Source organism: Heterodontus francisci, chromosome 26 (assembly GCF_036365525.1).
Source record: "Heterodontus francisci isolate sHetFra1 chromosome 26, sHetFra1.hap1, whole genome shotgun sequence".
NCBI lineage: Eukaryota > Metazoa > Chordata > Chondrichthyes > Heterodontiformes > Heterodontidae > Heterodontus > Heterodontus francisci.
In genome coordinates, this window is record NC_090396.1 from 42580229 (window position 1) to 42724407 (window position 144179).

Consider the following 144179-nt stretch of genomic DNA (forward strand, 5'->3'; position numbering starts at 1 on the left):
GGTGGATAGGCTGGAGAACCCCCACAGAAATTAACCTCCAAAGGAACAAGAGTTTCTTTTGGGCCTCCTTATCTCGAGAGACAATGGATACGCGCCTGGAGGTGGTCAGTGGTTTGTGAAGCAGCGCCTGGAGTGGCTATAAAGGCCAATTCTGGAGTGACAGGCTCTTCCACAGGTGCTGCAGAGAAATTTGTTTGTTGGGGCTGTTGCACAGTTGGCTCTCCCCTTGCGCCTCTGTCTTTTTTCCTGCCAACTACTAAGTCTCTTCGACTCGCCACAATTTAGCCCTGTCTTTATGGCTGCCCGCCAGCTCTGGCGAATGCTGGCAACTGACTCCCACGACTTGTGATCAATGTCACACGATTTCATGTCGCGTTTGCAGACGTCTTTATAACGGAGACATGGACGGCCGGTGGGTCTGATACCAGTGGCGAGCTCGCTGTACAATGTGTCTTTGGGGATCCTGCCATCTTCCATGCGGCTCACATGGCCAAGCCATCTCAAGCGCCGCTGACTCAGTAGTGTGTATAAGCTGGGGATGTTGGCCGCTTCAAGGACTTCTGTGTTGGAGATATAGTCCTGCCACCTGATGCCAAGTATTCTCCGAAGGCAGCGAAGATGGAATGAATTGAGACGTCGCTCTTGGCTGGCATACGTTGTCCAGGCCTCGCTGCCGTAGAGCAAGGTACTGAGGACACAGGCCTGATACACTCGGACTTTTGTGTTCCGTGTCAGTGCGCCATTTTCCCACACTCTCTTGGCCAGTCTGAACATAGCAGTGGAAGCCTTACCCATGCGCTTGTTGATTTCTGCATCTAGAGACAGGTTACTGGTGATAGTTGAGCCTAGGTAGGTGAACTCTTGAACCACTTCCAGAGCGTGGTCGCCAATATTGATGGATGGAGCATTTCTGACATCCTGCCCCATGATGTTCGTTTTCTTGAGGCTGATGGTTAGGCCAAATTCATTGCAGGCAGACGCAAACCTGTCGATGAGACTCTGCAGGCATTCTTCAGTGTGAGATGTTAAAGCAGCATCGTCAGCAAAGAGGAGTTCTCTGATGAGGACTTTCCGTACTTTGGACTTCGCTCTTAGACGGGCAAGGTTGAACAACCTGCCCCCTGATCTTGTGTGGAGGAAAATTCCTTCTTCAGAGGATTTGAACGCATGTGAAAGCAGCAGGGAGAAGAAAATCCCAAAAAGTGTGGGTGCGAGAACACAGCCCTGTTTCACACCACTCAGGATAGGAAAGGGCTCTGATGAGGAGCCACCATGTTGAATTGTGCCTTTCATATTGTCATGGAATGAGGTGATGATACTTAGTAGCTTTGGTGGACATCCGATCTTTTCTAGTAGTCTGAAGAGACCACGTCTGCTGACGAGGTCAAAGGCTTTGGTGAGATCAATGAAAGCAATGTAGAGGGGCATCTGTTGTTCACGGCATTTCTCCTGTATCTGACGAAGGGAGAACAGCATGTCAATAGTCGATCTCTCTGCACGAAAGCCACACTGTGCCTCAGGGTAGACGCGCTCGGCCAGCTTCTGGAGCCTGTTCAGAGCGACTCGAGCAAAGACTTTCCCCACTATGCTGAGCAGGGAGATTCCACGGTAGTTGTTGCAGTCACCGCGGTCACCTTTGTTTTTATAGAGGGTGATGATGTTGGCATCGCGCATGTCCTGGGGTACTGCTCCCTCGTCCCAGCACAGGCATAGCAGTTCATGTAGTGCTGAGAGTATAGCAGGCTTGGCACTCTTGATTATTTCAGGGGTAATGCTGTCCTTCCCAGGGGCTTTTCCGCTGGCTAGGGAATCAATGGCATCACTGAGTTCCGATTTGGTTGGCTGTATGTCCAGCTCATCCATGACTGGTAGAGGCTGGGCTGCATTGAGGGCAGTCTCAGTGACAGCATTCTCCCTGGAGTACAGTTCTAGGTAGTGCTCAACCCAGCGGTCCATCTGTTTGCGTTGGTCAGTGATTATGTCCCCCGATTTAGATTTGAGGGGGGTGATCTTCTTGATGGTTGGCCCAAGAGCTCTCTTCATGCCATCATACATTCCTCTGATGTTTCCGGTGTCTGAGGCCAGCTGAATATGACTGCATAGGTGTTGCCAGTAGTCGTTTGCGCAACGCCTAGCTGTTCTTTGTGCAGTACTTCTGGCTGCTTTAAGTGCTGCGGATGTTAAATCGCTGGGGGCTTTCTTGTAGTTCAAAAGTGCAATGCGCTTAGCGGCTATGACAGGTTCCAGCTCTTCATTATGAGATTGAAACCAGTCTGCATTTCTCTTCGCACTTTTGCCGTAGGTGGTCAAAGCTGACTCATAGATGGCGTCTCTGATGTGGGCCCACTTGGTCTCAGCATCCCCTGTGGGAGTGTTTTGAAGGGCTGTTACAAGTGAATTTAGAAATTTTTGTAACAGCAGTGGGTGAGAAATTCTGCTAGGCCATTCAATATGATCATGTTTCATCATCCACTGCGATGCTTTTTTCCCCCACACTATCCCCATATCCCATTATGTCATTTGCATTTAGAAATTAGTCAATCTCTGCTTTAAACATACTCGATGACTGAGCTGCCACAGTCCTCTGGAGTAGAGAATTCCGAAGATTCACAACTCTCGAAGTAAAAACATTTCTCCTAATCTCGGTCCTAAGTGGCTTCCCCCTTATTTTTAAATTGTCTCTCCTGGTTCTAGACTTCCCAACCAGAGGAAAGATCTTACCTGCATCGACCTAATCTATCTCTTTTAAGTATTTTGTAGGTTTCAATGAGATCACCTCTCATTCTTTCCAACTCTAGAGAATACAGGCCCAGTTTCACCAATCTCTCTTCATAAGACAGTCCCACCATCCCAGGAACAAGTTTGGCGAACCTTTGTTGCACACTCCATAAACTAGGGTGATATCAGTGGCGTACTGGACACATGCTGCATTAGCAGAACTGCCTTTTTTCAGATACGACATTTAACAAATAACCTATCCAAGTGAATGGAAATGGAGTTCTCACTGTCGTGGCCCAAACATCACCAGCAAAAAGAAATTATCTGGTCATTTTATTTAATAGGGTGCGCAAATTGGCTGTTGCATTTGTCTACAAATCAACAGTAAGTACATTCCAAAAAGTAATTCATTGGGTGCGAAATACTGTGGCATAACCAGAAAACCTGAAAGTTGCCATAACAGGCACATTTTCTTTTGTTTATTGAAGGAAAATAGAAAAAAAAAGTACTTCCTGAAACTGGAGAAGAGGAAAGAGAAATAGCAAGTGCAATAATTTCTGAGTTTCAGGCATTCTTCAGGCCTCAAAGACATACCAAGACCCAAGGATACAATCTACTTAGCAGACTTCTATGGCTTGCTGTTATACAAACCCCATGTAATAGTTTCCTGAATGCAATGATGGTATCTAATTGAGACTAAGACCATAGTTCAGCCTCGTTTGACAGATAGAGAAAAGGAGAAAGAGAGATAAGAGGGGGGGGGGGGGGGGGGGGCGAAGAGAGAGGGGGGGGGCGAAGAGAGAGGGGGGGCGAAGAGAGAGGGGGTGCGAAGAGAGGGGGGGGCGGCGAAGAGAGAGAGGGGGGAGACAGAGAGAGGGGGAAACAGATAGAGGGGGGAACAGATAGAGGGGGGAACAGAGAGAGAGCGAGCGACAGAGCGAAATATCGAGATCACCCCTGATGGATGGACATCTATCCAGAATATTCTGCATCATTATGTCAAGTGTGTGGGCACTGTTTGATTACTTATGCAAGCAAAAACAATTCCAGGTATGTCACTAAATCAGTTTTCAATATAGTGAGAAAAGAAGTCAAAGGATTAGCGTTCTCATTTAAAGCTTTTTCACACAAATGCACATTTGATGTTTTTCTTAGTAAGATAAATATTTAATGACTTTATCTTTCGAAATTTGCTCACTGGCCCCCTGTGGCCAAGCAAAAATCGTAATTCGGCCCTCCGCCCGAAAAGGTTGGACAACCCTGTGTTAGGCCATAAGAAATAGGAGCAGGGGTAGGCCATTCAGCCCCTTGAGCCTTCTCTGCCATTCAATAAGATCATGGCTGATCTGATTGTGGCTTTAACTCCATTTTCCCACTTGCCCCTACAACCATCGACTCCCTTGTCAATCAAAAATCTAATGCAGCCTTGAATATATTCAATGACTCAGCCTCCACTGCTCTCTGGAGAGCATTCCAAACACGATCAACCCTCAGAAGAAATTTCTCCTCATCTCTACCTTAAATAGGAGACCCCTTAATTTGAAACTGTGTTCCCTTGTTCCAGTTTCCCTCACAAGGGGGAACATTCTCACAGCATCTCTCCTGTCAAGCCCCTTTAGAATCTGGTATGATCAATAAGATCACCTCTCAATCTTCTAAACTCCAATGAGTATAGGCCCAACACGCTCAACTTTTCCTCATAAGACAAACCCCTCGTCCCAGGAATCAGCCTAGTGAACATTCTCTGAACTGTTTCCAATGCAAGTATGTCCCTCCTTAAATGTGACCAAAACTGTACAGAGTACCCCAAGTGTGGTCTCACCAATGCCCTGTACAGTTGCAGCAAGACTTTCCTAATTTTATACCCCATCCCCCTTGCAATAAAGGCCAACATTCCATTTACCTTCCTATTTACTTGCTATACCTGCATGCTGACTTTTTGAGATTCATGTACAATGACCGCCAGGTCCCTTTGTACCGTAACATTCTGCAGTCTCTAGTCATTAAAATAAATTGCTTTTCTATTCTTCCTGCCAAACAGGACAAACTTACATTTGCCCACATTTTACTCCATCTGTCAAATTTTTGTCCACTTACTTAACCTATCTATAATCCCCTTGCAGACTCTTTATATCCTCCTCACAACTTGCTTTCCTACCTACCTTCATATCGTCAATACATTTGGATATAAAAGTCGGTCCCTTCGTCCAAGTCATTAACATAGTTAATAGTTGAGGCCCCAGCACTGATCCCTGTGGCACTCCACTAGTTACAGTTTGCCATCCTGAAAATGACCCATTTATCCTGACTCTGTTTCCCGTTAGTTAGCCAATCTTCTATCCATGCTAAATATATCACCCCCAACACCATGAGCTCTTATCTTGTGTAGTAACCTTTATGTGGCACCTTATCAAATGCCTTTTGGAAATCCAAATATACTACTTCCACTGGTTCCCCTTTATTCACCCTGCTTGATACATCCTCAAAGAACTCCTAATAAATGTCAAACATTATTTTCCTTTCACAAAACCATGTTGACTGATTGTATTGTGATTTTCTAGATGCCCTGTTACTCTACCTTTAATATCAGATTCTAGCATTTTACACAACAGATGTTCGGCCAACTGACCTATAGTTTCCCGCTTTCTGTCTCCCTCCTTTCTTCAACAAAATTGTTACATTTGTGGTTTTCCAATCTGCTGGGACCTTTCCAGAATCTAGGGAATTTTGGAAGATTGTAACCAATGCATCAACTATCTCTGCAGCCACTTGCTATTAGACCCTTGGATGCAGGCCATCAGGTCCAGGGGACTTGTCAGCCTTTAGTCCCATTGGTATTACCATTACTTTTTCTCTAGTGATAGTAATTGTTTTAAGTTCCTTCTTCCCTTTTGCCTCCTGATTTTCTACTATTTGTGGGATGCATTTTAGGTCTTCTACTGTGAAGACGGATACTTGTTCAAAGCCTCTGCCATTTCTTCGTTTCCCATTATTAATTCCCGTGTCGCCCTTTAAAGAACCAATGCTCACTTTCACCATTCTTTTCGTTTTTATTTATAGAAACTTTTACTGTTTTTATATTTCTCGCTAGTTTTCTCTCATACTCTAATTTTTCCCTCTTTTTTTAAGTCAGCCTATATGCATTGACAAATTTGATAGCTGATGTTTCTTTCCCTGATGTCTGTCTTGGAGAATAGTTTTGCCAGTTCTTAGATCTGAATCAGGACTTGCTAAACAACTTGCAGCTTTCTCAGTTGATAATTGCATTCATTTCTCCTAAAGATACAATATGAAGGCCCCTCCATCATTCAAAGAAATATGGCACCATCTGGTGGTCATTCTTCAACATCTCAAAGCAACATTCATTTACCTTTGTCCATTTCAACTTACAAAGAATATTGATGTTCATGTTAAAGAAGGCAATAATCTTACATTAGGGGGCTTTCAAACAGACTCTCCTCTAGGAGATCATATTGACAGCTGTAACCAAATTGTCCTGCAGCAGGCTGTATACCTACTGTAGCACAAACTTTTTCAATGCAATTTGATTTAAAAGTCTGCCTTGTGAACAGGTTAGTTTTTAATAAAACAATGAAAAAAATTAACTGGCAACATATTGGCTAAGTTACTGCATATCCCGACTTAGAAACATTCTGTTCCTTTGATGAAAATTTGGGTTTGTATGAGAAACTAACTAAAATGACACAAAATGTAATTCAAAATAAGACTAACATTAGCATTTACTTAGAAGTTTATTATTTAAAAAGAGGCTGCTTAAAGGATATTTGAATGATTTATTACCAACCCAGTGGTAACATGTATTGCTCCATAAGATTGATATGAAATGTATAAGTACAGGTAGACACAACAGGAATGTTAACACGATCCCATTTCACATTATTGGCTTCAAGAAATTAAACACAATAACTAAATTGTAGAAAGATTTATACATGTTAAACAGTAACTCTTTAACAAAGATGAAATGTTTAGCTATAACTATGTTCAAGTAGGTTGTAATGATGGTTTCCAAATCTAAACTGTGCGACATCATGCTTCCAAGCAATTATTTATCTGGTTCAAGTGTAAAAGACACTTTCTGTATCTATCATGTGCTTGTAGTAAGTCTTTTTTCCCCCAGTTATACAACTTTCTTTTCCTTTAAGTATCAAATTCAGAATATGATGATATTGGTTTCTTTGACCTTGTGCTTTTTTCAATGTATCTCAAGAATTCATGAGAGATTTGGTGACATTTCCAGAACAGGCAGGATTTAAAGTACAGTACTATCTTTTAAAACATATTACAGTCTGTTGGAAAATGCAGTCCTGTAAATATGTACAACTTCATAACACTTGACTTGAATTAGTACATTATTTTAAAAATCTTGATTGCAAATTATGATGCACTGGGATACATAAGTGAAGGAGAAAACAAAAAAATACAAAGAAGTCGAAATGATTGTACTGGTTGCATTAATAAGGTTAATATGCATTTTTTGTAGCTGCACCATCATTCCAATCAGCTGCCACCAAAAAATTGTCCTGTTTTGCACTTGTTTTTAATCGCAGGCATTTTGAATCACTACCTGGAGATCATAGAACTGGAGTGTGATTGGCTGGATGATGTTGTAGCAGCACTAAGCTGTGAGAAACCACTGTGACTTGATTCGAGACTAGTCATGGACCCCCTGAAATAAAAATAGCACGTGGTTTTTGGGGTTTCAATGTAATACAAATATTCATTTACACAAAATAACTTGTAGATTTGTTTGGAAACAGTTAATGGGCAATTACGTCTAAAATGTTATGGCAGATTATAATCATATTAAAACAAACTTGTTTAAGAAACGTAATACATTTTCATCACTTCTCGCTTTTTATAACAGGCAACACAATAAAACTCAGGATGACCGGAAACTTGCTAAGGCATTGAGTTAACATTAGTACTATGGAAAGTGCAACTCTTGCAAATTGGAACTCAAGCTTTTTCCTTTCCTTTATTGAAATAAACCAAGAACAAACAAGTCAATGTGTGACCATGGAAAATTACAACTTAAGTAGCCATTGTAAATTGAAATTTTTTTTTATTTGTTCATGGGATACGGGCATCGCTGGCAAGGCCAGCATTTATTGCCCATCCCTAATTGCCCTCGAGAAATGATGGTGAGCTGCCTTCTTGTACTGCTGCAGTCCTTGGGGTGTAGGTACACCAACAGTGATATTCAGAAGGGAGTTCCTGGATTTTGACCCAGAGACAGTGAAGAAACGATGATGTAGTTCCAAGTCAGCATGGTGTGTGGCTTGGAGGGGAACTTGCAGGTGGTGATGTTCCCATGCATTTGCTGCCCTTGTCCTTGCAGGTGGTAGAGGGTTTGGTAGGTGCTGTTGAAGGAGCCTTGGTGCATTGCTGCAGTGCATCATATAGGTGGTACACACAGCTGCCACTGTGCGACGGTGGTGGAGGGAGTGAATGTTTGTGGATGGGGTGCCAATCAAGCAGACTGCTTTGTCCTGGATGGTGTCAAGCTTCAAGTGTTGTTGGAGCTGCACCCATCCAGGCAAGTGGAGAATATTGCAACACACTCCTGACTTGTGCCTTGCAGATAGTGGACAGGCTTTGGGGAGTCAAGAGATGAGTTACTCACTGCAGGATTCGTAGCCTCTGACCTGCATTTGTAGCCACAGCATTTATGCAGCTACTTCAGTTCAGTTTCTGGTCAATGGTAACCCTCAAGATATTGACAGTGGGGGGATTCAGCAATCAGAATACCATTGAATGTCAAGGGGAGATGGTTAGATTCTCTCTTGTTGGAGACAGGCATTGCCTGGCACTTGTGTGGCACGAACATTACTTGCCACTTATTAGCCCAAGCCTGGATATTGTCCAGGTCTTGCTGCACTTCTACACAGACTGCTTTAGTATCTAAGGTTTCGCGAATGGTGCTAACATTGTGCAATCAGAGGAACTCTTGCAGTGATGTCCTGGAGCTGAGATGATTGACCTCCAACAACCACAACCATCTTCCTTTGCATTAGGTATGACTCCAACCAGCAGACAATTTCCCCCCGATTCCCATTGAGTCCAGTTTTCCTGGGCTCCCTGACGCCATAATCGGTCAAATGCTGCCTTTATGTCAAGGGCAGTCACTCTCACCTCACCCCTGGAGTTCAGCTCTTTTGTCCATGTTTGAACCCAGGCTGTAATGAGGTCAGGAGCTGAGTGGCCGTAGCAGTATTGGTATGCAAAGGAAACCCAACCGAGCCCAAATGCTGGACCCGGAAGTCAGACATGACCCGGCCTGAACCTGACACGTCGTTGGGACCCGACAGGGTCGGGTCAGGTAGCAGGCCTTTACCCACATACTGATGTAAAGGCCTGCGACCCAACTCGACTCCGACGGGATCCGACGACACGTGTCGGGTTCGGGCCGGGTCATGTTGGGCTTCCAGGTCCGGCATTCGGACTGGGGTTGGGTTTCCTTTGCTCACCTTTACCTGGTGGAACCCAAACTAAGCATCAGTGAGCATATTGCTAAGCAAGTGCCACTTCATAGCACTGTCGACGAAACCTTCCATCACTTTACTGATGGTCGGGAGTAGACGGATAAGGCGGTAATGGGCTGTGTTATAATTGTCCTGCTTTGTGTGTACGGAACATACCTGGGCAATCTTCCACATTGCCGGGTAGATGTCAGTGTTGTAGCTGTACTGGAACAGCTTGGCTTAGGATGCAGCAAGTTCTGGAGCACAGGTCTTCAGTACTACTACCGGAATGTTGTCAGGGTCAATAGCCTATGCAGTATCCAATGTTTTCAGTCATTTCTTGATATCATGTGGAGTGAATCAGATTGGCTGAAGGCTGGCACCTGTGATGCTGGGGACCTCAGGAGGAGACCGAGATGGATCCACTCGGCACCTCTGGCTGAAGATTATTGCAAATGCTTCAGCTTTAGCACTGATGTGCTTGGCTCCCCCATCATTGAGGATGGGGATATTTGTGGATCCACCTCCTCCATTTAGTTGTTTAATTGTCCACCGCCATTGATGACTGGATGCAGAGCTTCAAACTGATCTGTTGGTTGTGGGATCACTTAGCTCTGACTATCGCATACTGCTCATGCTGTCTTGCACGCAAGTAATCCTGGGTTGTAGCTTCACCAGGTTATCACCTCATTTTGAGATATGCCTGGTGCTGCTCCTGGCATGCCTTCCTGCACTCTTCATTGAACCAGGGTTGATCCCCTGGCTTGATGGTAATGGTAGAGTAGGGGATATGCCGGGCCATGAGGTTACAGATTGTGGTTGAGTACAATTCTGCTGCTGCTGATGGCCCACAATGCCTCATGGATGCCCAGTTTTGCATTACTAGATTTGTTTGAAATATATCCCATTTAGCATGGTGGTAGTGCCACACAACACGATGAAGGGTATTTTCAATGTGAAGACAGGACTTCGTCGCCACAAGGACTTTGCGGTGGTCACTCCTACCAATATAGTCATGGACAGATGCATCTGCGACAGGCAGATTGGTGAGGACAAGATCAAGTATGTTTTTCCCTCTTGTTGTTTTCCTCACCACCTGTCGCAGACCCAGTCCAGCAGCTATGTCCTTTAGGACTTGGCCAGCTCGGTCAGTAATGGTGCTACCGAGCCACTCTTGATGATGGACATTGAAGTCCCCTCCCCAGAGTACATTCTGCACCCTTGCCACCCTCAGTGCTTCCTCCAAGTGGTGTTCAACATGGAGGAGTAATGATTCATCAGCTGAGGGGGGGGGGGGGGCAGTAGGTGGTAATCAGCAGGAGATTTCCACTGGTTTTAAACATAATATAGTTCTAGATGTTGAAAGTTAATTACTGAGCATCTCAATGAACTGACTCAATGGAATTATAAAACATGGGGTCCTGTAATTCCTTGTAGTTAAGCTTCCAATCTTATTGAGACAAACATGTGGGAGTTGGGGAAGGGCTAAGAGATACTGAGCAGAAGTAAGGCATTTTGGGAAGGTCACCTACGGTGTATTTGTGCAACTCTTAACAGTTTTATAGTAGTAGAAGCCTGGGAATAAATCACAGCCTGATCTATATCAGGGACTAGTATATAGTATAGAAAACAGAGTGATAGAGTCCCCACAGTGAAATGAAGCGTAAATAGATTCAACCATATTCAGTGAAGATTAATTGCATCTAGTACTCATTCCAGTACTGTTCAGACAAGGTAGTGAATTCTCAATACAGTAGTTTTATATCCTGTACCTGAAATCATCCGATCCTATGACCTCAGTGTAATACATAACTTTACACTTATGGGAAGAGACCTGCAATGTTGCCAGCACATCATCTACACGAGGCAAATTAGTTGTGGCACAGGAAGGCATACTGTGAAATTTCCACTGTAGGATATAAAAACCAGGCCACCTTGTTACATGTGAACCCTGTAAGTAACAGAAGATAAAAACATAATTGATTAAATCTTCATTTATTCTAAAAAAAAAGTACAAACAGAACTAAAACTGAACATTACAGCGACCTTCAGAATGCTTATCTGATTACTTTGACCAGACATCGCAATTAACATAATTAGACCATATAACACTAGCCTTACAATGTTGATTCCTAATCATTACAAAACTGACCTGCACACTTTCTCCTTCTTTGCAGATGAGTGGTGGCTCCACCATACTATAGTCCATTCCTAGTTGCCATGATTTATCTATTAGCTGCACATTATTTCCTCCAGGGCATGTTATCCCATGGGCCCCAAGGGTATCCTTTTTGGGAAGCTGAGGTGCTCGTTTTGAGTGATAGATGTTGAAGGCAATATCTCCTTTCACCACATCAAAATCCCAGGTTATTACAGAAGATGCTTCCACCATTTCAATTGATATCTGGATACACATAAAGCAAAATATAATACAACCTGTGCATAACAAAATTTTCTACCTTTTTGTCTAAACCATCAGGTGATATGGTTTGAAGTTAAAATAGCATCCACCCAAGCATTAAATTAAGGAATTGAATCTTTAAGAACAGCTAAAGGGACAGCACAAATTTTACCTCATGAGGTGACCCTTTGAAAACACTTGCCGACTGATAAATAGTTTCAGTCAATAACCTGATGTCATCATTGTCAAGTTCTTCTGCTGTTCTATACATCGATTTGGGGATTAGACCTCCCTCTGGAACTTCACACTAAAAAGTTAAATAAAACATGAAAAAGATTTTTAAATCATACACGATTCTCAAAGAATAACTGCTCCACTATTGGTGGCCTTCAGTTGAGTAGGCCCCAAGCTCTGGAATACCCTCCCTGCATCTTTCCGCCTCGCTTTTCTCCTTTAAGACACTCTTGAAAATCTACCTCTTTGACCAAGCTTTTGGTCCTTATTTATTTATTTTATTTAGAGATACAGCACTGAAACAGGCCCTTCGGCCCACCGAGTCTGTGCCGACCAACAACCACCCATTTATACTAACCCTGCAGTAATCCCATAATTCCTACCACCTACCTACAGTAGGGGCAATTTACAATGACCAACTTACCTATCAACCTGCAAGTCTTTGGCTGTGGGAGGAAACCAGAGCACCAGGCGAAAACCCACGCGGTCACAGGGAGAACTTGCAAACTCCACACAGGCACTACTCAGAATTGAACCCGGGTCCCTGGAGCTGTGAGGCTGCGGTGCTAACCACTGCGCCACTGTACCGCCCCAATAACTGACCTAATATCTCCTTTTGTGGCTTGGTGTCATACTTTGTTTTATAGTGCTCTTGTAAAGTGCCTTGAGACGTTTCACTATGTTAAATTTGCTATATAAGTTGTTGTTGTTATTTCTATAATCTAAATGTCCAACAAGTAGATAACTGGGTTCTATGGGTCAGTATACTAAGTAGCTGCTTGACAAGTGCTGCCTATTTAAAAATATAAATATCACAGTAACAACGCACTTTGCCAAAATGGTAGATTGTGGGTATATGGCAATAGTTACCCATATGTTAAGTTCTCAACCTTAGCTGAGCTGTTGGGAAAGTATCCAAATAGCCACCTTCCCTCCATGTAGGAGAGTTTTTCTTTAACTGGTAGCACATAACGTGGGAGATTCAAGAGGGAAAAGGGAGGATAAAGTTATATGATGCCTCTTATGCAAATGATACTCAGTATCAAATTATTACTGACATTTGATTGTGATATTATAGAGTGCTAGAGTGTTTCAATAGAATACTGTAAAGCTTGTTGCATATTTGCTCCTAATGATTTATACCAGCTATTTTAAAACAAAAAATTGTACGCAGGTAATAATATATTGAAAACTCACTTTAATTTTGCCATTTATCCTATAATTCTGTTAGTTATAATCAAACATACAAAAATGAAAACCTAATATCATAACCCTTTTGACCTGCCTTGCACACACACCCCTACCACAAAAATATCCCCCTCAATGTTTTGGATCAAGATATCTCAAGAGCAAAAATTAAACTACTTTGTAGAGTAGCCCCTTAAAAAAATAATATGGCATTATCAATAGTAATATTAGTATTTATATAGATAATCACCAGATAGTAATCAGTCCTTTTGGGAATCAAAGCAGTTGATAAGAAAACAGAATCAGCATTTTGGTTGGGTTACTTGATATCACAAGTCTGCCTGTAAGGGCAGTGAGCGGTAAAAACTGCTCAATCCTTTGCAGCCCTTACATTCATAATTTAACTTGCATTCACCCATGTGTAGTTACTATTTAGAAAGAGTGAAACAAAACAAACTTAAAAGAAACAAACTGCATTTTTTGACTAAAACTGAAATATATAAACAGAATATGTGACTGACTATAGAATTTATCCTACAGGATAAATTATACTGTTGTTTACAATTGTATGATACATTTTCTTTGAATATTTTTAAGGCAGAGGTAGATAAGATTCTTGATAAGCGAGGGGGTGGAAGGTCATGGGGGGAGGTGGAAATGTGGAGTAATCAGTTCAGCCATGAACTTATTGAATTGCGGAGCAGGCTCGAAGGGCCGAGTGGCCTACTCCTGCTCCTAATTCGTATGTTCGTACCTATGGTCGTATGTACCTATTCAACTGTTAAGTACTCAAAAACATACCTGTGTAATCAAGCCCTTTGGGTGCCAATGTAAGATGCTAGAATGCTTGAAATACCTATTACATAATTCTGGACCTAATCAGTTTCAAAAGATAACACCCCAGATCAAATTTTCTTCTTCAAAATAGTATATTTAGATTAATTAACAACATTCATTTTTTCCTTTTGGCGAAGCAACAAGGATTGCAGATTTCCTGTCACATTCAATTGTTGGTGTTAGGCAATGGCTCAAAAAAGCAACCGATAAATATATTGAAAAAAATCAACGTGACATCCATCTCTACTAGAAAGGCTTCATTTTAGACCCAGTAGAGCTTCTTTGTTAGTTTTGATAAATTATGGCAAAGCATCCTATGAATCGAAATTTGATTGTGCTGTTGTAAATTCTTACCACACATTCTCCTCCAAGGAAATCAGGGATCACTTCTTTGTCTATGTAATCAACCAGTCCTCCAGGTCCCTGATAGTCATTTCCCGCATAGATGAAGAATTTTTTTCTTGTATTGTCATCAATGAAAGGACTGACCTGGAATCGAAAGAGGGCATTGAATCACAAATTACAATGCAGGGTGATTTAATCAATAAACAATTTATAATTTATTTCTCAGACACTGCAACAACTTACCAAAGTCCAAAGTACTGGAAACACTCTCGGTGCTCTAAGGATCAATAGTCGGCCCAGTGTTTCTGGATAGTTAGCTTCAACAACTTCAATGATTCTTAACAGCGCCTTAACACCGGGTCGCCAAAGATGTCTCATATTCAAGCCTTCTAAATCCACCAAGCATGTCCATGAGCTATGTAATAAAAGTGAACAATAAAAGCAGAGCAATTTGAGACGCTGATGAAGTTTAAAGGGAGCTGTAATATATACATCAAATAGTTTTTGTGTGCAATGCCCTTCTTTATGTCCCAATTGATAATGGCACCAAGATGGAGCTCGTGATTACCTGATTGGTCTTCCAAACACATTGGTGTTTTCTTCACATCGTCTTAATCCTTCTTCATTAATAGACAGAACCTGATTTAGAACAAAAATACCAGAGGGTAAACTTATTTATCCCAATTTTAAAAACTTTTGCATACTTCTTGAATTGATATCTTAATTGTAAATACCCTCACGTGAAGTTCTTACATAAAAAAACCTTTCCTTTTGTCCCCATTCAGCATCTTGAGCCTGTTCCACCATTCAATTAGATCACAGCTGATCTGCATCGTAATGGCAACTACCCGCCTTAATCTTGTAACCCTTAATACCCTTACCTAACAAAAATCTGTATAACTCAGTTTTGAATTTTTCAGTTGACCTAGCTTTACCAGCTTTTTGGGAGAAGAGAGCTCCAGATTTCTACTACTCTTTATATAAGTTTTTCCTGCCATCACTCCAGAACAGCCTCGCTCTAATTTTCAGGTTATGTCCACTTGTTCTAGACTCCCTCACCAGAGGAGATAGCTTCTCGAACTATTTTATTAATTCCTTTGATCATCTTGAACACATTAAATTCGATCATGACTTAACTTGCTATATTCAAGTGAATATAAGCTTAAATTATGAGGACAGGTTGCATAAACTAACACTTTTAGCTCCAATATCTTTCTGGTGAATATGCACTACACCCCTTCCTGGCTGAGGTGCCCGGAACCAAATGCAGTATTCCAGATGGGGTCTAACCAGAGCTCTGTAAAGATGTAACATAACTTCCACTCCTTTGGCAGGAATGGATTCAAACATGGTGACCATACATCAATCTATAGCGGTGCTCCTCAGCTATTATAACACTGAATCCTGGATCGCTTCTGTTTAACTGTGGTTTATTTATAGGAGGACCTGAGATCGCATGTCTCTCAACACTGGGGAGAGGGCTGTCCAGTGGGAATAATTATAATTCAACTTGTTGAACCAGATTAGTTCTTTGAATTTAAACAGCGCTATTTATTAATCATCTCTACCAGTGCAGTAACTGAAATTGACAATTGTGATATTGACAGACATAGATCTACCCTGCAGTTCTCATCAATTGCAAAAAACTGTTTTCATTCTTCTTGTTTAGACTAGGCATTAGGGACTGTCGTTTAAGAAATTCCTCACAGTCTGGCTACTATCTTACAAAACTGAACCTGTGGTTTGAACAGCTTTGATCTACTGTTTCAACAGCTGAACTGTCAGATTTATCTGCATTGACTCCCAACGGTCTCATCCACAGGCACCGGTAGAGTCTTGGCTCCAGCAATAGTTATTTTAATACAGACATTGAAAATATTTACGCTTTTTTGGATATACATGCCTCATTGTTCTGCACATCAAATTGCCTACTTTCACTCACCCTTGAATTCATTGCTGGTTTCACTTCAACTTTAAATACCTTTTACTTTAAATACAGTTTTTCCCCGTGTGTTAGTTGCTCTCTACTACCCATGTATTTCATGTACAGCTATCTTGATCCAATTTGCAACTTAGCCACCATTGTAAGCTTAGTTTTTTCTCAATGGCCATTCGTGCATGGTTTGGCTCCAGCTCCGAACCTGAGCCCATCACTTCTTTTACCCCTCAGCAATAATACTGTGGAGGATGACTTCCTGGAGTGTGTACGTGACGGCTTTTTAGACCAATACGTTGAGGAACCAACTAGAGAACAGGCTATCCTAGACTGGGTATTGTGCAATGAGAAAGGATTAATTAACCATCTTGTTGTGTGGGTTCCCTTGGGGAGGAGCAACCGTAACATGATAGAATTCTTCATTAAGATGGTGAGTGACGTAGTTGAATTTGAAATAGGGTCCTGTATCTAAATAAAGGAAACCTCAAAGGTATGAGGCGCTATGGTAGACTGGGGAACTTTACTAAAAGGGTTGACGATGGATAGGCAATGGATAATATTTAAAGAACGTATGCATGAATTACAATAATTATTCATTCCTGTCTGGCGCAAAAATAAAACCGGAAAGGTGGCTCAACCGTGGCTTACAAAAGAAATTAGGGATAGTATTAGATCCAAAGAGGAGGTATATAAAATTGCCAGAAAAAGCAGCAAGGCTGAGGACTGGGAGCTGTTTAGAATCCAGCAAAGGAGGACAGAGAGGTTGATTAAGCGGGGGAAAATAGAGTATGACAGTAAACTTGTGGGGAACATAAAAACTGACTGTAAAAGCTTCTATAAATAAGAGAAGATTAGTGAAGACAAATGTAGGTCCCTAACAGTCAGAAATGGGGGGGGAAATTATAATGGGGAACAAAGAAATGGCAGAACAATTAAACACATGCTTTGGTTCTGTCTTCACAAAGGAGAACCTCCCAGAAATGTTAGGGAACCAAGGATCTAATGAAAGGGAGGAACTGTAGGAAATCAGTATTAGTAAAAAAAAGTGCTAGGGAAATTAATGGGGTTAAAGGCTGACAAATCCCTAGGGTCTGATAATCTACATCCCAGAATACTAAAGGAAGTGGCCCTAGAAATTGTGGATGCATTGGTGGTCATCTTCCAAAATTCTATAGACTCTGGAGCAGTTTCTACAGATTGGAGGGTGGCAAATGTAACCCCACTATTTAAAAAAGGGAGAGAAAAAACAGGGAATTACAGACCAGTTAGCCTTACATCAGTAGTGGGGAAAATGCTAGAGTCTATTATAAAGGATGTGATAGCAGAACACCTGGAAAGCATAAACAGGACTGGACAAAGTCAACATGGGTTACGAAAGGGAAATCATGCTTAACAAATCTAATGGAGTTTTTTTGAGCATGTAACTAGTAGAATTAGAACATTACAGCGCAGTACAGGCCCTTCGGCCCTCGATGTTGCGCCGACCTGTATAGGTTGTATAGATTGTAAATAGCTGAAACCCCAGCACTGATCCTTGTGGCACTCCACTAGTTACAGCCACAACTCCATGAGCCTTTATCTTGCATATTAACCTTTTGTGTGGCACCTTATCGAATCCCTTTTGGAAATCCAAGTATACTACATCCATTGGCTCCCCTTTATCTACCCTACTAATTACACCCTCAAAAAAACTCCAATGAATTTGTCAAATATGATTTTCCCTTTGCAAAACCATGTTGACTCTGCCTAATAATACTATGATTTTCTAAGTGCATTCAGATTTCCTTAATAATAGATTCCAGCATTTTCCCAACAATTGTTGTAAGCTAACTGGCCTACAGTTCCCCTTTTTTATCTCTCCCTCCTTTTTTGAATAGTAGTGTTACATTACTTGCGTTACACTTGTGGTTTCTGAGATATATAGGTTTAATAGAAATAATGTATTAGCTGGATACAAAGAGTTTCATAATAATCTTTTCTCACAGACAAGAACCAAATAATTATTTTTAAAAGTAATTAGATAAGAATAGATAAGGGAGATCCAGTGAATGTGGTGTATTTGGATTTTCAGAAAACTTTTGATCAGGTCCCACATAAGAGGTTAGTGTGCAAACTTAAAGCACATGGGATTGGGGGTAATATATTGGCACGATTGAGAATTGGTTGATGGACAGGAAACCGAGAGTAGGAATAAACGGGTCTTTTTGCGGGTGGCAGGCAGTGACTAGAGGGGTACCTCAGGGATCAATGCTTGGGCCCCAGCTGTTCACAATATATATTAATGACTTGGGTGAGGGAACTAAATGTAACATTCACAAGTTTGCAGCCGACACAAAGCTGGGGGGGGGGGGGGGAATGTGAGCTGTGAGGAGGATGCAAAGAGGCTCCAATATGGTTTGGACAAGTTGGGTGATTGGGCAAATGCATGGCAGATGCAGTATAACATGGATAAATGTGTTATCAATTTTGGTTGTAAAAACAGAAAGGCAGATTATCTGAATGGTGATAGATTGGGAAAGGGGGAGGTGCAACGAGACCTGGGTGTCCTTGTACACCAGTCGCTGAAAGCAAGCATTCAGGTGCAGCAAGCAGTTAGGAAGGAAAATGGTATGTTGGCCTGCATTGCAAGAGGATGAGTACAGGAGCACGGATGCCTTACTGCAGTTATACAGGGCCTTGGTGAGAACACATCTGGAGTATTGTGTGCAGTTTTGGTATCCTTATCTGAGGAAGGATGTTCTTGCCATGGAGGGAGTGCAAAGAAGATTTACAAGGCTGATAGCAGGATTGAAGTATGAGGAGAGATTGGGTCGACTAGGCCTATATTCACCAGAGTTTAGAAGAATGAGAGGGGATCTCATAGAAACCTATAAAATTCTAACAGGACTAGACAGGCTAGATGTAGGGAGGATGTTCCCGATGGCTGGGGAGTCCAGAACCAGGGGTCAGTCTCAGGATACGGGGAATGCCATTTAGAACAGAGATGAGGAGAAGTTTCTTCACTCAGAGTGTGGTGAACCTGTATAATTCTCTACCGCAGAAGGCAGTGTAGGCCAAGTCATTAAATATATTTAACAAGATAGATATATTTCTTAATGCCAAAGGGATCAAGGGATATGGGGAGAAAGTGGGAACAGGGTACTGAATTAGACCATCAGCCATGATCTTTTTGAATGGCAGAGCAGGCCCGAAGGGCCAAATGGCCTACACCTGTGCCTATTTTCTATGTTTCTATTCCCTTCTCACATTACCCTTCCCCACTGTCATGTCTCCTTTCTCTACTCTTCCCAAGGTAATCCACCCCAACAAACTTCAATTCTTCAGCACTCATCATTCTTCCTGCTCTCATACTGCCATTCCAGGCTTGATTCCCTCTTAAATAATCCTACAGGTTCCCTCTAGGCCTTTTGGTGCCCTCCGAATGGCTTATTGAGGCACTCGTCGCTGCCTCCTAACCAGCAGCAACCACAATTGTCTCATCCTGTTCTCTCCCCACCCTTTCCGACCTGCATGCCTGCCGGCGGCTAGTCTCGCCAACCTCCTTCCCATCCCTCTCATCACTCCCAGCTCTGATCCTGTGGACTGTCTGTGGACCAACTATCACTGCTCCCCTTCACATCTCCCTTCAGTACATTTACTTGCTAATAAAGCCCTTGACATGATGATCACATGGACATTAAGACCTTGACAGAGACATGGCTGAGGAGTGATGATACCTTACCCCTTATTGAAACTTCCTCGCCTGGATTACCTTTCACAGCTTCCCCCACTCAAACCTTCACAGTGGTGTGTAACCCTTATTTCTAGAACACACTTTTCTCTATCCCTTCTTACTTCTCTTTTAAGCATCTCACCTTATTCCACCTTCACAACTCCCATTTAAAATTCTTGTTCTGTACCACCCACCCAAATTTCTCACTGAGATATCCTCTCTGCTTTCTTCCCTCTGCCTCTACACTGAGTGACTTCTCATCCTCAGCGATTTCCACTTCCATCTCAACTCTTCTTGTTCCTGCCACCCTAAGTTGACTGCCTTCTATTCCTCCCTAAATCTCTCCCTCCACATAAACTCTCCAACCCACATACAAGGCCATTCCCTCAATCATTTTATCTCATGTAGCCTTGCTACCCCTGACGTTACTATCACTGATAAGCCAGTCTCTGATCATTTCCTTGTATCGTTCTGTACCCACATTCCCCTTTCTGTTCCCAAGCCCATTTCTTTCTGTGTCCATCTCTGGAAAAAAAAACCCTCCGCAACTCACTTACCACTGCACTCACAAATTCCCAACCATCTAGCCTTTGGCCTTGAATTCATCATGATACCATGGCAGCTATCAATTTGCTAAATCACACGCTCTCCACAACCTTTGATGCCCTTGTCCCCACTAGAACTATTACTCTTTCCCACCCTATCCATTCCCCCATTAGAATCCTCATCTCTGCTCCCTTAACTTCAAGGGACGCAGACTTGAACGTCTTTGGCAAACAACTGGTTTAACCATTAGTCGTCAAACCAGGCCAGACCATTTAAAGCATTATCAGGCAATGCTCTCCATCATTAAAACTGCTCACTTTTCAAAGATCCAAGGAAAGTATAAACAACACCTGGCTTTCTCTTCACCACAACCACCGTCCCCTGCCTCCTCCATCCTCACCTTCAACAATAAATGGAAGGAGCTAACGAACATTTTTTGTTACCAAGATCGAGACTATCCATTCAGCTGCCTTTGCTCCCTTTCCCTAGCCCATTGGGCTAAACTTCATTTATTGCTCCCCCCATGCCCTAACCCTGAATTCACATCTTTCTCTAGTTTCTCTCCCATCTCGCCCCTTCCGAGTTCAGCTCATCAATGAGACCCACCTCTTGCTCTCTAGAACTTATTTCTAATAAATTGTTGCCCTTTCAACTTCCCTTCCTGGCTTCCATGTTAGCTGATATTAACAATTTTTTCTCCTCAGGTACAATGCCCCTCTCCTTCAAAATAGCTGTCATTACACCTCTCCTCAAAAAAAAACAATCCTCGACTCCTCCCATTCTTGCAAACTATCACACCATCTCAAACTTCCCTTTCCTCTCCAAAATCCCTGAACATGTTATTGGCTCCCAAACCTATGCCAGTCTTGGGTTCATACAATTTGTTCCCTTGCTACTGACTCCAACCCTCTCCTTGGCAACCCTCTGAAGTTGAACCGGACTGTTTGCAACTTTGGTGCTATATTTGACCCCAAGATGAGCTTTTGACCACACGTCCACATCATAACGAAGGACACCTACTGCTGAAACCATTATCCATGTCTTTGTTACCTCTAGATTTGATTATTCTAATGCACTCCTGGCTGACCGTCAAGCAATTTACTTATTTGGGGAGTGTCACCTCTACCCTCTGCAAATCTGAGGTCATTCAAAACTCCGCTTCTGGTGTCCTAACTGACACCAAGTCCTGCTCATCCATCTCTCCTGTGCTTGCTGACTTACACTGGTTCCTGGTCAAACAACATCTTGATTAAAAAATGTTCAAATCTCCTTATTTTCAAATCTCTCCCTATCTTTGTAATCTCCTCTAACCCTAAAACCCACCTCGATCTTTGCGTTCCCCTAATTCTGGCCTCTTGAGCTTTCCCAATTTTAACCACTGATGCACTGCCTTCAACTGCTTGGGTCCTAAGCTCTGTAATCACCTCGCTAAATTGTTCCACCTCTCTCTTCTTTCAGACTCTCCTTAAAATCTACGTCTTTGACCAAGCTTTTGATCAAATGGCCTAACATCTCATGTGGCTCAGTGTCAAACTTTGTTCCAGAACACTTGTTGGGAAGTTTTATTACATTAAAAGCACCTTTATAAATGCAAGTTGCTGTTGTAGTATTTTCAGCACTCTAGATAAAAGCCAACATTCCATTTGCCCTTTATTGATTTCTGTATTTGGACTCCAGAATCTCACTGCTCATCCACAGTTCATAGCGTTTTGCCATTTGAAAAATACTTCGATAGATCTTTCATAGGTCCATAGTGGATGACCTCACAATTCCCCCACATTGAACTCCACCTGCCAGTTTTGCCCACTCAATCGATCAAATTCCCTTGGCAACTTTCTGCTCCCATCTACACTATTTATTGTGCCACATAACTTGGTGTCATCAGCAAACAGTTATAGCACTCTCTATTCCTTCATCTAAGTCATGTGTATATATATGACTGTACTCTCCTGGCCCACAGTCAGTCAGATCTGCAACGTATAACAACACATTTTTCCGAGGCGACACAACTCTTCGGACTGAAAATCAGTATAAACAAAACTGAAGTCCTGCAGTCCCCTAAGAAGAATCTAGACCGCCAAGTATTGTAATCGAGGGAACCAAGCTGAATGCAGTCAAGCAATTTACTCATTTGGGGAGCGTCATCTCGTTTGATGCCGCCATAGACAAGGAAGTGGACAATAGGCTCTCAAACGCAAACCAAACATTTGGCAGACAAACGTGTGTGCAGCAACCACAGCCTCAGAGCACAGACCAAATTCAGTGTACAAAGCCATAGTCCGCATCATGCTTCTGCATGGCGCTGAGTCATGGGTCCTATACCGTCGTCATGCGTGCCTTCTAGAGCGCTTCCATCAGCACTGCCTCCACAGCATCCTCAAAATCCGCTGGCAGGGCCACATGTCAAACATTGAAGTCCTGGAAACAGCCAACACAGAGGCCATCCTCCTGCAAAGCCAACTGCGTTGGGCAGGTCACGTTGCCCGGATGGACAAGTCGCCTGCCCAAGACCATCTTGTATGGAGAGCTGACCATGGGTAAAAGGAACGGGGGGGTGGGGCCCATGCAAACATTTCCAGGACTTCCTGAAGAAGTCCCTCTCTGTGTGCCACACTGACCATTGCCAGTGAGAAGCGCAGGCCATAGATCGTGATGCCTGGAGATGCTACATCAGGAGGGCTACAGACACCTTTGAGACTGAGTGAACAACCAGCATGACAGAGTAAAGGAGGAGAAGGATAGATCCAAATGCCCCCAGCAGCGACTACACCTTCACTGGGAGAACCTGCCAGTCACGGATAGGTCTGACTAGCCACCAGTGGGCCTGCAACCGATGACAACCTTCCCAAAATCTTCGTCCGCGAAGTAATGCCAAGATATATATATATATGGCTTGCAAGGGATCAGTATTGCTTTAAGAGCCGGCAAGCCTTAGGAGTTTTAGGAAGATGCATTTTCGTTGCCTTTGAAACAGCCATTTGGAGACTGCGATTCAAAGGGTGCATTCTCGTTACCTTAGTTACAGCCACTGGGAGTGAGCCTGATGCAATACATCTGTTACAATTCAGTTTTGAACTGGCTGTTAGTTGAAGACAGTTTGTCCTAACAGAACACAGACACACAGGACATAGCTGTGATGAGCACACCTGAAAAAGAGCTCTCAACCATTCAAACTGAAGGAAGAGGATTTTAGTTTGTTTACTATCTCACAAAATTCTAAAAAAAAAGTCAAGCCAAAACAGAGATCTCTGGTAATTTAAACTGAAGAAAGGGAAGTTAGACTGTGACTATCTTTTATCCCTCAAAAACTCTAAAGTCAGATTGATTCTGCTGAAAGTGTTTGCAACTCATTAATTGGTGAAATTCGGTGAAGAAAAGCAACATTCTATGAGGACTTCGAGCTAGAGGTCTGCTACCCGGCCTGGACCCGATGACATGCGTTGGGTTGGGCCCATCTTCCAGACTCTGGTCCGGTCAGGCCGAGTCCATGTCGAGTCGGGTTGGGTCGTACACACAAGGTAAGTGGTCTGCTGGTAAGTATAAAAAAAAATTACCAGAGCTGGGAGTCCGGGACAAAACCGAGTCTGCGCAGTGAGCAAGTGACGTCACTATGATGTCATCAGCATGTGCTGCAGCTTCTTGCAGGTTCGGTGTCAAAAAGGTAAGTAAAGGGATGGTCGGGTCAGGTCAAGTAGTGGCGTGTTCGGGTCGGGTTAGGCTCGGGGCAAAATCGGAGGGATTCGGGCTGGGTCGGGCTCGGGTCCGCTGTGGTTCGGGTCGGGTTCTTTTTCCTGACCTAAAGCAGGCCTCTACTTCCAGCAACATCCTGTGAGGACATCAAGCAACACTGGGACTATAAATTTGCAAGGCCTCTAATATTTTCTATTTTAAATGTTGTTTATATCTTCATAGTGTTTAAGAATTTACTTCTTCTAATTAAAGAGTTAGTTTGTTGATTTAAAGACACCTGGTTTGGTTAGCCTCATTCCGGGGTTAATAGATGGCACAATTTGGTTGAATCTTTCTTTAATTTGGAAAGTTTTAAATGATGTTAGCCGATCTGTGGATCGACAGGATTGAATTAATAGTGCGTTGGCCCCACCACAATCAGAATCGTATGCTTTGATAGGAGCGGTCGGTCGTAACATATTTATTGGGGGCTTGTCCTGGGATTTGAACAACATATTAACTGGGAGCTCACTCAAGATTTGAATCACTTGGGTTTCTGGCTTTGAATCATATCTTAATTGGGGGCTCGTTCGCAGTTGAATCATATTTAATTCGGTGTCTCGCATCTGGAATCAGAATCAGACAAATTTGAAGGGCTCACATTTGGAATCATAGTAATTACTCGTCTCTGGGATAACATTCAAATTGGGGTCCTGCGTTTGGCATCAGATTAATTGCGCTCGAGTCTGGGATCATATCAATTGGAAACTAGATTGTTGGGATCTAAATCCGACGCCAATTACAAAATTAAAAGAACCAGGTCTCTTGTATAATAAGGTACAGTCTATACCATTGTTATGGCATTAGTGCTTGTAGCAGAGTTTTTGGGAAAGCAGAATGTTTCCGAGTGACTTGATAACTTTAACTAAGAACAAATTCAAAGAATTAGCAGCGAAATTGGCGTTGGAATTGAAATCAGGTGCCAAAAAAGCAGCGATAATTGAAATAATAGCTGAACATCTAGAATTACTAGAAGATGATGATGATGGTAATACAGTTGAGGGGCAACACGAGGAACAAGACAGCAAATACGAAAGACATGAAGGTAGTAGGTCCGACAGGTCTGCAGTGGAACTGGCTAGGATTCAGTTAGAAATGAAAAAACTGGAGCTTCAGCAGGAAAAAAAAAACAAAAAAATTGAGGCAGAAAAAGAATGAAGAAAATTAAGAATTAACTTCAGAGAGAGAGTGAAAAAGAGAGGGAATTCAAGCTAAAAGAGATGGAACGAAGACAAAGGAAATTTGAGTCAGGAAGAATCTGAATTTAGATCAGGATCCAGCGAGAAGTTGTTTAAATTTATACAGGCTCTTCCTAAGTTCGAGGAAAGGAACGTGGAAGCATTTTTCATATCTTTTGAAAAAATAGCCAAACAGATGAAATAGCCGAAAGAAAGCTGGACATTGCTTATTCAGGACAGGCTGGTAGGCAGAGCTCATGAAGCTTATGCCATGCTTTCTGAAGAGGCTTCTGCAGATTATGAGATGGCAAAAAAGGCTATTCTCTCTGCGTATGAGTTAGTCCCTGAAGCTTACCGTCAGAAGTTTAGGAACTTACGGAGATTGACTGGGCAGACATATTTAGAATTTGAGAGGGTGAAGCAAATGAATTTTGACCGTTGGATACGGGCATTAAAGATAGAAACCACATATGAGAACCTTTGAGAATTGATTCTCTTAGAAGAGTTTAAAAACTCCATTCCTTCAGTAGTGAGAACTCACATAGATAACCTGAAAGTTTTGAAAGCTAGGCAAGTGCCAGAGATTTCTGATGATTTTGAGCTTGTGAATAAGCCAACCTATTTTGTCCGTCACTTCCATAAACCTGAGGAGGATAGAAAGTGGGATGCTGAAAGGAAGGCAAGTAGCTGGGGACAAGAAGGAACAGCTGGGAATGCCCCAGGAACAACACCTCAGGTCAGAAAGGAAGGTGCTGAGCATAGAAGTGAGGTTTGCAAGCCAAAGTGTTATCATTGCAACAAAACAGTCAGAGTGCTGGAAATTGCGAGGTAAACCCTTAGGACATGTTGGGGTACGCAAAGTTAGTGCACAGGAAAAGACTTTGACTGAGAGTATAGCAGACCAGGTAATAGCTTTAACGACAGCTATGAATGTAAACCCAGATACTAAATCTAAGAGGAGTGTACAGGTTAAGAATAAAATACCTGAAAGTTTTCATGATTAGTTTTCAAAAGGGAGAGTAACTCCGTATCCTGTAAGTGAGGCAGGAAAACCTATTATGCGCAGGGATTCAGGAGAGACCCAAACACTCTTGCTGGGGAAAGATATGAGGTTTCCAAAAGAGAGCGCCTTGAACGCTAAAGTTTTAGTTAATGGAACTGGTGGGGTGTGTATACCCGTACCTTTGCATAAAGTATGCCTAAACAGTGACTTAATAACTGGAGTAGTAACTGTAGGTATTGTCCACAGTTTACCAGTAAAGGGAATTGAACTCCTCCTAGGAAATGATTTGGCATGATCAAAAATATCAGTTTATCCTATGGTTACAGAAGAACCATGTGAAATTAAGGTAACGGGGCAATTACAGGAGCAAGTTCCAAGAATATTTCCTGCGTGTGTAGTTACCCGAGCAATGGCTAAACAGGATCCATTGTCGGAGGTAAAAGGGGCACCACAAATAGATAATCAGGCATCTAAAACCTTATTTGGGGATTTAGATAATCCAAATGAGATGTTTAACAGATTGTCTCTCATTGCAGCAGAGCAAGCTGATCCAGAGATCTACCAAAGAGCTCAGATGGCTCTGTCAGAAGCTGAGGTGAAAGGAGTTCTGGAAGGCTATTATATGGCAAATGGGGTTTTGAGGAGGAAATGGAGACCGCCTCATAGACCTGCCGACGAAGACTGGACAGTTGTTGAACAGATAGTGGTACCACCTAAATATCGCCATGAATTAGTAAGTTTAGCACACAACATTCCTTTGTCAGGACAGAGGGGAATTCGGAAGACCAAATCACACATAAGCAAACATGGGTGGCACAGTGGCTAGCACCGCAGCCTCACAGCTCCAACGACCCGGGTTCAATTCTGGGTACTGCCTGTGTGGAGTTTGCAAGTTCTCCCTGTGTATGCGTGGGTTTCCTCCGGGTGCTCCGGTTTCCTCCCACAGCCAAAAGACTTGCAGGTTGATAGGTAAATTGGCCATTATAAATTGCCCCTAGTATAGGTAGGTGGTAGGAGAATTGAGGGAAGGTGGGGATGTGGTAGGAATATAGGATTAGTATAAATGGGTGGTTAATGGTCGGCACAGACTCGGTGGGCCGAAGGGCCTGTTTCAGTGCTGTATCTCTAAATCTATAAAAATCTAAATTACTGGCCAGGTCTTACAAAGGATGTGAGACAATTTTGTAGGGCATGCCACACCTGTCAAATGGTGGGAAAACCACAACCTACCATAAAACCAGGGGATGAGGTATTAGTGTTGTTACTGTCACAGGGAGAACCAGTGAAAGCACAGTTCAGTGGCTTATATAGAGTCATCAAAAGAGTGGGTAAGGTAGATTACTTGATTGATACCCCGATCGCCGGATGAAGAACCAGTTGTGTCACATTAATTTGCTCAAACCATATTACCTCAGGGAGGAGGATAAGCCAGTACAGGTATGTCAGGTAATCGGGACTGTGGAGAAGGAAAAAGATAGGGAGGATGAAGCAAAAGTAGGCCTAGGAAATTCTCAGATTGAACCTCCAACTATCCAATCAGCAAATGCAGAATGGCTAGGAAAATTAAACAATAGGCTTTTATACCTAGAGGCAAAACAGCGTGAGGTCCTAACCATGTTTCAAAAAGTTTGTAGGGATAAGCCAGAATTGTACAACCTTAGCCACACATGATATGGGTATAGGGGGAGCCATTCCTTTAAAACAACATCCTTCTCGCTTAGGTCCAGACAGACAGGCCCAAGTGGAAGCAGAGGTACAATGCATGCTGAAGGGCAGCTTAGATGAATCTAGTCAGGACAGCTGGAATTCACAGATGGTCTTGACAACTCAACCTGGTGGGTCAGCTCAAACTTACATGAACTCTAGAAAAGTCACTGTGGTAAAGAAGGCAGTCTCCTACCCAAAGTCTCATTTAAAGGACTGTATGGACAGAGTGGGCAACACAATGTGTCTTAAAGAGTCAGATGAGTTGGTAGGATACTGTCAAATTCCTTTGACACCCCAGGGTAAGAAAAAAATCAGCTTCTGTTACACCAGACAGGGTTTTCCAGTGCCAAGTGATGCCACATCGGTTAAGGGGTACTCGTGAAACTTCTCACAGAATAGTGAACCCCGTAGTGGTCAGTGCTCCTAGCTGTGCAGCTCACCTGGCTGAGGTAATGGACAATAGGGATACTTGGAAGGAAAACACGAAACAATTGGAAGACTACGCTTGGAAATTTAAAAATGAGTTAACTGGAATAACTTTTTGAAAATTTAAGGCTGAAATATTCTGTTGGAACTTGTTGCTGTGGTCGAAACATTTCTTTTTTAGAAATGTGTATATCTGTAAAAGCGTAGGAAAAAAAAGTTAGCATTTTTTCAATTTGTATATTTTTTACGCATTATAATGAAACGCATTTCAGGAATGGCGTTTCATTCTGCTAGGGCCGAAGGTGTCATGGTCCTGTAGTTTTTTTTTCAGAATATGCTGTTTGCCTTTAAGGCTTGCAAGGGATCTGTATTGCTTTAAGAGCCGGAAAGCCTTAGGAGTTATAGGAAGATGCATTTTCGTTGCCTTCGAAACAGCCATTTGGAGATTGGGATTCAAAGGGTGCATTCTCTTTACCTTAGTTACAGACACTGGGAGTGAGCCTGATGCGATACATTTGTTACAATTCAGTTTTGAACTGGCTGTTAGTTGAAGACAGTTTGTCCTAACAGAACACAGACACAGAATACACAGCTGTGTGAGCACACCTGAAAAAGAGCTCCCAACCATTTAAACTGAAGGAAGAGGATTTTAGTCTGTTTATTATTATCTCAAAATTCTAAAAAGGTCAAGCAAAAATACAGATCTCAGGTAATTTAAATTGAAGAAAGGGAAGTTAGACTGTGACAATCTTTTATCCCTCAAAAACTCTAAAGTCAGAATGATTCTGTTGAAAGTGTTTGCAAGTCGTTAATTGTTGAAATTTGCTGGAGAAGGAAAGCAACATTTTGTGAGGATTCCAAGCAACATCCTGTGAAGACTTTGAGCAACACTGGACTGTAAATTTGCAAGGACTCCTAATTGTTTTCTATTTTAAATGTTATTTATAACTTTACAATGTTTAAGAATTTAGTTCTTCTAATTAAAGAGTTAATTTGTTGATGTAAAGACACCTGGTTTGGTTAGCCTCATTCGGGGGTTAACAGACGGTACAATTTGGTTGGGTCTTTCTTTAATTTGAAAGTTTTAAATGATATGTTAGCCAATCTGTGGAATAACGGGATTGAATTAACAGTGCGTTGGTCCCCACCACAATCAGAATCGTATATTTTGATTGGGGGCTTTGACAGGAACGGTCAGTCGTATATACACACACACACCAACTCTAAGTATCCTAACTCCTAACAAATTCCCTATCTAGGCCAAAAGATTGCTTTAATTCCATATTCTCGCATTTTTAATGCTCTCTGATGTGGAGTCTTGTCAAATGACTCCTTAAAGTCCATAATAATCTTAATTGCTACTCTTTTATCTACCATATTAGCTACCTCCTCAAAAAATACAACTAAGTTCATTCGACATTGACATATCCTTTTACAAATCTATGATGGCTCTCTCTCATCAACTTATATCTGTCCCAACTGCTCAGTCACTCTGTTCCTAATGGCTTCTAGTAACTTCTATTGGACTAACGGGCTTAAGTTTTCTAGTATAACCCTCTAAGCTTTTTAAAAAGTGGATTCACAAACTTTATCGACATAGACAACTTTAGGTGCAAGCTTATTTGTCATCTTAAAAAGAAAATTACTTTAAATACTGAAACAAAAGGTTTTTCTGTGCACAGATAATGCCATCATTGGCACTCTATCGTAACAGCAGTTGTGGCTAGAACAGCTGCAACAAGAGGTTAAAATAAAATAACTGCCCCGATGGAACAGAGCAGGAACATTAATTCGATCCCGGCAGTTACGTAATAAGATCTCAGGGGAAGAACTGAAGCTCTCTGCAAAGTACTGATTGAGCGAGGAGTGATTTTGAAAGATGCATCACTACGCTCTGGCAATCGAACCATAATGATCAGTAGACAATTTCCTGCACAGCTCTTTGGCATCAAAAGTTTCAGAATCAAATCACCAAAACCTGTTAAATGTTTATCCCTAATCGACACAAGGGAAATTCTGGTGGGTCTAGATTTATACACTGACATATTCCAACAATGTGGCCATCTTTTAGGTTGGTTACAATTGTTTCAGATGCTAGTCTGCATTGAAAAAGAATGAACAAAGTTACTTCAAAGGTTTATGCAACATTGTGAATGGCAGTAAATTAGTAGGACTTTAGTCTGATTTCAAGTATGTCTAATCTCAGGAAACAGTAAACTGCATGATGACGCGCCACCATTAGAGCTGAAAAATGAAACACTGGGCCAATAGTTGTTGAGTGTTAATATTTATATATTTTTTCTATTATTTTTAATTTGCTCCCAAGGGAGTGATATTGTCGAGTGGCAACAGTTAATGATCTGGTGGTAACCTGTTCTTGAGAAATTCAGTCAACACAATCGATGTTGTCAGAAACCAAACGAATGGCACAAAGAGAATCAAATCCAGAATACCAGCATAAGGTAATAACACACTATTGTACTGCTTAATGGGAGGGCACTGAAATAACTATGAAAGTTTCCCTTCATTTTAAATTTAAAAGCTACATCTCCTGCTGCACAGAAGTCTGGATTTACTTTTACCTTTAATTTGATTGAATTAAATTTAATATGAAGCCTTGTAGAGTTTGTCATAACATTTGCTTTGCTTGGAATGCTCTGGTTTACTTAATATTTAGCATAATTGGAGAAGAGGAAGAAGCCATACAAACTAGACCTGCAGTGATCATATATGCATAAACCTTTTGCAATGGCTCAATGAAATAGAGTTATTCTAAACCTGTCCATCATAAACTTGTGAGTCAATCAATATTTCATGCATTATTTACTGCTGCTATTAGAATAAGGAAAAATCTTAATAGAATTTGTTAGACTGAATTGAGTTGTGGATTAGCACACAGCTTCCACATCTGGCACCCAATTTTGATTGCATCCAAATTTAATGAATATCATCCCCTCTCTGCTCTTCCATCTGATAGGAGTTTGGTCAGTCTCAAACCTGTTCATAATGGCCACAAACCTCCAATGTGAAAACAGCAACAGAACTCTACATACTGGATAGGCACTGCATAAAGAAACCAATTAAAATATAAATACTATTTTAATTATTAACTGAAAGTACTTCTTATAACATTTTTATTGACTGTGTAGAGTTCCACCAATTTGGCAGAGTTAATACGAGCAATGTGCATTAGGTTAATTTAATTTTTAAAATACAATGATTAAAACACACTTACGTGTCGCAGCAGTGCTTCCTCTCCAAGCGCTCTGACAAGACCTTTGGTATCCATTTGCCCAAGTCTTAAAATATATAGAGGTCTCCCATCTGTAAAAAAAAAAATCGTACTATTAAATTATTTCGCCAAACATGCTAAAAAAGCCCAAGACTATAACATGCAAAACACATAACTAGAAATTAGTCCTCTTGAAGAGGCTTACCCATTCTATTCCTCAGAATATCCAATTGAGATACTCAGCAATCACGTCGTAATTAAGTTTTCAAATCCCTCCATGGCCTCACCCCTCCCCATCTCCTCCAACCCTACAACCTCCAAGATCACTGTGCTCCTCGAATTCTGGCTTCCTGGGCATCCCCAATTTTAATTGCTCCATCATTGTTGACTATTTTCAGCTGCCAAGACGCTGAGTTCAAGAATTCTCTCCCTAAACCTCCCCGCCTCTCTACCTCCCTTTCTTCCTTTAAGACGTTCCTTAAAACCTACCTCTTTGACCAAGCTTTTGGCCATTGGCCTTAATGTCACCTTATGTGGGTCAGTGTCAAATTTTGCTTTAAAATGCTCCTGCGAAATGCTTTGGGACATTTTATGTTAAAGGTACTATATAAATACAAGTTGTTAGTGTTACAGATAAACCTGTCAATCACCAACTGTTGCTTCCATAAAACTAGCTATGGCACAATAGTTTAACCAGTGAGCCATTTCGCATATACACATTAAATATATACAAACTGGAAATGTCTGCTTAGCCACTTCAAATGTACAAGACTGAAGTGTACGGTAACACTCAAAGTTCATCTAATGCATTAAAAACCGTAATTTACTCCTGCCCTTTGCAGTTCAATTGCTACCTTGTCTGACACTCCTGTTTAAAGGCTCTCCAGAAACATTATCAATACTACTCTATGACTGGTCCACAGAAGATACAACTGAAGAAAAGGAAATTCAGATATCTTTTGACAATATGAATGCACACCTCAGTTCATACATCCATTCAACCAAGAACTACTAATTCAGAAATACAGGTAGGCAAATTTGAACTGATAATCCCGCACTTGAGTATGCAATCGTTTGATCAGGAACCTAAGCACTTCTATTGTTGGGACAGCCAACACAAATACTCAAGTTTTATTTGTAACATCTATATAAAAAGTCTATTAAAGGCTGCAATGGACTTAATCATCAATAAGTTTCCTTTTATCTATACTTACTCATTTCCATTACTAGTGCCTAGCTGCAACACATTAAAATTACATTAAAACATTTCGGAGGAATTTTTATTAAATGAGATGGTGGGTAGAACATAAGAAACAGGAGCAGGCGTAGGCCATTTTGGTCCCTTGAGCCTGCTCCACCATTCAATAAGATCATGGCTGATCTGATTGCGGCCTTAACTCCACTTTCCTCCTTGCCCCCCGTAATGCTCGACTCCCTTGAAGATCAAAAATCTGTCTAACTCAGCCTTAAATATATTCCAAGATCCAGCCTCCACTGCTCTCTGGGGAAGAGAATTCCAAAGATTAACCACCCTCCAAGAGAAGAAATTCCTCCTCATCTCAGGCTTAAAAGGGAGACCCCTTATTTGAAACTGTGCCCCTCCCCTCCGCCCCCCCCACCCCAAGTTCTAGATTCCCCCATGGGAGGAAACATCCTCTCAGCATCAACCCTGTCAAGCCCCCTCAGAATCTTATGTCAATATCATCTCTCACTCTTCTAAATTCCAAAAAGTGCAGGCCCAACCTTTTCAATCTTTCCTCATAAGACAACCCCTTCATCCCAGGAGTCAGCCTAGTTTACCTTCTCTGAATTGCTTCCAATGCAAGTATATGCAAAACTGTACGCAGTATTCTAGGTGCGGTCTCACCAATGCCCTATACAATTGTAGCAAGACATCCCTACTTTTATACTCCAGTTCCTTTGCAATTAATGCCAATATTCCATTTTCCTTCCTAATTACTTGCGGCACCTACATGCTAACTTTTGTGATTCATGTACAATAAAACCCAGATCCCTCTGTACCGTAGCATTCTGCAGTCTCTCTCCATGTAAATAATGTTCTGCTTTTGTATTCTTCCTGTCAAAGCGGACAACCTCACATTTTCCTACATTATACTCCAGCTGCCAAATTTTTGTCCACTCACATAACCTATTTCTTTGCAGACATTTTGCGTCTTCCTCACAACTTGTTTTCCTACCTATCTTTGTATCATCTGCAAATTTGGCTACAATACACTTGGTCCCTTCATCCAAGTCATTAATATAGATTGTAAATAGTTCAGGCCCCTGCACTGATCCCTGTGTCACTCCACTAGTTACAGTTTGCCAATCTGACAGTGCCCCATTTATCCTGACTCTGTTTCATGCCAGTTAGCCAATCCTCAATCCATGCCAAAATATTATCCCCAACATCATAAGCTCTTATCTTGTGTAGTTACCTTTTATGTGGCACCTTATCGAATGCCTTTTGGAAATCCAAATACACTACATCTACTGGTTCCCCTTGTACACCATGCTTGTTACATTCTCAAAGAACTCCTAATTAATTTGTCAAACACTATTTCCCTTTCATAAAACTATGTTGGCTCTGCCTGACTGCATTATGATTTTCTAAATGTCCTGCTACTACTTCCTTAATAATGGATTCTAGATTGTTTTGTTGTGAGTTAGAAACGCTCAAGTTCGAACACTTTTCCATTTTCCAGCCAAAGCCAGAACAAAGCATTCCCAAGCTCTGCCCCAATCCAAAATTTTATAAACTCCAATTCTATGAATGGGCATTTTGATGAGTGTCCCCCGCTTACCCACCATAATTTCAGCGCAAAAACCTGAATAACCAGCATAAACAGTTACGCTGTATTCCCACAGTTTCCACGGCTCTTCTGCCAAAGTTATGGTGGACGAGCAGGAAACCCCCATGGAAATTCAATGCCTAAACTCAAACCCAAGAAAATGATGCCTTCTTGTACAAATATATTGCTCCGATTTCCTACATACTTATAACTCAAGTGAAGTGGTCAACTTAGTATCAAATTGTGCAAGTTCTTTTTGACTGGCAACCAATGAACTACCCAAACATACTTCACTTTGGACTCTCATTACAGAGAAAATTTCAACCATGATTCCAGGCTGTAATGCTGATGAGAGATGGAAGGTTGTGTTCCCATCCACAATGGTAACTACCACTTAAAAGTAACACTTCTACAAAACATGCCCTTAAATTCATATCTGATTAAGAAAAATGCACTATTCATGCCATTAAGACTACTGGATGCTTAATAGAGTCTAGTTCTGTTTAAGGAAATAAAAATTTATCCAATAATCTCATTAACAGTTTGATAGTCTAGTTATTGTATACAAGGTCAATTCTGGTGTACCTTTGTCATGGTGATGCCAGCCTCCTGTGTAATAATCATGCAGCACTTGAGGTGGCGTCCAAGTCTCCAGCAGGTAGTCTACTTTGTGCTGTTTACGCCATGTCAATGCCTGGCACAGAAGTTCTCTTGCTTTATCTATATTGAAGTCACGTGCTCTTAAGAACCGCAGGATGTGCTCATCTTTAGGGATCTGTAAAAATGATAATTTACTGAAGTGAAAGAACATGGTAATTTTCCTATTAACTGAAAACTAAAATCCTACTTCTTGCAACTGTTCAAAGAATTGTAGCTGCAGTTCCCCTTCATCCAAATTACACAAATTCACAGCTAAATCCAAATTGCACAACTGCATTCTTGGGTATAGCCTCATGACTACAGTAGAAATATTGAAATTCTTAAAGGCAGCTAAGAAAATTATTTAAAATGGTTTAAAATTGCAACAAAATGAGAAAGGTCATTTTATCAACGCATCTCAATCTGATTATACATATTTAAAAAAAAAGAAATAATGGATCAAATTGCCTTCCTCACAGATCATTTTTAAAAAAAAGTTGTAGGGCATAAATACAGGTGAAGGGAGAGCCACACCATGACAAGAGCAAGAAAAGAGTCAAGCGGAGTCACTGCCACCTCATTCAGCATGGTCAAGGTACTGCTTTTTAAAATTTGCCCAGTTTTTTCCCCACTTAGCTCTCTTTTTTTGGCTTCCCCTCCATACTTCTCTCCTTTAAAGTTTTTGATTTTTTCCTGCAATACATCTAGGCTACTTTTCTCCTCTTTCTCCATTCGCAGCTGAGAAAATTATTTTAAATGGTTTCAACTTCGTGCATGGAAGCTGGGAAACATTGTAATCATATATGATCATGCCAATGAGGATCTAAAAAGCAGCCAAAGGCATTGAGTGCTCAGGCTATGCAGTCCTGATCCACAAAACATTTTGACCCAAAGTCCACTTCCAAAAATGAAGCTCCAGGAACAAGGCAGAAGGTCAGCTAAAGTTCCTCAAGAGGGGAAAGCTTATGTGTGAAAAATGTATTGTAATTTTTGGAAGGTAAAGTTCTTCTATGTTTATATTTTCCCTAAGGATATGATTGTTTGATTAGATCAAATTACACTAAAAAGTCAATCACCAAGCTTTGTGCATCAATATTTGTCAAAAAGCAAAACTTTTAATTACATAAATTTTGTTCAAAGCTTAAATTGTTGAATTAGTGATTAAATAACATTTCCTACAAAGTTTCACAAAACTACTATTTCGAATTTATATTAAACCTGATTTATATTTACAAAATCTCATTTTTGAGCTTTTACCATGATTCAGCTGCACGGTATATTGTAAAGTTATCTTAACACAAAAACAATTTAAGCTAAAACATATGACCTATCGTGCAAACAGATGAAAGCTGTCTGGTTGCAAGTATTGAGCTGAATTTTGCTGCTTACCGGCCACTCCCCCTGCTGGGGCTGAAAGCAAGAGGCAACCCAGTTTCGGTGGGTGGCAAGATCCGGGATGGTATATTGCTGGCGGTGGCCAATTAACAGGCTGCTGCTGCTGCCGAATCAATGGCGGCAACCCACCCCCAAGAGTTGCTGGCCCAATTAGAGGTCACTGCTAGCGGTGGTCATTGCTGAGGCTGCAGCTCCAGGGAGATGGTGCCTCAATGGGGGGGGCGCCCTTGAGGAGAGTTCAAGTAGGTTGGGGGTGGAGTTGGTGAAGCACCAGTGGCACCGTTGCCACAAGGGTAGCATTTGCCGCCAGGGGGCCCCCTCCATGGGCCATGGAGTGCCCCACCTCCACTGCCATTCTGGGTTTCACTGGGCGGTCTCCCCACGCGGCACCAGAAGTGACTCTTAATTGACCACTTAAGTGGCTCCATTGGTCACCTGGAAAGCAGCCAAACCGCCAATTTTCCCTCTGCCATTGCCATTTTGCCAACTCTCCCACCTCCCAGGCCTGGAAATGTGCGGTCACTGCGCATCAGCCACGACTCAGTTTGTAGCACTCTCACCTCTGTCAGAAGATGGGGGTTTAAGTCCCACCCCAGGACTTGAGCACAAAAATCAAGGTTGATACTCCAGTGCAGTACTGAGGGTGTGCTGCAGTGTCAAAGGTGCCATCTTTCAAATTAAAACATTAAACTGAGGCCCCATCTGCCCTCTCAAATGGACATAAAAACCCATGACACTATTTTGAAGAACAGTAGGGGTGTTATCCCTGGTGTCCATGCCAATATTTATCTCGCAAATCAACAGGATGAAGTAATTTGTGTCCTTGCTACTGCAGCAGGTCATTGTGGCTAGAACATCCCTACCTTGCCTTTGTGTGCTTCCTGAAGCCACGTTCGAAGTCGAATGAGGCAGCTCTCCTGCAGTGGTGTCAAATCACCCAAATAACGCTCGATGTAATCAGCATCTAGTTTATCTAAAACACAATAAGAGGTTAACATTATACATAAATTGAGACTCTTCACTCTCCTTAACCGAGAGCTCCAGTACAGTTAACTACATGTAATATGTACTTTGGACAGATGAAAACAATTAATGTTATTTTGCTGAAAAGATGAACATGCTGTCAAAGCTTTTCGTCGTACAGTCATCAACACAGGCACAAGAATTTGTGTGATAAGCAGAATGTCTTTTTGGCTTGATGGCAGCATCTAGTGGAAACTATTACTTTTGTCGCTACTGCATAGTAGCAGTGTGAAACGGCTAGCTTCGCCTGTTGCTCAAATTTTGTGAGATAACTTACTCTTCCAAGGTAATCTGAGGTAGACTGAGGAAGAGCAATGCGGTGTATGAATTCCAGTGCCAGTGCGATGCCAGGTACACAGGCCGTACGTCTCAACGACTGTCGGATTATATCAAACAGCACGTTCCTTCGGCTGTTTCCAATAGGTAGAGTACTGACCGTACTCAATCAGCCCGTACTTACAAAACTCAGAACACAATGGCTAACGATAGATGTGATTCCGCGATTGGACAGCACTCACTGAGTTGGACTCGCAATATGGCTCACTTATGCTTGCTAGAAGCTACATATATTCATCCGCAGGGATCTGTCCTCTGCATACAGTTATATAGCATAGAAACAGGCCCTTCGGCCCATCATGTCTGTGCCAGCCATCAAGCACCCATCTCTTCTAATCCCACCTTCCAGCATTTGGCCTGTAGCCTTGTATGCTATGGCGTTTCAAGTGCTCATCTAAATACTTCTTAAATGTTGTGAGGGTTCCTGCCTCTACCATCCCCTCAGGCAGTGTGTTCCAGATTCCAACCACCCTCTGGTGAAAAATTATTTCCTCAAATTCCCTTTAAATCTCCTGCCCCTCATCTTAAATCTATGCCCTGTTATTGACCCCTCCGTTAGGGGAAAAAGTTTTTTCTTATCTATCCAACAATGCCCCTTATAATTTTGTATACCTCAATCAGGTCCCCCCTCAGCCTTCTCTGCTCCAAAGAAAACAACACTAGCCTATCCAATGTCTCTTCATAGCTGAAATGCTCCAGCTCAGGCAGCATCCTGTTGAATCTCCTCTGCACCCTCGCCAGTGCAATCACATCCTTCATGAGGTGCCCAGAACTGTACACAGTATTCCAGCTGTGGCCTAATTAGCATTTTATACAGCTCCATCATAACCTCCCTGCACTTATATTCTATGTCTTGGCTAATAAAGGCAAGTATCCCATATGCCTTCCTAACCACCTTATCTACCTGTGCTGCCGTCATCAGTGATCTATGGACAATTACACCAAGGTCCCTCTGACCCTCTGTACTCCCTAGGGTCCTACCATCCACTGTATATTCCCTTGTCTTGTTAATCCTCCCAAAACGCATCACCTCACACTTCTCAGGATTAAATTCCATTTGCCACTGCTCCGCCCATCTTACCAGCCCATCTATATCGTCCTGTAATCTCAGGCTTTCCTCCTCACTATTAAAGACACCACCAATTTTCATGTCATGTGCGAACACTACAAACAGCAAGGGTCCCAGCACCAATCCCTGTGGTACACCACTGCTCACAGGTTTCCACTCGCAAAAACAACCCGCAACCACCACCCTCTGTCTCCTGCCACTAAGCCAATTTGCCAAGTTGCCCTGGATCCCATGGGCTCTTACCTTCTTAACTAACCTCCCATGTGGGACCTCATCAAAAGCCTTACTAAAGTCCATGTAGACTACATCAACTGCTTTACCCTCATCTACACATCTAGTCACTTCCTTGAAAAATTCAATCAAATTTGTTAGACACGATCTCCCCCTGATAAAGCCATGCAGACTATCCCTGATTAATCCTGTCGCTCAGAATTTGTTTTCCAATAGTTTCCCTACCACTGATGTTAGACTCACTGGCCTGTAATTACCTGGTATATCCCTGCTACCCTTCTTGAATAATGGTACCACATTCGTTGTCCTCCAGTCCTCTGGTACCTCTCCTGTGGCCAGAGAGGATTTGAAAATTTGTGTCAAAGCCCCTATCTCCTCCCTTGCCTCACATAACAGCCTAGGATACATCTCATCTGGGCTTGGGGATTTATCCACTTTTAAGCCCACTAGAACAGCTAATACTTCCTCCCTTTCAATGCTAATTTGTTCAAGTATATCACAATCCCCTTCCCTGATTTCTACACCTACATTGTCCTTCTCCATAGTGAACACAGATGAAAAGTAATCATTTCAAACCTCACTTCTGTCCTCCGGTTCCACACATAGATTGCCACTTTGGTCCCTAATCTTTCCTTGGCTATCCTCTTGCCCTTAAATATACTTAGAAAATTTATAAAATGCAAGCAAAAGGAACACACACAGGCATTGCACCTTTTCTGACAATAGTTCCCTGGTGCATTTTCCATGGCAACACCTCGACCAGTCAACTTGCTAGCCAATCAGCAGCCTATTCTCATGCAGTATAAATTGTTGCTCCCTTTGAAATTTGACATTCTTGTGTCTGTCCTGATGACTGCAAGGCGAAAAGCTACGACTACATGTCTCTTTTTTCAGCAATACTCAAGTTCTGTACTACCAAACAACTAAATGTTATTTTAATATGTTGCATCAGCATTTTTATATCCAGCAAGCTAACAAGAATATTTACTTCAAAGACACTACAAAGAAATATTATGTACATTTCTCAATCTGGCTTTAAAATATTTATAGAATATATTAGTATTTCTTATTCAAGAGCCTGACTGATAAAATGAATGTGCCCAACATACTTTCAGACTGCATAACGATTCTATACACATGGAGAAAGAAAGATGCAATTCTACAGTTAAGGAAATGACAGTCCTAAGGGATTTACCATCTGGTGTTCCTGAGAGAGAGTCAGGTGAATTATTGGAACCAGCAATCAAGTCCTTGTTTACATGTTCTTCCTTGACCACAGCATCACCTCGGCTAGGTATGGCCACAGCTGGAGAGGAGGTCAGCTTCTGAACAGGAACTGCCTTTTCTATGTTAGTGCTAACCATCGGTGTCCACCGTGGTACATATGTAATTCCTTCTTCCTCTAGCTGTTTTAGGTAATATTCAATTATTTCTTTGCCCTATTAAAAAATAAAAACATAACTCATAGCAAGCTGAAATATGAAAAAGAATGTACAAAATCCGAATGATTAAACACTTTTGCATTGTAGAATTTAAGTCAGTTAGAGGGGAACTTAAGGACAAATTTTATTTGGGAGATGCTGATCCTGCTGTCGGGCCTGGAACCAAGCATAAGGCACGTTGGGGGCAGGAGCGGCCAGCCACACGTGATTCAGTAATGGCAGCCGAATTATGCTTAATGAGCTGTGACACCCCACCAATTGTGTGGTCAGGGTCAGGCCCGGAGGTGGGGAGCACAGCATCAAGTGACGCTTCAGAAGTTTCTTGGGACATTTTTAAAGCGTTGCCAAGCCTGTAGTGAACACTACATTTGGATGGCCTGAAAGAGGTCATACTCAACATTTTGAAATGGCCGAGAGGAGATCACATGCGGCCCCATGCTTTTCTCTGATGCCTACCTCCAGGTGCTCCTGCAGGCTGCGAGAGAGAGAACAGACATCTTGTTCCCAAGCGACAGGAGACAACAACCTGGGAGCCAAACAATGCAGGCATGGCTGCAGATTGCGGATGGAGGTCAGCAGCTGTGGGGTTACGCCGCACACGTGGATTCAACGCCGCAAAGGGCTCAATGACCTCATCCAGGCTGTGAAAGTGAGTATCATTTAGTGCCTGCATCCTCTTGGACCGTGCATCTGGCTAAGTGGCACAGTGCATTGGGAGGAGAGGGATCAACACCACACACCCCCCCAAGACATGGGAAAAGGGTCAAGGGATGCAAGATGACTGACAGGGGCCTGTCGCTGTAGCCCTGAAAGGAGGCCCCTTGTCATAGTGGAATCTCAAGATCCCTGGGAAGGGATCACATGCAGGTGGTGTCTGTGTGCCCCCATCAGTGGCAACTGGACTGCCATTAGCCCAAGTACTGGGATTGATGTCGCTAAGGTACCAACATCTCCCTTCCTTCTGCCTGCAGGAAAAGATAGCAAGTAATCATCGCAAGCGGGCCAAGACCTGAGGTGGAATGCCGATGCTGCATATTCTCACAACAATGTTCTGTCCGTTGGATTGCTAACCTAACAAGTTTTAACTTTTTTTTTTGGTTTTTCAGTAGATTTGTTGGGAATTTAGAATAGAGGGAATGGAAGTTAAGGCAGTTGTATGTTCCTCCTGCAGAATGTGGGAGGTAAGGGTCGCCAAGAGTGTCCCTGCTGACTGCATCTGCGGGAAGTGCACCCAACTCCAGCTCCTCGAGAACCGCGTTAGGGAACTGGAGCTGGATGAACTTCGGATCATTCGGGAGGCGGAGGGGGTTATTGAGAGGAGTTATGGGGAGGTAGTCACACCTCATGTAAAAGAAGTAGGTAGATGGGTTACCGTCAGGGGAAGGAGAGGGAACCAGCAGGCAGTGCAGGGATCCCCTGTGGCCGTTTCCCTCAACAACAGGTATACCGTTTTGGATACTGTTGCGGGGGCGACTTACCAGGGGTAAGCAATGGGGTACGGCTATCTGGCACAGAGTCTGTCCCTGTTGCTCAGAAGGGAAGGGGGAAGAGGAGCAGAGCATTAGTCATTGGGGACTCCATAGTTAGGGGAACAGATAGGAGGTTCTGTGGGAACGAGAGAGACTCACAGTTGGTATGTTGCCTCCCAGGTCCAGGGTTCGTGATGTCTCGGATCGTGTTTTTGGGATCCTTAAGGGGGAGGGGGAGCAGCCCCAAGTCGTGGTCCACATAGGCACCAACGACATAGGTAGGAAGAGAGATGGGGATTTAAGACAGAAATTCAGGGAGCTAGGGTGGAAGCTTAGAGCGAGAGCAAACAGAGTTGTTATCTCTGGGTTGTTGCCCGTGCCACGTGATAGCGAAGCGAGGAATAGGGAGAGAGAGGAGTTGAACACGTGGCTGCAGGGATGGTGCAGGAGGGAGGGTTTTGGTTTCCTGGATAATTGGGGCTCTTTCTGGGGTAGGTGGGACCTCTACAAACAGGATGGTCTTCACCTGAACCAGAGGGGTACCAATATCCTGGGGGGGAGATTTGCTAGTGCTCCTCGGGGGGGGTTTAAACTAATTCAGCAGGGGAATGGGAACCTAAAATGTAGTGCCAGTGTACAGGATGTTGAGAGTAGTGAGGTCAGGGATAAGGTTACAAGGACGCAAGAGGCCACTGGCAAGCAAGAACCTGGTTTAAAGTGTGTCTACTTCAACGCCAGGAGCATCCGGAATAAGGTGGGGGAGCTTGCAGCATGGGTTGGTACCTGGGATCTCGATGTAGTGGCCATTTCGGAGACATGGGTAGAGCAGGGGCAGGAATGGATGTTGCAGGTTCCGGGATTTAGATGTTTCAGTAAGAACAGAGAAGATGGTAAAAGAGGGGGGGGGTGTGGCATTGTTAATCAAGGAGAGTATTACAGCGACAGAAAGGACTTTTGAGGACTCGTCTACTGAGGTAGTATGGGCCGAGGTTAGAAACAGGAGAGGTGAGGTCACCCTGTTGGGAATCTTTAATAGACCTCCAAATAGTTCCAGAGATGTAGAGGAAAGGATAGCGAAGCTGATTCTCGACAGGGGCGAGAGTAACAGGGTAGTTGTTATGGGGACTTCAACTTTCCAAATATCGACTGGAAATACTATAGTTCAAGTACTTTAGATGGGTCAGTTTTTGTCCAGTGTGTGCAGGAGGGTTTTCTGACACAGCATGTAGACAGGCCAACCAGGGGCGATGCCACATTGGATTTGGTACTGGGTAATGAACCCGGCCAGGTGTTAGATTTAGATGTAGGTGAGCACTTTGGTGATAGTGATCACAATTCGGTTAGGTTTACCTTAGCGATGGGCAGGGACAGGTATATACCGCAGGGCAAAAATTATAGCTGGGGGAAAGGAAATTATGATGCGATTAGGCAAGATTTAGGATGCGTAGGATGGGGAAGGAAACTGCAGGGGATGGGAACAATCGAAATGTGGAGCTTATTCAAGGAGCAGCTACTGCGTGTCCTTGATAAGTATGTACCTGTCAGGCAGGGAGGAAGTTGTCGAGCGAGGGAGCCGTGGTTTACTAAAGAAGTTGAAGCGCTTGTCAAGAGGAAGGCGGCGGCTTATGTTAGGATGAGACGTGAAGGCTCAGTTAGGGTGCTTGAGAGTTACAAGCTAGCCAGGAAGGATCTAAAGGGAGAGCTAAGAAGAGCAAGGAGAGGACACGAGAAGTCATTGACGGATAGGATCAGGGAAAACCCTAAGGCTTTCTATAGGTATATCAGGAATAAAAGAATGACTAGAGTTGGATTAGGGCCAATCAAGGATAGTAGTGGGAAGTTGTGTGTGGAATCAGAGGAGGTAGGGGAAGTGTTAAATGAATATTTTGCGTCAGTATTTACAGTAGAGAAAGAAAATGTTGTCGAGGAGAATACTGAGATTCAGGCTACTAGGCTAGATGGGATTGAGGTTCACAAGGAGGAGGTGTTATCAATTTTGGAAAGTGTGAAAATAGATAAGTCCCCTGGGCCAGATGGGATTTATCCTAGGATTCTCTGGGAAGCTAGGGAGGAGATTGCAGAGCCTTTGTCCTTGATCTTTATGTCGTCACTGTCGACAGGAATAGTGCCGGAAGACTGGAGGATAGCAAATGTTGTCCCCTTGTTCAAGAAGGGGAGTAGAGACAGCTCTGGTAATTATAGACCTGCAAGCCTTACTTCGGTTGTGGGTAAAATGTTGGAAAAGGTTATAAGGGACAGGATTTATAATCATCTTGAAAAGAATAAGTTCATTAGCAATAGTCAGCATGGTTTTGTGACGGGTAGGTCGTGCCTCACAAACCTTATTGAGTTTTTCGAGAAGGTGACCAAACAGGTGGATGAGGGTAAAGCAGTGGATGTGGTGTATATGGATTTCAGTAAGGCGTTTGATAAGGTTCCCCATGGCAGGCTATTGCAGAAAATACGGAAGTATGGGGCTGAAGGTGATTTAGAGCTTTGGATCAGAAATTGGCTAGCTGAAAGAAGACAGAGGGTGGTGGTTGATGGCAAATGTTCATCCTGGAGTTTCATTACTAGTGGTGTACCGCAAGGATCTGTTTTGGGGCCACTGCTGTTTGTCATTTTTATAAATGACCTGGAAGAGGGTGTGGAAGGGTGGGTTAGTAAATTTGCGGATGACACTAAGGTCGGTGGAGTTGTGGATAGTGCCGAAGGATGTTGTAGGGTACAGAGGGACATAGATAGGCTGCAGAGCTGGGCTGAGAGATGGCAAATGGAGTTTCATGCGGAAAAGTGTGAGGTGATTCACTTTGGAAGGAGTAACAGGAATGCAGAGTACTGGGCTAATGGGAAGATTCTTGGTAGTGTAGATGAACAGAGAGATCTTGGTGTCCAGGTGCATAAATCCCTGAAGGTTGCTACCCAGGTTAATAGGGTTGTTAAGAAGGCATATGGTGTGTTAGCTTTTATTAGTAGGGGGATCGAGTTTCGGAGCCACGAGGTCATGCTGCAGCTGTACAAAACTCTGGTGAGACCGCACCTGGAGTATTGCGTGCAGTTCTGGTCATCGCATTATAGGAAGGATGTGGAAGCTATGGAAAGGGTGCAGAGGAGATTTACTAGGATGTTGCCTGGTATGGAGGGAAGGTCTTACGAGGAAAGGCTGAGGGACCTGAGGTTGTTTTCGTTGGAGAGAAGGAGGAGAGGTGACTTAATAGAGACATATAAGATAAGAGGGTTAGATAGGGTGGATAGTGAGAGTCTTTTTCCTCGGATGGTGATGGCAAACACGAGGGGACATAGCTTTAAGTTGAGGGGTGATAGATATAGGACAGATGTCAGAGGTAGTTTCGTTACTCAGAGAGTAGTAGGGGCGTGGAACGCCCTGCCTGCAACAGTAGTAGACTCGCCAACTTTAAGGGCATTTAAGTGGTCATTGGATAGACATATGGATGAAAATGGAATAGTATAGGTCAGATGGTTTCACAGGTCGGCGCAACATCGAGGGCCGAAGGGCCTGTACTGCGCTGTAATGTTCTAATTCTAATGGAGGAGGCAGCCATAGAGCTGGCTGGACACAAGACGGCCAAAACCTGGTGGATGGAGAAACAGGGGCACCATCCCAAGTCAATGAGTAAGGTCTTCATGAGGCATAATGCGCATCAGGCAGCCGGTGCCCACCGCGGTGTGCATCGTAGGTGTGTGCGCTATGGAGGGAGGGCAGACCCTTGAACCTTACATTTCTCTGTTCTCTCATGCTGGCCAAGAGGTGCCAAATCAGCCAGCAACCGAATGCTGCCACCTCGGAGGGGGAGGAAGGAGCCTCAAAGAGATGATCAGCAACCTCATACTTCTGCACCTTGCACCAGCACAGATACTTGCACCTTGGTGGGTTTGCATTTGAGTTTAGATCTGGGCACACAAGCTGTTGAGCACAGCACAAGCACCCGAGCAACTAAGAGAGGTTGTGACAGCCCAAGCCTGTCAGTTGGAGGACTATGGGAGGCCAGGCCCATGCTGAGCTCCAGGTTCATGGTGTTCCTCTGGTTTCGGCAGCATCAAGGGAAACGCTGGAGCTGCAGAGAGAGGTGCGGCAACATCTAGCAGAGTTGCCAGAAGCAATGAGCAGATGATGGAGGAGTCACCAAGCCTCAACCTCAACGGTCTCTGACTGGTGCACGAATGGGGTCCTCCATTGAGAGATTGGCATCTCTGACAGAGCCACATCCAGCAAAGCACTCCGTGTTTTCAGGATATTTGTGCAGACCTCCATACCCTCGTCCTGACCATTCGTGCAAGACAGCAGTGGCAAAGCAAGACAGGGACAAGGGACCTCGAGTTACCCCAGGTCCTCTGTCCTCTCAGGTCAGCAGGAAGCCAGAAGTCCACTGTGATATGGAGAAAGGTCTGCCTCCCGAAGCCAAGGGCTCCTCTCAGGGTGCTCCTGGTGTGGACAGCAGCACCTCTGCCCCTCTTCCAATGTCACCCGCTCCTCCAACATCCCTGCCGAAAGAGGCAGTACTGCTTCTGGGCAGGAGGTTGACAGCATGCTGGGGGTTTCCAGGCCCAAGGCATCCAGCGGACACTGCCAAGGTCTCCCGTAACCACAAAACAGCAAGGTCAGTAGCCAGCCTCCATCTCAGCTGACAGCGGAAGGACAGCACCATGTAGGAGTTCACAAAACAGAATTAAGAAATGCACGTAGAATCACGGGGTTATCACGATTGAGTATTTGTTTCTGATGAAAATGGCAGTCTCCATTCTGAATGTCAATAAATCTTTGTTGCTAGGCATGGACTCCCTCCTTTTCTCTTGTCAAGGGCTTGGCGCTTCATTGCATTCCAGCCTCTGTGAAGAGGCTGGAGGCGATCATAGATGCTGTGAAGGGTCCACTCTCGAGTCTCACCACATCCGCTCTTCAAGTATGTTCAATAAGTCAATGCATCCTTAAGGAAAGAAGGAGACACTAGGCAGCAAAAATGGCAAGTCTTTATTGGTGAAGGTACAAGGGGCATACAAGATCAAATGAAGCACGAATTTATAAGGGTATGACAAGCCTCCCTTGCACATCTCTCACGGCCACTCTCCTGTAGCCCCTGGCATCCTTCATCTAGTCTGGCTAGCCCATCTTCCCGCTCACTGTCTGAGGAGACAGTCCACTCCTCACTTTCCTCATTGTTCATCAGCTCCCCCCGCGCAGGGCCAGATTATGCAGCACACAGCAAACCACGACGATATGTGAGATCCTCACTGGGGAATACAGGAAGGCTCCACTGAGCAGATTCAGGAACTTGAATCTCATCTTCAGCAGACAAACAGCCTGCTCAATGGTAGCTCTCGTTGTCCCATGGCAAGCGTTGTCTCTCCTCTTCATTTGCGTGTGGGCTCTTCACAAGCATCAGTAGCCATGTCCTCAGTGGGTAGCCTTTTCCTCCGAAGATCCATCCCTGAAGGCTGGAGGGAGGGCGGAAAAACTCTGGCACATGGGACTGCCCCAGAATCCAAGCATCATGGTACCTTCCTGGAAAGCATGCATAGACCTGCAGGATCCATTTACGATGGTCAGACCTGTTATACATGGAGGGAGTGGAAGCTCTGTTGATGAAAGTCACTAGCTAGTATTCCGGAGCCTTGATGGCCACACGCGTGTAGCCGATGACACCCTGTACCTGGGGGAATCCAGCGATCGTCTCGAATCCAATGGCCTGCTCAGCTTATGGTTTGGAACCTGGGCAGAAGTGTGCAGTCGCTGACCCTCTTGCACAGGACACTGGTGACCTTCCTGATGCACCGATACGCTGCTGACTTCGAGATTCCACACATGCCCCCTGTGGAACACTGGAATGATTTGGCGGGGTTGAAGTTGAGCACCATCACTGGCATTGAATTCAATCCAAGTCGCCTGGGGTACAGCTCATCCTGCATCATGCACAGAAGTCCATTACAGCCTCCCTGGTGAAGACCCTACTATGGGGTCACAGGCCGTTCTGGTGCTGCAGGTACCCAGCCCTCCCTCCTGCTCAGCTACACCTCGTCTTCAACAGGGTCCCGGAAGTCTACATGAATGAGGCCCATGACAGATGACATCTCCCTGAAAGGCAGTCCTTCCCTGTCAGTGGCCCCCTCTTGTTGCCTCCATTTGTGAGCGTTGCCCTCCTTGTAGGAGCATCTCCCCAACCCAGCCAACCTTCCCCTCACTCTTGATGTGCTGCATACAGCCCTCATTTTGTGGTACACAGGCCCTAAAAGATTGCCCTTTCGATAGCCGCCCCTTGCAGTCAGCCATGATCTGTCGCCTCGATGTCATCGCCTTGAAGGAGGCGAGGCTCTGAAGCCCCGTGAGACCCCTGTGCCATTTATAAAATTAAATCCGCTCAATAAAATCACATTCAATTAGCCTGTTAACTACAGCAATTATCTGCCCACCATGTCACCGTTGGACCTCCACTCTCCATGTTTGCCGGTAGGGACAAAATCAGGATGGAACATCACAACCTTGGACTTCCTGTCAGATGTGTCCCATCCGATTTTGTTCCCTTAAAAGTCAGCTCTTAGTGTAGCGGTAATAATAGAAGATACGCAGTCACTATTATATCTATTTGGGTGCCAGTATTTTCTCGACTAGTTTACTGGTTAAAATATAATTAGAAATTCAGTCCTCCAAGGGGACCCCTCTGTATAATTATTTTAGAGGTATGACTATCTTAAGAACATAACAGTTGGCTCTTCAAGCCTGCTCCGCCATTCCGCAGGATCATGGCTTACCTTCTACCTAAACTCCACCCACCTGCACTATCCCCATGTACCTTAATTCCCTTAGTAGCCAAAAATCTATCAACTTCAGTCCTGAATATACTATGACTGAGCAAGCAAACTCTCTGGGATAGAGAATTCCAAAGTTTCATAACCCTTTGAGTGAAGAAATTTCTCCTCATATCAATCCTGAATAGCCAACCACTTATTCTGAGAATGTGACCCTGTGTTGTAGGTTCGCCAGCCAGTATCTACCATGTCAACCCCCTTGAGCATTTTATATGTTTCAACAGATCACCTCCCATTCTTCTAAACTCCAGGGAATATAGGCCCAGAATACTCATTCTCTCCTCAAAAGACAATACTCTCATAGAATCATAGAAAATAGGAGTAGGCCATTTGGCCCTTCGAGCCTGTTCCGCCATTCATTATGAACATGGCTGATCATCCAACTCAGTAACCGGTTCCCACTTTCCCCCCATATCCTTTTATCCCTTTTCCCCTAAGAGCTATATCTAACTCCTTCTTGAAAACATACAGGAACCAGTCCAGTGAACCTTCGTTGCACTCCCTCTGGGGCAATATGTACTTCCTTAGGTAAGGAGACCAGAACTGCACATTGAACTGCAGGTGTGGCCTCACCAATGCCCTGTAGAATTGTAGTCGGACTTCTTTACTCATATACTCCAAACATTTCATAACGAAAGCTAACATACCATTTACCTTCTTAATTACTTGCTCTACTCACACGTTAACTTTGTAATTCATATTCAAGGACACCCATATCCCTCTGAATTTCCCATTCAAAAACATTCTACTTTTTTAAAAAACTTTTTCACCAAGGAGGATAACATCACACTTCACCACAAAGTATTCCATCTGCCACGTTCTTGCCCACTCACTCAACCCGTCTATATCTCTCTGCGTCCTCAACTCTAAATCTCCCACCTAACTTTGTTTCGTCAGTAAACTTGGATACGTTACACTCCGTCCCCTCATCCAAGTGATTAATATAGATTGTAAATAACTGAGGCCCAGGTACTGATCCTTGCGATACCCCGCGAGTTACAGCATTTTCGGATTGACAGGCTATTTATTCCTACTCTTTGTTTTCTGTCCATTAACCAATCCTCAATCCAGGCTAACATATCACAGAACCTCACCACCACCAGCCACCCCCCGCCCCCAACCGCAATCCCATGCATCTAATTCTGTGCAGCAATCTCTTCTGAAAATCCTAATAGACTAAATCCATTGGCTCCCCCTTATCCAACCTACTCATTACATCAAAAAACCCTTAACAGATTTGTCAAACACGATCTTGGATGATGTGCAGCTTCCACAGTGGTGAAAAATGTTTTGTTTCATTGTCTTTTGCTCAAGGTAGATTACCAACAGATTGATTTATAGTCAGAAAGAAAAATCTTCCATAGGAACATCTGTCAGTCACTTGCAGATTGATGTGAAAAATTGCTGAGCAGAAGCCAGCGCCTTCTGATCCAGGGGATTACTGCGTTTCAGCAGCAGGCTGCTCTTTTGCACCTCTTGGCTGCAATTCAAGAAACATTGGTGACACAAACAGCTGCAAGTGGGCAAATTAACTGAAGAGTGACATTACAAGTATGTATTAAAAAATGATTACAATGGAGCAAACTCAATGCAAGTCTTAGATGTCCAACTCATGGCTCCTGAATAAAACTCCAAAATTAAAACCAAATCAGAATAAGGACCGACAGGGGCAACTGCAAATCACCCATTCTATGTAGCCCTACACTAAAAGCCTATATAAACAGATTTTGCAACTATTATCTTAGACTGACAGATATATGTTTTACTAAACCTTGTTGAAAATTATCAAGGCCAAATCTTATCTACAATAAATATTCTTGAAACTTACAGGTATTTCCACGACCACGTGGCTCTTGCAATATGAATACAGGTATAGTACTTCTAATCAATACAAACTTAACCATAGTTAGAAATACAAGGGATAGTCTGTCTCAAGAATCTGCAGCAAAAACTAAATAACTTTGCATTCACAAACCTTTTTGATGCTGCTGGCATACTGTTTCATTGCTATTTTTTCAACAGTGCTTTCAAATCCAAAAAAAGACTTGATATCAAGACTTGCTGACTGCTCAAAGCATGTCCAATCTTCATTGTCTTGGTGAACCTGATAGCACATAAGAAAAAACGTGTCAGGTGCAGCTCTAATTTTTAGTAGTTCTGAATCATGGTCACCACATTATTTGACTTTTCTTTTAAATTTAAAAATAACGACCTTTTTAAACTTTTTCATAGGATGTGTATGTCACTGGCAATGCCAGCATTTGTTGCTCATCTCCAATTGCCCTTGAGAGGATAGTGGTGAGCTGCCTTCTTGAACTACTGCAGTCCTTCGGGTGTAGGTACACCTACAGTGCTGTTAGGAATTGACTTCCAGGTTTTTGGCCCAGTGACCGTAAAGTAATAGTGATATAGTTTCAAGTCAGGATGGCATGAGACTTGGAGGGGAACTTGCAGGTGGTGATGTTCCCATGCGCTTATTGCCCTTGTCCTTTTAGGTGACAGAGGTCACAGGTTTGGAAGGTGCTGTCAAAGGATCCTTGGTGAGTTGCTGCAGTACATCTTGTAGACGGTACTTACTGCTGTCACTGCGCTGGTGCTGGAGGGACTGAATTAAAGTAGTGAATGGGGTGCCGATCAAGTGGGCCACTTTGTCCTGGATGGTCATAGAGTCATAGACAGATACAGCACTGAAACAGGCCCTTCGGCTCACCGAGTCTGTGCTGACCAACAACCACCCATTTTATACTAATCCTACATTAACCCCATATTTCCTACCACCACCTACCTACACTAGGGGCAATTTACCATGGCCAATCAACCTGCAAGTCTTTGGCTGTGGGAGGAAACTGGAGCACCCAGCGGAAACCCACGCGGTTACAGGGAGAACTTGCAAACTCCGCACAGGCAGTACCCAGAACTGAACCTGGGTCGCTGGAGCTGTGAGGCTGTGGTGCTAACCACTGCGCTACTGTGCCACCCAGTGTCAAGCTTCTTCAGTGATGTTGGATCTGCACTCATCCAGGCAAGTGGAGAGTATTCCAGTACACTCCTGATGTGTGCTTTGTCGGTGGTGGACAGGCTTTGGGGAGTCAGGTGGTGAGTTACTAGCCACAGAATTCCCAGCTTCTGACCTGCTCTTGTAGCCACAGTATTTATATGGCTGGTTCAGTTAAGTTTCTGGTCAATGGTAACCCCCAGGATGTAGATGGTGGGAGATTCAGTGACTGTAATGCCGTTGAACATCAAGCGGAGATGGTTAGATTCTCTCTGATTAGAGATGGTCATTGTCTGGTACTTGTGTTAAGCCAATGTTATTTGCCACTTCTCAGTCCATGCCTGAATGTTGTCCAGGTCTTGCTGCATGCAGGCACGGACTGCTTGATTATCTGAGGAGTCATAAATGATACTGAACACTGTGCAATCATCAGCAGACATCCCCACTTCTAACCTAATGATAGAGGGAAAGTCACTGATGAAACAGATAGTTGAGCCTAGGACACTACCCTGAGAAAATCCTACAGAAATGTCCTTGGTGCTGAGATGATTGGCTTCCAACAACCACAACCATCTTCGTTTGTGCTTGGTATGACTCCAACCAGTGGAGAGTTTTCCCTCAGATTCCCATTGATTACAATTTTGCTAGTGCTCTTTTATGCCACATTCAGTGAAATGTTACCTTGATGTCAAGGGCAGTCTCTCTCACCTGCTCTAAAGCACAATTCTAAACTTTCAAGATTTAATATTCCCAAGTATGACTTAAATTGTGCACAATGGCAGAGCTCTTTGGTTATTTAATCGAGATAGAGTTACTCCACTGCAACTGACATTTTGCATTAACAGATTTAAAGAGCAAATCCTCACCAAATATGAAATGGGCTAATGTTAGTTCTAATTAGTCCTATCAATTTTTAGTACACCATGAGTGATATCAGATGTGGTTAGAGTCTGGTTACTGATTAAGCTTTTTTGAGGAGCAACTTTTCCTGGTTTAATACATTTTGACATGCCAAAGATTCACCAGGCCACATCATTGACAAGTTGTCAATCAATAAAACCTGAAAGTTAGTAACCGAATGAAAACCTAAGACTGGCTTTGGAGTCAAGTTTTCCAACCTTCAAAATAGATCATTCTTTTGGGGATTTCCTTTTTACATTTTGAGGTTTTTACTTTTTTAAGTAAAAAGATTAAAATCAATGGTAGGGAGGGGGAAGTCATTGAGTCATTATGGCATAGAAGGAGGCCATTTGACCCATCGAGCCCATGCTGGCTCTCTGTAAAGCAATCCATTAAGTCCCATTTCCCGGTTTTATCCCCAGAGCCCTGCAAGTTTATTTCCCTCAAATGTCTCTCCAATTTCCTTTTGAAATAATTGATTTCACCACCCTTGTAGACAGCGAATTCCAGGTAATTACCACTCTCTGCATAAAAAAGTTCTTCCTCACGTCCCCCCTGCACCTCTTGGCCAAAACCTTAAATCTGTGTTCCCTAGTCTTTGTACAGCCTGCAAATTAAGATAAAATAGGAGAGTAAAAAAAAATGGAGAAAACAACTGAGAGGGAACAAATAGGGCAGGTGATAATTGTTAACATTTTGTTAAAGTCAATCTCTGGAAAGTGCGCACTTTAGTCATGTATGCATTAAGACTGCAATAACAATCCCCCATATTTAAGTAGCATTACTTATGGCATAGAAGGCGGCCAAGCACGTTATTAATATTGTTTCAACTTCACAGCCTGTATTGAAAAGTTGAAACTGACTGAAGAGCGAGCAAAAGAGATAGATTTATTTCTCTGGGGCTAGCAGCAGCCCAAGGGTTAAATATATCATTATACTTTCACCATCTTTGCAGGACTATACAATAGAGAAGCATACAAAATGTAATATATTTATTAAGGTGTTGGTTAATATTTAATATTACAGGTCAGGGATAATTAGAAAGCCAAATTTGTATACCTGCTGTGCTACAGGTCATCATAGATGCATCAGTGAAAGGACAAAGCTTTGGAAGAAATGTGGCATTCCTTAAATATTTAATTAAGCATATTTTAGTCTGTTGGCTTCCTTGCCTGTTACAATTCAATTTACACTGCAGCTAATAGTATTTGCTTGCATTCTTACATTTCCTATAACGCTCTTCTGAATGGATAAAATTTCAGCAGTATTAAGCCTCTGAACTGGTACAGAAACGTTTGTAATTTATACATTATGCATTCTTTGCCACAAATCCAAGTGCTCTGCAAGGCATATAAAGCATGAACACATTTGCTATGGAGTATGGAAGACAACTATAATTTGAATTTTAATATCAATAAGCAGACTGAAACTAAAGCATAATGGAACTGGTGGGGAAATACAATCAAGGTCAATTGTGTTGACACAATACACATTCAGAACATTTTTATGTAGCTTTTCATGACATGAACCTTAAAGTATGGAAATTTAGCTCTGCTTCTGAACTCCTGTATTGCCCTGCATATCCCCTGGCTTCAGACAATAAGTTCCCAGGAATACAGCCTTTTTCTGGTTAAATTAATTGGATTTAAAATATTTTGAAATTGATAACATACGGTGTAACAGCAGAATTCATTGATGACAACTCTATTAGCAAAGGTTTCATTGTGGGCTTCTATCTTCAATGTTCTCTCCCGCCTGTTCAAGGAGTTCTTCTGTATGAAGTAGATGTAATCAACACCTGCAATCTGGATAACATTATTAAACAGCTATGACAGATGAATCTGTATTACTGTGAAACATAATTATGGCATCAAATAACTCATGATATATTGATGGCCATCACCAAGTTACATAGCACATTAATAAAACTAACTTGGGTAACTGTATTTACAATTAGAGCAGTTGCGCATGTTTATTTAGTCCTCCAGGAATTTCAAACAGAAAAAAACATGAACACTCAAAATAATCTTCAGGGAGAAGAGCAGACACAGAAAATGTTCAAAATACCACTGGAAAGCAGTATGCACTAACATGTCAATGCAATCAACTAAGCGGAAACATTTCAAAAATCAATGCTATATGCTTTTTTGTAGTAGAAGTTTAATGCAACGCTTCCGTTAGAGATCATGCAAACTCAAGCAGTTAGAACAAATCCAATGTCTGATGACAGGATATCACTTTCAAGTTTAGATGAAACCAAAACAAGTCTTAATGGAATTCAATGACAATTGGGACATAAATATACACAAATAATCCTCAGCTCGCCCAATTGCAAATTTGGTTAAGAATCCTCAATAGATCTACAACTGTCCAGCAGATACACAGAAATATGTAAAAGCTCCAACAAAGTAACTAGCCATTTGACCCAAACAGGTTGCTTTGACATTTTTCCTCTGTACAAGTTTTTTTTATTCTTTCATGGCATGTGAGTAGCATTTGCTAGGCCAACATTTGTTGCCCATCCCTAATTGCCTTCGAGAATTGCTGCAATCTAGCTGGTGCGAGTACACCCACAGTGCTGTTAGGAAGGGAGTTCCAGCGACAGTGTAGGAACAGCGATATATTTCCACGTTTGAATGGAGAGAGACTTGGAGGGGAACTTGCAGGTGATGGTGTTCCCTTGTCCTTCCAGGTTATAGAGGTCACGGATTTGAAAGGTGCTGTCGAAGGAGGCGAGGCAAGTTGCTGCAGTGCGTCTTATATATGGTACTTACTGCTGTCACTGTGCGCTAGTGGTGGAGGGAGTGAATGTTTAATGTGGTGGATGGGGTGCCTATCAAATGGGCTGCTTTGTCCTGGATGGTGTCACGTTTCAAGTGTTGTTGGAGCCGTACTCATCCAGGCAAGTGGAGAGTATTCCAGTACGCTCCTGATTTGTGCCTTGTAGATGGTGGACAGGTTTTGTGGAGTCAGGTGAGTCACATGCTGCAGAATTCTCAGTTTCTGACCTGCTCCTGTAGCGACAGTAATTATGTGGCTAGTCCAGTTAAGCTTCTGGTCAATGGTAACCCGCAGGATGTTGACAGTGGGAGATTTAGCAATCGTAATGCCATTGAATGTCATGGGGAGATGGTTAGATTCTCTTATTGGAGATCATCATTGCCTGGCACTTGTGTGGCACGAATGTTACTTGCCACTTATGAGCCCAAGCCTGGATATTGTCCAGGTCTTGCTGCATATGGACACGGACTGCTTCAGTATCTGAGGAGTTGCGAATGGATCTGAACATTGTACAATCATCAGCTAACATCCCCATTTCTGACCTTATGATGGAGGGAAGGTCATTGATGAAACAGCTGAAGATGGCTGGGCCTAGAACACCAGCCTGAGGAACTCCTGCAGCAATGTTAAATCACTTTTAGCAGTCCAATCAGTTTTACCCACCTTATTCCCATGACCCTTAATCCACCTGTGCAATCTGATCTTGAATGTTGATAGTTTCTGCATCAACTACAAACTTTGACTTTTACAGCCTCACATCTCTCCGAGCAAAGAAGTTTCTCCAACCCTCCATTTTAAATCTCTTGCATTTAATCTCATGTTTACAGCCCCTTGTCTTGACCCTTCATCCACTGGAAACAGTCGGCTTCTATTTTCCCTGTCCCATCCTTTCATACTTTTAAATGGCTCTATCATCCTGTAATCTTTTTTCTGATGAGGAAAGGTAAAGGCATTGTATACGAAGCTTTCAACATCCTTTACATACTCAACTAGACATCATTTATCTTTAAAATGTTTCCAATACATGAAATCCCAGGAATCAAACACGTCCTCCTTCCTATATTAGATGCATCAAGTGACAGTGGCATATGGAGCCCTAGATGGCAAAGTAACAGAACGTAAGAATTTTAATGCAATGTGAAAAATTGTTTATGGTAATACAATTTCCACTTGGTGTGCCAACTGCTCTTTTCTGCCCTTATTCTTACACTCAACATATTAAGGAAGCATACAGCAAATTATTGTTACTCCAGCCTCCTCCTCAAACTCTCTGAAATGATCTATCACTTTGGTGATAGCGATTTTGAATGACAGGAAGTCTGTGATAGCCCTTTCTTCCAATAGCACTGACTGAACGTTGCATGAAGAGAAGGCAGCATTATATAGCCAGGGCACATCAGATAATTGGGCACCTGCTCAAGCATTCCAGATGCCTGAGGCAAGTGGATAACTAACTGATACCAAGCCCAGCCTTTATTCGGCGCTTCGATTTTGGTTTGCTCAAAACTGTAATACTATTTTGCACCAGCAGATGGTGATGTTTGCAAGTAGCAATTTGTGCCGATCTTGGTCAGCTGGCTTCGGTCGATAAAGCGGGGCTGGGGGGGGGGTTCTAAGAAATAATCTACGTTTTGCTTAATTGTAATAAAGGTTAAGACAAAAATAGCAATGTAAAATACATTAAATAAAAACAGGAGTAGAATATTCACAGCTGTAGCATTCAACAGCAATTCAGAGCAGATGAAAAAGTTTGTAAAAAACATGATTAAGTTACAGAAATATTCTATAGGGCAGCAATTAAGACAAGCAGTTAAGTTACAGATCATAGATCAACAGATTGAAGTTGTAATTTTATGGCTTTCTGCAGCAGATTGCTCTTTATAATAACTGCCCCTTCAAGAATAACATTTTAAAAATTACTTTAACAACTTAACTGAACTCTTCCTATAAATGACCATATATTTTCACTTCCATTTACATTCATAAACTCACTCAAGTAATTGTTTTAACCTTACCTTTTTCAGTAGTCTAGGGGCATCTACATCCAATTTGCACCGCCTTTCTAAAATATGAATGGTCTCATCCTCACTCTTGTATTCACTGGTAATGTCACTTCCAACAAACATTGGGATTAGTGGACATGTTGGGAATCGCCTTTCATAGGCCTAGAGAAAAGGCAATTATGCAAAATTATATTTCTACTCAATACAGGTATTTACATATTTATATTGCATAAGGAAGTTCCCTGTAAGCTCCAGCAAGTATTTGTGTAAACCAGATGCAGTTTTGTCACAGAGCAAAAGTTTTCATTGAATGTCTTTCTTTCGGTCGAGAAATGAAATAAGCAAATCCTGCAAACCCAAGGGATAGATACAAAACTGAGATAAAACATACAATGTAGTAAAAACAGCAAGTGCTGGAAATATTCAGCTGGCCTGGCAGCATTTGCGGAGAGAGGAACAGAGTTAACGTTTCAGGACGATGACCTTTCATCAGAACTCAATGCAATGTCACATAGTCATGTTTTTAAAAATCAAGCTTGAGGTCACCTAATCATCATTTGCTGATTTACCTTAGCTTTTACTCTTTTTGGTGATGCACTGTAGTTTGGTCCGTGGCTCTTCTCCTTAAAAGTCTCATTAAAAAGTATAGGAAATAAATAATTCAATAAATACAACTGGATATAAACACATATTTTCCAGCTGAGGAAAAGGAAATTACCTCATTACTGGCCCACTGAGACAAGAGTACAGGCTAGGGATTAAACAGAATCATAGAATGATATAGCAGAGGAGGCCATTTGGCGCATCATATCTGTGCTGGCTCTTTAATAGAGCTATCCAATTAGTCCCACTCCCCTGCTCTTTCACTATTTAATCAGCTTCCACCACCTTTACAGGCAGTGCATTTCAGCTAACAACTCTAAAAGATTGTTTCCACATCACTTTTTTTTTGCCAATCGCCTTAAATCTGTGACCTCGTTACTGACCCTTCTGCCACTGGAAACAGTTTCTTCTATTTACTACATCAAAACCATCACCTCTTAACCTTCTCTGCTCCAAGGAGAATAACCCCTCCTTCTCCAGTCCTCCATATAGCTGAAGTCCCTATTCCTGATGTTACGACCAAGACGGGAGGACTGCACTGTTTATTCTAGTACCACTTCTCCACACGTCACAACACATATTTAAATGTTTTCCCATTTACCGATACGGTCAATTAGACACTATTTTTATCCCAGAAGAAAACACACCAACCAGGTTTCTTTAATAAACAAAATTATGTGATTATAAAACGAGTCTTCACCAGTAATGAAGCAAAGCATAAACACAGATCGAAATACAAAAGTTCCCTTTTTAACTTAGCCCCTCACACACACACACATACACCGGTTAAGCGAAAAAATCAAGAGCTCTAGTACAAAAAAAAATGATATGAAAAGATGTCAGAAGTCCTTTTTGGTTTGGTGTCCCAAATGCGTATAGATGGCTGTTACTGGGATCTTCCGAGAATAGTTCTCCTCCAACGATGTTGAAGATCAGCTTGATCAGACCTTCCAGGAAAAATGCAGTAACAGGCATTTCAGTTCCGAAGAAGGGTCACCGACTCGAAACGTTAACTCTGCTTCTCTGTCCACAGATGCTGCCAGACCTAAGGATTTCCAGCATTTCTTGTTTTTATTTCAAATTTCCAGCATCCGCAGTATCTTGCTTTTATTTCAGGCAGTTTTTTTTTTACACTTGCTTCTCAGCTTCTCAAGAGATGGAAAACTGGCATGTATTCTGAGGGTGTGGGGAGAGGGAGGCGGGTGCTGGGAACAAGAGAGATAGAGCAGCATTATATCTAATTTAAAAATATGAAATTCCTATATAAAGTTCACCCTTAATATGTATGATTCTGAACTGGTTAATTGCTCTTGAAATTCATTCCAATATGGATAAAAAAAAAATTCGGGGAAGATCAGTATCCTCATCTAATACTTGTACAGCAAGACCAGGAATGCTTCGGAGTAAACCCGAGGTCTTCTCCCCACTGGTTGAAAGCTATTTATTGACTCTAAAATTAATAGAGCCTTGGCTGAGGCAAAGAGTAACACCAGCATTTCCTAGTTCACCAGAAAGCAGGAGGATACAAACACAGGGGTTAGAAAGCAGGTTTGAAAAAAAAATAGATCTGACAGCAAAATAGCCTGCAAGAATAGTCTTCTAGTTTATACAATCTAGTCCTTAAGCATCAAAGACACATCCAGTACTTCAATTTGAAGTTAAGGTAGAAGCTTAGCATTATAAACATACAAACCGCTAAAAAAATAAGGCACCAGCTGTGGCTCAGTGGGTAGTACTCTTGCCTTCTGAGTTGGGGGTTCAAATCCCACTCAAGTTTTCTTTCCTTTATTAGCCAAGGTATAGAATATAAGAGCAGGGAGGTTATGCTGGAACTGTATAACTCATTGGTTAGGCCACAACTTGAGTACTGTGTGCAGTTCTGGTCACCTCAGTACAGAAAGGATGTAATTGCACCAGAGGGTACAGAATTTTACGAGGATGTTGCCAGGACTGGAAAATTGCAGCTATGAGAAAAGACTGGATAGGCTGGGGTTGTTCTCCTTGGAACAGAGAAGGCTGAGGGGAGATCTGATTGAAATGTACAAAATTTTGAGAGGCCTGGATAGAGTGGAGGTGTAAGGCCTATTCATCTTAGCAGAGAGGTCAGTGACGAGGGGGCATAGATTTAAAGTGATTGGGAGAAAAATTAGAGGGAAGGTGAGGAAAAACTTTTTCACCCAGAGGGTGGTAGGGGTCTGGAACTCACTGCCTGAAAGGGTAGTTGAGGCAGAAACCCTCAACTCGTTCAAAAGGAGTCTGGATATGCACCTCAAGTGCCGTAATCTGCAGGGCTATGAACCAAATGCTGGAAAGTGGGATAAGAATAGGTGGATCATTTTTCGGCCAGCAGACACGATGGGCCGAGTGACCTCTTTCTATCCTTAAACTTTCTATGATTCTATGAACAGCAAAATCTCTCTTGCTGCAGAATTGCTACTATGAATTATGTCAGTTGCAAATAAAGCACACACAAAATCAAGATGCAGGCTTAATATGCAAGGCATTGTGCATGTAATATCAAGGGACTATGGATAGCTGTCCTTATGTTTGCAAAAGTATGAAGTACTCAAGGAGGTGTCAATACATCATTTGTACTTCGTACATTAAAATGGTCTTCAGCTTACATTTTGGAAGAGATAAACATTGGTAATTGGGAAAGACATTAACTATGGATAGTTCCTAACATTAGCAAATGGGAACATTTTTTATCATGGCAAATCGAGAAAGCATTACAAAGACCTACAGCTCAAGATTTATGTGTCACAAGTGAGAGGCCTGAAGAACAATAAATTCTCAAGTCACTCGTAGTCCATGCCATGAACCACATGTCTTCATAAGCTATAATATTAACAAGGTGTATTACAATTTATGTGAAATGTGTTTAAGGGGAATATGCGATTTATGGCAGTCTGGTTCCAGTCGAAGTTGAAGTTAAATATCTTCATACAGCGGTCAGATGAAGACAGCTCATGAACAATTAATTTACTCTTCAAGATGCAGACTGAAAACCATCAGGAGCCTATTTTTGATATTTATCTAAAAAATAAGTTTGAAATATTTCCGTAAGTCGAAAGCAGTAAGGAATTTTTCATTTATTCTTCAGATAAATAGCAGGTGACTAGATGCAGACCTTTACATTCAGCAACACAAAACCTGACATCCCAAGTCTTCATGAAGCTACTGTGGAATCCTCCAAGACAGGAGACACTACTTAAAAAATAAATTTAGGGAAGGGGACAACAGAGTACTTTACATGGCCCTGTTTCAAGCTTTAAATATCTGAACTATTAAGATGAGCAATAATTACTTTAATTACAAGAGCTACAATGTTCAACTATCAGAAATATTCTCTCCTGATTACAATAATTATACTATGCACACAAGTATACAATGCAGTGGGAGTGGTGCACTGTGATGCAAAGGTCACATTCTCGATACAAGAAAAATTCATATGTCCTTTTTGTTTAAGCGCATTGTATAAATTCACCAAAAGGCCTAATGCAATCATGTCAGGACTGATACCACACCTTGGAGTAGCTTCTTATACATAGTCTACTGCTTCTTGGGTCAACAAAAACTAGGTTACGGGTTGGCTTGGATGAGAAGATGACTACATACAGATCAAAAATTGGACAAAACCATAGAACACATACCAGTATTTTAATTTGCTTCCATTACAGTCACTAAAGATGAAATCTGAATTACTTGCATTATACATACTTCAAAAATAAATGATTAACAATTCAATAGTAATATGCCAGTTTTCTCTTCAAAGAGCGAGCTCAAACTGGGGTACAATTCCATAGCTGCACACAGTTCCCTGGTGACCACTACTCATGCATGAGCCCAGGCACTGATTGTTGATAGACTTTTGACAGTGAAGACCGTAATCCTTTCCTCACACTGCATCCACACTCATGTACTTTCCATCGATTCTGAAGGATATTCGACACTTCATTGCCATCTGTCTATATAAAGAGTTGTACATACACCTTGTCGGTACAAAGCTATCAAGTATAAAATATATACTTCAGAAGTGCAATGAGCTATCAGCTGATTTGTTAACAGAAATCATTGGCGAAACCTGCCACAACACTTTTGTCCAATTCACATTAATTACTAACAGCTTACATTAATGATGTAGATGGTTTATTGAAGCACTGAACTCTCACTCACATCCCTATTCTAGTAATTAAAGTTTCCTCAACTGGGGGGGTGGGAATGGTGGGGGTGTGGGGAGAGAGACACTGACCGGTTGTTAACTGAAAGGGGGGGTGGCTGGTGAAGGTGGGGGAATCTAACAAGTTGTTAATTCTGAGACTGGCTATAAAACCTTCTTTACGTCATGTACTTTTTTGCATCTGGATTAACAGGTTCTTGCAGAGTAGTCCAAATAGTAGTGGTTCTCAACTTAGCATTACAATTTTAATATATTGTAGAGCATCTTTTTATCCATGTTCTCTCTGCCCCTGCCCCTCTCCCAACCCATTGTTTTCATCCCTTACGCCCTCCATGCCATACAATTTACTCCAACCAATATGTCAAACTTCTGATGTTTCTGCCTGATAGTGATGTTTGCATTTATAAAAAATACTTAACAGAATGTTGTGAACATACACAGCAACAATGCTTCTTTTACAGTGCAAACATACTGATTGTCACAGTGACATTCTAATGAGTTTCAAGGGTCAGGAGGCTTCATGAGGGCTAAAAAATTGAATCAAAGGCAAGTTTTTCGATTTATGCTAGTAAAATACCCTATGTATTCCCATGCTCAGTTGATGAATACAAGATTTCTTATATACAGGATGGAGTTAGATGAAAGTCGTGTAAACTCATTCCCAAGAACTACCTAGAAACCATAGTCTGCAACTACATTGCAACAACTGGCATAGAAAGTTGAATGGTAAATGTTAACAAAAGTGTGAATGAAAATTGCGACAATAGAAAGTAAGGTTTGTGGACAGGAGTCCGACACACTACCTTCAATAATAGATATGGCTGTGGTGTAGATCATATACAAGATACTGGTTAACTCAGTTAATTACACAGCAATAAGCCTTGCGTAAGTTGAAATTGCTATCATAGTATGCACAAAATAAGGCAAACAGGTTCCAACATTTTCAAGTTCAAAAGGAGCCCAAAACATTTGATACTAAGGGCACTTATCAGGTTTAGTAACAAATAAATAACATTTTTAAAGTTATCATGGGGACAATTTCATGAGGGTTAATTTTCTTTTGTGCTATTTTTAACACGCTGGTTAATACATAATATGTTAAAACCTTGTTTGTGTCATCATCAAATCACTATCTCATCTGAACTTCCTCTGTTAGAATACAATGGTGTAATCCAGTGAGAGGCATATGGTTACAATGATGTGAAGTTTCTTTTTATAATAAAGTGAAGTAAAAGCTATACACAGGAAATTACTTACTTTGACTGTTAACAAAGTCAGCAAATGTAAGATATGTCAATAACAGAGAATTTTACAATGTCAGCAAGCAGAGTGAAAAATGCTAACATTTTTGTTTGATGGCAGCCAAATTTCTTTGATGCCATTGTGTCCTTTTTGAAGCTGAAACCATTGGCAAGTGACCAGGGACCAGGTTTTGTGTCTTACTCGACAGAAAAATAAATTACTGTTCTGTATAAAATCTGTAGAAACAAAAAATACACTCGAGAAAGAATTCATTAAAGTCAATTCATCACACAAACTCTAGGAGAGGAGCTACTATTCTCTTGTCAGCTTCAACCAATTTTTACATAACTAAATCTCTTAAACATTTACAAATAGGTAATGTGAAATCCAAATAGGCAAACAAACAACAGGGATTTACACTATATTTATTTTCTATTGTCCGCTGTAAGAGAATGCAGGACGCAGTTCATATTGTCTTCAAATGGAATTGGAACTTTCCACCTTTCTTGGATAACAAACTTAGTATGTACGAAATAAAATGACAGACAGGATCCAACATGTTTAAGTTGAAAAGGAGCCAAACAAGTTTGATGCTAATGGTACTTATCAGGCTTAGTAACAAATAAATGACATTTTTCAAGTTATCATGGGGATAATCACATGGGGTTAATTTTCTCTTGCGCTTTTTAGCATATTGGTTAACACATGTTAAAACCTTGTCTGTCCCATTTTAACAACAGCAACAACATGCCATTATAGAAATTATATCACGCCTTTAATGTAGTAAAACATCCCAAGACATTTCACAGGGATGATATTCAACAGCATCTGACACAGAGCCACACAGGGGATATTAGGGCAGATGACCAGAAGCTTGGTCAAAGTTGCTTTTTAAAGGAACATCTTAAAGTAAGACAGCAAGTAGAGGCACAGAAGTTTAGTGAGGGAATTTCAAAGCTTAGGGCTCATGCAGCTGAAGGCACAAAATGGAGTAGCAATTAAAATCAGGGATACTCAAGAACTTGCTGCCCACAAGGGTGGTGGAAGTAGAGGAAGTTGTGTGGCCACCCGACAGAAATAGACTTGCAGGGCAATGGGGATTGAACCGGGATGTAGGACTGACTGCATAGTTCCGTGGAGAGTTGGCATGGACTTGATGGGCTGAAAGGCCTCCTCCTGTGCTGCAAATGAATCTATGACTCAAGAAGCCAGAATTAGAGAAGTTGTGGGGCTGGAAGAGATTAGAGAGAGAGGGAGGGGCAAGGCCATGGAGGGATTGGAAAACAATTTTTAGTTACGAATCCATCTTAAATAGGTTAACAATTAATCATTGCTGTAAAGTAGTGGAAAATTAAACCTCAATGTACCCATTTCTATCAAGAATCACAGCAAATTTGACCCAAGTGCTTCATTACTTCAAGATACCAATAAAGCGTAAACACACATAAGTTACTAAAACACAAATCTACACAGTGTTTCAGTAGAGCCGATCAATAACTTTCCAAAGAGGCAGACTTACAGTCACATATACACATCTCACCACGGTCAGCCTGTGTCAAGTCATTTTAATGCTAGGAAACCGTATCAAATCAAGATACGGTGGTATGAGAAAACAGAAACAAAGAGCAAAATACTGATGCTGGAAATCGGATATAAAAAAACAAAAACAGAAAATGTTAAAAACACTCAGCAGGCCAGGTAACATTTGTGGAGAGAGAAAAACAGTGTTAACATTTCAGGTTGGTGACCTTTCATCAAACTGAAAAAAGTTAGGGATGTAACAGGTTTTGAGCAAGTACAAAGCCAAAGTACAAAAGGGAAGGTCTGTTTTGGTGGAAGACAGGCGAGATTAAATGACAAAAGGGGGATGACAATGTGACAAGTAAAGGAACAAAGATGGGACTAAGGGAGATATACATGGCAAGTGCAGAACAATTACCAAAAACTGATGTCTGAAAATACAGAGTGGTTATGATCTGAAGTTGTTAAACTCAATGTTGAGCATGGAATGCTGTGAAGTGCTCAACTGAAAGATTAGTTGCTGTTCCTCAAGCTTCCGTTGAGTTTCATTAGAACAGTGAAGGAGGCCAGAGAGGTGGAAGTGGGAATGAGGAAGAGAATTACAATGACAGGCAACCAGAAACTCAGGGCCATGCTTGTGGAATAAACGAAGGTGTTCCAAAAACGATCACCCAATCTGCATTTGATCTCTGTAGTGTAAATGAGACCTCATAGTGAGCAGCAAATACAGTATACTAAACTGAAAAAAATAGAAGTATATTTCTGTAGCAACTGGAAGGAACTTTTGTGGCCCTAGATAATGGGAAGGGAGGAGGTAAAAAGGCAGGTTTTGCATCTCCTGTGTCTGTACAGGAACATGCTGTGTTAAGGGAAGAGGATGATTGAGGAGTGGATCACAGAGGGAACCACCCTTCAAAATGCTGAAAGAGGACGCGATAGGAAGATGTGTTTGATGGTGACATCACACTGGAGGTGGTGGAAATGGCAGAGATGAACTGCTGAATGTTACAGCTGATAGTTTTCCCCTTGGCCTCACCATCCACCCTATCATGCTTTTAGGCGAGGGGGAAGGGTGAGAGCAGAAACATGGGAAATGGGATAGACAGGGTTGAGGGCCACGATGGGCCTGTTTCTGTACTGTATAACTCCAAGACTCTAGGGCCCTGTCATTCACAATAGAGGGGAATACTCAGTTGAAAAAAAAGGAAGACATGCCGGAAGCAATGACATGGAAGGTAGCATCATCAGAATCGAGAGAGACCCATACTATGACTATGCTGATGTGGCTGAATTTTTAGTACTATTGAAAGTACCGGGTACTTATGTATTATGTACATTATACTAATTTCTAGGAATTCTCTTCAGAATTACACCCAAGCATTATTGTACCAATCACAGTACTTGCAACATTAACCTCATTTTGAAAGACTGTGTGGGAAACAATTGAAGTCATTTCAAGTACCCTGCGGTTATTCAATTACTACTTCTATCAAGGTATGAGGAAGAACATGTTCCTAACATCCATAAATACGTTACCACAGATTAGACAAGCTTATTCAATCAATTTACTGTAAAAGAGTGATACAACTTGCATTCATGTAGCACATCCTAAGGCACTCCACAGAGGCCTAAAGAAAAATAGATGCTGAGCCAAAGGCAGAGAGATTAAGTGGGGTGCCAAAAGCTTGGTGAGTTTCAAGATCGATCTTAAAGAAAGAGGAAAACAGAGATGTGGAGGGTTTATTGACGTAATTACAAAGTGTGGGGCCTGGAAGGCTAAAAACATGACTGCCAACACAGCAACGAAGGGTTGGGAGGATGCACAAGAAACTGAAATAAAATGAATAGAGTTGATTGTAGGAGTAGGCATTGTAGACACCTTGAGGGTTACGGAAATAAGGATGGGGGATTGGGGGTGTTGAACGAAATGCAAGGATGAGAATTTTAACATTTAAGGGATAAGGGGATGGGGAGCAAGCAGGCTGTGGTGTGAAACTGAACATTGGGAGCAGAGTTTCAGATAAGCTGAAATTAATGACATATGGAGTGAGTTCACCCAGGAGAGTACTGAAGTGTTTCAGCAAAAATGGGTTATTAATGGCTGAGGCTGACATTGGCAGGCGTGGTGGTGGAGAAAATACTGGGTTTAACTGTACCATGGCAGAGTGTTGGGGCAGCCCTAACTTATTAATGAAACTGATCAGTGATAAAAAAAAATTCAGTAAAGAAAATAAGATCTATATATTCAAATAATTTATTTTAAAAGTTCCAATTTATAATGCTTCTCTTTCCTATTTCCAGCAATTTATTACAATAAAAATTATTTCATTACAATGCTTTTTTCTTTCACAACTTCCAGGAATACTGGAATCATTTCTCAGATAAAAATGCTTTTGGATTAGCATATGTTGTTCGAAGTCACAATAGTGAATGCCATATTTTGTATACAACAGTAATTCATAATACTGGTCATATTGGAAGGTTATCACTTCAGTTGGAACAATTAAATTAAGAGGCTTTGAAAACAGAAACATTTATCATTCAGAAACGTAAAATAAAACCTTTCTGAATATCCATAGAACAAGTAAATTCAATTTTTGCATTTTTCAATCTTTTTTGCGCTATGGCAATGATGTCCTTATGAGAATTACATATGCTGTTTAAGAAAAACAGATAAAATAACATTTTATCACAGAAGAACTTTTGAACTTAATTTGGGAGGTTATACATTGTGTATAATATGAAAACTGTAAAATAAATGTATTCACAGCATGAAAATCAACTTTCACTAACTGTTCAAGGCAATTTACTAGCACAGAGCTAGTAAAATAAAATGTTATATTTTCTTAGACTTGGGTGTACTTGTATAAGGAATGCAGAAAATTAACATGCAGATACAGCATGTAATGAGGAAGGCAAATTGCATATCGGCCTTTATCGCAAGGGGACTGGAATACAGGAATAAAGAAGTCTTGCTACAATTGTACAAGGTTTTAGTGAGACCACATCTGGAGCAGTGTGTGCAATTTTGGTCTCCACATTTAAGAAAGGATATACTTACATTGGAGGTGGTACAGCAAAGAATCACTAGATTGGTCCCTGGTATGAGGCTGAGTAAATTGGGCCTATACTACCTGGTGTTTAGAAGAACGAGAGGTGATCTCGTTGAAACATACAAGATTCTGAAGAGGCTGGATAGGGTAGACACAGAGATTATTTCTGCTGGTCAGGGAATCTAAAACAGAGGGGCAGAGTCTCAGGATAATAGGCTGATCATTTATGACTGAGATGAGGAGAAATTACTTCACTCAAAGGGTTGTGAATCTTTGGAATTCTCTACCCCAGAAGGTTGTGGATGCTCCATTGTTGAATACATTTAAGGTTGGGATAGACAGAGTTTTGGTCTCTCGGGGAATCAAGGATATGGCAAGCAGGCGGGAAACTGGAGTTGAAGCCCAAGATCAACCATGATCGTATTGAGTGGCGGAGCAGGCTCAATGGGACATAGAGTCTACTCTGGCTTCTATTTCTTGTGTTCAGTTACTATTATGTTTTCTGTTAACTAAACTTTTATTATTCATTAAATATTGAATATATTTGAATATAAATATTTGAACATGTCAAATACTTGTTTTCTAGACCCCACTGATAATCTAAAGCAAATTTTGAAACTGAACAAATCTTGATAACAAAGCTTAGCATCTGGGGTTGGGCCGCAACCAAGGTGATATACCAGGGTTCCCAAAATCTATGCAATGGGTCTGCGCTAAAGAATATTTGAGATAAAAATTGGGAGAACCTTATATTATACCCAATTATTGTTTTCAAAGAAAGCTGAAAATATTGCGGGTGCAAGCTACAGAAAGTACTAATGCTGTAAAGTTCAAGATCAAAGATGTTCTCAATTTTCTTTTCAATTTAAGAACTCATTCACAGATTTTGCACATTTAAAAAAAATTACAACAGAGGTGCCAACTTGTCATATTTAATATGGAGTTTTTCCCATAAAATCTGCCTGTCCAAATTCTCATGCATGAGTGGAGAACACATTTGGAAAGCTGGATTGAACTTGCAGCTTTAGTACAAAACATTGTATATTATTTTTAAAAGCAGACATTGTAAAACTCTATTATACAGTAATAGTACAGTTAAAACTTGTGAAAGCAACACTGCATTTTCCAATAGAAAATAGGATCTAACAAATTATTCCTTTAGGTGCCCCCCGGTGCAGTTTTATAAGACATTCAGCCAGCTCTTCCTAAAATAATTACCATCTCTTCACTGCAGCTTCAAGATTTTATTAAAGGTTTTTTTCCCCCAACAGCTGTCAATCTAATTATTTCCATTTTCAGGGGACTTGAACGCAACCCAAAACAAAGACAACCCTGATTCCCCCAACCAAAAAATACAAGTATTTAACGATGACTTGCATGTATAAACAGCCTTTTGATTATGCAACATCACAAATTTAGTACTTATGAGGTCAGGCAGTATATAAACACCACCTAACTGTCAATTTAGTAATTTAAAAAAGAAACCTTGCACAATGAAAAATGAAAAGTTTTGAATTCTTCACAGTATTTAATGGGCTTTGCAAAGTCTCATTAAAACCTTTGTTTAACAAATAGAATTAGTGCATACAACTGAAAATCACAGGTTGAGAAACTTGTTTCCTGAATGAACTCTTGCCCCAATGCAAACAATTCAGCAGGAAAAGGGATAGTATTTTACAATTAATCCAATTGAAGTATGATGTAGAAGAGATAAAATAGGTAGAAACAAATTAAAGGTGAGTGAAATTGCAGAATATAAAGTCTGGTTAGGAACAGCAAGAAACAAATCAACCAACTTGGTTTCTGAAACTATTACTTGTGCACAATAAAACCAAATGCCTTTTGCTTGCAACTTTAGCGAGCATCAGTAAGCTACCCAGAGGGGAAAAAAGCTGAATAACTGAATATTGAACAATTAATCACCTCACAATTCTGAATACTTGGTAGCTGACAAAGACAGCAACACTCATGTAACTCCTACAGCAAGGGGCAATATGCTCAGTACAAAGGAACTAATCACAAAGCTAATTTAAAATGCTAAGACAACAGGAAACAGCTAAACACCAGCATGAGCACAAAAAAGGTGCCAAAGTTTGACTCGTGCCAAACGTACAGAACAATGTTCTGCTGCAGTGATGACTGTTGACCAAAACAAGCAAAATTATACTGTGCAAAAAGTAAGGTAAATAAAATAGTTCAGCTTACAACAGTGAGTACAGTTCAAAAGTACTTCATTGACTGTAAAGCATTTTGGGACCTCCTGAGGTTGCACAGAAATACATAGAATGTGCAGCACAGATACAGGCTATTTGGACTAAATGATCTATGCTAGTGGTTTATGCTGCACATGTACCTCCTACCACCAAAACCTTCTATCTCTTTCTGTTTTATGCACCTATATATTTATGCTATTCACCTCAATTACAAATTTTCCTTTCTTTCATATGTGGTTGCAGATGCAGGGGCTCACGACTTACCAATATTGTTTCTGACGAACAGCATCAGGAAAAATGAGCAATCTGAAATAAGCTCATCTTAAAATGCCACAGAAATCAGCAAAGTTTTGACGCACATTAACACCTTCAAATAAACCACGGGAGCTGAAAGTTATTCCACATTATACAAGCTAGATTTTGAACTGATAATGCTGTCAAAATGGTACAGTACAAAGATACATCAATGATCTACTCTTTTTAACAGAGTTTTTTTTTGGGGGGGGGGGGGGTCAGGTGGTGGTGGAGGTGGAGGTAAGAGGGAGGGAAAGCAAGAGAAGTGGGTTAAGCAGAAGTATGTCCATTCCCCTGCACCAACATCCTTAATTTTGGTAAGCATATAAAAGACTCAGTTCTAAGAAAAGCTTAGTGGCCTACAACATAAACACCTAGCTCCACACTGACTCAATTCCCCCATGCAATGGAGTTGCTAAAAGTCATACGACTATGGGAAAACAAAAAAGAAACATCAGGCACTGATGTGTATCTCCGAGCACCTGGTGTACCTCCGCATCATAGTCAGTGAGATATAACACTGAAACAGGCCCGTGGCAGCTTGAGATCAGATCACATGGTAGTTAACCAGAGGAAAAAGAATGTAATCAAAAAATGCATCTTTACCCAAAAAATTCGGATCTAAATATTTATGCATGAGTGCAAAAATGAACTGTTAACCAGGAACCTACCAGTGCTAGACGATTGCTCCTAGCCAGTGCTTTTCCAACTTCACTGCATATTGTACAAAGTACTAAAGCCTGGCTACCTGACCCGAACCTGACGAGATCCGACGACGTGTCATAGGAACATAGGAACAGGAGCAGGCCATTCAGCCCCTCGAGCCTGTCCTGCCATTCAATGAGAACATGGCTGATCCGCAGCCTAACTCGATATACCTGCCTTTGGCCCATATCCCTTAATACCTTTGCTTAACAAAAATCTAAATCTCTCAGATTTAAAATTAACTGTTCTAGCTTGAACTGCTGCTTGTGGGAGAGAATTCCAAACCTCTACCGCCCTTTGCGTGAAGAAGTGCTTCCTCACATCTCTCCTGAACGGTCTGGCCCTAATTTTTAGACTATGCCCCCTAGTTTTAGAATCTCCAACCAGTGGAAACAGTTTATCTTTATCTTTTTCCTTTTTAGTATTTTTTTGTGTTTATTTTATTTTATTTCATCTTAGTTTGCTTACCCACTTTATTTTCATGTTTGTACTTGCAGCTGTTCAATTTTCAGTCCGTTAACACCCTTTCTGTACTAATGCTTTGTCTGTCAGCACACCATTAATATATCTTTGCTCCATGACCTTCTGGTCAGCTATTCTGTGACCTTGTCCTATCTACAGCTTCTCCTTTGTGATCTCTTGCCCCACCACCATTTTACTTGCTTATAACCTTTTACATTTCTAATATTTGCCAGTTCTGAAGAAGGGTCACTGACCTGAAACGTTGCTTCTCTCTCCACAGATGCTGCCAGACCTGCTGAGTGTTTCCAGCATTGCTTGTTTTTATTATCTTTATCTAGCCTGTCTTTTCCTGTTAATATTTTGAAGACTTCGATCAGATCACCCCTTAACCTTCTAAATTCTAGCGAAAACAGACTTAATTTGTGTAATCACTCCTCGTAACTTAACCCCTGTAGTCCAGGTATCATTCTTGTAAACCTACGTTGCACTCCCTCCAAGGCCAACATATCCTTCCTAAGGTGTGGTGCCAAGAACTGCTCACAATATTCCAAGTGGGGTCTAACCAGGGTTTTGTACAGCTGCAGCTTTACCTCTGTGTCTTTATACTCCAATCCTCTAGATATAAAGGCTAGCATTCCATTAGCCTTTTTGATTATTTTCTGCACTTGCTCATGGCATTTTAAAGATCTATGCACCTGAACCCCAAAGTCTCTTTGGCCATCCACTGTACTTTACCTCTTCCCAATTAGAAAGTACCCTTCTATTCTTTTTTGGTCCAAAATGGATTAACCTCACACTTGTCTACATTGAAATCCATCTGCCACAGTTTTGCCCATTCACCTAGTCTGTCAATATCTCCTCACAATTTTATGCTAGCTAGACTGTCTACAATGCAGCCTAACTTTGTATCATCAGCAAATTTGGATATTTGACTTACTATGACATCATCTAAATTGTTAATGAATAATGTGAATAATTGAGGCCCCAACACAGATCCCTATGGGACACCACTAGTCACATCCTGCCAATCAGACTACTTACCCATTATCCCCACTTTCTGTCGCCTATCACTCAACCAACTTCCTAACCATGTCAATAATTTTCCCTCAACTCCATGGGCTTCTACCTTAGTTAACAGTCTCTTATGTGGGACTTTATCAAATGCCTTCGGGAAGTCCATATAAATAACATCCATAGACATTCAAATAAAAGCAAAATACTGCGGATGCTGGAAATCTGAAGAAGGGTCACTGACCTGAAACATTAACTCTGCTTCTCTCTCCACAGATGCTGCCAGACCTGCTGAGTATTTCCAGCATTTCTTGTCTTTATTATCCATAGACATTCTCCTGTCCACTACCTTAGTCACCTCTTCAAAAAATTCAATGAGATTTGTCAGGCATGACCTTCGCGTCATGAATCCATGCTGGCTGTCCCTGATTAACTGAAATTTTTCTAGGTGTTCAGTCACCCTATCCTTGATTATAGACTCCAGCAACTTCCCCACCACAGATATCAGGCTAACTGGACTGTAATTTCCTTGGTTCCCCCTTTCACCCTTCTTAAAAAGTGGAGTGACATGTGCAACTTTCCAATCCAGAGGAACCACTCCTAAATCTAGGGAACTCTGAAAGACTATAGATAGGGCATCTACAATGTGCTCCCCTACTTCCTTTAACACCCTCGGAAGGAAACCATCAGGTCCTGGGGATTTCTCACTCTTTAGTTTCATTAATTTCCTTGTTACTGATGTTTTACTTACGTTAATTGTATCAAGTCCGTGTCCCCTATCGACTATTAATTTTTTCGGGACTTCTGGCAAGTTATCCTCCTTTTCAACTGAAAATAGTGAGGCAAAGCAATTGTTCAACATGTCAGCCATTTCCCCATTATCATTGGCAATATCTCCATTTTCAGCTTTTAGTGGGCCTACATTTCTCTTCACCACCCACTTTCCCTTTATGTAACTATAAAATTTCTTCTTATTGATTTTGATGTCCCTTGCAAGTTTCCTTTCATAATCCCCTTTAGTAGCTCTTATAAGCTGCTTTGTGACCCTTTGCTGGTCTTTGTATCGATCCCATTCGGCCAGATCTGTGCTGTGTTGTGCATTTTGTTAGCCCTTTCTTTTAGTTTTATGCTATCCCTTATCTCTTTAGTTGTCCATGGCTGTTTTTTCTGTGAAGTGGAATTTTTCCTCTCGGGGTATATACTCGCTCTGTACTTCGTTAAATGTTTCTTTAAATATTCTCCATTGTTCTTCAGTTGTTTGACCCATTAACAGATCTACCCAGTTTACCGTGGACAGTCTCTGTCTCATCCCGTTAAAGTCAGCCTTACCCAAGTTTAAAATTCTAGTAGCTGATTTGTGCTTTTCACTTTCAAACGCTACCTTGAATTCGATCATGTGATGGATTTAATAAATGTTCAAGCACAGTTAGGCTACTAATTAAATTTGGCTCATTACTCATAACTAAATCTAATATTGCCTGTCCCCTTGTTACATCTAGGACATATTGCTATCGGAAATTATCCCGGACACATTCCAGGAATTCAATCGCTTTCTGACAGGTGCCAGTCTGCCTCTCCCAATCGATGTGCAAGTTAAAATCCCCCATTAATACTACTCTGCCTTTGTTACACACTTGCCTAATTTGTGCATTTATACAATCTAACACCTCAGAACTGCTACCAGGGTGTCTCTACACAACACCTATTACAGTTTTAGATCTTTTTCTGTTCCTCAGTTCCACCCATAAGGTCTCCACTGGATGCTTTCCCCTCATTATATCCTCCCTCACCAATGAGGTGATATTATTTCTAATCAATAAGGCTACTCCACCCCCTCTGCCATTTTCCCTGTCCCTCCTGTAAACTTTATAACCAGGTATATTTAGTTCCCAGTCCCGACCATCCTGCAGCCACGTCTCCGCAATGGCCACCACATCATAATCTTCCATTTGAATTTGCACCTGCAGCTCATCTAACTTATTCCTTACACTCCGTGCATTTGTTTATAGAACTCTTATTTGGGTTATACCCCCTAACCTGTCCCTCAGCACTGATGCTTTATTTGCCTGTTTATTATTTCTCTCTTCTGGTTTAACCAGTATACTTCCTGCAGTTTTGCCATTACCTACAGTTCCTGAAGTAGGGTTCTTGACTGTTTCTTTACTCTCTGCCCTGTTACTTGTTTTTGAAACTGTATTGACTTCCCCTGAGGCCTCCCCCTCCCCCCCATTTACTAGTTTAAAGTCCTTGTGACCACCCTATTTATCCTTTTCGCCAGGACACCGGTCCCAGATCGGTTCAGGTGGAGCCCGTCCCAACGGTACAGTTCCCTCCTGTCCCAAAACTGATGCCAGTGCCCCATGAAATGGAACCCCTCCTTCAGCCACGTGTTTACTTCCCTAATTTTCTTATCCCTATGCCAATTTGTACGTGGTTCGGGTAATAACCCAGAGATTATAACCCTTGAGGACCTGTTTTTTTAATTTTGTTCCTAGTTCCTGATAATCCCCAAACAGGTCCTCTAGCCTAGTCTTGCCTACGTTGTTTGTCCCAATGTGGACCACAACAACTGGATCCTCCCCCCTCCCTCTCCAATATCCTTTCAAGCCTGTCAGGGATGTCCCTCACCCTGGCAACGGGTAGGAAACATACCATGCGGGACTCTCAGTCCTGCTTACAAAGGATACCATCAGTACCCAATTATGGAATCCCCAGGTTTGGGTCAGGTCTATATTCTGAGTCCAGCATTCGGGCTTGGGTTGGGTCAGGCTGGACAGTGCTGCTTCCGGGAAGTCACGGGATCAGGCTTACCCATGATTCCCCACAACTCCATCTGCAGGAACAGCCTGCCTCGGAACGGATGAATGATATTTGTGTCGGGTGCAAAAGAAACTTAAAGGACTCGAGCCCGGGTCTGGTTCGGGTTGGCTGTAGTCGGGTCGGGCTTTAATTTTATACCCAAGCCAGGCTTTACAGAGTACATTATTGCTTTTGTGCATGACTGCACTGCAGTTTGTACCAGCAACCTACATACAAAGGTCTGCACATAAAAAGACACATTGAAAATGAAGTACTCTTACAATATAAATGCACAGGCTCTATTTTCCACCCACTGATTATGAAAACCTAGACTTACAGCACCAACAGGATACAGCATTTGCAATAAAGATAATCAGAAAGTTACTCAGTTTTGCAAAACTAGAAGAATGAGCAGATTCTAGATTTAGTTTGCATGATCACACTAAGTGGTTTCTACTACAAAAGCAAAATACTGTAGGTGCTGGAAATCTGGTTCAGACATTTGAAGGGCTCAAAAGAAAAATCCTTAGAAATATGTTTTTTTTAGCCAAACAAGAATATTTTCCAAAGTTATTCCCACCTCCAAAGTGGATAATGGGAACAGGGAGGCTTGAAAATACAAGTTGAAAAAAGGAAAAATTAGAATTGTTAGGGTATATTAAATGGTCTATGCCAGTGCTTATACTCCACAAAAAAGCTTTCTCAACATTCTACTTCATCCAACTCTATCAGCATAGCCCTCTATTCCCTTCTCCCACATATACTTATCTAACTTCCCATTAAGTGCATCTTTGCTCGTGGCCTCAACAACAACTTGTGTTAGAAAATTCTGCTTTCTAACCACTCTCTGGATAAAGAAGTTTCACCTGAGTTCCTTATTGGATTTATTGACTATCTTATATTTATGGTCCCTACTTTTGGACTGCCAACAAGTGGAAACATTTTCTCTGCATCTACACTATGAAACCCCTTCATAATTTTAAAGATTTCTATTTGGTCACTCCTCAGCTTCTCTTTTCTAGCAAAAAGAAGCCATTAGTTAGAAGATAAAATTTTAATTAATAAAGATGGCAAGAGAATAGGGAGAAAGATGATTACAGAATGAGCACAAATATTCATCTTACTTTTTTTTTTCCAGAGTTAATTTTAGTAATTAGTTATACAAGATTCAAGATATTCTCCTTGCACAAATTGCTTTATTACCATAATATAGTTGCCAGCATCAGCCTGCAAGTTGAAAATGTACAAAACCAATCAGCCCTGGAAGACAGGTATTTTCCTCAAACTACAAGCATTCAAGGAATAAAATACAATACAAAGACAACTATTTTTAATATATTTTACAGTTTTCACCTCCAGATTTAACTAGCTGAAACTGCAGCCCATCATAAGCAAAAGCACGTTAAAAAATGCACATCTACCAGTGCTCAAGAATTAGGTTTCCTTCTTTTTGAAAACAGAAAACAAAAATGTAGCAGTGCTGGAGAATTGTAGTGTACTAACTCCACATCCGATTTTTTTTTTTGGATTTAGCAAACAGAAATCATCCAAGTCCCAAGCCGACTTCTGTGAATATCTGCATTTGATAGCCCCAATTATAGTATAGCTGATGCAGGATAGGATCCAAAATACAGAAATCAAAATGAGAAATATTGCAGAAAATTTCATAGCAAGAGAGGGTGGGTAAAAAAAAAATTGGAAGACTTTGTCCTTTCAAACTTGATGAACACCATGAAGCTATTCTTTGAAAAGTTTCTCCTGAAATATGTACAAGATTTTACATAGTAATACCATTTTAAGCTTTCAAAATAAAGTACTGTCTACTGGAAATCTTAAATTTTATTTGTTGAAATATGAACAAATATTGCCTCATTTGGGTCCCAAAATAACTGCATGATCATGTTCACACCGCCCACTTTTAATATAATGGACCACCATTTTAGCTATGTAATGTAACACAACAGGAACAGACAGACGACTTAAAAAGCAGTCTAGCAGACCAGACAGATTCAGTGCTGCTACATTTCTGACCACTTCCCTCAAAGCTGTAATGTCATTTTTATGTCTAGCAAGGAGTTTGTGTGTCCAGATGGCAATAATTGGTAAGAAAGGTAGAGTAATAATTCTGAAATTAGGTGATGAAATTTAATTTTGGTGGGGGCACAAATGGGCAGTTGAGAATCAACTGCACATTATACATCCTGCCTGATTTTTCTTTCAATGTGTATAATGGGTGCCAAGTCACTACCACCCATTTCACCTCTTAGACATCTTCCTCTGGATGTCTTAACAGACTTTAAAAAATATAATTTTATAAAATCTTTTCTAAATATGCCAGTGGTAGATCAATACCAAAGCAAGCCTGACATTACTGGTATTTCTCCAACTTGAATAACATGGTGCTGCTGTTCTATAGCTTAAATAAAAACAGCAGCTCCAACTGCTCCAATTGTAGCATGCATGACACAAGATAACTGAAGGGTATGCGACTTTTAAAATTTAGAACGTATGTATATGCATGTTCAAAAAAATATTCAGGGAACTTAACTCTCAAGTGGTTCTGCGAAATTAACTGACTTTTTTTGTTTTTTTAATTTGTTTTTACTACAGAAACAGATTATGAAATTGTTTTACTAAATTCTCTTCAATTAAGTAAGGAAATAATCTGATGTATTAAAACAGGGACAATCCAACCAGGTTTCAAATTGGCAAATTCTCCTCTTAGCCTTGTTGAACTTTTCTCAGTAAATCCCACTCGACCACCATTTCCGTAAGATTCCTACAAAAGCCAGCCTTAAGCAAAGAGGCACAGGGACCATAAGGTCCAGTTAAGAGAATGCAAAAACTACAAGCCTTGGACTTTCCTAAAAAAAAGGTTTAAGTAATCTTTCTAAAGTCCCCATACTGAAAATTATAAACTTAATAGACAGCTGCATCAAAATCTACAAGATTTTCCCAGAAATCAGTTTCAAAGAATATTTCACAAAGTCCCTTAACTTTACAGCGTTGAAGTAGCAAAGTAATTAAGCCAGCTCTGCTTTCTCATTTAGCACTGGCAACCTCTTTCCTTGTAGGTTGTTTTACTGGAAACACTTTTGTAACAAAAAGGATTGATTTATAAACTGTAAGCTAGCCAACACGATTACTAGAACAGTTAAGCTGCAGGAGCTGCTGAATTGCCTGGTTACAGTATTTATAAAATTAGCTTTTAGCTTACAAAAGCTGCTGACTGTGATAAAAGAGCATGTATGCTGCAGTCAGCAATCCCACCATGCACCAGAATGTGGTTGAACATTGTAAACAGCTGTCACACAATATGTAACTGTGTTGGTCAGCTGACAGTGCAGTCATGTGCATGCCGATAAAAATAGATGGACAATAACATTGGGAAAATAAGAATCTCAGAAAAAAATGTTCATGGGGCAGCTCAGACTTACAGTGCTCCTATAAAATCAAACACGGCTGGATTTTATTCACATGTAGCACAAATTCTGCTTAGTAGGTGTACAACGATTTCTTTTCACCAGAAATCTGAAGAGGTTTTTAGTGAGAAACTGGTAACTGTATCAGAATCTTTTTAAAATCAGTCTCAGAAAAAATGCCTTAGTAGAACTACATTAGAAAAGATGAAATTAAGTTGCTGCAATCTTTAACTGAAGATATATAAAAATTAAAATCTGTTGATGTCTTCTGCTGGAATTTCAGAATTGTGCCATAAGTATTAGATAGATCGCAATTTTTTTTTTTTTTAATAGAATGCTTACCCTCACCCCACCTTAACAAAATGCACTATTTCCTTCCTTTCCTGAAGGGTGGAATCTTTTCTGAGGAACAATTCCATAAGCACTAGTCACTTTCCTGTAACTTGTCTCAATTAGCCTCAACAGTAACTAGCAATGAGCTATTTCACCTCAGAGGGCATTACATTTGAGCATGATCTGTTTTTACATTAGCTCTTCCAGCAGGCTTTACGAATTATACTTCTCTCCAACACAGGGCTAATGAGGCTAATTTGAAAACCTATACTGCCAATCTAGCTAGACCGAGTAACTCCGTATGCCTCAGTTTCTCACCACATTAGCTTATTGAGTTATGGGGTTGTGATGCAGGGTTGGGCAAGGGGAGTGGCAGAAGAATTTCCAGGTTCAACTGGCTACGATGCCAAGTGAGAACTGCGATGATCCAATAGCCTGCTGATGGCATTTAGGTTTACACAAAAAAGGGACAGCATCCAATGTACTGCAACAGAAGATGATCCCTTCAGGCAAAAGGAGGAAACGGCATGAAAAAAATATGTACCAGGTGACAGTTATAGTCAGCTGACTAGTTTCAATGTGGGTCAAGACTGCTATAGTTGGTTTAGTGCCATGAATGTAAGTTTCAAATACAGAATAAACTATAACACTAACCTTCAAATTCAACAGCTATTTTCTTCATGTGTGAATGCCAAACCCTACAGTACTACTTATGATTAAGTAAATCCCCAGCCAGTACTATATCCTATTTTCTTCAAAGCTCCACCGTCTAGCAATGCACAGTCCCTAAAACAGTATCAATAACTACTGGCATTTTGGGTCAATTCTACTCTCCATTAGAGACATTAAGTTACCTTAAAAATTAACCAAAACTACACAAATCGCACTTTTGCTCCAGAGATACCATGAAGCGCTTTTTTGTTAATCTCAATTATTTAATTTAGTAACAATTACTGTGAATTTAAACCAAATATTGTTACAAATGACTTATGCCCTTCATGTTTATTAGTTTGAAATGTTCAGCATAAACATTTATTTATCTAAGTCTTGTATCTGTGTGAATGTAGCATTTGGGGCGGCATAGTGGCGCAGTGGTTAGCACCGCAGCCTCACAGCTCCAGCGACCCGGGTTCAATTCTGGGTACTGCCTGTGTGCAGTTTGCAAGTTCTCCCTGTGTCTGCGTGGGTTTCCTCCGGGTGCTCCGGTTTCCTCCCACATGCCAAAGACTTGCAGGTTGATAGGTTAATTGGCCATTATAAATTGCCCCTAGTATAGGTAGGTGGTAGGGAAATATAGGGACAGGTGGGGATGTGGTAGGAATATGGGATTAGTGTAGGATTGGTATAAATGGGTGGTTGATGGTCGGCACAGACTCGGTGGGCTGAAGGGCCTGTTTCAGTGCTGTATCTCTAAAACTAAAAAAACTTATTCAGCATATTAACCCAGATGCAGAACCAGAAACCACTGCCTTTTCAAACACAATCAAAACATGTCAGGCACCACACACAACTAAATCAGCTGCTTCTGCTGATGGATTTTCTGAAGATGAGCCGTAATCATCATCGAAGCTTTCCATTCATATATTGGGCATTCCCATTTCAAACCAGCATATTGCTCCAAACTGCCCAACAAGCAATAATACACATGATCTGCTCATGGTCCACTTTTTATTTTGTGAACGTGTTCATTTATAGTGAATATTTATGCATTAAGGTCCAGAAATTTCAAAAAGTATGAAATCAACCTTTAAACCCATATTTATAAACGACTAAGGTTTGAATTTCATGTATAGATAGATTTTGATGCTTTTTTATATAATGCGATTACAGTCAAAATTAGTTGAACACATATTTATAATGACATTATGGCCCAGGGTGCCTGTGTCCTTCCTGTATGGAGCGCATCTTTTGGGGAAGGGGACTTTTATCTGACATGGAAATGTCCCCCAGCAACCTTCCAGCCTCAAGGTCAGCTGCATACTGAAAAGTGGGTTCCATTTCCTTTGCCAGGGAGGTCAGCCGAAGAAAGTGTGGGGTTCGGATGCAGCAGACCTCCTGAAATGAGTGGATGCAGACAAATTCCGTGCTGCCTGCAAAATAGAAGCTTTTCTGTTGAAAAAGTGTTTCACTCCTCTCCTTGGGTTTGTGAAAGACACAGGCCCAAGAAGAGGATTCAAAAAAGTTTCCAAAAAACAAAAGCCATTTCACAGGCAGCATGCAGGCTGCCAGGAATCATTTCTCTTGGCCTTGCGCCAACCACTGAATACTGGCCCTCGTATCTAATATTCAAACAGCACAAATGGTGGGAAGCATGGCAGCTTACCTCATTCTTATACAGTATATACATCTAGCCAACAAAAAAAAGCCTTGCATTTATAGAGCGCCTTACACTACCTCAGAATGTCACGAAGAGCTTTAGAGCCAATGAATTACTTTTGAAGCATTTTCACAACTGCAATGTAGGAAACACATAAGGTGAATGCCACACTAACTGGACTAACCATCTGGAAATGGGGACATGGTGCAGAGAGTGGCAACACAGTAGAGTGTCTGTGTACCTTCCTGCTCCAGAAAGCCTAGGTCCGTATATCTGGTTTATACATATTAACATGCAGTCAATGTATAACAAACAAAATAATGGAGCCCACCACCTATGCAACTTTTAGCTCTTGCAAAGATTGGGGAATATAGACTTTTTTTTGTAAAAACAGATCATTCAGACTAATCACACATAGTAAGCTGCAAATTATTCAAGCACATTCATTCACCATTTACGTGCATAGCAAAAGCAAGACCATTGGCTCTCGGGTAGCCAGTTCCCATGAGCGGCAAGTGACGTTACTGGCTACCATGCTATATAACATTTACAACTTTTGTTTTGCAAGAGAAAGGATATTTTGCATTGAGAAGAATATCTCTGCCTATGCAATCAGTAACAACATGCTTTAGGTCTTCTAGGCTCAAAATTAATCTCCAAAGAGAACAAATTATAAAGGACAATTCACCTACATAAGGTTATATTCTAATACAAAGCATGACCCATCATTTTTAAGTATTCTGTTCTTTCCCCAATACATTACAGCAATTATCAACATATATGAATGGAAGAAAACTTATAAAACAAAAAGGTAGATGTTTTTGCAACACAAATCTACTGATTTTATAAATATAACAGCAGTGCAATGTACTTCACAAAACCTGAAGCAACTATGGACCAATAGCAATTGCGGAGTAACACTGCAACAGAAATAACCAGTAAAATAAATAGCACTATCAGGAGCAATCCATCTAAAATCTTCGACAAAGATGAATGGTTATTCAGTGCAGAACAAGAATCCTGTTACTTCAGGCAGACAATACTAACACTCCCTTGCTGCCATGTGATAGAACTAAAAAAATGACATTCTTGCTTGCATCTGAAAAATTACCAAAAACATCGATATTCTTAGGTTGAAATATACTAACCCTCAACTATCAACACATGCACGACCCATCAATACAACTGAATTAATCCCATAGTTACTCAATCTTAGCGTTTCACTCGCATATGTAAGCTTGGTTTGTGATCAATGGCCCTATTATTTTGTTTTAATCAATATGGATCAGCTCTGAACAAATGTGGAAATCTGGCTCATTTTTTTTTTAGAATTCACATTTGAATAATTCAAACATTCTGAATGCAGAATCCTCTTTCTTCAGCAAAGCTGTCTACCCACATTTCCTAATCTTTCTCTTACTTGGCACCCATTCCTGAACACCATCTGTGAAATTCTGAGGTTTTTTTTTTACCTTAAAGGTGCTATATAAATTCAATCTGTCAACTCAGTACAAGTGTTACTAAGTTTTCACACTTGGAAATCGGATCCTATTTTGTTGCAAATGTTCTAATTTATACGTTTCTTTGTGCCACAGATTGTAACTCGACAATAACAATCTCCATCCTTGAACCTTTATAAAAAAAAAGCTTAGTTGATGCTTAATTTTTTAGATTGCCAACTTAGTTTGAATTACATAATAGCCTGAAGAATTACTTTTTGCGAGTTTATATGGATTTTAACCTAGAGTTAGAGAAACATACTGAACCACAGTGTGATTATCTTTGGCTCAGAAATTTTACTAAGATATTCGAAGATAATGGAATAAATGCTACTATACTTTCAAACTGTAATCCATAACATGAGACAAGAGAAATATCTTCTCACTTTTGTCACAACAGGTTAGTACAGCCAGGGCAACATATTTTGCCATTCTGCACAGAATCCCTATTAAGACCTCAAAACCAGTTTAAGAAAATCACTATATATCCAGTGTAGAGGTGGCGGTATTTATGATCAACCCCCCTTAAAGTCACAACACTAACAACCCCACCAGAAACTGCACTTTGCTATCATTCGCCAATATGTTTAATTTTGTTAGATTCATACAATCAGGCAGGTGTTTATGTATAAGGCTACAGCTTAGCTTCTTGACTGTCAAGCAGAATAACAACTCAAATGCATATTCATAGACGGAGTTAAATATTCAAGGAGTGGTGCAGGGCTTTATAATATTGAAAAGTTAAAAAAAAAACTACCAACACACTTGGCATAAATATAAAACCTGCTCAAAGTAGCTCAGGTTATCTCCGACCTAAACTATGCATAAGTGCAATCGGTGAATTATGTGGCACTCTCAGACATACGTGGGAATAGTTGCATTCACAGCAGAGTTTTTAAAAAGCTTTACTTAATCAAAGCTGTGAACAAAAACGCTCTACTTACTGTCATAACAAGCTCAAAGGGATGTTTGTAAACCCTGACCGGTGACTGGTATTTCTGTACCATGACTGGGCTTGCATCAAAAGTACCTAAGAAACAGGAAAAGGGGAGGTGGGGGGAGTAAGAGACATCTGGTTAGCAAACTGCAAGAACTCATTTCCTGTTCTACGGAGCAGAATAAAAAAACATCAAAAACCGCACACAGATACAAACAAGAGTGTGAAAGCTGAGCAGGACAACAAAGCGCCTGGGAGAGTGCGAACTGATCCTATTACCTGTGTCCGCTCCAAAGTTGCCAGAAACTCGGGTACCTCACAGGCCCTCGGCTGAAAGAAGCCGTCGCCTCTCCGGCGTCTTCCCCGATGGACGGGACCGCTCTCGCACGGTCTGCGAGGCTCTTTCTCCCCCCACCCCCGTCCCCTCCAGTGATCACCTCAACTTCCAAAGAACCGGACGCCGGCAGTAAATAACTGCGAGGCCCCGGCTCCCTCCCTCTCCTCAGCGGCTCGAACCAGCCCCACCCCCGGCCTGCAAACGCCGGCCGTTCTTACTAACTGGCCTGAACGGCTGCGAGAAGTTTCCAGCTCCTGACAAGCCGAAGGAACGCGGCGCCGGGACCGCGGGCACGAACACAGAGCCACGAGCCTGAGCGCCCGGCAAAGCCCAGCACCCCGCCCACTGCGCCTGCGCGCCTCAGCTGCCGCGGCCGGTGTGTGACGTCAGCAACCAGTGGCGTCACCTCAAAGGCAAGAGCGAGAAGCAGCAAAATAGCATACACACATTACTCACTGACCACAGAAAACATTAGTCAGTGACCGTGCATTACTCACTGCCTGTGCAAAAAACAAACCCACAGCCTGTGCAAAAAATATTACTGACTGTCACAAAACAATACTCATTGCCTGTGCAGAAAATATTACTCAGTCACAAAACAATACTCATCGTCTGTGCAGAAAATATTACTCATTACCTGTGCAGAAAATATTACACAATGCCTGTCAACAAAACAATACTCAATGCCTGTGCCGAAAATATTACTCAATGCCTGTCCACAAAACAATACTCACTGCCTGTGCCAGAAGTATTACTCGTTGCCTGTGCAAAAAAATTTCTCACTGACTGTCCACAAAACAATACTCACTGCCTGTGCAGAAAATATTACTCATTGCCTGTGTAGAAAATATTACTCATAGGAAATAGTACTTACTGCCTGTCTACAGAATGATACTCACTGCCTGTGCAGAAAATATTACTCGCTGCCTGTGTAGAAAATATTACTCATTGCCCGTGAAGAAAATATTACTCATTGCCAGTGCAGGAAATAGTACTCACTGCCTGTCTACAGAATGATACTCACTGCCTGTGCAGAAAATATTACTCACTGATTGTACACAAAACAATACTCACAGCCTGTGAAAAAAATACTCACTGTGCAGAAAACAATGCTCACAGTCTGTGCAAAAAAACTAATTGCCTGTGCAGGACATATTACTCTCTCCCTGTATTCAAAACATTACTTACTGTCTGTGCAGAAACTATTACTCACTGCTTGTACAGAAAATAATACTCACTGCCTTTTCCAAAGAATTACTCACTGCCTGTGCAAAAGATTACTTACTGACAGTGCAGAAAATATTACTCACTACCTGTGCAAAATATTTTACTCACTGATTGTGCAATAAATATTACTCACTTGGATGAAGGGACCGAAGGTATAGTTGCTAAATTTGCTGATGACACAAAGATAGGGAGGAAAGTAAGTTGTGAAGAGGATATAAGGAGGCTACAAAGTGATGGGGATAGGTTAAATGAGTGGGAAAAGATGTGGCAAATGCAGTATAATGTGGGAAAAAATAACATTTTCCATTTTGGCAGGAAGAATAAAAAGGAAAGATATTATCTAAATGGTGAGAGATTGCAGAGCTCTGAGATGCAGGGGGATCTGGGTTCACGAATTGCAAAAGGTTAGTATGCAGGTACAGCAAGTAATTAAGAAAGCTAATAAAATGTTATCATTTATTGCGAGGGGAATTAAAGATAAAAGTAGCGAGATTATGCTTCAGTTATACAGGGCACTGGTGAGACCACATTTGGAGTACTCTATACAATATTGGTCTCCTTATTTAAGGAAGGATGTAAATGTGTTGGATGCAGTTCAGAGACGGTTTACTAGACTAACACCTGGAATGGACAGTTTGTCTTATGAGGAAAGGTTGGACAGGATAGGCTTGTATCCGCTGGAGTTTACAACAGTAAGACGTGACTTGATTGAAACATATAAGATCATGAGGCGTCTTGACAGGGTGGATGTGGAAAGGATGTTTCCTCTTATGGGAGAATCTGGAACTTGGGGCCACTGTTTAACAATAAATGGTCGCCCATTTAAGACAGAGATGAGGAGACATTTTTTCTCTCAGAGGGTCGTGAGTCTTTGGAATTGTCTTCCTTAAAGGGCAGTGGAAGCAGAGTCTTTGAATATGTTTAAGGCAGAGGTAGATAGATTATAGATAAGCAAAGGGGTGAAAGGTTATTAGGGGTAGGCGGGAATGTTGAGTTGTGGTTACAATCAGATCAGCCATGATCTTGTTGAATGGCGGAGCAGGCTAGAGGGGCCAGATGGCCTATTCCTGCTCCTAACTTGTATGTTCGTATGTTCATTACTTACTGCCCACAAACTGTTACTGAGCAGAACAAAAGTGGCAGTACATTACAGACTGAATTTTATCTAGCCAGCAGGAACGGAATTGGAAGCGTGGGGTGCTGAAAAATTGGGAGAGAATGCACTTGCCTGGAAACCTGACACGGTTCCAGATTTTGTCAGCAGCGGGAAAGATCCAAGTGGCATTGCCGCTACGACATGGCAGGACTGCAATTACAATTACTGCACTGGTATTTACTATGTATTTGCATCAGCCTGACTTGGAATTTATGGGAAATTTCCAATTTGGTGAACAGCTCATGGTAAAGGCTTGCTACCCAACCCGAACCCGACGGGACCCAACGACGTGTTGAGTTCGGGTGAGGTCGGGCCGGACACACACGATAACTGCTCTGCGGGTAAGTATTAAAAATAAAAAATTTAGCTGAACTGGGAGTCCGTGACGAAACTGAGTTCGCACAGTGATCTAGTGACGTCACTATGACGTCATCACACATGCGTTGCAGCTAAATGGAGCTTCCCAGTTGGAAGGTAAGCGAAGGGATGGTCGGGTCGGGCTGGGGCTGGGTCGAGTGGGGGCGGGCTCGGGTCGGGTCGGGCTTGGGGCGAAGTTGGAGGGACTCGGGCTGGGTCAGGCTCGGGTCCGCTGTGGATCAGTTGGGTTCGGGTCGGGTTCTTTTTCCCGACCTGAGCAGGCCTTTAGCTGATGGGGATCACATATCTTCAGATACCCGGCCATTTAAAGGTGGCAGCCCCGAGGTGAGGCCACAGTGCTGCCTTGGACAAGCAGTCATGGGGTGTTGGATGAATACAGGAAGGGGAACGTGGGGGGGTGGTGGGGAGGGGGGTTGGGTGCGGCGGCCACTTCCTGACAGTGGTGCAGCCCTCAAAGCAAAGGTGTGTGCAGAGAGGTTGCAGCCCTTGAGGCAAAAGTGGGCACTGAGGGATTGCAGCCATCATGGCAAGGGTGGGTACAGACAGGCATGAGCCCATGTTCAGAGGGGAGTGGCAATTGGGAAGATTCCAAAGGCAAGGTCCTCTCTCCACCTGAAGGGGAGCGACCAATAGGAATGGATCTCATACACCCAGTCTTTGTAGATCACTGCAATGTGCAGCACAGACTCAGAAGGAGGAGGGCTAGATGGCGGCAGGGCAAGCTGGTGAAGATAGACTCGGAGAACCACAGCCAACAAAGGCCTACCCGGACTCACCTCAGTTACCTCTTCAGGGAAACCGTCACTGACTTATATGCCATGCTACAGTACGATCTGCAGCCCATGGGCCTGAAGATCACCATAGCACCTAACATTTACGCCTCCGGCTCTTTCTAGGGAGCCACTGGAGGCATGTGTGGGATCTCCCAAGCAGCAGTACACCGCTGCATCAAAGAGGTGACCAATTCCCTGTTCAAGAGGGCTGGTGACTATGTGCGTTACTGGACCAACCCTGACAAGCAGCGTGGGCCATCAGATTCGGGGCCATCGCTAGATTTCCCCAGGTGCAAGGTGTGATAGACTGCATGCATGAGGCCATCAAGGCTGCCACGGACAAACCCGATGCCTTCATCAGCAGTAATGCCTTCCATTCCATCAATGTATAATTGATCTGCGACCACTGAAAGCGTTTCCTGTAGGTGTGTGTCCACTTCCCAGGAAGCAGCCACGATGACTAAGTACTTCGACAGTCCCTAGCACCACAGCTTTTCAGGGCCCCCACTCGCCTTCACGGATGGATTCTCAGGGCTAAGGGCTACCCATTGAAGACATGGCTACTCACGCCTGTGAGGAACCCTCGCACCGCAACAGAGGAGACTTACAACACTTGCCATAGGACCACCTGAGTGACCATTGAACAGGCCATTGGGCTGCTGAAGATGAGATTCTGATGCCTGGATCGATGCAGTGGAGCCTGAGTATGCCCCAGCTAGGGTCTCGCGTATCGTGGTGGTCTGCTGTGCTCTACACAATCTAATACTCCAGAGGGGGGAAACTTTGCATCAAGTGGACAAGATTGATCGGCACTCCTCATCCGACAGGGAGGATGTGGAGGAGGATGCCAAGCAGGCTGCACGGCATGATGAAACCCTTGTACTGGAGGCGAGGGGCATTGAGAGACACGCAAGGGAGATTTCTGCCACCATGATCCTGTTCCAAGTGAACTCAATAAACACTCTTCTCACTGTGTTCCACTTGTCGCCTCTTTCCGACAGCACTCCTGCGCCCTGCGCCCAGGCTCACCGGGATAGGCGCAAAACTGAGAAGTTGCCCAAATGCAGCCTGCCCCTGCCCTGGCAGTTCATTCAGCGGGCACACTTGAAGGTGGCTACTGACAGGGCAGCAAGGAAATCATGAGAGATTCTCAGCAATGAAAGTGACCTCCATTTATTTAGACATTCACAATACCCAATAACAAGAACAAGTTGCATACACCAATGAAATGCCAAGTATGTTTAGGTGCTTTTTGTCACGTGCTTCCATGCGTTTCTACGAGCTGCTCCCCTGCGCTGGCAGCTGAGGTGAAGGCAGGCTGCTGAACGTGCTGTTCCGTGTCCTGGAATGACTTTAGCAGCCATCCTCTGGGTGCCTGAGCCCTGGTGGGCCCCAGTTGCCAGAGGAGTTGCTGCACAAGTCATCGGGGTTACTGGAGCTGGGCTCACTAGCGGAGGGGCTGAGGAGGCACTGTCCACATTCAAAGTGCCCTGAGGGATCCCACAGATGTGGATGTCAGCCTCTCCTCCTCCCTTTCAAGGCTCACTTGCACCTCCCAGCTGACCATAGAAAGATGAGGATCTGGAGAAGACCCCAGGCGCCTCATTCTCCTCTTGACTTGCCACTGCTGTGTTGAGATCATGGCCAAGCTGATGGTGTGCAGCTCTGTGTGCGTGTCAGTGATCTGGCTCTCCATGAGGGTGACCTACCTCTCGATGGAGGAAACCATGCGCTTACACACTTGAGACATGAGAGCACTCATGGCATGGATGGACTCCTCCATCGTCCTCGCAGAACTACGCATTGCCTCTGGCAGCTCTACCAGATATTCCTTCCCTGTCTCTGCAACTCCAGCATGTTCTGTGCTGCCGACAGTAGCTTAGCATTGGCCAGGCCTCCCAGAGTCCTCCAATTCGCCTGTCACAGCCTCTGCCAGTTGCTCGGACATGTGTGTGGTGCTCTCACCAGATTGTAACCCTAAATCTAAGCCTGAGCGCATACCCACCAATGTGAGAGTATCTCCGCTGGTGGAGGGTGCAGGGGAATAGTATGATGGTGCACCCTTTCAGGATTCTTCCTTCTCGTCCTCAGAGGACAATGGGATTCCAGCGGAGCCAGCAGAGATCTCCAAGGTGCCATGACCTGCAGGAGAAAACACAAACATTTAGGGGTTATGCTGCATGGATCTATTCTTGCCAACCATGCCTGATGTGGTTCTGTAGAAGGGCTGTGATGGGCACATGAACACAATGCCCTATAACTCTCTTGGGTGGACAAACCAGTCTCTCTGCCTGCAATGGGGCGGCACAGTGGCGCAGTGGTTAGCATTGCAGCCTCACAGCTGCAGGGACCCGGGTTCGATTCTGGGTACTGCCTGTGTGGAGTTTGCAAGTTCTCCCTGTGTCTGCGTGGGTTTTCTCCGGGTGCTCCGGTTTCCTCCCACAAGCCAAAAGACTTGTAGGTCGGTAGGTAAATTGGCCATTATAAATTGTCACTAGTATAGGTAGGTGGTAGGGAAATATAGGGACAGGTGGGGATGTTTGGTAGGAATATGGGATTAGTATAAATGGGTGGTTGATGGTCGGCACAGACTCGGTGGGCCGAAGGGCCCGTTTCAGTGCTGTATCTCTAATCTAAAAAAAAAAAAAAAAAATGAACAGCCACCTTGAGAACCCACTAGTTCCAGGGCCTCCTCCACTGCCGGGATCAGTTCTTGGATGTCCAGATTCCCACCTTCCGTCTTCTCCCTTTCCCTAGGGTTCTGGGCCTTTTTCTCCTGCAAACAGAAAGAGGGACACAGTTAATCTTCCCACAGAGACCAGCAGGACACTTGTTCTGGTGGCAGCCCTTTGGCCTCTGATGGAGGCTCCTGAATGCCTCCTCCTCACATCCGCTCTCAAGGGACATGTCCGGGGCAAGCTAGTAAAGAGGTCAGCTGTCTTGGTGATGCAGCCATACACTTGACATGATCTGCTGTTGCCTCAACCCCTTGCCACCACTTTTGCAGCCACTCCCTGACAATGTCGCACTCCCTCTTGTGTGGCCAGATACAAGCCTCACAGATGAGATGGGTATGGAGGACTCACCTTAGCGGAGTGAAGGAGGTCATTGACCCTCTTGTGCCACTGCACCCAGTTGCGTGGGGTGATCCCATGACTGCTGACCTCCTCTGCGATCTCTGTCCAGCCTTGCTTGGTCAGCAGGGAGGGCCTCTTCCTGCAGTCCCTTGGGAAGAGGAGCTCCTGCCTTTTCCTTACAGCCTGGAGGAGAATCTGCAGGGAGACATTGCTGAACCATGGGGCCTCTTCTGCCTGACATGGTCCCTTGTGGCTCCTGGTCACCTCCTGGCTAATGAGGCCTTGGTCAGCAGCACACCAGGACAAAGGCAAAACAGTAGCAAACTCACTAAGTGAAGCAGCAGTTCTAGCAGGGCTAGCTGTGCTTTAAATATGGTGCCAGCACCCACCCCCATCCTCCAATGTGACTGGCCCCGTGCATCCTGCATTCAAATAAGCCAGCCGCCACATGATCATGGTTAGCTGGCCATACACGTGACATGTGGCGACATCACCCTCATCCGGTCCTACCACCAGGATCTGCGATGGGCCTATAAAATTCAGCCCTATGCATCAGCACCAACAATATCAGAAAAAACATCACTCCTCAAACATCACTATCGGTAAAATATTGCTCACCAGCACAAATGGTAGCAATAAAACATAAACACAGCTCCAGCGACCCGGTTTCAATTCTGGGTACTGCCTGTGTGGAGTTTGCAAGTTCTCCCTGTGTCCGTGTGAGTTTTCTCCGGGTACTCCGGTTTCCTCCCACAAGCCAAAAGACTTGCAGGTTGGTAGGTAAATTGGCCATTATAAATTGCCCCTAGTATAGCTAGGTGGTAGGGATATATAGGGACAGGTGGGGATGTGGTAGGAATATGGGATTAGTGTAGGATTAGTATAAATGGATGGTTGATGGTCGGCACAGACTCGGTGGGGCCGAAGGGCCTGTTTCAGTGCTGTATCTCTAAAACTAAAACTAAAACTAAATTAGACACCAGCAGTACTCTATCTCCAATCCACTGAGTTCAGTTGATCTCAGCTATGATGTTATTAAGAACCTCTGTGCTAGATGTGGGAAGAATATCTGTCAGATTTCTCACTCCTGATCACTACCTAGTACTGAATATTTAATCAAAAACTGTCAGTAAATTGAGAAACGGATTGTTTAAGATGCCTCTTGTGCCTGAATTACATTTTGGGATCCACTGTCTATGCTTAAACATCAAAAAATGACTACTTGTAGAAGGAACCAGAAATTGATTAGTATCTGCAACCCAAACCTAACAAGAATCAGCACCTTCAGGAGAGGACTGGAGACAATTAAGTAAGAAAGAAAGCATCTGCATTTATATAGTGCCTTTCCTGACCCCAGGGCATCCCAAAGCACTTCATGGCCAATTAAGTACTTTTTGAAGTGCAGTAATTGCTTGATGGCGAGAAATGTAATTTGGAGAAAAACGTAACATAAAATGGAAATTAAAATATGATGAATGGACCCTAGCCAGGACAAGGGTACAGCTTTCTGATTGTATCAGGGTGGGTTACAATTATATGTATGGAGTATAGTCAGGAATTCCCAAGTCCAAACTAAATAATAAACCACTGACTCTGAAGTTCAATGCCTGCATTTTTGGCAGAGGCATTCTTGTGATATATTCAATCCCTGTGCCTATGCCAATGCTTTTATAATATAGCAAATAAAAATATACGGCTCAAACTGCATCCCGATATATCAGTACATTTCAACACCTTAGTAGAGTAAATAGTACTTGCAAGTTGAGATCTGAAAGGAATAGGAAGTAGGAATGTAAACATGAGGTTTTGCTATATCGCAGATTTGTACCTGCAAAAAATGCAGTCTACACTATTTCCTATTTTTAGAGAATCATAGAAACATAGAAAATAGGAGCAGGAGGAGGCCATTCGGCCCTTCGATCATTCATTATGATCATGGCTGATCATCCAACTCAGTAAGCTGTTCCCAATTTCTCCCCATACCCTTTGATCCCTTTAGACCCACGAAATATATCTAACTCCTTCTGAAAACATACAATGTTTTGACCTCAACTGCTTTCTGTGGTAACGAATTCCACAGGCTCACCACTCTCTGGGTGAAGAAATTTCTCCTCATCTCAGTCCTGAAAGGTTTACCCCGTATCCTTAGACTATGACCCCTGGTTCTGGACTCCCCCACCATCGGGAACATCCTTCCTGCATCTACCCTGTCAAAAGTCCTGTTAGAATGTTATAGGTTTCTATGAGATCCCCTCTCAGTCTTCTGAACTCCAGCAAATATAATCCTAACCGACTCAATCTCTCCTCATACGTCAGTCCCGCCATCCCAGGAATCAGTCTGGTAAACCTTCGCTGCACTCCCTCCATAGCAAGAACATCCTTCATCAGATAAGGAGACCAAAACTGCACACAATATTCCAGGTGTGGCCTCACCAAGGCCCTCTATAATTGCAACAAGACATCCTTGCTCCTGTACTCGAATCGTCTTGCTATGAAGGCCAACATACCATTTGCCTTTTTTACCGCCTGTTGGACCTGCATGCTTACCTTCAGCGACAGCTGTATGAGAACACCCAGGTCTCGCTACATATTCCCCTCTCTCAGTTTATAGCCATTCAGATAATAATCTGCTTTACTGTTTTTGCTACCAAAGTGGATAACCTCACATTTATCCACATTATACTGCATCTGCCATGCATTAGCCCACTCACTCAACTTATCCAAATCACCCTGAAGCCTCTCTGCATCCTCCTCACAACTCACCCTCCCACCCAGTTTTGTGTCATCTGCAAATTTGGAGATATTACATTTAGTTCCCTCATCTAAATCATTAATATATATTGAGAATAGCTGGGGTCCTAGCACTGATCCCTGTGGTACCCCACTAGTCACTGCCTGCCATTCGGAAAAAGACCCATTTATCCCTACTCTTTGTTTCCTGTCCGCCAACCAATTTTCTATCCATCGCAATACACTACCCCCAATCCCATGCGCTTTAATTTTACATGCTAATCTGTTATGTGGGACTTTGTCAAAAGCCTTCTGAAAGTCCAAATAAATCACTTCCACTGGCTCCCCCTCATCAACTCTACTAGTTACATCCTCGAAGAATTCTCATAGATTTGTCAAGCATGATTTCCCTTTCATAAATCCATGCTGACTCTGCCCGATTCTATCACTGTTCTCTAAGTGCTCTGCTATAAAATCTTTGCTGTTTACCCAAAAAGTTTTGAAACAACTGACATTTTGGGATCAATCTACCCGATCAAAGCAACATGAAGAATGTAGAATGTGATACAAACTGGGCCGATCTCAGTTCATGGACTTAAAAGCCTAATTTGTACATCTACTGAGAATAATTTTGTTTTTGATATATGTACAAATAATTATTCAGTTAGAAACAAAAGAGAAGGAAAAACAATGTCAATTCCAGATACAGTGGGTGAAAAATTACGTTCAAAAGGAGGGACAAGTAAGTTTACAAAATTACATCTAGAATAGAAATGTATATCAAAAAATGCTTGCAGAGAAATCAGGAGGGGATGTACAGTACATGGCAACACTCTGTACTATTAGATATTGCCACCAGAAATTGAAGTGATATCAATGTGTTTTCCTGTGTGAATAATAGTGTGAATATAAACATCCTAGATTTTTTTACTGTCGTGTGAAGCCTCCCAATGTTATCTAAGAAAAATAAATTACGACATGTGCGCATCTATTCCCACAGAGTTCAGATTATGCTTTGGCTTTCCCTAGTATAAAATAAGATAAAACAAAGGACTTGACATACTTTGTCCTTTATCTCATTTTGTATTTCTTCGAAGTCAGTAATGCTAAAACTTACATTTTCCACATTACCTAGCTCATTTATCTGTGTGCGTAGAACTGTTCATACAAGTCAAGGTAAAGGTACAATCGAAATTTGTGCTCTGCAGTACTGTAAGATTGTATCAGGTGTGCATCACACGATTGCACCAAGTTGGAAAGGTGCAAATAAAGTGAAATTTACATTTGTGCTAATACAGACACAGCCTAATAAGAAATGCAAAAGTATTGAGAATGTAACTGAAGCAAAGTTAATTAATTACAACAAAAGGAATGCATAGGCTTTGAAAACTCATTACAATGTCATGTTATGAAGGAATGAAATGTAATCACAAGATACGTTCCAGAGGCTGAAGTCCGTTAAATAGCAATAGTCAAAGTGTAGTCCATGCAAATTTCCTTTAACTTTCCTTAGTATAGTCACTGTGGTCATTAAGCAGTATTGAATGACTTTCACATTGAAGGTTACTTTTCTTCTTTTTCCCATCAATATATATTTAAAATCTCAAACATTATACTCCGTGGCCAAAAGAACAAGTAGGTAACCTGCTGTATGACATCTATTGGTTCTGTTCTATAGTTGTACATGAGAATGGCCTTCACACTCTCTTTAGGGAAGGTGAGGCATCAGCTTGACATCTATCCTCTTGGCATTGTCAAGAGCAGAGATTTACTGAGTACTGCAATTGAAGCGTCAGCATAGTTTATGATTATGACCAATTCAGAAAGAGGATTGTTCTGAAATAATTTGATAAAACATTTTCAATTCATAAACTTGAAAGAAAATCTTTAACAATTGCAATTTAATGATAGTCTTGTTTTTGGGTAGTTTGAGACCGAGAGGGGAATTTTAACCCCTAAGAACAGCTGGATTGGGAGCATATGGGGGATAAAAAAATTCACTTTTAAAACAGGAGTGCAACTTGGTTCCAATGTGTCCTCTTCTGGGTTTAACAGAGGGGCGTTTGGATGCAATGAGAAAACTGTCGAAATCAGGGATTTTATAAGTGGATGCGACCGGGTACTTATTGGTGTAATTAACGTCCTTAGGAGACATTAATGAGGTATTTTTAAACTATTTGTTTTAACTTGACTCCAAATTTCACTTCAGCAGCACAGGTTTGCCCAGGCTCGGGAAACTGACCAGGGCAACAACGGTCTGTTTGCACAGTAATTCAGGTGGGTATTTAAACTTGTTATTGTCCCATCTGAATAAGTCCTCAGTTATTGTAGCTGCTGTCTCAGTTCCCTCGAGCAACTGTTTGGCAGAGTGTGCTCGTGTGGATCTAGCTTTTTTCGATCTTTGAGGATTTCAAACTTACAACATCAGGATGGGAGGTGCCTTGGATATGTTTGTCAGCACATCAGAAAAGGAAGACCATCACCATCCATGGCAGTGACAACATGCTGTGTTGGGATCAACAAGTGCACAGGAGAGAGACGCACAGGAGAGAGATACACAAGAGGGCATTGCAAAAGAGAGAGATGCAAGGAGGGAGTTACACAGTAGAGGGGCTGAAGTCGCAGGAGGCCCTACCTACATCATAGGGTTTACAGACAGAGACTCAGCATTGTTGACCAGAATAGCAGTGCTTCTGCATGCTGAGGTTGTCACATCAGGTGATGGTAGACATCTGCAGCCTCCCAAAGCAAGACCAGCTCCTTGCTGGACCTGGTGGCCACGCATTACCAGTGGCTTTGGAAGTTACCACCGCCCTCAAATTTGCCTTCCAGGACACCACCAGTGGCATATTCAGGATCTTCCAGTCAGCTGCACATAAATGCATAAGGCACATCACTGGTGGCTTGTTTGTCATGCCCAACCATTATGCAAACTTCCCCTATGATGAGCTGCTTCCAATGCATTTACATCCTTCCTTAAATAAGGAAACCATATAGCCAGAAACAGCAGGGACTTGGGTTCCCCTTTCTGGCTGGATTTCCCCCAGGAACAAGGTGGCGTTAACTGCACACATATGGTAATCTGAGCACCACCACAGCAACCACAAGGGAAATTTGTCCATCAATGCGCAACTGGTATATAACCAGTAGAAGAGATTCATGCAGGTCTGCACTAGATTCCCTGGGAGTTGTCATGATGCTTTCATACAGCAGCAGTCTGACATCCCAGACCTTTTTATTCCAGGAAGCAGACATAGAATAATAGAATGGTTACAGCACAGAAGGAGGCCATTTGGCCCTTCATGTCTGTGCCTGCTCTCTGGAAGAGCAATTCAGCTAGTCCCACTCCCTTGCCATTTCCCCATAGCCCTGCAATTTTTTTCTTTTCATATAATTATCTAATATCCTTTTGAAAGCCACAATTAAATCTGTCTCCACCATACTCTCAAGCGGTACACTCCATAGATATAATTGCTGTCCCATAGGAGACAATGGATACCCACTTGTTACGGCCAGGTGAGGAGGGGGGTCTCAGACTCCCCTCTTGCCTCTTCCTCTTATTTGACTGCAACAGGGTTTATTCCTTTTAAACAGTGGTTGTGCTTACCACCTCTGAGTGTCTTACCTTTTTCCTTTACTGTGATCGTGAAATAACCAATCGGATAGCTCTTCTAGAGTTTAAACAAGAAAGAGGTGAGTTTATTATACTTAACACTCTAACCCGATTTAAAAATACTAAAAATATGCGACACATTCACGCACACATTCACACGAGAATCTCACACACACAAATAGATTACAGGAGGGAAAATAAATTTGGTGGTTGGATTAAAGTCCAGAATAAATGGAACTTAAATACAGTCTGTAAAGTGGATGACCCAGTAGTCCTCAGCTGAAGCTGTATTCTTGAAATCCTCACTGGTCAAAGTGTATTTTGGCTGGCTTGCTTTGCTCAGGGTTTTCCTGAAGGCAGAATCTGTAGTTGGCTCTCATCCCCTGGTTACTGGCTGTAGTGATCTGTAGGCTTGGAGGGTCCCTCAGTCATAGACAGTTTTCACTTGATGTTTTCTGAGGAGCGAGAAAGAAGAGAGAGATAGGGGAGCAGCAGCCTTCTCTGCTGCTGTACACTCAGTTACTCCTTGTCTCTTGTCTGTGTAACAAAACTTCTAGTTTCTTCAGAGCTGAATAGGTAGTCACATGATTCTCTCAATCCCCTTTATTTCTAATGAGATTTTTTCTGGAATCTTCTATTGAAATTCAAGGTTCTACATGAAGGGACCGAAGGTGTGGTTGCTAAATTTGCTGATGACACAAAGATAGGTAGGAAAGTAAGTTGTGAAGAGGACATAAAGAGGCTACAAAGGGATATAGATAGGTTAAGTGAGTGGGCAAAGATCTGGCAAATGCAGTATGATGTGGAAAAATGTGAAATTGTCCATTTTGGCAGGAAGAATAAAAAAGAAGCATTTATCCAAATGGTGAGAGACTGCAGAGGGATCTGGGTGTCCCAGTGCATGAATCACAAAAGGTTAGTATGCAGGTACAGCACATAATTAGGAAAGCTAATACAATGTTATCGTTTATCGCGAGGAGAATTAAATACAAAAGTAGGAAGGTTATGCTTCAGCTATACAGGGCATTGGTGAGACCACATCTGGAGTACTGTGTACAGTGTTGGTCTCCTTATTTAAGTAAGGATGTAAATGTGTTGGAAGCAGTTCAGAGAAGGTTTACTAGACTAATAACTGGAATGGGCGGGCTATCTTATGAGGAAAGGTTGTACAGGCTAGGCTTATATCCGCTGGAATTGAGAAGAGTAAGAGGCGACTTGATTGAAACATATAAGAAACTGAGGGGTCCTGACAGAATGTTATGAAAAGGATGTTTCCCCTTGTGGGAGAATCTAGAACCAGGGGTCACTGTTTAAAAATAAGGGGTCAACCATTTAAGTCAGAAATGAGGAGGAATATTTTTCTCTCAGAGGGTCGTGAGTCTTTGGAATTCTCTTCCTCAAAGGGCGGTGGAAGCAGAGTCTTTGAATATGTTTAAGGCAGAGGTAGATAGATAGATAAGCAAGGGGGTGAAAGATTATCGGGGACAGGTAGGAATGTGGAGTAATCAGTTCAGCCATGAAGTTATTGAATGGCAAGGCAGGCTAGAGGGGCCAAGTGGCCCACTCCTGCTCATAATTTGTATATTTGTATGTATGTACATGCCCCAGGATGCCCATTCACACTTGGAGGGAGTTGGCCCTTTCAAAGTCAATGTGTGAGGATGGCCTTGACAGTCATGCTAATGAAACCATTTTAGATATTTCAATCACTTAGAGCAAGCCATTATCCTGGCTGGGCTTCTTGTTAGATTTTTTGTCTCCAGTTAAATCTTCTGGTATTTCAGATGTAAATGGCAGTGGCCATCTTGGCTGCTAGTTTTTAAAAAGTTATTGTAGGTGTTTTTCCCATTAAAAGTTTAATGTAAGTTTCCAACCGATGAAATTAATATTTCCCATTTGGCATATAGGGTTTTCCCTGACACACTTCAAACTTGGTTCATAACCCTATGAGGAACCCCATCAAAGAGGTGCGGGAGAGCTACAACAAAAGCCACATGACCACCAGTTGTGTCATCAGGCAAGCAATTGGAATGTTGAAAAAGCGCTTTGAGTGTCAGGATAGGTTTGGAGGTGCCCTTCAGTACTCGTCAACGAGAGTGTCCAGAGTGATAGTTGTGCACTATGTCCTGCACAAAATTGCACAACAGAGAGGATTACAGGTGGAGGAGGACAAAGGGGTTCATCACTCATCTTCAGATGGAGAACATGAAGGGGGCGGAGGAGAAGGAGGATGAAGATAGGGCACCTATCGACAGACCAGCTGCATACGTTGCTGACCGGATGCCAGAGATCACGAAGGTTCGAATATCACGAAGGTTCACCTAATGTGAAGCATAATAAATGAAATCCTGCTGTCTGCTCCAACCAACACCACCAACCCATCCAACCTGACCCTGACCCTTTGCACTAAAGGGCCCTTAAACCACTCATCCACTCATTGCACATCACGCCCAATGGGTTCTGACACATATTGACCTTGATCATGCAACAAGTGCAAGGACGAGTTTGTCCTCAGACCGCAATAATGGGCAAGACCTGAAAGTGATGCAAATCATTAAATTTCATGCGGCATTATGAAGAAAAGGACTCTTAACATAATATTTTGTCAAACATCCATGTGCATGTACTTGGTGAATTACAATTTCTTCAACTTATACTTCCTACTGCTTCGACATGTTGCAATCTCTGTGGCTTCAGCAGATTTAGAGGCAGACTGCTCAGATCCCGGCCCTGAATGCTGAGATGCTTTTGGCTTATGCCCTTTGGGCTTTGGAGCCCTAAGGGCCCTGACACAAACTGCTCTACCTGTACCTGTGCCATTGGAAGACAAGGCAGCATGTTGGGTACCAGCTGAGATGGATTAGGTGGTGGGTGGGGGGGGGGGGGGGGGGTGGATGCAATAGGTGAGAAGTAGGAGCGCTTTGAGTGGAGTTCCCATTTCCATTCTCTACATGGCAGACATTCTTACAATTTGTGCTCATGCACCACTGCACTAGCAATTGGGTTGAACTCCTCCATCCTTTCCGTTATCATGGAGAGTGTGCTGATGCACCTCTGGCACTTTCCTTCTCAATAACAGTCCCTGGGTTCAGTATCTGTGTGCAGCTGAACAGAGCTTGGAGGAAATTGCACCCGCCAACACAGACTCTCCACAGCTGTTGCTGCAACAGTGTCTGCTCATGTGCACTTGTGAGGTGTGAATCACCAAGTGAAAATCCAACTAACACTCTAAGTGGACCCATTGAAGTGTGAATATCTGAGCTGGTGCATGATTGTAGGTCCTGTGAAAATGCACCATCAGAAGGAATGAGGTCCTCTTGGGAATTATCCTTATGGATGTCATGTGACACATTGCACATGAAGGCCCTGGAAGACAAAAGAAAAGATGATTTAGTCGTGATAAAGTCACACTCTTGGCAATCACCATACTCAGTCTTCTCATAGTTCAGTCATTGATGAAATGAAGTCAGCATATGTGTGTCAGAGATATTTATAATACTGTCACCAGCTATTTGCGAGTTCCTTGTTACTTCATCTCTGACTGAGAGAGAAGCACAAATGTGCCACTTATCTCCAGGGCAACCTCCTGTTCGTCTGTGAGCTGGACTATTTGTGGTGGCCCCCATCTGTCCCTCTCTCTTGTGGTTTGCTGTCTCTTCTCTTACAAGGGGCAGAAAAAAGGACCCATGAGTGAATGAAGGTGAGCTTTCATCAATGGATGCAGTGCATTTGGTGAAGGTGACTATAAGATACAGGCACCACACTGTATAAGGATTGGGGTGAGTATCAATGGTGAATGGATAAATGTGGAGATGGTGAAGTGCATAGAAAGGGAAGGCTGGGTTCTGTTGAGAGCTGAGTGGGTGTAAAGAGTAATGTGATGGAGTACATTTAGCAAAACAGAGTGAAAAGTAGTTCGGGCTTAAAGCAGAGGATGTAGTTGAATCAGCAAATGAACTCATTTTACCAGAACAGATAAGGTCATTAAACAGTTTCTTACATTGCATCCATGACCTGGGCGCAATAATCCTGCTGCTCACCTCATCAGCTACCTCCAACCACATCTTCTTTGTGATGGCTGGGGGCTTCTTCCTCCCATTGCTGGGGAAAATTATGTCCCTTCTGCTCCTGACTGCACTCAGCAGTAATTCCAGAAAGGCATCATTAAATCTTGGTTCTCTCTTGCTCTATGTCTACCATCCATCCTGAACACATCCAGTTTCTATTTGTGTGCTGTCCCTTTAAATACAAATGAAACTGTGATATGTGAGTGCGCATCACGCCCTTTGTGAACTTGGAGATGCAAAACTCAAAAAGTCAAAATTAATTGGTATAATTTAGTTGAGATCACAGATTCCAACCCGTTCAGTTGGCATCCAGGGGTTTTCCCACACATTTCCACCCGCCACATCCACCACTAACCATCAACCCCTCCACCCTAGCCTCCGCCGTATGGAAGCTGCCATCAGATTGGGGCCCTAGAGTTTGGTTTCTGACTTTCGCCACTCATCCTATTATAACCAAATTGTTTCGTCAATCATTGTGGTACAGCAAATTTATCAAAACAATACATCATATAATTGACATTATTAGGCATTACTGATTCTGAAAACTACAGATACAAATCTTATAAGAATATTTGATAAAGCTTGTTTCAGATGCAACTTACTTTGTTCTTCCCTCTTAAAACCTCAGGCTGGATTTTTTATAAGCTGGCAGTCCGCAGAGGTGGACCGCACATCGTGGCGTCGCCGTGGTATTCAGTGCGGCGGCCCATTTAAATGGCTGGGGCGGACTGCCCCTGACCCCCAGATGAAGTGGAGCGGGCGGGTGGTCCATCCCCGGCAACAGCATCAGGCACCACTGCGCAGGTGCAGACCCCATTTTTAAAGGGCTTCGAGGCCTACATTACAATTTAAATTTTTAAAGAGATATTGAATTGAAATTTATTTTTAAAAAATTAAATAAATGTTTCTCGCCTCTCTCTCCAGCCCATCCAATAACCATATAATTCATTCCTTGCCTTTTTCCCTCCCCAAAATACTTACCTTGTGTACCTGACTGTCCCCCTCCCACAGTTCATAAACTTTTCACTTCCCCCTTCCCACCATCGCCTACACCAATCAGATTAGTTTAACTTTGCTCCCTCCCCCCTACCCCCGCACTGAAATACTTACCTGCTCCTTCGTCCCCACCAGTGTCCCACATCGGATATCCGAAAGGGTATCTGAAGGCACGGGAGTGCCGGCCACCCACAGCAATACCGCTGCGGAATGGACAGTGGGTGCGGGTAAGTACTTAATTAATTAATTTTAATAAATGAACAGATTTAGATTTGGTTCCCATCACTGAGCGGCGGGGCGGCGGGGGAGTGAGGGGGGGGGGTGCGGTCAGCTACGAGGACTCACCGCCGCTGGCAATATCAGGCCAGGCTTTCCCGGCATCGAGGGCCATGGCCGGCCTCTCCTGGAGGTATTTTCTGGCCTCTCACTGACACAACCCCCACATTGTGGGGGTTGTAAAATCCAGCCCTTCATGTTTTCAGTTATTTAAATTGTACACTTTTTTTGCTTGGCATTGGGTTGCGATGGAAATATTATATTTTTTTATTTACTTTTCTCCCTTTCAGTCCTAAAACTCTCTTTCTTTCAGTTATTCACAAGGCTAGAAATTATATTTTTCTTCTTCCTTCCTATCGTAGATGCAAAGTTGTTGCTGAAGCTATCATTGGCACAGCACCAGGCCAGAAGAGCTTTTCCCCCTGTTGGATCTCCAATGACCAGCATCTTGCACATTTGTTATGCTTTGGGCCCACCTGACTGATTCTGGCTACAATAAGCAAGCTTAGCATTAAAATACTTCCTCAGCAGGCCTTGTGGAGCCTCAGCCCCTACGACAACACATAAAAAAAGTTAATCCCAAACAAAACTATTTGTTCAGTTTTTTTTTTAAAAATCAATCAGCTGTATAAGACACTGAATAAGTAAAAGCATTTTTATTTTTGATGCATACAAGCAACTTTAGAAAACTAACAAAAACTTACCAGCAACTCCAAAAAGTGCTGACATGGCCTTTAAAAAAGCTGACAATTTTAAAATAGATATTTATGCCATTTAATACAAGATTGAAAAAAAAACTCCATCCCACAGTGTTTCTCTTTGTGTAACGCAACTGCATCCCACACACAATATCAACGTTCCAAAAGAATAAACCTCTTTATTTGGACTGGCAATGCAAGGAAATATGTCTCAGAAATATTCATAATAAATGAAAAATGCATAACACTGATTACATTCAGAACATTGTCTAATACAATTTTCAGTAATACCAACATTTCTTAGTATTTTGGCAGACCCTGGGAGTATACGTGAAAGAAATTGCCCTGGAGTTTTCACTTGCTTAGACAGTTCACCCGAAATCAACCAAAACTACGTAAAAGATCAAGGAACTTCAAGTACAAATTACGTCCAGGGCAACTCGAGTTTCTGTAGTTTCATGCTGGTTTAAAGAACCTCACTGTGGAAGCCAACCCTGGCCACAAAACTGGCCATGCCCCCTGATCGAATTAAACACCATGGTGAGGTTCTGCTAATTGCACCAGTTTGTGGCCTTTCAAGGAGGCTTTTAAAATTAAGCCGTCTTTTGGACACATGGGACAGGATTCTATGTTGCCCTTGGAGATGGGTATGGAGGTGGGGTGGCAAACAAAATGGCAAGTGGTGCCGTTCCCGGCATTATCCTTTACCCAGGGTGGAGAAGGCTGAAGACGGTCTTACTGCCCCAGACCAATTGAAGCCCTGAAGTGTCCAATTAATGGCCAGTTAAGGGCCTCTTCCCACTTCCATTCCAATGTTACGGAGGATGGAGAGGCCTACCGCCACATGGAGATGCCGCCAGGTGAGACCTGGAAGCCACCCAGCGATACTGCAGAGCTGCCGGCTCTCAGATTGGCTGGCATCTCTGGAGGCAGGAGCTCATCCCTTAATGGAACGACATCTCTGATGGTGGGCAGTTAATTGGTTGCCCACTCATTACATCTTGCCAACCAGAAAATGACCCATTTATGTCTACACTCTGTTTCCTGTCAGCTAGCCAACCTTCTATCCATGCCAATATATTATCCCCTACACCATGAGCTTTTATTTTCCTCAATAACCTTTGATGTGGTACCTTATCAAATGCCTTCTAGAAATCTAAGTACAGGACAAACACAGGTTCCCTTTTATCCACGTTAGTTCTTCAAAGAACTCCAATAAATTGGTTAAACATGATTTCCCTTTCACAAAACCATGTTTACTCTGCCTGATTAGCTTGAATTTTCTAAGTTCCCTGCTTAATAATAGCTTCTAACATTTTTCCTATGACAGATGTTGAACTAACTGGCCTGTAGTTTCCTGCTTTCTGTCTTCCTTTTTGAATAAAGGAGTTACATTCGCTATTTTCCAATCCAATAGAACCTTCCCTGAATCTAGGGAATTTTGGAAAATTAAAACCAACACATCAACTATTTCACTAGCCACTTCTTTTAACACCCTGGGATGAAGCCGTTCAGAACCTAGGGACTTGTCAGCTCGCAGCTCCAACAATTTGTTCAGTACCACTTCCCTGGCGATTGTAATTTTCTTGAGTTGCTCCCTCCCTTCCATTTCCTGATTTACAGTTATTTCTGGGATGCTCCTTGTATCCTCTATCATGAAGACTGATGCACAATACCTGTTCAATTCATCTGCCATCTTCTTATTTTCCATTAGTATTTCCTCAGACTCACTTTCTACAGGATGAATGCTCATTTTGTAAGCTCTTCTTTTTTAAATACCTACAGAAACTTTTACTATCTGTTCTTATATCTCTAGCTAGCTTTCTCTCATACTTTTTCTGTCCTTATTAATCTTTTAGTCATTCTTTGCTGTTTTTTATATTCTGTCCAATTGTCTGACCTGCCACCCATCTTTGTGCAATTATATGCTTTTTCTTGAAGTTTGATACTATCTTTAATTTTAGTTAACTACAGATGGTGAGTCCTCCCCTAAGAATTTTTCTTTCTAGTTGGAATTTATCTATTCTGTGTATTCTGAAATATCCCCTTAAATGCCTGTCACTGCATCTCAATTGAGCTAGCCCTTAACCTAATTTGCCACTACCACTCCTTTCACTTTAGCTAGCTCTGCTTCAATGCCCTCATAATTGCCACTATTTAAGTTTAAATATTAATCTTAGACCTACTCTTCTCTCGCTCAAACTGAATGTAAAATTCAATCATATTATGATCACTGCTGTCTAGGGGTGCCTTCACTATGAGGTCTTTAATTAATCCTATCTCGTTGCACAATACCAGGTCTAGTATGGCCTGCTCTCTGGTTGGCTCCAGAATGTGCTGTTTTGAGAAACTATCCCGAAAACATTCTATGAACACTTCATCTTGGCTACCTTTGCCTATCTGATTTTTCCAGTCTATATGTAGATTAAAATCCCCCATGATTATTGCAGTACCTTTCTGACAAACTCCCATAATTTCTTCCTTTCTACCCCGTGCTACTGTGTGGTTCTCGTTAGGGTGCCTGTACACCACTCCCACAAGTGACTTCTTGCCTTTATCATTTCTCATCTCTACCCAAACTGCTTCTACATCCTGGTTTCCTAAACTTAGGTCATCCCTCTCTATTGTGCTAATACCATCATTAATTAACAGAGCCACCCCTCTACCTTTTCCTAGCTTCTTGTCCTTTCTAAATGTCATGTACCCTTCAATATTCAAGTCCCAATCTATGTCAGCCTGCTGCCATGTCTCTGTAATGGCTATCAGATCGTGCTTATTTATTTCTATTTGCGCTATCAGTTCATCTGTTTTGTTTCAAATGCTACATGCATTCAGATACAGAGCCTTTAGTTTTGTCCTTTTATCATTTTGTAACCTCTACCCTAATCTGCTGATTTACTCTTAGATTTGTACTCTCTGTCCCTTCTGTCACAGTCTGTTTCCTATATTAATACCTTTCTCTCTTGCCTTGTCTCTACTCTTTGATTTACCACATCTTCCCAAATTTGATCCCTTGCCCCCACTATTTAGTTTAAAACCATCTCTACTTCCCGAGTTATGCAGCTTGCTAGAACACTGATCCCAGCATGGTTCAGGTACAACCTGTTCCAATGGTACAACCCCATCTTTCCCCAGTCCTCGTGCCCCATGAACCGGAACCCACTTCTACCACACCAATCTTTGAGCCACACATTCATTTCTGTAATCTTATTTGCCCTATGCCAATTTGTATGTGGCCCAGGTAGTAATCCAGAAATTATTACCTTGGAGGTTCTGCATCTTAATTAGGTGCCTAGCTCCTCATACTGACTATGCAGAACCTCTTTCCCTGTCCTGCCTACATAGACTGCAACGACTGGATCCTACCCCTCCCACTGCAAGTTCCTCTCGAGGCCTGAACAAATTCCCGAATCCTAGCACTGGGCAGTCAACACAGCCTTCTGGGCTCTGGCTCTTTGCTGCAGAGAACAGTGTCACTCCCCCTTGCTATATTGTCACATACTACCACTCCTTTCCTTTTTGCTCCCCTTGCTTGAACGGCTTCCTGTACCATGGTACCATGGCCAGTCTGCTCATCCACCTTGCAGACCTCGCTTTCGTCCACATAGGTTGCAAGCACCTCAAATCTGTTTGACAATTGCAAAGGCTGAACCTCCTCCACTACCGCCTGCTCAGTTCCTTTACCTGCTTCACTCATGGTCACACTCTCCTGTCCCTCACCACTGACCAAAACAGACGACCCTATTCTAAGGGATGTGACCTTCTTCTGGGACAAAGTGTCCAGGTATCTCTTCCCCTCCCTGATGTTGTGCAGTGTTTGCAGAATCAATAATCCTGATCTGGAATTTCTCTCGCTGCTTACACTTTCTGCAGATGTGTTTATCCTGGATCACATTGGCATCCAGAAGATCCCACATTCCACAGCTGCAACACAACACCTGTACTGCCATTGTTATTTAGTTAATTAATTTAATTACTTTCTTAATTAACTTAGAATCATTCCAATGTATACTACAATTTACCATGCTTAGTAAATGCTAGTACCACCTACAACTAAGAGTTATACATTTCTTAATTACAAGGTATGTGTTTTAAGTGTTTATTTTAAAGTTTTAGTTCTTTTTATTTATAGATCTGCCCTAACTTCAGTGTCCTAAGCTGGCTATTAACACACCGTCCCTTACACTAAGCACTTACCGGCCAATCAACTTACTAGTTTCCTGTGATGTCACAGTGTTTTTTCACTCAGTTTCTTCAAAATGAGTGCATGCTGGCTCACAACAGCTGACATGGTATGCTCCGCTGCTTCTGACCACTTTCCGCAGGTCCGCTCTGACTCCCAGGTAGGTTGGGCCGCACTCCGCTCCCCGGGCTTTATTTATTGGTGCTCCGCTGCTCCTGACTGTCTCCCGCAGGTCTGCTCCGACTCCCAGGTAGGTTGGCGATATGCAAATGAGATTGGGTGGAAATTTGAGCTAAACATTCAACTTGGGCAACTATGTCCTGCAGGGAAGCACTCCCTCAGTACTGCAGTGAAGTGTCAACCTTGATTTTTGTGCTGAAGTCCTGAAGTGGACTTCCTGCCCAAAGGCGAGAGTGATGCAAAGTGAGCCAATGCGGAACTCAGAATTTTTACTTGCTCTGCTGAGTAGGCAGCAAGGATGCCCACTTTAAGCTGGTGTGGTCCTTTTATAAATTTGCAGATCAGGCTCCAATGCCATAATCAGGGCCTGATTGTGATTGCAACTCTAACACGAAAGCAAATTACTGCAGATGCTGAAAATCTGAAATAAAAACAAAAATGCTGGAAATACTCAGCAGGTCTGACAACATCTGTGGAGACAGAAGCAGAGTTCAAGGGCCGGATTTTCAAAGAGGAGTCTGGAACCAGATGCCCAGATGAATTCTGCATCCTGATCCCACACCTTCACAGCATTGCTCATGCTATTTTAAAATTGTAATGCACTAATTGGGAAGGAGGCATGTTTGGCACGCAATTTGAGGTGCTGAGCGCCTCCAGGAGGTGGGAGCTGCCTGTCTGATGCCAGCGGCAAAGGCAAGCAACAACCACGATGGGGCCTGCTGCTGCTGCTTTGCCAAAGAGAGTAGGCAGCTTCTAGGAGAGCCAGCAGCATAAAGGGACGAGACAGAGTAGATACGGCCAAAGTAGAAGTACTGTGCATGTTCTGGAGGATACTGGAGGACCCGATAATTTTAAACAGTAAAAGAAGACTTTTCCTTTGCCCTGCAGCAAACCCGACAGCTGTGCACCAATGTACACCAGACTGTTTGAGTTCGCCGAAATCTCCGCTAAATAGTGCAGTGCCGGCCTCCCTGGCCCATTAACAAGCTTGTGAAGGAACTTAATGGACCGTTAATTGGAGGTGACCAGGTACCCCATTGCCTCCTCCACCCACCACCCCCCCTTCCCACACCCCCCGCCCCTGGCCAGGACTTTGAATATTACGGATTGTCCGGAAGTATCGGGATCCAGAGACGACCTCTGAGAGCGCGATTTTTAAATAGTGCCCGCAAAGGGTCCCAACCCCGCCAGCATTTGAAAATCCGGCCCAACCTTTCAGATCTGTGACCTTTCATCAGGACTTATTCTGTTACTTTAACTGTTGGCCCGAGCAAGGAAATGGTTGTGGCACTTCCTCCAAGCGGAGCTGGTGAGAAGAGGAACCAGGATCCATAACTTTTGTTTCAATTTTACTTGCAGGGCAGGAACAGAAATGCCCTTCCAGATTCCAGGCCTTTGCTGCTAGGGCTCCACTCTTGCTAATTGTGTAACCCTCCCATATCTCCCCGCTTTTGACTTATTTGAGTGCTGGGGATCATCCGTTCGGTCCCAGCCAGGGGCCTAATGCTGCTGGATCTTTCATTGGTTTGGGACAGGCAACTGAGGCCCAGGAGTTAAAATTGCCCAGGCCTATGCTACTAAGAACAGGGTGGTTTGGTGCTTGCCTTGGCCTTCATCTGCCCGATTCTGCTCTAGGTTAAAATCCTGCCCCTAGGCTTCAACCTGCTACATACATACCATTTTCAAAATAAATTGCCAGAACGGCAAGATTAGCACTGGGGTTAGGAAAAACATGGAAATTGTTTCAGAAATATTTAATACATTATTTAATTTAACTCAAAAAGAACTGCAAGGAAACAAAGGAGATTACCATCAGGTTTAGACAGATGTGAATGAATTCAGAATATTAATTCTCTTTTAATAAAAAAGGGTAGGCGGTGGCGTAGTGGTATTATCACTGGACTAGGAACCCAGAGACCTAGGGTATTTCTTTGGGGACAAGGGTTCGAATCCCACCACAGCAGAAGGTGGAATTTGAATTTAATTAATAAATCTGGAATTAAAAGTTAGTCTAATGATGGCCATGAAACCATTGTCGATTATTGTAAAAACCCATCTGGTTCACTAATGTCCTTTAGGTAAGGAAATCTGCTGTCCTTACCTGGTCTGGCCTACATGTGACTCCAGACCCACAGCAATGTGGTTAACTCTTACATGTCCTCTGAAATGGCCTAGCAAGCCACTCAGTTGTACCTAACTGCTACAAAGTCAATAAAAATGAATGAAACCGGATGGACCACCCGGCATCGACCTAGGTACCATAAAACGACAATGGCAAACCCAGCTCTGTCGACCCTGCAAAGTCCTCCTTACTAACATCTGGGGGCTTGTGTCAAAGTTGGGAGAGCTGTCCCACAGACTAGTTAAGCAACAGCCTGACATAGTCATACTCACGGAATCATACCTTACAGACAATGTCCCAGACACTGCCATCACCATCCCCCGGTATGTCCTGTCCCACCGGCAGGACAGACCCACCAGAGGTGGCAGGACAGTGGTATACAGTAGGGAGGGAGTTGCCCTGGGAGTCCTCAACATCGACTCCGGACCCCATGAAGTCTCATGGTATCAGGTCAAACATAGGCAAGGTAACCTCCTACTGATTATCACCTACTGCCCTCCCTCAGCTGATGACTCAGTACTCCACCATGTTGAACACCACTTGGAGGAAGCACTGAGGATGGCAAGGGCACAAAATGTACTCTGGGTGGGGGACTTCAATGTCCATCACCAAGAGTGGCTCGGTAGCACCACTACTGAACGAGCTGGCTGAGTCCTAGAGGACATAGCTGCTAGACTGGGTCTGCGGCAGGTGGTGGGGGAACCAACACGAGGGAAAAGCATACTTGACCTCGTCCTCACCAATCTGCCTGCTGCAGATGCTTCTGTCCATGACTGTATTGGTAGGATTGACCACCACACAGTCCTTGTGGAGACGAAGTCCCGCCTTCACATTGAGGATACCATCCGTCGTGCTGTGTGGCACTTTCACCGTGCTAAATGGGATAGATTTCGAACAGATCTAGCAATGCAAAACAGGGCATCCATGAGGTACTGTGGGCCATCAGCAGCAGCAGCAGAATTGTACTCAACCACAATCTGTAACCTCATGGCCCGGCATATCCCCAACTCTACCATTACCATCAAGCCAGGAAACCAACCCTGGTTCAATGAAGAGTGCAGGAGGGTATGCCAGGAGCAGCACCAGGCATACCTCAAAATAAGGTGTCAACCTGGTGAAGCTACAACACAGGATTATCTGCATGCCAAACTGCGTAAGCAGCATGCGATAGACAGAGCTAAGCGATCCCATAACCAACGGATCAGATCGAAGCTCTGCAGTCCTGCCACATCCAGCCGTGAATGGTGGTGGACAATTAAACAACTAACTGGAGGAGGTGGTTCCACAAATATCCCCATCCTCAGTGATGGGGGAGTCCAGCACATCAGTGTGAAAGATAAGGCTGAAGCATTTGCAACAATCTTCAGCCAGAAGTGCCAAGTTGATAATCCATCTTGGCCTCCTCGTGAAGTCCCCAGCATCACAGATGCCAGACTTCAGCCAATTCGATTCACTCCACGTGATATCAAGAAACGACTGAAGGCACTGGATACTGCAAAAGCTGTGGGGCTCTGACAATATTCCGGAAATAGTACTGAAGACCTGTGCTCCAGAACTTGCCGCGCCCCCAGCCAAGCTGTTCCAGTACAGCTACAATACTGGTATCTACCCTGCAATGTGGAAAATTGACCAGGTATGTCCTGTACACCAAAAGCCGGACAAGTCCAACCCGGCCAATTACCGCCCCATCAGCCTACACTCAATCATCAGTAAAGTGATGGAAGGTGTCATCAACAGTGCCATCAAGCGGCACTTGCTTAGCAATAACCTGCTCAGTGACGCTCAGTTTGGGTTCCGCCAGGGCCACTCATCTCCTGACCTCGTTACAGCCTTGGTTCAAACATGGACAAAAGAGCTGAACCCAAGAGGTGAGGTGAGAGTGACTGCTCTTGATATCATGGCAGCATTTGACCGAGTATGGCATCAAGGAGCCCTAGCAAAACTGAGATCAATGGGAATCAGGGGGAAAACCTTCCGCTGGCTGGAATCATACCTAGCGCAAAGGAAGATGGTTGTGGTTGTTGGAGGTCAATCATCTGAGCTCCAGGACATCACTGCAGGAGTTCCTGAGGGTAGTGTCCTAGGCCCAACCATCTTCAGCTGCTTCATTAATGACCTTCCTTCAATCATAAGGTCAGAAGTGGGGATGTTCGCTGATGATTGCACAATGTTCAACACCATTCATAACTCCTCAGATGCTGAAGCAGTCCGTGTAGAAATGCAGCAAGACCTGGACAATATCCAGGCTTGGACTGATAAGTGGCAAGTAATATTCACGCCACACAAGTGCCAGGCAATGACCATCTCCAACAAGAGAGAATCTAACCATCTCCCCTTGACATTCAACGGCATTACCATTGCTGAATCCCTCACTATCAACATCCGAGGGGCTACCGTTGACCAGAAACTGAACTGGAGTAGCCATATAAATACCGTGGCTACAAGAGCAGGTCAGAGGCTAGGAATCTTTTTTTTTTTGGCTAGGAATCTTGAGGCGAGTAAGTCACCTCCTGACTCCCCAAAGCCTGTCCACCATCTACAAGGCACAAGTCAGGAGTGTGATGGAATACTCCCCACTTGCCTGGATGGGTGCAGCTCCAACAACACTCAAGAAACTCGACACCATCCAGGACAAAGCACTCCGCTTGATTGGCACCCCATCCACAAACATTCATTCCCTCCACCACCGACGCACAGTGGCAGCAGTGTGTACCATCTACAAGATGCACTGCAGCAATTCACCAAGGCTCCTTAGACAGCACCTTCCAAACCCGCGACCTCTACCAACTCGAAGGACAAGGGCAGCAAATACATGGGAACACCACCACCTGCAAGTTCCCCTCCAAGTCACACACCATCCTGACTTGGAACTATATCACTATTCCTTCACTGTCGCTGTGTCAAAGTCCTGGAACTCCCTTCCTAATAGCACTTTGGGTATACCTACCCCAAATGGACTGCAGCAGTTCAAGAAGGCAGCTCACTACCACCTTCTCAAGGGCAATTAGGGATGGGCAATAAATACTGGCCTGGCCAGCGTCGCCCACATCTCATGAATGAATAAAAAAAAAGAAATGATGTATGCACAGTGGAAGCATTTTCTCACCCATTGTCACTCTAAAAATAGAAATCCTAAATCTGGGAGAATATACATTTTGATATCTAATATTTCCATCGTGCTTCTGAAATCCTAAAGAATCTTACTCGTGGATATCACGCATACTGCTGATGTGGAACTGACTTGGGAAATGTCAGAATTGAAATTTATTATTGCCAAGTGTGACATAGATTGCAAGCCTCAGTGGTGCAGTGGTTAACACGGCAGCCTCATCGCTCCAGCGACCTGGGTTCAGTTCTGGTTACTGCCTGTGTGGAGTTTGCAAGTTCTCCTTGTGACAGCGTGGGTTTCTGCCGGGTGCTCTGGTTTCGTCCCACAGCCAAAGACTCGCAGGTTGATAGGTAAATTGGCCATTGTAAATTGCCCCTAGTGTAGGCAGATGGTGGGGATGTGGTAGGGAATATGGAATTAATGTAGGATTAGTATAAAATGGGTGGTTGTTGGTCAGCACAGACTCAGTGGGCCGGAGGGCCTGTTTCAGTGCTGTATCTCTGAAACTAAATATATGGAGCTGTACTTTTCAAAAGTGACATATATAAAAGGAAGGTTCTTTTGAATGAAAATGTATAGTTGTCACTCAAAGTTATACTTGGCAGACCTGTATGATTGACATTTTCTTAAAATTATTTTGTCTGACATGTCCTTTTAAAATATGGCAAAGCTGAATTTGTAATGGAGAAAGGAAACACATCCTAAGCTGCGTTCACTCCAAAAATTCAAATCCAAAATCTTGCAACATACACATTCTGATATCTATTTTTCCCACCATGCTCTTGAAACTCCTTTAAATTTCACCCCATCCTATTTACCTCCTCCACTGCTGCACCCCAATCCTGCCACAACCATTGTCCCTCTCCAGAATGTTTACTCTCTTACAAACAAGATCGAAATCATTCATGATCTTGTTGTGGATGATTCTATTGATAGTCATACACTGACCAAACCATGACTCAGAAGGAAACTTTATGGAAGCCTTCCTGCTAGCTACTAGTTTCTGCCATTTACCCTATCTCAAATGTCGTAGCAGTAATTTAATCTTCACTAACAAGTCAGAGTCTCCTACTCCTCCAGCACCTTCCCCTCCTTCCAATATATTACTGTCTTTCATCTCTCAAACTTCTAAAATCCTACCACCTTCCCAAAGCCATGAGAGCTTCCTTAGTGAGATATGATGCCCTTGCTCTTCTGTAATCACTGCAACAATTTACCTTCAGTGATTTAAATCTACTCTTGTCCTTCCATTGTCTCTTCCCCTCTGAATTCATAATCTTTTTGTCCTCTGTCAATCCCAGCATTCATAAAAACTCTGCCATTCAAATAGGCCACCCCCTTTACATTATCATTTCTCATGACTGCTTCACCTGAGGTCTTGTTCACCAACAAGGCTATCTTTAAGCAAGCACCTTTATTAAATTTCCCCTGAACCTTCTATGCTCTAAGGTAACAATGCGAGCTACTCCAGTCTCTTCATCCTCATCCTTGGTACCATTCTAGTAAATCTCTTCCACACCCTCTCCAATGCCTAAAGGGATCAATTGCTTCCACTTTGACAATACTGCCTGCCTTTGCCCCACCTGAGTCCTTTCACCACTGAAATTCTTATACATGGCTTTGTCACCTGTACTATGCCAAAATTCTCATTGAAAGCGTCTCATCCTCCTCACTCCATAAACTCCAACTTGTCCAAATCTGTCATGTACAGTTCATGACCTGCACCAAGTCCGACTCACCAATCTCTCGTCTTCTCACTGACCTAAATTAGCTCCTTGTCCTCCAATGCATCAAGTTTAAAATCTCTCCATGTCTTCACTCCACTCTACCTGTACTATTTTCACCAACTCCATAATCCCTCCTAAATGCAATATTCCTCTGACACCGATCTTCCATATACCTGCTCTTACCTTTTCCCTGCAATTGGTGTCAAAGCTACCTCAGTCCTATTTTGGGGGATTTCTTCCATGAAACCTCTTTGTATCTCTCTGCACCTTTAAAAACTTTCTCAAAACTTATTTCTTCATGTCCATTTTCTTCAGCCAATCTACAAAGAACCTTGAGCTTTTTCTTAATGTTAAACACACAATATATATTGTGGGGCGGCACAGTGGCGCAGCCTTACAGCTCCAGCGACCCGGGTTCAGTTCTGGGTACTGCCTGTGCGGAGTTTGCAAGTTCTCCCTGTGACTGTGTGGGTTTCCACCGGGTGCTCCAGTTTCCTCCCACAGCCAAAGACCTGCAGGTTGATAGGTAAATTGGCCATTGTAAATTGCCCCTAGTGTAGGTAGGTGGTAGGGGAATGGTGGGGATGTAGTAGGGAATATGGGATTAATGTAGGATTAGTATAAATGGGTGGTTGTTGGTCAGCACAGACTCAGTGGGCCAAAGGGCCTGTTTCAGTGCTGTATCTCTCAATAAATAAATATTGTTGTTGATCAAAAAGATTTTTGCCAACATGAGCCAAGAATTTCCAGGAGGGACAGAAAGGAAGTATTTGGGTTTAAAGCAATTTGCAACTGGAACTATTTTCCATTGTAGGTGTTAAATCCCAACTGAATATGTAATATGTTCCATTGACAGTTTTTCGGAATTTTAGTGCCTGACAAAAGGACTATCTTCAAAGGAAAGTGGAGAAAAAATGTCAGCCTAATAAAAGTGCAGGGCAAGTGCAAAAGAAGGGAGTAATTTTTATAGTCTTCTCCAATTGCTTTGCAAACATAGAGCTAGAAGTAGTTTTGTGGTGAAAAGATCTACTTTTATTTTTCCTTCTCAATGCTTACTCCCCAAATTTGTAACATTTTATTAACCTAAGTCTTACTATGTCCACAGAGGATATAAGGCATTGTCATCATTCTGAGCACCACCAAAAAATGCTACTATATCACTTGTACATTTTCCATGTCTAAAGAAATTCAAGGTAACATTTTTAAGCAGAAAATGGATTTTTTAGACACTGTAGTTTGTAGCTCATTACCATTCCAGTTAAGATAAATAATTTTAAAAATGCTTTTCAAAAACCTCATCATCTTGAACTTTACTCTTCCTAACATTTTTTTAAATGCAATTCCATTTTGGCAGTTATGCTTGATGCACAGTATGGTTGACATCACATACATTTCCTGTCCAACCTCAATAAGCAAAATTCTCGTTCCAAGAATAACGCTTACATGCAGAATCCTGTTACAAGCAGAAATTTTGCTCCAATTATCTAAGTAGATTAAATTGATTGCCAAGTTTTCCCTGGAGGCAGCAATGTTTGTTAAAACTCCAATCATTTTAAGTGTGAACATTTTTTGTTTTTGGTTTTCCTGTTGTTTAGGCTAAATTGCAGAAGTAATAATTAGACAAGTTGTAGTACAAAAGATTATAAACAGACCATTTTTATTTGTAGTATTGGTCTGGAGTTTATAGAATTATGTTCTTAGGTTAATATTTCTACCCAAAACTAAATGTTTATCTAATGAAATTTAACTGCATAAAATAAATGTAGGGAATAAAACACAACTGATATGTCATCAATGTAAAACATTGCATAACACATCATTAGACAAATTAATCAAGCTCAAAATTGGCAAAGTGGGAAAGGGAAGATTTCTTCTCCAAGTATTCCTCTGTCAGCTCTTTGTACCTTCATGTATAAACAGCACATAGAAACAGAAGGAATGGAGAAATAGAATCATGGAATGAGAATGGTCATCAAGGCTCTCCTTACACAGATCATGCACCATCTATCTTATAGTGAGCTGTATTCCAACCATTAAATCCAAATGGTTCAGGAATGTCCTTCAGGGAAAGCACCAACCTGCTGCAGATGCTTCTGTCCATGACTGTATTGGTAGGAGTGACCACCACACAGTCCTTGTGGAGACGAAGTCCCGCCTTCACATTGAGGATACCGTCCATCGTGTTGTGTGGCACTTTCACCGTGCTAAATGGGATAGATTTCGAACAGATCTAGCAATGCAAAACTGGGCATCCATGAGGCGCTGTGGGCCATCAGCAGCAGCAGAATTGTACTCAACCACAATCTGTAACCTTATGGCCTGGCATATCCCCCACTCTACCATTACCATCAAGCCAGGAGACCAACCCTGGTTCAATAAAGAGTGCAGGAGGGCATGCCAGGAGCAGCACCAGGCATACCTCAAAATGAAGTGTCAACCTGGTGAAGCTACAACACAGGATTATCTGCATGCCAAACTGCGTAAGCAGCATGCGATAGACAGAGCTAAGCGATCCCATAACCAACGGATCAGATTGAAGCTCTGCAGTCCTGCCACATCCAGCCGTGAATGGTGGTGGACAATTAAACAACTAACTGGAGGAGGTGGTTCCACAAATATCCCCATCCTCAATGATGGGGGAACCCAGCACATCAGTGTGAAAGATAAGGCTGAAGCATTTGCAATAATCTTCAGCCCGAAGTGCCGAGCTGATAATCCATCTCAGCCTCCTCGTGAAGTCCCCAGCATCACAGATGCCAGACTTCAGCCAATTCGATTCACTCCACGTGATATCAAGACTGAAGACACTGGATACTGCAAAAGCTGTGGGGCTCTGACAATATTCCGGAAATAGTACTGAAGACCTGTGCTCCAGAACTTGCCACGCCCCTAGCCAGCTGTTCCAGTACAGCTACAACACTGGCATCTACCCTGCAATGTGGAAAATTGCCCAGGTATTTCCTGTACACAAAAAGCAGGACAAGTCCAACCCGGCCAAATACCGCCCCATCAGCCTACACTCAATCATCAGTAAAGTGATGGAAGGTGTCATCAATAGTGCCATCAAGCGGCACTTGCTTAGCACTAACCTGCTCAGTGACGCTCAGTTTGGGTTCCGCCAGGGCCACTCATCTCCTGACCTCGTTACAGCCTTGGTTCAAACATGGACAAAAGAGGTGAGGTGAGAGTGACTGCCCTTGACATCAAGGCAGCATTTGACTGAGTATGGTATCAAGGAGCCCTAGCAAAACTAGACTCAATGGGAATCAGGGGGAAAACCCTCTGCTGGCTGGAATCATACCTAGCGCAAAGGAAGATGGTTGTGGTTGTTGGAGGTCAATTATCTGAGCTCCAGGCCATCACTGCAGGAGTTCCTCAGGGTAGTGTCCTGGGCCCAACCATCTTCAACTGCTTCATCAATGACCTTCCTTCAATCATAAGGTCAGAAGTGGGGATGTTCGCTGATGATTGCACAATGTTCAGCACCATTCGTGATTCCTCAGATACTGAAGCAGTCCGTGTAGAAATGCAGCAAGACCTGGGCAATATCCAGGCTTGGGCTGATAAGTGGCAAGTAACATTCGCGCCACACAAGTGCCAGGCAATGACCATCTCCAACAAGAGAGAATCTAACCATCTCCCCTTGACATTCAACAGCATTACCATCGCTGAATCCCCCACCATCAACATCCTAGGGGCTAACATTGACCAGAAACTGAACTGGAGTAACCATATAAATACCGTGTCTACAAGAGCAGGTCAGAGGCTAGGAATCCTGAGGCAAGTAACTCACCTCCTGACTCCCCAAAGCCTGTCCACTATCTACAAGGCACAAGTCAGGAGTGTGATGGAATACTCTCCACTTGCCTGGATGGGTGGAACTCCAACAACACTCAAGAAGCCCGACACCATCCAGGACAAAGCACTCCGCTTGATTGGCACCCCATCTACAAACATTCACTCCCTCCACTACCGACGCACAGTGGTAGCAGTGTGTACCATCTACAAGATGCACTGCAGCAATGCACCAAGGCTCCTCAGACAGCACCTTCCAAACCCACGACCTCTACCAACTAGAAGGACAAGGGCAGCAAATACTTGGGAACACCACCACCTGCAAGTTCCCCTCCAAATCACATTTGGAACTACATTGCCGTTCCTTCACTGTCGCTGTGTCAAAATCCTGGAACTCCCTTCCTAACAGCACTGTGGGTATACCTACCCCAAATGGACTGCAGCGGTTCAAGAAGGCAGCTCACCACCACCTTCTCAAGGGCAATTAGGGATGGGCAACAAATGCTGGCCTGGTCAGTGTCGCCCACATCCCATGAATGAATAGAAAACAAATATTAAAAATTGCATAGGTCTGCTTCAAAATAGAGAAATCTGACATTCCACAAATATAAAAGTAGTTTCTCAGGGCCAGAGAAGTTGTTCAGCAGTAATTGTGAAATCACTATGCCATTAAAAACACAGTTACATTTCATTCAATAAGGCAGAACTTTTTCAAAGGTTTTCACAGCAGGACTAATAGTGTGAAAATGAGAGTTCACCTCAATTCAAGTGATTTCAAAAGATTTCCATCTGGGGGAACTTCAACAGTGCATTCTGTGGAGGAACAGGGAATCAGTGACTTCTTGATTTCTGTGGTTAACTGAGCATGCACCGATGCACGAAGTTGCAGTCAATTTCACAGTAATAATGGTGGCAAACACTGATTGTTTTGCTGCTATTACACTGCTAAATCCAGGCCAAAACATTTTATAATAAACCCTAAATTAGCTCTATGAAAAGACAACAGGAATTTGTGCTGTTTTCTCTTGATATAACATAACCCTGTTCAACCCAAACATATCTGCTCAATTTAAATTTAATTACATCTTATAGACACAAAAATGTAGCAAAAACAGGGTCAAATGTTCACCAAAAGTTCATTATTTTACTCGCATAAGTAAGGAACGCTTTTAAATTACTACACTGAAGTTTCGAGTCATACTAATTTATTAGTTTGGGGAGTCGGTGGTATTGTGGTAATGTCACTAAATTAGTGGTCAAGAGGCCCAACCTAATGCCCTGGGGCACCAGTTCAAATCCTACCAAGGTAGCTGGTGGAATTTAAATTCAGTTAATTAATTAATAAAAGCTTGGAATTGAAAGCTAGTCTCAGTAAAAACCCATCTGGTGCACTAATGTCCTTTAGGGAAGGGAATCTGCCAGCCTTATCTGGTCTGGCCTACATGTGACTCCAGACTCACAGCAATATGGTTGACTCTTAACTGACCTCTGAAATGGATGTGCAAGCCACTCAATTGTCAAATGCAATTAGGGATGGGCAACAAATTTTGGCCCTGCCAGCGATGCCTACATCCCATGAAAGAAATAAAAAATGTATTCAGGAGACTGGCCATTATCTATTTGCGCAGGTGAAAGTGATTATTAATAGCATTTATCTGGATAGATGCCTTCTTTTATGTTATATATTAAACAAAGTGGGGTAGAGTTTATGCTAATTTTATCACTGCAATCCAAGTGAAATTGGCCAAACCAGCGCAAAAAGATCACAGAAATTCAGTGTAGGTTATGCCAAGTGTAAATAGTGTTTCTGCAATCTTTACTTCTGGTTTAGAAATCATTTTGCCAAAAGCTGATGCTGCCCACAAACCCAGATCGAATAACGAGGACAATAACTTTCCATCATTTGGGGCCGTTCGAGGAGGGTGTTCAGATTGAGCTTGTATCCTTCAGCAATTGGCACTAGTAGGCACATTTTAAAAGTTTTTACATATTAAAAAGTACTTAATTTACTAAGAAATGGACGAGTCTACAACAAAGAAATTGACTAGTACACCAACGAAAGTATGAAAAGGTTCAGTACAGTTTTTTTTCCAATCAATTTCAGTGATTTAAAATCAAGTGGAGGACAAGACACTTGCTAAAAATGCTTATTTTTCTAATAAACTCGTGTTCAATTGTATTAATAAAACTGCACCAGGTTACCTCTCTTAAAAACATCAATGATTATTTTTTAATGCAGAAAAAGTCCCATTACATTTTTTTACGCTGACTGCGCTAGTTCATGGAAGATTTGACATTTGTGATTACACAAATAAGTTTGTGCAGAAACGTAAACCGTTGGGGGGGGGGACTTTAATGCTGGCGGCGGGGATCTCGATGTCGGGGGAAATCGGCACCGTGACCCCCATGCCGCCTCTTTCCCAGAAGGCCTGCAGAACTTACTGCCAATCAGGCACTTAATTGGACAGCAGCGGGCCTTCCACAGGATTTAGGACCCCGTCTCCAGAAGTCCCGGCCTTGCAGAGCTGCCAGCCAATCAGAGGACGCAGTGCAGAGGCAGTGGCTGCTGCTGTAGCTGCAGTAACCAGACGCCAAGAAGCGGCGTTGGAACCAGGCTTAATGTGGGTCAGGGTGGGAGGGTTCTCGTGTAGTGGGGGCTGTGGGTGATGGGGGAGGGAGGGGGCGGCAGTAAGGGCAGGGTTGGCCCTCAATGGGCACCCCCCTTACTGATGCCGGGTCCCTCATTCAGGCACTAAGTACCTTTGAATGAGGGACCACCCCCCACCCCACCACCCCACGATTTTTCGGCCGTGCTTCTATGCGGCGACAGGGCCGCCCGCTGCTTGAGTAATTGCGGCTGCGGTGGGAAGAGGCCCTTAATTGGGGGTTAATTACCCAGTTAAGGGCCTCAATTGGCATTGGGGCGGGAAGGCCGTTCACAGGCCTTCCCGCCCAGGACTAAATTTCGGCGGAGGTGGGTTGGTGGCAGGGGTCCCTCTCCCGCCACCATCCCCCCCAATTTTATGCTCTCCCTGCTTCCAAACCTGCTGTGGGGAGACCATAAAATGCCACACATAACTTCACTTCGGAGCACAGAGACAAGGAAATGGGAAGGGGAGGAAAGAACAAAAAACAAGGTCTATGATAGTTTGGAAGGCAGGAGAGATTAAATGACAAATGACAATTAGAGCCTGAATAGGGATAGGGCTGATAAATAGGTCCTAGTAATAAAGAAGGCTAATGGATGGTATCCTTTATTACGAGAGGAATTGAAAATAAAAGTAACAATGTTATGCTTCAGTTATACAGGGCATTGGTGAGATCACATCTTGAATACTGTGTGCAGTTTTGGTCTCCTTATTTAAGGAAGGATGTAAATGCGTTGGGGGCGTTTCAGTGGAGGTTTACTAGATTGATACCTGGAATGAATGGGTTGTCTTATGAGGAAAGGTTGGACAAACTGGGCTTGTTTTCACTGGAGCTTTGAAGAGTGAGGGGAGATTTAATTGAAGTATATATGATCCTGAATGGCCTTGACAAGGTGGATGTGGAAAGCATGTTTCCTCTTGTGGGTGAGTCCAGAACTAGGGGGCACTGTTATAAAATTAGGAGTCGCCCTTTCAGGACAGAGATGAGGAGAATTTTTTTTCTCTGAGGGTTGTGCGACTTTGGAATTCTCTGCCTCAGAAGGTGGTGAAGGCAGGGTCATTGAATATTTTTAAGGCGGAGGTAGATAGATTCTTGTTAGTCAAGGGAATCAAAGGTTATCGGGGGTAGATGGGAGCGTGGAATTTGAAACACAAACAGATCAGCCATGATCTTATTGAATGGTGGAGCAGGCTCGAGGGGACGAATGGCCTACTCCTGCTCCTAATTCGTATGTTCGTATGTTCGTTTGTATTTGTACAATTCCCTATCGAAAGTTAGTATTTAATCTACTTCCACTATCCATTCAAGCAGTGCTTTCAACATCATAATTCGCTGTATTAATAAAAATTGTAGTCTCGCCTCTGGTTCCTTTGCCAATTATCTTAAATCCGTGTCTTTTGATTACCAAATCTTCTGTCAGTGGAAAGTTCCTCCTATTTACTTTTAACAAAACCGCTCATGATTTTGAACACCTTTATTCAACCTCCCCTTAACCTTCTCTGCACTGAGGAAAACAAATCCAGCTTCTTTCCATGCAACTGAAGTCCTGCATCCCTGGTACAATTCCAGTAAATCTCCTCTGAATCCTTTTGAATTTGTAAAGTATGGTGGCCAGAATTGGACAATATTCAAGTTGGGGCCTAACCAGTGATTTATAAATCTATGTTCCTTGATTTTTGGCTGTATGCCTCTATTAATACAGCCGGGGATCCCATATTTTTTAAAGGAAAAAGTTTTCTCGACTTGTCCTGCCACGTTCAAAGATTTTTGTTTTTACAATTGGGTCTGTTCCTGCACCCCCTTTTAAATTGTACCATTTAGTTGATATTGCTTGTCTTATAATTTTGGCTGGCAGTTCAGTAGAGTACTGAGGCAGAGCTGCAATGTGGAGGTTCGGTCTTTCAGACTCAACTTTAATCTGAGGTCTTCTCTGTCCTCTCAGATGGATGCTAAAGATCCCATCGCATCATTTGGAGAATAGCACTGGAATTCTCCCTGTGTCCGATCCAACATTTATCCCTCAACAGACATCTGCCTTGCGTGGACTTTATTGTGCAGATTGGCTGCTGTGGTTATAAAATTTAGGGAATTACAGACAAGTTTCAACATTATGTTCGGAGTTCCCCATTTTATGTGATTACATCATCAGCTACAATAGATTCAGAAACAAATCCACTTCCCTGTCAACATTTGGCTGTCTGAATGCAAGGGATGCAGAATGTAGGGAGATTGTTAAATGTATACATTAAACAAGCTATAACTCAAAACAGATAAATAAGCCCATTCTACTTGTTTCTTTATCTATTGTCTGCAGTGCAGGGTTGATAAAATCTGTAAGTACCTTTATTTGAATAAAATAGGCTGAGACAACAGTAATTAGAAATGAAAACAAATCTAACACGTTTCCACTTACAAAAAATGTTGGAAAATGTCTACAGTCTAGAGAATGAGAAGCTGTTCCTAAGCTCGAGTTTCATTTATTAAATATGAAATACGACATACATAAACTTCTATAGAGTAATTTCATTGGGCTGATTGGCAGTGGGCAAAAGAGCCGCCGCAATTCCAAGCACAGCTGTTCATTTAAATAGCTGGGGCGGGCCGTCCTCCCGATCACGTGGAGGGAGTGGGCTGTCCGTCTCCAGTAATGCCATCGGCTGCCTGTGCGTAGGCGCAGATGCCATTTTTAAAGGGCTGTCAGCTCTACAGGTACATTTAAGTATTTAAAGTGAAGTGGCAGTTAAAAAAAGCCTCTCTTTTGCCCCTCTCCCACCCCTCCCAATAACAATTAAATTAATTATTTGCACTTTCCGCCCCAAAAAGACTTACCTTTACTATCTGACCTTCCTCCCACCAACTCTTTAAACTTTAACCCTTCCCACCATCCCCTACACCTGTGACGTTCATTTGACCCTGTTTCCTACCACCAGCCCCCTCCCCCCCCCAGACTGAGAAACATAACTCCTCCCCTCTCCCCACCTGTGTTGTGCCTCATTTCTCCAGACGGGGATCCGAAGGCGCAGCAGTGGCGACTGCCAGGATGAAGATCGCAGTGGTACTTCAGGTGGCGACGGGAAAGTCATTTCTGCAGGTGATTTAATTTATTTAAATATTTAAATTATGGTCCGGTCGGCGAGTGACGGAGAGGCCAACACGAGGCCTCACCACTGCCGGCAATAATGGGCCAGGCCCTGCCATAGTCAGGTCCATGGCGGGCCTCATCCGGGACAATCTTCATGCTCCCCCAGTCATGGATCCCGATGTCAAGGCCTCGATAAAATCCAGCTCATTGTGAATTACATAAAATAATTACAAGTATGTTACTTTGTAAACTTTTTTCCAAAGAAAACATAGTATTAACAGCCAACCTTAGAACAAATAATAAGAATTATTGACTTAAACATTAAATATGTGAGGATATACAATTAAGAAGCAATGGTGAAATTCAAAAGGTGGAAGAAAGTCAAGGAAGAATGGATCTTGTTATGATCAGGTGAGGAGGAGTCAAATGGCTCACCTCTTGTCCTTCTCCTTGTTTGACCACAACAGGTTTACTTCTTTTTTAAAGTGGCTATGCTTGCCAATTCGGTGAATGTTTAACTATTTATGTGCTATGATCATAAAATTAACCAGACAGGTTTTCTTGAGTTTAACTAAGAAAGAGGTTAGCTTTATTGTACTTAAACCAATAAGTAAAATAATAAACTATGCTCCAACTTTCACACATGCACACACTCAGGGTTCACACACACACAAAGGTTACAGAGTGGGGAAGGATAGATTGGTTGGATTAGTGCCCGGAACAATGAAAAGGGGTATACAGTCTGTGGAGTTTGGTGACTCGGCTGTCTTCGGGTTGAATTTGGTGGTTCTGAGGCTTCCGGTGTGCAGATATAGACAGCTGGTTCGGTGGTTCTCCTAGAGACAGCGATGCACTGATTTTTTTCATGGGATCTCTGTCTTCAGCAGCGATAGCTCTGGGTGGCCATGGCCAGGAGGCAGGGTTTGAAGTTTGTAAGGTGGACTGTAGAGAGGGAGAGAGGGAGGAGGGACCCCACTAGGGACTTCTCTTGTTGGTGTCTAGTTGCTTGACTCAGTTGCTGCAGAGAAAACACCAGCTTAAACACATAGATGGTGGGCCTGTCAAATGACTGTCACCTAGTGATTCAACATGATGGCTATCAGCGTGTATTTCCTCTTGCAAATTAATCAGTTCATGTCTCAGAATTCCCTTCTCTCAACCAGGGTCCATTGATTAGGTTTGAGTGGTTAGTCTCCACCAGTTTAATGTCCCAAGTGATTAACTTAATGTCTTATTAATGGGACTGGGCAGATAACTCGTCTCCACCTTGATGCATTGGAATGTAGGGTATAGTGAAGCAAATTGTGGTAGCCATCTTAGCTGCTAGCAGTTACCTTTTACCTGTTGCTTTTCCCCTTTTTAAAAATTTAATTCAGGTTTCCAGCTGGTGGATTAAAAAAAATCATCATTCGGCAAAGTACGTTTCTGTGACAACCTGAATTAATGAGGTTTGGATGAAACAGTAGATAAGGAAGAATACAATTTCAACTAAATAAGAAACATGCAAAAAGCTAACAAATAAGCAAAAAAACACAAAAGAAATGTTGTTTTCTCTTCCACATTGAGTTTGCTAGAAACTCTGTGGACAGGGAAGTGTATTATCTCAATTATCTTATTGTACATAGAAGATATATAATTTGCATCAACACTTATTTTCTCAGAATTAAACATCTGCCAGTCCTATTTCTGAAAATGCTACATAATGTGCTTTGGCAAGTACAGTACCAAATTACAAAATGGGGTGGGTGGGATGTGCAGGCACTACTGAAATGTTCAAGAAAGGTCCACTGGAGTTTTTTTTCCCCCAAGGGAGAATAACGGAAAACATCTTTCTCCCTATGAATAACTAGGATGAGCTGTGAACCTTATTGTACATAGAAAACTAGTTAGGTATAGTAATATAGATATTAATAAAATTTATATCGCACAGAACAAGGTAACTTGAATTTTAAAGCCACCAGATTATATGTGTTCTTAGCTTTTAAACAAGAACAACATTGTCAGTAAAGTATTATGCTACATAATATGTTTGATAGCAAATTAGTAATGCCATTAAAAACTAATTTTAAAAATTCCCAAAACTGGAAGGGGAAAACTGGTGAATCAAACATTCTATTCACTAAATATTCTCAAGTCCAAATACCAATTAGTACTGGAGTTAATAGCAGAACTTTACTGGCCCTGTGTGGAGAGGCTGGCAAAATAGTGGGAGCTACTACAGCTCCCCATCGCTGCGTGCTGGCAATTGTTCCCCAGCAGCAGGCAGGAGGCAGATTGGCTGCCCACTCCACGGAAGCGGGCAGCCGATTTGCATTATTAAGTCCCCAATTAGGGGCCATTTTATGGGACCGCTGGCATCTTGTCAATGGCGGAGCTGCCCCCCGCTATGTGGGGAGGCACCAGCTTCATGGAGACAGTCTCCCTGCAGTAGCCTGGGGTCCATTGGAGCTCGAGGCTCCATGGCCCACAGAGGGGGCTGCGGGCAGGAAAGGCAGCCTCTGCAGTCCCAATGGCAATTGCAGGCTCAGGACCTGTTTTTTGGCCTGATATCAGGAGTCCCGAAGCCCGCGGTAAAATTCAGTCCAGTTCTCTAAACACTAAACAGGATCAGTTCAAAATCGAAACCACTGAGTGTGAATCATCAATATACAAATTGACCTCAATTTCAATTTTAGACTATTTTCATCATGTTTTTGGTTAACATCTGCCTTTCCCTCCCCTGCCGCCCCCAAGACATTTGTGCAACTAAATTTTAATCAATAAGGAAAGAAATGTGTAGACCAAGCAATAGTTTGCATGAATTCTAAAATCACTCCAGATGAACTGTTCTTTGTGGTTATGCTTCCAGTCTAACACCATTCATTCTGTCACATGTCCATTATCCTGAAAATAATTGCACATTGGTTTTCCTTAATTATAAATGTATTTCTTAGTAAACATTCAAACATGTACAACAAATAATCAATACACACCAGGATACCTTTGTATTTGTAGATGCCAAACTTACTGGGACACACTGCAATTTGAAGGGACAACCAAAATCCTCCAAAATGTCCAAGCTCTAAAACTATATGCTGCAAACAGCAATTCTGGCAGAACAATTACACTTCCAGCTATGTACAAAAAGTGAAAATACTTTAAACCTGGAAAAATCGCTTTCCCTACTATTTAGACTGACTGGGGAGTTTCAAATGTTTGGGTGACGGGCAGAAGGCAGAAGAAAGGATGAAATACATTGCATTCTGGTCCTACTTTTCACCACTAATTTTCAAGTGTTCCTTCCAGAGACTGCTTAGCTTACAGGGGTGGAAATAAGTCCCCCATCTGCCATTTCACAGCACAGTGTTGGCAGTACTTGAGCATAGGAATAGAAGGAGGCTATTTAGCATCACATCATCTAAAATCAAATGTTTGAATATTGTGCATAGAGCTACAATTGTTCCATAAGATGCACTCCCTACCAGAAAGAATTCTGTGGCCAGGGAGAAATCCTATGTGCCTGTCCTGTTCACATATGCATTTTTCTTCAACCTATCATAGCACAAAAGGAGGCATTTGGCCCAATGGGTCTACGCTGGCTCTTTCAAAGAGCAATTCAGTTAGTCCCACTCCCCTGTTCTTTCCCTACATCCCTGCAATTATTTTTCCCTGAAGTATTTATTCTACTCCCCTTTCAAAGCTACAATTGAATCTGTATCCACCACACTACCAGGCGTACATTCAAAATCCGAACCTATCATTGTGTGAAAACATTTCCCCTATGTTGCCTCTGATTCTTCTTTCAATCACTTTAAATCTGTCCCTCTAGTTATCGACCTTTCCGACACTTGAAACAGTTTCCTGTTATTCTAGCTAAACCCTTCATGATTTTAAACACCTCTATCTTCTCTGTTCTAAGGGGAACAACCCCAGGTTCAGCGTATCCACATAACTGTAATCCCTAATTTCTGGAACTATTCTAGTAAATCTTTTCTGCATCCTCTACAAAGCCTTCATGCTCTTCCTAAAGTGTGGTGCTCAAAATTGGACACAATACTCCAGCCTGGGCCAGCATTTTATTTAGGTTTAGCATATCTTCCTGGCTTTTATATAGTATGCCTCTATTTATAAAGCCCAAGATACCATATGACTTATTAATTGCTTTGTTAACCTGCCCTGCCACCTTCAAAGAGTTGTACACAAATACCCTTAAGTCTCTCTCTTCTTGCACACTCTTTAAAATTGTATCATTTAGCATGCATTGTATCCCTTCATTCTTCCCACCAAACTATATCAACTCAATTCTGCATTGAATTTCATCTGCCATGTTTCCGTCCATTCCACTCGCCTCTTTATGTCCTCCTGAAGTCTATCACTATCCTCCTCACTGTTTACTACACTTTCAAATGTCATGTCATCTACAAATTTCAAAATTGTGCCCTGTACCCCCAAGTCCAAGTCATTAAGGTGCATCACAAACATCAATTATCCTATTACTGAACCCTGGGGCACACCACTCTTTACCTCCCCACAGTCCAAAAAACAGCTGTTCACTACAATTCTTTTCTTTCTCTCAGCCAATGCTGTATTCTGCTACTGCCCATTTTATTCCATGGGCTTCAATTTTGCTAACAAGCCTTGTTTAACAAGTCTAAATGCTTTTCGAAAGTCCATATACCCAACATAAATTGCACTTCCCTCCTCCACCCTCTTTATTACCTCATCAAAAAAAATCAAACAAAAGTTTGTTAAACACAATTTGCATTGAATAAATCCACTTTCCTTTATTAGTCCAAGCTTGTCCAAATGTCTGTCTAACCTATTCTCAAGTGTTAATATGGTCACCACTTCGGTCACTAACTCTGGCCGTGCATTCCACATCAGAATTCTTTGTCCAGAATTTTACGTTGGGCCACCCACCGGCCAAAACGTTGGGGGCGAGCCCACCTCTGCCGGGCCTGGGGAGCCACGCCAGGATTTTATGCTCCCCAGGCCCTTAATTGGCCTTGGGCGGGACTTCCGCCCCTCTGAGGCAGTTGGGCCGTGAGGTGGGCCCTCTGTGGGGCACATGGGTGTCAGATCAGGAGGACCCCCCTCCAGCCTGCAAGCAGGCCATCAGATTTTACTTGGCAGCCGCCCGGGGGACCTCAGATGCCCGCCTGCCGCTGGTATAATACCAGTTAATTGGCCACTTAATGGCCTTGTTAGGCCTGGGACAGATGGGCCGTTTCTCGCTGTTGCTGCCTTTATTGGGAATGCACCCCCCACCCCCCGCCAACCTTCCACTCAATTTATGACCCCCTGCCCCCCTACTGCCACCAGCCCGCTCCTGCGGAGGGAGGGGGTGAGGTGGGGTGGTGGGAACATAAAATTCCGGCCTTTGTCTGTTAAAAAAAAATTCTTTCTCTAGAATCACCCCTTAAGCTGCTTTAACAAAAACAGCTCCCTATGTAGAATGCTGTGCCATTATAAAGATGAATGTGACAGTAGGGCCTGTTTCAGTGCTGTATCTCTAAATAAATAAAATAAATAAATACAGTAGATTTAGCTAGCCTCATCAGTACTTTATAATATGTAAAAGAGAATAAACTCACTGGACGCTATGCACTACCTGATTCACGGGAAAATATTGCACTTGCCTGTGATAGGCGAGGGAGTACTTGCATTCACAATATTGTTCACAATGTAATTTTTGGCATCTCAATCAATGGAAGAGTCATGCTAACAGAAAATACATTTCCATATGCATTTTGTATGCAGCATTATACATAAGCATTTCAACTTTTAAAATGTTCACACCTGTTATTGCTCAGAACAACTTTTATTAATCTAGGTCATGCTGAGTACATGGCAAACCCTCGTAGTAAATACCCAAGATCATATGGCATGCACAGCATTACTGGAAATGTGTGTGTCAAATCCTAAGATTGCATTCACATCTGTATCAGCTCTGAGTTCATGCATATGAAGGGACTGATCTGAAAACATTAGTTTCATTTGAATCCGGTTCTTTAGGATATTAAAAAAAAACTATCAAATATAAATTCCATAAAACAAATGTATAGGACTCCTCTGGAAATACTGTATTAAAAAGGGTTGTTAGTTCTCCTCCCCAACAGCAAAATAGAGCAGCATGTTGTAGGTCAGAGTTAAATGGAGTCTCCAGCATAAACAGACCATTCAAGCTAATTGGTGTATGCCAGCTTTGTGCTCAAAATGAGCCTCCTCTCATCCTCCTTATCTAACCCCATCAATATATCCTAGTCCTTTCTCCCATGTCCTTATCTAAATACCATCTCTGCTATTTGCCTCAACTACTTCCTAAGGCAATGTGTTCCACATTCCTATCACACTTTGGATAAAGACGTTTCTTCTGAATTCCCTAATGGATTTTAGTAACCATCTTATATGTATGACCTTTAGTTTTGGTCTGCACCGCAAGTCATGTTTATTACCAATACTGGATAACTTAGTTTAATGTAAAATCCTTCTAATAGGCAGGCCTTTCACTCTGAATTGAAAACGTGATCTTATATTTGTGATACACGAGTGTACCGCAGAGCAAAAAATAGACCTTATGCTCTCTAAAAAGCACAGCATGCCCCTGTCCCTGGTCTCTCAAATGACAAAAAAACCATACTCACAACTACAAATTCAAATTGATGCATAAAATTATACAAAAACAAAATGATAAATCAACAGACAAAAATGCAGTACTTTCACAGGTAAACTAATGAGGTGCTGAAATGTGGTTTACAAATGAACTGAAATTATTCAAGCTTGCACACCATAGAACAAGCCTTTCCCTCATTAAAGCAACTTTTTAAAAAAATGAAAAGATGTTTAAGGGTTCATTGTGCACCACAGAGGGCAGTCCCATATTCCAAGTATAAGGTCATATTCTTGACTCGTGGAGTGTGAGGCTTGCCTATGGAGTATAAACAGAAAATCCTGGAAATACTCAGCAAGTCAGACATCAGCTGTGGAGAAAGTTAAGGCTTAAGGTTGGTAACCTTCTGCCCAAACTGAAAAATGTTCCAGATGTAACAGGTTTTAACAGAAGCAGGGAAGGGAGGAGAGGAAGAAAGAACAAAATGGGATGTCTGTGATAGGGTTGAAGGCAGGATTGTGTCATGCAGGCCCTCACCTGCCACGAATGAGAAACATTAATTTCACCACATGAACATTAAAACTTAAAATTGTTGCTGGGACGTAAGAGGGCCTATCACAAGGAATTGCCAGGCCCCTCACCGGAAAGACCTTTTTTGCATACTAGCAGACAGTGTTGGAACAAAGGAACCAGTCCCTACTTCCCCAATATACAGAAGACATGGTCAGACCAGTTTAGTCACATGACTAACTGGCTGTTTTAATTTTTGAATTTGAACTTGCCACAGAGTTTTAAAACTCAGAAAGCTGTTTGCTCCTGGACTGAAAAGATCTCTCTCCTGTCTGCTCCCATCACTTTCTCACGCAACTGAAGACCCATTGAAGACACATGAACCCCAAGAGAGAAAAGTCTCCTACAGTGAACAAGGTTTAAGAAGAATACTGGGCCCCAACGAAAAGCAAGAATTACCTACAAAAGGACTACAGTGAGCTCAAAGCACAGTAACAAGAAACACTTCTGCTATTGCCTCAAACCTCTGTATTTTATTTTTCTTCTACTCTTTTCTGTCTCTATTTGCATGTGCATATTGCTTATGCATGCTAGTGTGGGGCGTTGCATGTATCCGTAGGCATTAACTGAATTAGAGTTTAAGTTTAAGTTTTAATAAATTTCACTTTTCTTCTTTAAACCTAAGAAAACTTGTTTATGCTCATTTCTTTGCCTTATAGTTGGAAAGTGGTGAACAAGGATTCACCAAGCGGTAGCTCAAAACACAGTGTGTTTAAAAATTAAATCCTGTTACAAGAAGGTGAATACTGAAAGAGACCCCTAGACACCTTTCTCACTTGGTCATAACAAGTGATTAAATGACAATAGGAATCATGGTGTAAAAAGATGGCAGTAATGGGACAAGTTAATAAAATTGGTCTAGAGGAGCTATAAATGACAACAGCAGAATGACCTGAAGGATTTGCAGTCCAAAGAAATGGGAACAGTGGTTACGAGCTAAATTGCATTCGATGTTAAGTCTGGAAGGTTGTAAAATGGCAAGCAACCAAAAGCTCAGGGTCATGCTTCCGGAATGAATGATGGTATTTAGCAAAGCGGCCACCCAATCTGCTTTCCATCTCCCCAGAGACCACATACTGAGCAGCAAATATAGTACACTAAATTGAAAGTAGTTCAAGTAAATCGCTTCTTCATCAGGAAGGAGTGCGTGAGCCCTGGGCAGTGTAAATGGGGGAGGCAAAAGGGTAGATGTTGCACCTCCGGTGCTTGAATAGGAAGGTGCTGTGGAAGGTGAGTGGGCATTGGAGATCATAGAAAAGTTCTTTTTGGAATGCTGAACGGGAAGGGGAACATGTGTTTGGTGGTCGCATTGCACTGAAGATGGCAAAAGATGATCCATTGTATCTGGAGGCTGGTGGAATGGAAGGGGGAGTCAAGGGACATATTATTGTGGTTCTGTGAGGGAGGGGAAGGGGTGAAGTTAGAAGTGGGAACTTGGATGGATACAATTGAGGGCCCTGTCAGCCACAGTGGAGGGAAATCCTTGCTTGAGGAAAAAGGAAGATGTACCAGAAGGACTAATGTAGAAAATGGCATCGTTAAAACAGATGTGACGGAGACAGAAAAACTGAGAGAACGGAAGAATTCTTAGATGAAGCAGGGTGGGGGAAGTGTAATCAAGGTAGGTGTGGGAGTCAGTGGGTTTATAGTAGATATTGGTCGACAGTTTATCCCCAGCAATAGATATCGAGAAGATGAGAAAGGGAAGGGAAGAATAATGTAAAGGTGAGAGATGAGTGGAAATTGGCAGTAAAGATGAGGAAATTTCCTACTTGAAGGCAAGAGCATGAAGTGACACTGATACAGTTATAAATGTATCAGAAAAAGAGGTAAGGGAACAGACCTAAGTAGGACTGGTGGTTTCCCATAATGACAACTTTCATTGGAAGTAAGTGAATGGATCAAAGGACCACTTGTTCAATGTAAGAACAAGTTCAGCCAAGCAGAGGAAGGTGGTCATGAATAGGGTTTAGTTGTGTCACCGTTCCAGGAAGAAGCGCAGAGCTTGTAGGATGTTCTGCTGGGGGATGGGGGTGTAGATGGACTGGACATCCATGCTGTAAAGAGATATTGAGGGTCAAGAAACTGTCAAAGTGGCATAGGCTGTTGGAACATAAGAACATAAGAAATAGGAGCCAGAGTAGATCATGTAGTCCCTTGAGCCTGCTCCTTCATTCAATACGGTCATGGCTGATTCTCTGCCTCAACTCCACTTTCCTGCCCTCTCCCCATATCCCTTGATTCCCTGAGAGACCAAAGATCTGTCTATCCCAGCCTTAAATATATTTAACAATGGAGCATCCACAACCCTCATGGGGTAGAGAATTCCAAAGAGAATGCAGTGAAGAAATTTCTCCTCATCTCAGTCCTAATCAATTGTCCCCTTATCTTGAGGCTGTACCTCCATATTCTAGATTCCCCCACCAGGGAAATCAACCTCTCAGGTGTCTACCCTGTCAACCCCCTTCAGAATCTTGTACGTTTCAATGAGATCACCTCTAATTCTTCTAAACTCCAGCTAGTATAGGCCCAATTTACTCAGCCTCCCATCACAGGACAATCCTCACATCCTAATCTAGTGAACCTTCACTGTACTGCCTTCAAGGCAAGTATATCCTTCCTTGGATTTGGAGACTAAAATTGTACACAGTACTCTACATGTTGTCTCACCAAAGCCCTGTACAATTGCACCAAGACTTCCTTATTTTTGTACTCCAATCCTCTTGCATTAAAAACCAACATGCCATTGCTTTCTTAATTGCTTGCTGTACCTGAATGCTAACTTTCTGTGATCCTTGTATGCATACACCTCTGAAGTACCTCTGAACATTAACATTTAGAAGTTTCCCACCTTTGAAAAAATATTTTGTTTTTCTATTCTTACTACCAAAGTGAATAACCTCACACATCCCCACATTATACTTCATCTGCCACATTATTGCCCATTCACTTAACGTACTGAATTTTGTGGCACCAGTGTTTGTGGCGACAGGTTTGCGTCTGCCTGCAATGAATTTGGCCTAACCATCAGCCTCAAGAAAACGAACATCATGGGGCAGGATGTCAGAAATGCTCCATCCAGCAATATTGGCGACCACGCTCTGGAAGTGGTTCAAGAGTTCACCTACCTAGGCTCAACTATCACCAGTAACCTGTCTCTAGATGCAGAAATCAACAAGCGCATGGGTAAGGCTTCCACTGCTATGTTCAGACTGGCCAAGAGAGTGTGGGAAAATGGCGCACTGACACGGAACACAAAAGTCCGAGTGTATCAGGCCTGTGTCCTCAGCACCTTGCTCTACGGCAGCGAGGCCTGGACAACGTATGCCAGCCAAGAGCGACGTCTCAATTCATTCCATCTTCGCTGCCTTCGGAGAATACTTGGCATCAGGTGGCAGGACTATATCTCCAACACAGAAGTCCTTGAAGCGGCCAACATCCCCAGCTTATACACACTACTGAGTCAGCGGCGCTTGAGATGGCTTGGCCATGTGAGCCGCATGGAAGATGGCAGGATCCCCAAAGACACATTGTACAGCGAGCTCGCCACTGGTATCAGACCCACCGGCCGTCCATGTCTCCGTTATAAAGACGTCTGCAAACGCGACATGAAATCGTGTGACATTGATCACAAGTCGTGGGAGTCAGTTGCCAGCATTCGCCAGAGCTGGCGGGCAGCCATAAAGACAGGGCTAAATTGTGGCGAGTCGAAGAGACTTAGTAGTTGGCAGGAAAAAAGACAGAGGCGCAAGGGGAGAGCCAACTGTGCAACAGCCCCAACAAACAAATTTCTCTGCAGCACCTGTGGAAGAGCCTGTTACTCCAGAATTGGCCTTTATAGCCACTCCAGGCGCTGCTTCACAAACCACTGACCACCTCCAGGCGCGTATCCATTGTCTCTCGAGATAAGGAGGCCCAAAAGAAAGAAAAAGAAGTGGAGTTCCCAGCACCAGGCCAAAAAGGCAGGGGGATCTCCACCTCGGATTTGCCAAGCCCCACTGGCACGATCTTATGTTGTTCCAGCACCTAAGTGCCCAGCACCGGGATCCCCGTCCTTTTAAAAATGGGGATCCCACCTCCAAGAACTGCCAGCCACTCAGAGGGCTGGCAGCTCAGCAATATCAGCAGTGCCACCAGGAGTGGTGGCCACTTCTGGTACTGTAGAGATCTTGGACCCAGATCCAGCGCCGGAGACCCGGACTAGAGGTAGGTGAGGCGGGGTCACCAGGGCCACACTGGCAGGCCCTGGTAAGGTGGGGTGGGAAGGGGTTGCAGGGAGGTGGAGTTTTTCCCAGTGAGCTTGGCGGGGGCCTTCTGCGGGCCACAAATTGCCCAAGGAGGAGGGACTGCCCACCCAATCCTGCAGGGAGGACGCCTTGTATTACTGGGAGACCTCCCGGCTTGGCAGAGGCACCAAGGGTAAATCCCAGCAGCGGGGCAAGAGACCCTGAAGTGGCTGTTAATAGGCCACTTAAAGATTTATAGGCCTCAGTTGGCCTCTGGGCAGAAAGGCCATTATTGGCCTATCTGACCCCAGGCAAAATCACTTGGCGACCGGGAGGCAATGGGCCCTCTCCCCCAAGCCTCGGTCTCAATGCTATGGGCCCCCCTGCCTCCACATCTGTCTCAGGAGGGCCCATAAAATCCAGCCCAACCTGTCTATATTTCTTTGCAGCCTCTTTGTGTCGTCCTCACAGCTTACATTCCCACCTAGCTTTGTATCATCAGCAAACGTAGATACATTACTCTCAGTCTCTCCAGTCTAAGTCATTAATATTTATTGTAAACAGCTGAGGCCCCAGCACTGATCCTTATGGCAATCCACTGGTTACAGCCTGCCAGCTTGAAAATCCCCCATTTATCCCTACTCTTTGCTTCCTGCCCATTAACAAATCCTCTGTGCATGCTAATATATTACACCCAACACCATGCACCCTTATCTTGCATATTAATCTTTTGTGTGGCATCTTATCGAATACCTTTCAGAAATACAAATATACTACATCTGTTGTTTCCCCTTTATCTACCCTATTTACATCATCAAAAAACTCTACTAAGTTTGTCAAACATAATTTCCTTTTCATAAAACCATGTTGACTTTGTCTGATCATATGATTTTCTAAGTGCATTGTTAAGACTTCTTTGTAATAGATCCCAGCATTTTCCCAATGACTGCTGTCAGGCTAACTGGCCTCTAGTTCCCTGATTTCTCTCTCCCTCCTTTCTTTTCTTGAATAGCATTGCTACATGTGCTAACTTCCAATGCACTGGGACCATTCTAAAAACTAGGGAATTTTGGAAAATCATAATCAGTGCATCCACTATCTGTGCAACTTTTTTTTATTCATTCATGGGATGTGGGTGTCACTGGCATTTATTGCCAGCATTTATTGCCCATCCCTAATTGCCCTTGAGAAGGTGGTGGTGAGCTGCCTTCTTGAACCGCTGCAGTCCATGTGAGGTAGGTACACCTACAGTTCTGTTTGGAAGGGAGTTCCAGGATTTTGACCCAGCGGCAGTGAAGGAATGGCGATATAGTTAGGATGGTGTGGGACTTGGATGGGTGGTGATGTTCCCATGCATCTGCTGCTCTTGTCCTTCGAGGTGGTAGAGGTCACGAGTTTGGAAGGTGCTGTCTAAGGAGCCTTGGTGCGTTGCTGCAGTGCATCTTGTAGATGGTACACACTGCTGCCACTGTGCGTCAGTGGTGGAGGGAGTGAATGTTTGTGCATGGTGTGTCAATCAAGTGGGTTGATTTGTTCTGGATGGTGTCGAGCTTCTTGAGTGTTGTTGGAGCTGCACCCATCCAGGCAAGTGGAGAGTATTCCATCACGTTCCTGACTTGTGCCTTGTGGATGGTGGACAGGCTTTGGGGAGTCAGGAGGTGAGTCCCTTTGGCTTCTGCAATCCCTGCAGGATTCCTAGCTTCTGACCTGCTCTTGTAGCCATGGTATTTATATGGATACTTTTTGTCAATGGTAGCCCCTAGGATGTTAATAGTGGGGGATTCAGCGAAGGTAATGCCATTGAATGTCAAGGGGAGATGGTCATTGCCTGGCACTTGTGTGGCGCAAATTTTACTTGCCACTTATCAGCCCAAGCCTGGATATTGTCCAGGTCTTGTTGCATTTCCACACGGACTGCTTCAGTATCTGAGGAGTCGCGAATGGTGATGAACATTGTGCAATCATCGGCGAACATCCCCACTTCTGACCTTATGATTGAAGGAAGGTCATTGATGAAGCAGCTGAAGATTGTTGGGCCTAGGACACTACCCTGAGGAACTCCTGCAGTGATGTCCTGGAGCTCAGATGATTGACCTCCAACAACCACAGCCATCTTCCTTTGCGCTAGGTATGACTTGAACCAGCAGAGAGCTTTCCCCCTGATTCCCATTGAGTCTAGTTTTGCTAGGGCTCCTTGATACCATACTCAGTCAAATGCTGCCTTGATGTCAAGGGCAGTCACTCTCACCTCACCTCTTGAGTTCAGCTCTTGTGTCCATGTTTGAACCAAAGCTGAAATGAGGTCAGGAGCTGTGTGGCCCTGGCGGAAACCAAACTGTGCAGGTTATTGCTAAGCAAGTGCTGCTTGATAGCACTGTTAACGACACCTTCCATCACTTGACTGATGATTGAGAGTAGACTGATGGGGCGGTAATTGGTCGGGTTAGACTTGTCCTGCTTATTGTGTACACGACATACTGGGGCAATTTTCCACATTGCCGGGTAGATGCCAGTGTTGTAGCTATACTGGAACAGCTTGGCTAGGGGTGCGGCAAGATCTGGAGCACAGGTCTTCAGTATTGCCGGAATATTGTCAGGGCCCATAGCCTTTGCAGTATCCAGTGCCTTCAGTCGTTTCTTGATATCATGCAGAGTGAATCGACTTGGCTGAAGTCTGGCAATATGTAATGCTGGGGACTTCAGGAGGGGGTCGAGATGGATCATCAACTCAGCACTTCTAGCTGAAGATTTTTGCAAATGCTTCTGCCTTCTCTTTCTAGTTTAGAATAGTTTAATTTAGAACCCTAGGATGTAGGCCATTAGTGCTGGGGATTTGTCTGCCTTTAGTCCCTTTGGCTTCTGCAATTCCTTTTATCTGCTGATATTAATTACCTTAAGTTTCCCACTCTTACTGGCCACTTGGTTACCCTCTATTTCTTGTATGTAATTTGTAAATTCTACTGTGAAGACAGACACAAAGGCTGGGATTTTATTCTGGTGTCAGGGTTCTCGACGTCTGGAAAAAGTGATGCCGAGAACTCCGTGTCCCCTCTTCTGAGGGAAGTCTGGTGAATCTCGTGCCAATTAGGCACTTAAGTGGATAGCGACGGGCCTTCCACGGGATCAAGGACCTCAGCCATGGAAGTCCTGCCCTCGGAGTGCTGCTAGCCAATCAGAGGCCGACAGCTCTTTCACTGAGCAGTGCCACCGCGGAGAACCTACCCGAGGCCCAGAAGCAGTGCTGGACTGAGGCCACGTGTAGGTCAGGGAAGGAGGTGTCTCTTGGGGTGGGAGTTGTGGAGGAGGTCGGTGTAAGGCAGGAAAAACTGTGCGGGCCCGCACCTTCCTGATGCCTGATCCTTCGTTCAGGCACTAAGTGGCGTTTAACGAGGGACCCGCCCTGAAGCCAGGAAGCAGCCCGCAGTTTTTTCTGCCATGCTTCCTGTGTGGCAACAGGACCATCCACCGCACAGCTAATTGTGGTGGCGGTGGAATGAGACCCTTAATTAGGAGCAGTTGTCCATTTAAGTGCCTCAATTGGCAGCGGGACAGGAAGGCTGTTCACAGGCCTTCCCAGCCCGGACTTAATTTTGGCAGAGGTGGGAAGGCAGCAGGGTTCCCCCCACCGCCATCATCTCTCCCAATTTAATGCCTCGAAATGTGACCCGGGGGGAGAGCATAAAATTCCCCCCAAATATTTGTTCAATATCTCTGCCATTTCCTCATTCCCCAATGATAATTTCGCCTGTCTCCGCCTTTAAGGACCAATGTTTGCTTTAGCTACTCTCCTTTTTATATACTTCCAAAAGCTCTTTATATCTGTTTATATATTCCTGGCTAATTTACTATCATATTCTATTTTTTCCCTTTTTATCAACTCTTTGGTCACCCTTTTCTGGTTTCTAAAACACTCCCAATCTTCATATTTACTACTTTTCTTTGCAACATTATAAGGCTCTTCTTTTAATCTAATACTGTCCTTAACTTTCCTCGTAATTCACGGATGGATTTTGCTTGCTGTGTTTTTGTTTTTATTAATGGAATGCATTTTTGTTGAACATTTGGAATTGTTTCTTTAAATCTTTCCCACTGTTTATTTACAACCATACCTTTTAGTCTATTTACCCAATCAACCTCAGCCAGCTTTCTCCTCATACGGATGTAATTGGGTTTGTTTAAGTTTAAGATTTTTGTTAGGAACTGGAGTATGTCACTTTCAAACTTAATATGGAATTCAGTTGTATTGTGATCACTCTTTCCCAGTAAATCTTTGACTGTCAGATTACTAATTAACCCTGCCTCATTGCACAATACGAGATCTAAAATAGCTTTATCACTAGTTAATTCCACAACGTATTGTCACAGATATAGGTGGGAAGATACTGGAAGAGGGGATGAAAAAATGTCAATATAGGAAGAAATAAATTCTGTGGGGCAAGAACAGGCTGAAAATATAGAAGCTTGATTATGGAAGCTTTTGCATTAAGCTAAGTAAAAACGTATTAGCAAAAAACGTGAATTGTAACAGGTTGTTCGGCTTCCTTCTTGGGAGGAGATATAAGCACACCTTTATGATCTAAAATTTCTAAAAAAGTCCCTGATTACCTCTCAATAAGCAATTAAATAGTTTTAAATCAATTTCTTCTTCTTGGCAGATAGTCTGGATTGGGACAGATGTTGGATCTTCTCACACTTGATAGGCAATACAGACCCCCACATACTTGGTTCTATCGAAACCAACCAGGCTTCCCTCTATTCCCACCCACCCGAGGTACTGGCCCCTCCACAATTTCCCCCTCCTCTCCCCAAACCCCCTCCTCTCCCTGATGCCCCTTCCCTCTCCCTGAAACCTCACCACTCCCTGATTCTCCTCCTCTCACCAATCCCCATCCTTTCTCTGATCCCCCCTCCTTCTGCTCCATTCCCCCCATCTCCTCTCTTCAACCTCCCCATCATCTCCCCGATTCCCCTCCTCTCCCTGATTCCCCTCCCATCCTCTCCTCTCTCCTTTTCCTGATCCCCTTTCCTCTCCTCGATCCATCTCTTCTCCCCAATTTCCCCATCCTCTCCCTCTCTCCTGTCTCTGATTCTCCTCTCCTCAATCCCCCCATCCTCTCCCTGATCCTGCCTCTTCTCTGATACCCCGATCTGCCTCCTCTTTTCCCCGATCCTCCTCCTTTCTTCAATCCCCCTGCTTTCCTCAATCCCCATCCTCTCCCCGATCCTCCTCTTCTCCCAAATCCCCTCACCCCCTTCTCTCCCCAATCTACCCTCCTCTCTCTGAACCCTCTTCCCCTTGATACCACTCTATCTCCGATTCCCCTTCCTCTCCCTGATCCCCCTCCCCGTCTCCTCCCTGATCTTTCTTCTCCTTTCCTCTCCTCAGTACCCCCTACCAATCCCCAGGTCATGCACTGCCACGAAGCTCAGGTGCATGCACAGTGCTGGAAGTTTCTAAGTGCTGAAGCTTGGCCTGTAGTCGGTGCAGAGCTCTTTGTCTGATCCTGGTGTCGCTATTTGAAAAACTGAAACCAGCAGCTGCAAATGACTAAGTGAGAGTGAAAGTTATCCCCCACAGGGGAAAGGTTACAGATCTGGGCACCATGCAGAATATGTTTGCTTCTCCTCAGTTTGTAAAATCTTTTCCCAAGAGTTTGGCAGATACTTTCTTGCCAAGTTGGTCCATGTTGGTATATAGGGGCATGGATTGAAATATTTTCAATGATGATGGGATTTAATGTAGTGTATTTAATGATTTAATGCTGTTTATGCACACAGGGACTTCAAATCTTTCAAAGTAATAAAATCCAGATTTTCCCCTTAGACCAGCTACAATACGCTGTATCATCGACTCTGACTAAACCATTTAATGTTTGAGAACAGGCACTGCAATGTTTTTCCCCATAAAGGTAAATCAAAAAGTGTACACAAGGCTACACAATAATAATTTTCCTGGTAAAACAATTTACAAAATTTACAAACAATAAAACAAATTACAAATTCCAGATATCAAAAGCGAAGGAAAATGGAAAAAAAGTAAACTGGTAGAATTTAAACACGCATGAAGAAGTATTTTTTTTAAATCCTCTGTTGAAGATTCCTCTGCTTGATGCCCAGTTTCAGTTTATTAGTATCAACAGCAAAAGTGATACTCTATTATCCACGCACATATTTATCTATTTGCCATATCTGTTGCATTGCTCAATGTGACACTTGTAGATAATATCCATAACAAATAGCACTTCATTGAAATAGGCCTAACTACCTTAAGACCAGGGCCACCAGTAAGTTTAAAACAAAGAATGGATTTTCAGGCAGCGATGTAATTCTTTCCACATCTTAATCAGCAACAGAAATAGTAAGGCAAGGTTGAATTGACTTCCATCCCTAAACAGCATGGAGCTTTTGTGTGCCAATGCTAAAAAAATCAAATGTGAAAATAAGTGCTTCTTTTCTGTGACTAAAGGTGGTAGAAGCTCGCACAATTGAAATAGTGCAGGATGGAGTGGTGAAGTTGAGCAGCAAGTGGAAAAAAACATCTTCCCAGTCATCTTATCCCCAGTCCCAGTGGCCTTACACACTTCATAGGATCTCTTTACAGGATTGGGTGCAGATTATCAACCCCACTTCACAAGAAATGGAAAACAATGTTTTACAAGGAAAGATACGGTTTATTAACCTATCCGGACTGTACTATTGGGGCAGTAGTATTATCAAGAATTTTAATTTAAAAAGTAAACATTTTGAGATTCTAAAATACACTAGTGAAATTATGAGGTTATTTAACCCGCATAGTATAAAAACATATGTTTAATTGAATTCGCATTGAACCTCAGACTGTTTTGTAAGCACAATGAAAATATTCCAAATCGCACTCTGTTAAAGGCGATACTGTACAACGTTGTGCCATAAAAGTGCGTTTCTCCAAACAGCATTTTTGAGGTCTATACAATTCAGCAATTTCACAACAAAAATCATCAGTAAAGCATAACATCAACACTTAACTAGCTTGTGAGGTGTAGAGAAGGAGGTTGGTTCTGTTTGGTTCAAATTAGTCCAATAATCTTACTGAAATTAATTTCTGCAGACCTTGTGAGTAAACCTTGACAGTTGTCATTGAAATTTTTCCTTCATCCATAATGCGTAATGGAAAATTCCACCCACAAGACTCCTCTGGTATCAAGTTTCTGACTATTAGATTTTTGTCATTTCAAGAATGCAGTAAAACACATTTTCTAATGTCATGCTTTCCCATTACTGGTGAGATTGTTAATAGCCTTTTGTCACTGGAGGTGCTGTTGTCAGGATGCTAAGGGAAGCTGAGAAATATGAAATTTTGGATTTTTCCTTTTAAAAATGCTTTTCCGCAGAATACAGAAAAAAATTTTGTGGCCAAGAACAACAAATTGCATTTATAAAGCACCTTTAATGAAGTAAGAACATCCCAAGGTACTTCACAGGAGTGTTATCAGAAACAATTTGACACTGAGCCACATAAAGAGATATTAGGAAAGGTAACCAAAAGCTTGGCAAAAGATGTAGATATTACAGAGCAACTTAAAGGAGGTGAAAGAGATAGAGAGGCAGTGAGGTTTAGAGAGGGAATTTCAGAGCTCCCGGCCTAGGCCACTGAAGGCACAGCCGCCAAAGGTGGAGCAATGAAAACTGGGGATGTGGAATAGGCTAGAATTGGAGGAGTCCAGTGATCTCGGTGGGAGGTTACAGAGATAGGGAGGGATGAAGCCTTGGAAGGAATTGAATACAAGAATGAGAACTTTAAAACTGAGGCATTGCCAGACTTGGAGACAATGTAAGTCAGCAAGCACTGGTGTGATGGGTGAATGGGGCTTGGTGCAGTATGGGCAGCAGAGTTTTGGATGAGCTCAAGTTTAAAAAGGATGGAATGTGGAAGGCTTGCTAGGAGAGCATTGGAATAGTCAAGTCTGGGGATAACAAAAGCACGGGTGAGGGTTTCAGTAGCAGAGGAGCTGAATTTGTTAGATGGCCATTACACAAGTTGATTTGTTCTGAACTCCTCTAATTCTAAACTTCCTCATATGTTGGAGCAGCACATCTAGGTATATTCAGCTATAAGCTACCTAATGCCATTCACCTAACAAGAACAAGTTATTGATTTTACTATACCGGTCACAGATGTTAATGGGCAAGGAAAAGACCCTCATATGGAAACCCGTTACTGTTAATGGGGCTGAAATTTGAAAATATATACATTGCATATCAAGGAGTGTTCTGTGTATCAAATATGTTTCTCTGGAGCCTGAGATTTGTCTCAATATATAATTATGGATACCTTCAGTCTGCAGTTGCAAAATTAAACTCATTGTATGCAAAGTTGAGTATCTGAACAAAAGCTTTGTGCTCCTGAACTAGCTGCACCCCCAGCCAGGCTGTACCAGTACAGCTACAACACTGGCATCTACCCGGCAATGTGGAAAA

General features: G+C 42.7%; 1 protein-coding gene across 1 annotated transcript; it reads right to left on the minus strand.

Annotated features, from left to right (window-relative positions):
• Positions 1 to 6451: 6451 nt before the first annotated feature.
• Positions 6452 to 84857, minus strand: si:dkey-237i9.1 (SEC14-like protein 1). The gene is made up of 16 exons (XM_068058115.1): positions 84442 to 84857; positions 84170 to 84255; positions 57584 to 57733; positions 54461 to 54592; positions 50868 to 50996; positions 40355 to 40598; positions 37364 to 37473; positions 35052 to 35241; positions 31678 to 31766; positions 14774 to 14844; positions 14449 to 14620; positions 14215 to 14349; positions 11774 to 11908; positions 11353 to 11604; positions 10973 to 11151; positions 6452 to 7405 (listed from the first exon to the last, which is right to left on the minus strand). The coding sequence occupies exons 2-16, from the start codon at positions 84230 to 84232 to the stop codon at positions 7300 to 7302; spliced, it is 2157 nt and encodes a 718-aa protein (XP_067914216.1). The 5' UTR covers positions 84233 to 84255; positions 84442 to 84857; the 3' UTR covers positions 6452 to 7299.
• Between the last annotated feature and the right edge of the window lie 59322 nt (positions 84858 to 144179).

What these genes read in the sequence shown, in the direction of transcription:
- si:dkey-237i9.1 (XM_068058115.1), bottom strand. Translation starts at nt 84,232, where the DNA reads ATGGTACAGAAATACCAGTCACCGGTCAGGGTTTACAAACATCCCTTT. An exon ending in TCAAAGGGTCACCTCATGAG is followed by an intron (nt 11,605 to 11,773) that starts GTAAAATTTGTG and finishes ATGTGTATCCAG; the next exon opens with ATATCAATTGAAATGGTGGA. An exon ending in ATAGGATCGGATGATTTCAG is followed by an intron (nt 7,406 to 10,972) that starts GTACAGGATATA and finishes TTTTTATTTCAG; the next exon opens with GGGGTCCATGACTAGTCTCG.